The sequence below is a fragment of the Centropristis striata genome, chromosome 14 (assembly GCF_030273125.1).
Source record: "Centropristis striata isolate RG_2023a ecotype Rhode Island chromosome 14, C.striata_1.0, whole genome shotgun sequence".
Lineage (NCBI taxonomy): Eukaryota > Metazoa > Chordata > Actinopteri > Perciformes > Serranidae > Centropristis > Centropristis striata.
The window spans coordinates 6219538-6341093 of NC_081530.1; the positions used below are offsets into that span (position 1 = coordinate 6219538).

Genomic DNA, 121556 nt, shown 5'->3' on the forward strand with positions numbered 1-121556 from the left:
AATACACACCAAAAAAACAGATTATTATAATTCAATTTCTTTGAATTGTTCGAGGGAGATATTTCAATTTTACTCTTAATATACCTATTTATGTCAGTTAAACCTTTACTTAGTTTGCCCAAATGAGAAAAAATCAACACCTTTTTACTATAAATTAAGTTATGAAATACTAATTTTCAATTACATCAGTCCATTAGATATTCCTATTGAAGTATCAGTAACAATTTAAAGGTTTTTCTTATCTTAACTTTTTTCAAATTTGACAAAAATATTCTTGAAAAATGACATGTGGGTCACTGATTGATGGCAGCCATATTGAATGTCACAAGGGGAGGACCTCTGATGCATTAATTATTGATCCAGGTACTGCATGTTTCTGATTATACACTCAAAAACTTGTGTATCAAATATGATACATTGGGCTTTATAGGGTTAAAGGTGACTGCTTTTTATCTACATCAGTCATGTCTTTGAACAGAAAATTAGTGTCATTCTCAGTCCTCCATTAAATTGTTTTAATCTGTAATTCAGTTTAAATTGTGAAAAGCTTTGCAGTGAATAATAAGACCCATCTCTATTACTTATGATGTGATTGGTTGCACTAATGAAACATGATTATTATAATAAAGATAATTTGATGATTATGTGAAGTAGGCTATGGATATTATATTTCTGAGGTACAGCATCTACAGAATGTTTTCATTAGGCTTGTCGGCAGTCTGAATCTGTTTTAATTACATTTGTTAAAACAGCTGAAATACAGCCAGTGATCGCTGTTGAGCGATGATCTGAGGTGTCTACAATATAAAATCTTGTGTATTTTTTTTTTTGTTTCGTTCACATACAAAAATAAAGAATGTACATGTTCATTCATGCTTAAAAGCAACACGAAAGAGCAGAATGATAGTAGAAAAATAAAAGCAATAAAATAAAAAAAATAAAACAAAACAAAACAAAACAAAAAAACCTAGGTGGAGTCAAATCAAATATCAAAACAAAAATAAGGTTTACAAATAAAATAGATTTAAATATTATAATACAACTCGGAGGATGTCAAATCTTGTGTATTTTAACACATTCAGACACAGGATCAGAATGTGAGCTTACAATCATGTCTCAATGTCTGTTTTTACTTTTTCATCTTCAGTTGTTGGCCTCTGTGTTTTGTCCCGGTCAGATTAAAGCTGAACAAATATTTAAAATGTAAAAGCCCTCTACAGTCTGATAGCACCACGTCATCATCCATGAGGGGAATGTAGCTTCAGTCTGGTAAATCACAGAGTAAAACTTTATTGTTTAAAACTTGAGGAAACTTTCTCCGGCTCTGACTCAGCCTCTTTTTTCAAAAAACAAAAAACCTTACAGTCCACATTTCCTATAGGCATTCATATATATCTCTCCGCTGGATTCAAATGGAGGCTCTGTTGCCATGGTGAATAGTAGCATTAGGGCTCTATTGATCAAGTTTTTCAAGTTCAACCTACTCAAGAGTTTACTGATCTTACTCTGATCAGCTGTTCTGGAACTGAAAACTGGACTCGGAGTTTGTTCAGCCTGCTTTCTGGAATAAACTCCTGGAGTCTGATTGTGGCTGACAGGATGCTGCTTTGTTTTCTCTTCACCTTTCTCATTGTCTTGTCCATCATTCTGATCACCATCAATTCGTTTTCCTCCAGTTGTAGCAAACTAACCATCATTCGGCCTGGATGGACACACTGTGTGCTGGGAGGTGTTTTATTGATACACCATGATCAGGGTGTGAATGTATTAAATTTTGTTGATTGTATTAAAACTGTCTATAAAAACATTTGCTTGACTTACTAATATGCCTTATAACTAAATCTCCAAATAATTGTATACTGAACAAAAATATAAACGCCCCATGTCAAATATTGATGCCACGTGGATTTAACAACTCTAAGTGAACAAATGCTGACTTTTACTTGTACAATAGCATTATTTCTTTTGATTTGTGTAACATTTAATCCATCTCTCTCGTGTTGGGACAATGAAGCCTCGTGAAGCATTTCCTTTATTTTTTGACCCCACTAGATGGCGGTCTTGGCTTAAAAAAAAAAAAGGCTTCAGCAATGGTGATTGAGTGTGTTTTTCAGCCCTTTGTTGAACAGCAAATGCTTCACGAGGCTTCGTTGTCCCAACTCTACATCTCTCTGTTAGTAGCATTTGCTCAGTGATGCAGTAACTTCAATCAGTACATGGATGTAGCATCTCCAGATGGTGATCAGACAGAATGAGCAGTACCAGACTCTCCTTATACTGGGGACAATAAAAGGCCACCCTAAAATGTCAAATTTAGTCATAAGTCATCATGCCTCAGATGTCTCAGGTCATGCAGGAACGTGCCCATTGGCTGCTGGATGCAGGGACGTCCACCAGAGGTCGCTGTGCAGCTGAAAGTTAATTATCAGACTATAGGCCGTTTGAGAGTTCGTATTCCCCGGTCACGTCGCCCATAGAGCATCTTTGGGATGTTTGGGATGTGTGTCGTTATTCTGGTCATAAATATTGAATAAAAAGACCTATTTATTGAAACCTGTTAAAGGCTTATAAAGGGTCATAATATTATTATATGCCCATCTGAAGTCCATTTCCATGTTCAACTATGTCCCATAAGTTGTTGCAGCAATTTTTGGGTCGATACCATTTGTTACACATATTTGGTGCTGAATTATGCCATTTTATTCATATAGAGAATTAATAAAAAATGAACATAGAAGAATCCTTGCTGTGATTTGGGTTCAAAAACTTTTCGCCATTTTGGAGATTTCTGTATTTTCAGCGATTGGATGACGAGCACTTCTGTTCTACAAACTGCTGAGAAACCCTCTTATTGTCAATATACTGGAAAACTGCACATCCCCTGAATGCTCCAGGTCTCTAGTTTGTGGTTGTAAAGTTTCATGAGGCTGTGATTATCTTAGAGGTCCCAGCAGCTCATTTTATACAGTGAGGTCAAGACTCAAGAAATGCCCTCACTGCAATGAAGTGGCTACTACTGATGACTAACATCATCCCACATGAAGAAAAAAAAAGAAAGTCTCAGCTTAACAGAGAGCTGAGACTCAGTTTATGTCATTCAAAGCCTGTTTAGGGACCTCAGTATGTACACATATTCAAATACAGTGGGCAGAAATAGCACATTTGTACTGCATGAGAAAAACTATATGGTTTTTGCCTTAAATTCCATGTTATTAGCATTCGACAACTTCCTGACACAATATGACGCACAAGGTGCCTACAGATTACATCATCTAGTTTAATGTGATACCCAGATCTCCAGTACATTCCAAAAATTGAAATAACGCTGAAAATACTGGTAACGTGTGGAATGGTAAGGCGTTTTAATGATAATAATAATAATAATAATAATAATAATAACACGACTACAGTTAAAGTTAAAAAAAAAAAGCACAACACAAGTTTAATTCAGGATGTTAAAACAAGGAAGTAAAAACACAATAAAAAGTGACAAATGATGAGTCAGGAACTTTTTTTCCTGCTGCAGTTTCTGTCCGGGTAACATCCAAGATAGACACCGTGGCCCAGCTCAAAGGACTTCTTCAGAAGGCTCGTTGCTAAGTTCGGCAACTGCGGAAAGAGAGCAGGACAAGTGTGTTAGTGAATATATGACGACAAGTTTACTCAAACCACATCTTCCATTGGGTTTCTTTCATCTCAGGTTTAAATGCAGAGATGCTCTAACCTCCTCCTCAGTCCTGGGTCTCCATGCTCTCATCCTCTCCGTCTCCTCCCTCCTCCAAAGCTTCATCTTCCTCCTCCTTCCTCTCTGGAGGTTTCTCATAGGCCTTCTCTGACGGCGTGACAATCACACCGTCCCATGTTGACATCTCTGTTGCCAGGTCTGCAGAGACAAACAGTCTGGTTAGTATTATTTATTCCATTTTTTGTGCATGCAGGTACCATTTTTAGAACAATTTTTCTAAAAATCTCACAGGTTTTAACATGTTTTCATGAGAAGTTTACACTCTATTTATCCCTTTTACTGTGCAATGCACATCAGGGCACAGTAGGGTTAAAAAAAACATATTGTAGTACTTCAAATGAAAAATAGAGGCTACTTGGAAATCCGTACAGGTTGATCAACCATTACTTTGGCATGGTCTAAATCTGCAGTGGGCGTGTGATTAACCCATTGAGGCCTAAAACGCCTGTAAAACCTCTGGGCGATTTTAAAATAAGCCCCTAAAACCTGAAGTTTTCCTGGAAATTCAACAGAAGTGTCAACGCTTCTACTAAATAATAGATTTTTCAGCCTCTGTAGCAGATAGAAATGAAATTCAAAAAGTATTTGAGAGCTTATACAAATACTACAAAACGACGTATCCGCTTTCCAGGCTTCAATGGGTTAAGAGCAGGTTTTAGCAATTCCAACGCTTTACAGGTTACCAGCAAATTATTATATTTAGCTATTTCTAAATGCTAGAATGGGGTGGCTAAAATATAGGCCATCTCGACATTGTAGATACAGATTTGTAAAAAGGAAAATAAAGATTATCTTACAGCTGGCGTCTCCCTCGAGGCCAAGGACCTTCCTGTATCCTCCATGAGAGAGCACCCTCACCAGAGTCTGAGCTGTAAAACACACCATGTCCTGCACAAACGCACACAAAGTCAATGTTAGCACATGCTCATTGGGTCCATGCAATACTTACTATAACTATGACACTTTGACAATCCAAGAATCTCTGACCAGCTGCTGTGACTCACACAGGCATAGGAGCAAGGTTATTATAGTTAACGAAAACTAACGAAATAACGAAAACTAGAATTGAAAAAACATTTTCGTTAACTGAAATAAAAACGAGTTTTTAAAAAACCATAACTAACTAAAACTGTATTTTGTGGTTACAAAACTAACTAAAATTATAGTGAAAATGTCCTTAGTTTTCGTTTTTGTCAACTTTTTTCATTCATAATTCAGTGTTTCTATTTGAACATGCAACACATGGTAAATATGTTTACTGAGACTGGGATGTCTACACTCGAACCAAAATTCAAAACATCCAGAACTGTAAGAGTTAATAACCTTATTGGGGCTGAGATGATAAACCAAAGGAAATAAAGGAAACATTTATTATGATCTCTTTGAATCACGCACCCAACATATAGCCCATTACAAAAAACTAAAACTAACACTAAAACTAATAAAAACTAAACTAAAACTAAGCATTTTCAAAAAATAAAAACTAAACTAAAACTAGAAAACTCACTCTAAAAACTAACTAAAACTAACTGAATTTGAAAACAAAAATTCACAACAAAATTAAAACTAAAACTAATGAAAAATCCCAAACTATTATAACCTTGCATAGGAGCAGACCTACCTGCTGTTCCAGAGTCATCACTGTGTGCACTCTGAAGTTTCCACTCTCACAGGGGTCAGTGATGCCCACGGAGCCGGGCAGAAAGAGACCAGCAGCCAGCATCTGCAGGCAGCGTCTTAGAAAAACACAAGCCCAACACATAGCTTCACACAATGTTCCATCTATGACTGCATCCAAAGGAACAGTGAGGGGAGAGGAACCAACCTGTAGGCCACGTTGAGGGACAGGGGCTGCCTGGACGGGTTGTTCATCACCGCAGAGTGGCCCTGAAACACAGCCGACACCAGCCTCAGCACTGGGACTCATCAGTGTCTATGACAACTACCTAGGATAGCACTCAACAGTGATGGAAGAAGTATTCAGATCTCTTACTTCAGTAAAAGTACTAATACCACTATGTGAAATGACTCCACTACAAGTAAAAGTCCTGCATTCAAAACTTACTGAAGTAAAAGTAAAATCAGCATTAAAATGTACTTAAAGTATCAAAAGTAAAAGTACTCGTTATGTAGAATGGACCCACTCAGATTGTTTTATATGTTCTAAATATATTATTACATGATTTGTATTGCTGCCTTTATGAAAGCAGTTTTTGAATTTTGTAAAGATAGAGCTCATTTTATCTACTTAATATACTGTTATGAGTTTATTTAAAAAAACAACAACTTATTGTCGCACTGTAACACTTATTATCACTTTAAATTTATCATGATTTTCATGTCAAAAGTAACTAAAGCTGTCAGATAAATGTAGAGTAAAAAGTACAATATTTGCCTGTAAATGTAGTGGAGTAGAAGTATAAATTTACATAAAATAGAAATAATCAAGTGAAGTACAAGTTCCTCAAAATTGTACTGAAGTACAGTACTTGAGTGAATGTACTTAGTTATATTCCACCACTGGAATCACACATTTGTTTAAATATGACCTTGTTGTCGGGTCAGGCACCAGGACTCGGGTAGCGTCTTACCAGCAGGTCGAGGATCCATGGAGTCAGGGGTTCGAAACCAGGGAAGCGTAGCCTCAGATCCTTCAGCAGGCGAATCAGCACTTTGACCCTGGAGATTATGAATGTCAAGTACTCAATTAAAATCAATAAATAAAAATGTATTTCATGATCACACCAATACATTATAGAGAACAGCAGAAGACTTCCTCACGTTGACTGAGAGGCGTTCTCCTCAAACCAGCGGGCGTGGCGGATGGCAGCAAGAGCACTCTGCAGCACCTTGATGTCCACTGAAGAAACAACAGAAAGATAATTAACCCTAGCATCCACATCTGGAGCAAGCATCTCTTTTGATATATGATATTGTGACTGAAGATCACCATGTTATCCCCAGAGCCACTGGGTTACATGCTATATATATATATATATATATATATATATATATATATATATATATATATATATATATATATATATATATAAAATGTGATATGGAATTAGACCATATCGCATATATCGATAATAGTTTTTAAAAAAATGCAGCCTCAGGGCTGACCCTAATGCGTAACTGCATGATATTAAGACAGGGTAGGGCTGGGCGATATATATCGATATAAAACATATATTGATATATTTTTAAATTTGATATGGAATTAGACAATATCACATAAATCAATATAGTTAAACTTTTCTTTCTTTATATATAAATGCTGCCCTTCCGAGGGTTTGCCATATTTAGTTATTTTGTAATGTTCGTTATTCTTTTCTCATATAAATATATTTATTTCAGAAAAAGACTGGCCTATCTTATTTCAAAGGCTATTTTTATTTAACATATATTTTTATTTAAATGTGCACTTTATGGAGCTTTTATTAAAAAAAAGGTACTCTTGTTATACAGTATATATGTTCACTTAAATAAACGGTTTAAATCAAATTACTTGTGACATGTCATATTTGACTTTGACTGAACATTTGCTCTCACTTTGCAATAAAAATATCGGGATATATATCGTATATTGATATGCAGCCTAAATATATTGGGGTTTGCCTTTTGGTCTATATCGCCCAGCCCTATGCTGAGTGTGTGTGTGCAAGTGTGTAAGGTCATACAGTGCAGCTCAGGGTCCAGCTTGCGCAAGTTGGGAGGGACGGTGGTGATGAGGATCTTGACTGTAGCATCAGCTGAACTGATCTCAAAGCCGGTCTCGTTGGTCAGCATGGACAGCACTGAAGGAAGCAGACACACAGTCATAATAAATCACTTAGAGTTTGACAAATACAAAGAGTGCATGCGACTCCCTGAAAACTAGGTCTCAGTCTCACAAATGTTTTTAAATCTTAAATGAAACTCAGTGAAGTCACTGCATCAATAAAGTCCCATCCTTACTGCTCCCAGTCCAGCTGGACCTCATTCAACATCTGCTCAATGAACCGGCTACAGTAGATATAAGCTGTGTTTAGCCTGACAGTCCTTCAGTGTGTTACCTTCAGTGGGGTCCTGTGTGCGCAGGGTCTCCACTACTTTGTTGCCAAGAGCAGCAACTGCCTCCACTGTAAAAGAAAAAAACTCATTAACATCTTCTTCAAACTTTAACCAGATTTAATAACTATGCACTTTATGCATTAGAATGACTGATCCACGGGGTGTTTCGTGGAATAAACAGACAAACAAACAGAAAGGGTGTTGCCATTGAAATGAGGTAAACTTCTCAACTGTGAATCAAAATGTGTCTGCTGCACATGAGTGTTGAAACAAGTGTCTTGTTTATTAATAGAGTTAGAGAGAGATTATGAGACATTAGCTGCTTGTGTTTAAGATCTTTGGCTTCTGTTGTACAATGAAAAACAGGCTTTATAGGAAAACACGTATATATGGTTTTCTCAAAGTAAGGCATAGGTACTGAAAGTTGAGATTGTATCAGCATTTGTATACCCCTTTTTGACCAAGGCAGTACGTGGCCCGGTTCAGAGCCAGAGCCTAATCCCAAACCAGTTCTTCAGGTTTCGACAGCCAAAGAACCAAATCTATCATTAATTTTATTTGTTTAACTGCACTGTTTGATACCAGATAGTCTGTGCTAGGTAGCTAATAAGAATGTAATCGTTGTCCCTAGCGATCAAGACGAGCAGAACAAATGTGTTGTACATGTTGTGTTTGGATGCCAATGTAGGTTCTCAAAGCCAGTAGCAACATTTGTAAAAAGGCGATGTAGGCATATACAGGCGTACGCAGACATATACAGTGACGTAATGATGTCAACAGGTTCTCAGGGAGGTTTGCAAGTTGAACCAACTGACATCTCCAAAAAAACGGTACCAAAAAACAAATCCACTGTCACTGAATTTTGAAGCCTACTTTCACTTGCACAGTGGACTCAGTTTGTTTGGTTGATGAAAATGCAGTATGACAGCATGAAGACCAGTGAAGCCGAATGACTGAATAGTCCAACCTCTGCAGTCACTAGATGCTTCACCTTGATGTGACATCATCTGAAGGAAAGACTCTAAATCTTTGAGGCAGTTTATACTTTGGATTACTACACTGACAGCCTCTTCTATTTCAGAGTAAATGATATTACTTTCTACTCATCACTTACATGTAGGGAGGATTTTGAGGATCACAACCAGGTCAGCCACGTTGTGTCCCGTCGTCATGGTGCCCTTCTTGTATGAGCCGACCTGTCGCACCTCTTCAATTTGCTATGAAGAGACACAGACACAACATTATTAACATATAATATACTAGCATTGTTAACTGGCACATGATAGTTGCAGGCTGTATTTCTATTTAATCAATTTGAAAAAAATCCAAGTCTAGTGTACAATGAACTACGCTGGTAAATAGTAAATGGACCTGCACTTTTATAACACTTTTCTAGTCAAATTTGCGACCACTCTAAGGGATTTACACTACAGACTGAGCTCATTCACCCGTTCACTCTCACATTCATACTGCTGGCTGAGGCTACCCTAAACGGTGCCACCTGCCACCATTGGAAATTCATTCACACACCGATGAACACAGCATCGGGAGCAGTTTCAGTCTCTTGCCCAAGGATGCTTCCACATGTAGGCTGCAATGATCAGGGATCGAACCACCGACCATCCGATCAGTGGGCGGCCGCTTGACCAACTGAGCCACAGCCGCTGGTGAACTATTGTTACTTAATGTCACACTCCATATGTGTATTCAAATAGTGCTGCATGTTTTCTAAATATTCTAACATTCCTGTTATCATTGCAGATGGTCAGTATAGATGCTGCAGTGAAAGAAAAATTACTCACCACTTCAAAGTTGCCAGGGGCGACAATCAGGTTGTCGATGACATTGTTGATCTTTGTAACCAGCGACAGGATGGAGGACTAAAAGCAGGAAAACATCAATAAACATAGTTTTTGTAAGTGAACATAACCAAAACCCTGCATCAACAAAAGAAACAAACTGGTTGTTAACTCATCAGCATAGGACGGTGGACTAACTTGCTCTGCAGGTGTGGGGCTCAGGTCCTGGTTTCTCTTCAGCAGACACTCACTGAAAGCCGTCTCATCAGGTGCAGGCTTCACTCTGGGGAAGGCCATCTCACACTTGTGACAAAGAAAAGCGTATTTCAGTACTAAAACTATGACACTATGATTGGGGCACTCCTTCAGAAATCACTTTCTGGACCTCACCCGTCTATTGGAACACACTGAACACACTGTTAGGTTTATCATGAGTCTTTAGGAGAGGTGGGCATTCAATATGGGTTAAATATGAGGCCCCACGTCTCCTGAATGTCACTCTGGTTTATCAAACATTTTCTATTCTTTATAAATATAAATTATTTCTGACAGAGTGCTCATGTGATAGTGTTTTTTTTTATCAAATGAACCTTTCTGAACATAAATCACACAGACCTCCTGAAAATCTCACTCTCTCAAAATGTAGGAGCCTGACACTCAGTACCTATCGCACAAGTTTACACAAAAGCATTTAATCACCAAGTCAAATAACTAAACAGCAATTTTAGGCCAACTATATTTCTATAAGTTAGGCTAAAGCATTTTGACAAGATGCATCTTGTGTTGTAGTGGAATATGGATGAATCAGAAAGCTATGCAGTGTTATGCTTGCCAACACATAACTAACATTCGCTTACTAAGCGCTAACTTGTCCTGTGTGGGCGACATAAGGTGCTAAAAATAATTCTTGGCATTGTCCAATTTAAGGTTTGTTACTGCTACAGTTTGCAGTGCCGCCCTCAGTTGTATACTGGTGACAGGCACTTCCTGTTAAGTTGTTATTAACTCAACTTGTAACGTAGTTAGATTTAATTAATAATATTGCATGCAATCTGTTGCCTCAATTTTATTGAGTAGCTATTGTTTTTATATATATATATATATATATATATATATATATATATATATACACTGGTGCATGTGGTTTTCAGGGTATAACACAAGTATGCTCTGTCTGCATGCATGTTTGACTGATTTTACCTCCCTTGTGGCATCTAGCCTTAGGCATGACCACTGCAACTTACAATTACTCCAATAAATAATTCATCTTACATCATCTTATTTTTTTTTCAGTTACTCTTTTGGTCTATAAAAAAATGGCAGAAAATAGTGAAAACCATCAACTAAACTTTCACAGTTTCTTAAAAGGTGATGTCGTTAAATGTCTTGTATGTCAGTCCAAAACCCAAACATTGTATTGAGAGAATTTTTTTACTCACCACATAAAAATCAAATGGGATGTGTGGGACAAATGGGCGGTACCTAAACAGGAATAAAGAACAAATCCAAAGTTTGTAGTTTTGAAATAATGACTTCAAACCGTGGCCATAAAAACAATATCTGATGTTAATAATATTGGACATCAAGTATGCTTGGATTGATGGAATTATTTCACACCAAAGTAGTGGTGGGTAATATGGAAAAAAACCAATGTCAGTGTTCCAACAACATTGTGTAAGGTTCAATACACACAATATTTCTGACAAAGTCTGACTGAAATAAATCTCGACATACAGAACTTATGTATATAAATGTATATTTCCAATGAGGCATAAAAGAAAACAAAATGCAGTTTGTAATTTGTTTATGGTAACTATTTTCATGCTTAATTCAACTGATGGAGTAAATAAATAAAAAACACTAAAAAACACTTTCTTGTTTGAGGGGAAGAAAATGGCCGTAAATCTACGGTATGCTTAAATATGGCTAGGCTGGATTAATATTGATGTCTTTGAGATGTTGAACAGCAGCTTGGAAGCTGAACTCACCCCTGGACCAGTCCTCCACGGGACCCGAAGCGGCCTCCCCGGCCCCTGCCGCGGTCCCCTCTGGACACAAACACAGTGACATGTCAGAACCTTACATGCATAGACACTAGGGCTGGGCAATATGGACCAAAAGTCATATACCGATATATTTAGGCTGAATATAGATTTAGTCAAAAGTCAAATATGACATGTCACAAGGAATTTTATTAAAACCGTTTATTTAAGTATAATATAAAAACTGTATAACAGCAGAACCTTTTTTTTTTTTTTTTAAATCAAATCCATAAAGTGCACATTTAAATTATTTAAATAAAAATTTAAATTAAATAATAAGAGCCTAAGAAATAAAATAGGCCAATCTTTAAAAAAAAAAATATATATATATTTATATGGGAAAAGAATAACAAACATTACAAAAGAACTAAATATGACAAACCCTAGTAAGGGCAGCATTTACATTTAAATGAAATAAAATAACTATATCAACATATATGGGTCATGGTCTAATTCCACATCACTTTTAACAATATATCGATATATCTTTTATATCGATATATTGCCCAGCCCTAATAGACACTATGAGTTATAGACATTATAAAATACCATTGCAAAATAATAAACACAATCTCGCTAACCAAATCCGACCCCCATCAATACATACTCATTCATTCATTCATTTAGCTAGCTAGCAGGCTAACAGTAACGTTACTCGGCTGGGCAATGTTGGCTAACCTCAACACATTCTGAGGGGAAAAACATCTTTGCAGACCAGAAATAACCCTATTAAGACGCTTCACTCTGACTGCATGTTGCAGGTTAATGATAAATAAGGTTAATTGGCTCCTCTCTAACATGTTGTCTAACAGACAGCGTTCAAACAAAGCAGGCCGCTAGCTTCAACCACTCTGAGCTACTAGTTTACTACCACAGCAGCTAACGACCACAGTCAACGCTTTGGTTGTACAGTACTGTAAATATTGATGAAATGTTATGTTTAATGTATCGATAATAATTACCTCATTGCGTACGACGTTTTGGTAACTGAATGTGAAAATCTTAAGAGAACTATGGACCGGCTCTCTGCGGCTAGTGCTAGTGCTGCTGGTGCTGCTGTCTTCTTCTTCTTCTTCTTCTTCTTCTTCTTCTTCTTCTGCTGCTGCTCTCCGTCTTCTTCTTCTGGGGTTTGCGGCAGGTTGGAACAACAAATGTATTACTGCCCCCCACAGGTCATTTATAACTCTCCATGGAGTGGTTTAAAAATCCTTATACAGGCGGGTGCAAAAGGTTTCTCAGCTGTTTAGCTGTTTATGTATTTTTATTTTATATTGTTACTATTTATTATTACATATTATATTATATATTATATACTGTACTATTATTATTATATACTGTCTAGTCACTATAGCATTGTCGCATCTATCTATCTATCTATCTATCTATCTATCTATCTATCTATCTATCTATCTATCTATTAGATAGTGATATCTATCTATCTATCTATCTATCTATCTATCTATCTATCTATCTATCTAATGATATCTATCTATCTATCTATCTATCTATCTATCTATCTATCTATCTATCTGTCTATCTAATAGATAGATAGATAGATAGATGCGGATTGGAGATGGCAGCCATATAAAATCTATGAGAACCAGTATATCTTCCAAGCCACATAGAATGTCAATCTTGGTGTCAAAATATGCATTTTCTGGGTCAAGGAATCCATTAAAGCTATTGAGAATATCACTAGATGATTATTTGATCAAATAGATATGTTCATTTTGGCCATGTATTTACGTAATTTCCAACTAAGTTCCTAAGTGGTCGGACGTATATTAATCTATAGGTCATATATGGTAGTTTTTTAGGGTTAAACTATATTTGCACCCGACTAATAATAGTCCAGTTTGATGGACAAAGTTATTCATGTTTTTGTACAGTTTCATTATTTAGAGAAAGCACTGAGATAATATTACTCTTAAAATGGGTTGATGTAAAAAGGGAAAGACCAAGGATTACATTTTATTTTTATATACTTATGTTTTTTTTTTATTATTATTATTATTATTGAATATGTTAAACTGCCTTTACGGCCCAACATCTGGACAAATTTGTAGTTTATAGCATTAGAGTGACCTAGCAGCAGTTTGGTGTATATAAAAAAGGTAAGTACATTGACAGGAACAGAACCAAATCATACAAATCACAGCGCTGTTCATAACTCAAGTCAACCTATGAAAATGGATGTATGTGTGAGTGTTATTTCAGCTGATATATTTCTAACAAACGAAAGCATTTCCCCCCAGGCTTTTTGTTTGACAATAAAATCTGAAAACAATGTTTACAACAAGCTCCTACTCAACTTTTTAAAATAGTAAATGTAAGATTAGATAATAATTAGCAATAAAAAAGTTTACACAGAACACAGATATCTACACAAACTAAATTAAGCTTTATTTTCCAGCCAAAGTAAACCCTTCAGGGTGTGAGGCAAATTTGCCTTTACGTCTGAATCATAGAATCAGTAATGTAGAAGAGATATCATTCATCTGTGGACCAGCCTCTAATCCCAGCCCATTCTTATCCTGAGTGGATAAAAGACTTGACATGAAAGACTACAACACCATTTGTGTGATCAAGCGTGAACGTCCCACAGACCACCAGAGCTTTCAGGACTAAAGTTTACTGGCTTGTAGACATCATGGTACAGCTGAGATGGCTGTGGACCAAGGCTCTGTGTTTAGTTACCATGGCGACTTCAGGTAAGAAATACTTGTGCATTAATAGCTGATTGGGAGAATAAAATGAATGTAAAAGCTGGTATTTGTAATTTCCAGCTCATCAAAGAAAGTTAGATGTCCTGCTTATTGATGATTTTGCAACACTGGCGAAAGGATATATATATGTATATATATATATAAATATATATAATCTATTATGTATATATTTACACTGTAAAGAAAAAGATAAACAATAGCTACTCAATAAAATTGAGGCAACCGATTACATGCAATATTATTAATTAAATCTAATTACGTTACAAGTTGAGTTAATAACAACTTAACAGGAATTGCCTGTCAATTAAAAACAAATTCTATTCAAAATTCTCTTGATTTAGAATTACAAACACATAAAGATTATATTTAATGTGATCAAAATAAATAGATTCTATCTTAAACATTTTTATATTAAATTTACTTAAACAACTGCCTCAAAATCAAGGACGCATTTATATTTAATACATTTTATCAAGTATATTAAGTAAAATTAAATGACTACAGAATAATTTATTACAGTGTAATAGACAGGAGCAGCTATTCAAAAATATGAGGAGGAAAAACGATAGGCTAAATAGGCATAAGTACATTATATTTTCTTTATTTGAAAGTCCGGCACCAGCAGTGACTGTTTAGAAAAATGCTGGCCCTAGGATAAATGTATTTGATGACCACTGGACTAGAGGTTGTAAATGTCAAAATTATAGATGCAATACATGTATGCATGTATGCATCATGTGTCTCGATGGTCTATCAGAGGCTCCAGTGAAAAGTGTATTGTTTTGGCTCTCACCACAACGTCCTAGTAGCTGTTCTGGAGCTTTTAGTTATAGCACACAATCTTCCTCAGTTCAAATTCCTCTTCAAGAACTCATCCATGGTGGCTTTAAAGTTGAGACTGAAAGTTTATTATTGAAGTTAACTTTAATAATAAAGTTGTTTATATCTTGAAGTAGATTTTACTGCAGTCAAAGTCCCATTTTAGTGAATGCACTCCAAAACACTCATATCAGTGCAATTCCAGAAATAAACCCGGGTTTCTCAGCCTCAGGGTTGACCCTAATGTGTAACTGCACCATATTAAGACAGGGTAGGGCTGGGCGATATATCAATATAAAACATATATTTTATATTTTATTTTATAAATAATTTTTAATTGATAAAGTTGAACTTTTTTTCTTTCTTTATATATAAATGCTGCCCTTACTAGGGTTTGTTATTTAGTTATTTAGTAATGTTCATTACTCTTTTCTCATATAAATATATTAATTTCAGAAAAAGATTGGCCTATTTTATTTAATAGGCTATTTTTATTTAAGATATTTTTTATTTAAATGTGCATTTTACGGAGCTTTGATTTAAAAAAAAAAAAAAAAAGGTACTCGTGTTGTTATACAGTATTAGTAGTATATGTTCACTTAGATATTGATGTTACTTGTTATACAGTATTTATGTTCACTTAAATGAACAATTTCAATAAAACTACTTGTAACATGTCATATTTGGCTTTGGCTTTGACTGAACATTTGCTCTCACTTTGTGATCAAAATATCGGGATATATATTGTATTTCGATATTCAGCCTAAACATTTCAGGATATGACTTTTGGTCCACTTTTGGTCCAGCCCTAAGACAGGGTCACAGGTTTTTTACGATTGATATGCTTAATATGTTTTTTATGAATGTCTTAAAATAGTCAGTATGAAGCTGTCTCCATGCTGTTGAAAATAAATTGCATATGCCATAGTGAAACTCAAGTCTTATAGAGGAAATCAGGACATACAGAGAAGGTGACATGTAGAAGAAAATTACAAAAAAACTGCAGTAGTCCTTATCTGATTAACAGATTAATCAGATTTGAAACATTATTGTGTGAGTGATATTCTGGTACCCGGTATTCTCTCAATCTAACAAATAACATGTCACACTGGAACCTGCAGGTCTTCTGGCTCAAGAATTCACCCTTTCACCAAAGACATACTTCTTCTTGCCAATGGAGATCACTAACAGAACCTTCACCAATGAATTGCTCAACCCGGCATCTGAGGAATATCAGACCACGTATCAAGAAGTCGTTGACCTGGTAAGATGAATAACAACAGATGATGATTACCACTTTAGTGCCACCAGGGCTGTGTATCCTTTCCTACCACTGAGGACAGTTTACGTTTACTTGAGTTTTGATAAGGATCTAAGTTGATTGCAGGTTGTTAATGTGTCTATATAAGGTGTTAGTTTTGCAGAATAGACGGCCAGTGTGAAGATTTGATTGGTCGCCGGCACAAAAATCTGTAGGGGCGTATTCAGCAGTGGCTTGCCGTGGTATGTGAATACACTGCTTCACTGTATGGTCAGCAGAAGCCTCAGCCATTCTGTGTCAGCCTCATTGTGTGAAGACCTGCAAGTCTATCTACTTTTTCTACTACTTTCACTCACTCAACATGTGCTATGACAACATGGTCTCACAGGAATCCGTGAAAGTTAAGCAAATCCGTGGCCATTTCACGGATTCCTGTGAGACCAGGTTCGCTATGAAGACAAATAGGCAATACGCTGGATCTGATCTTGACTCATAACTGGTCAACAGCAGATCTGACCGTCACCCCCTACATCTATCAGACCACTTCATTCAATTCTCAATCTCACTACTGGATAACCCTCACCCTCCCCCACGCAGGGTCTCCTTTCGCCGAAACCTTCGGGCCCTGACACCAACTCAGCTCTCTAATGAGGTTCCGCCAACCTGCTCCCTCTCAAGGTTTTTTTTTTATCACTTGCTGTTAACAAGGCCACTGATAATCTCTGCTCCTCCCTAGCCTCCTCACTTAACAACCTCTCATCACTCCTCTATCCGCCTCCCTCCACTCTGCTAACTCCTGACATGTTTGCCTCGTTTTTTACTGATAAAGTTTCTGCCATCAGTAACCAGTTCTCTGAGCCTGATCAACTACCGCTGCTGCCACCACCTAACTGGGCTTCTCTCACCTCTCTACACCCACTGACTGAGGAGGATGTCTTGAAATCCTTTATGGATTCTTGACAAACCACCTGTCCACTAGATCTGTTACCATCCAACCATCCAAACCATTTCTGTGGCAGTTATCCTTCATCAACACATATCATCAACTCCTCACTCACAACCGTTTCCCACCGCATTCAAGCAAGCACATGTGACTCCACTGCTCAAGAAACCAACACTGGACCCAGACCAGGTGGGAAACTACAGACCTGTCTCACTCCTACCATTCCTATAAAAATACTGGAGCATACAGTCTTGTACCAAGTCTCAGTCAGATTCCTTGCTGAGAACAACCTGCACGATCCAAATCAGTCTGGCTTCATGCAGGGTCACTCTACTGAGACTGCACTCCTGTCTGTAACAGAATCACTGTGTCTGGCTCGAGCAGCTGGCCAATCATCAGCTCTTTTGCTGCTGGACCTCTCTGCAGCCATCAACACTGTTAACCACCATATCCTCCTCTCTACACTCGCTGAGCATCTCAAGTTCGAGTCCTCTCAGGGAGACCTTTTAAAGTATCCTGGAAGGGGGAAGTGTCTGTTACTTAACCTATCCACTGGGGTGCCTCAAGGGTCAGTGCTAGGCCCCCTTCTCTTCTCAATTTACACCACCTCTCTTGGCACAATCATCCGCAATCATGGCTTCTCATACCACTGTTACGCCGACGATACCCAGCTGTTCCTGACCTTCCCACCTAATGACCTCAGTCTCTGCTTTCTGCTTGTCTTGCTGATATCTCCACCTGGATGACAGAACAACACCTCCAGCTCAACCTCTCTGAGACGGAGCTCCTAGTCATCACGGCCTGCCCAGCCCTATATCAGCCTATCAATGTTCAGCTTGGATCCATGCAACTTGTGCCCACAAGTTCTGCATGGAGCCTGGGTGTCATGACTGATGACCAACTGACCTTTAACAACTCGTCTGGCTCCTCCGCCGCTAAAGGGCTCTATGTCTCAAACCAGACTCTTCTCCTCTGTAGTGCCCCGGTGGTGAAAAAGCTTCCAAACTCGACCCGATCTGCTGAATCCCTCTCAATGTTCAAAAAGAGGCTAAACACCCAGCTCTTTACTGAACATCTACACACATAATAAACACACAGAATATTAACAAAATTTACACCATCTGCACTCACTAATGAAAAGCACTCTGAAACCCCATTATTATTATTATTATTATTATTATTATTATACCCCATATTTCCCTAGGCAACTACTACTCTTCCTGGGGTCCACAATGAACACAAAATGCATATATTACAAGAAATGAAGATAAGATGAAAAGAAAATAACACTGGGGAAAATTTAAATTTGCAAAGAAAATAACAAAACCTATAGTACAACTAAAGTATAATGTTAAACTCTAGAACAAGATTGACCCCATGATTAAAGATTATTATAGACTTTGGACTGTGATAAACAATATCATTAGGAAAGAATCCATAATGCACTTAATATTATACTGACAATGACAAAACCATAAATAATATGGAAGATGTGGTTAATTGTTTAAATAAATATTTTGTGAATATTGGGCCTGAGTTGGCAGAAATCTTTTTTTTTTAAATTACACATATGTAATGGTATCTTAAAAGCTGATTCAATAATTTACATTTTTAGTCGACTAACACTTAACTTGTTTAAGTCCAGAAATATGATGCATTCACTATTTCTGCATTCAGTGGGTAAATTATTTTAAACAGCATCTATACATTTGTGTAGAAATTATAAATAAAAGGGAGTTCTGAGTAAGTTAATGTGCATTATATGGACATTGAGCTAAATCTTTATTTATTCATTTATTTATAGTTGTTACTGCAATGCACTGTTACCCTATTACCTCTGCTCTGCATTTCAGAGTAAGGGTATAAGGTGTTTATTTATATTTTTTTCTTTTGTTTTTTTCTTCTGCAGTTAGACGTTGTCTATGACTGCCCCAACGACAATACATGTCCAACAAACACCTTCTATGGAGGTGTTGAGGGTATAACTTTCAGGTACGTCAATATCATTGATCTCTCAATCATTTAGGAACTTTGGATATATTAACAATGCCAGGTGACAGTAGCTGCAGATACAAGTATGTACTATTTTAGTAGTTTTTAGAATAACTATTGCATAATAAAATGTTATGTTGATGTAATTATTTTCAAAAAGAATTGTAATGGTCTGATCAAAATATTATGACAAAAAAATTATAATTCCTTCTTTACTGTGCTAATAATGTTGAACTTTCTTTCACAGATCTGGATCAGTGATTGCAAATGCAACTATAGTCTTCACTAGCCCCTTTGTCAATCGAGCAATTGTCCATCACTACTTTGTAACCAATGCCCAAAATGACCATGCACTCAAATTTAACCTGGACTTTACAACGCGTAAGATCTAATTTTGTAGCTATTTTTTTATTGTTTTCCTCAAAGCTGTGACATGAAGCAACATTTTACATACAAATCTGTACTAACTGTTTTTTTTTTAGTTGACAGAGTAGTACAAACTACACTGCCTGAGACTACAATAACCAGCACCACACACCCAACAACAACAACAACAACAACAAGTCCCACAACACAGCCTACAACCACCACAACCACAACTACCACAACACCTACTACCACAACGACAACACCTTCAACTACAACAACGACAACACCTACAACTACTACAGCACCTACAACGACCACAACACCTGCAACTACCACAACGACAACACCTGCAACTACCACAACACCTGCAACTACCACAACGACAACACCTGCAACTACCACAACACCTGCAACTACCACAACGACAACACCTGCAACTACCACAACGACAACACCTGCAACTACCACAGCACCTACAACAACCACAACGACAACGCCTGCAACTACCACAACACCTGCAACTACCACAACGACAACACCTGCAACTACCACAACAACAACACCTGCAACTACCACAGCACCTACAACAACCACAACAACTGCAACTACCACAACACCTGCAACTACCACAACCACAACGACAGCACCTACAACAACTACAGCACCTACAACAACCACAACAACTACAACAATTATAACACCTACAATTAAAACAACCAATACACCTTCAGCTACAGAGCTAAAATCTGCTATTTCTACAATCCGAGACCCTAACACTACAACTTCAAGCACAACAAAGGCCTCTTCTGATAACACAGTATTCGTTCGAACCACCAAGACAAATCATGGAAACCATAGTGACATTTACACAACAACTGGAAGCGATAATACCGCAGAAGACCCAGCAGTGTACAACACTACAACTACAAATCCACTCAACAAACACACTGATTTTCAAAGTGTTTCCACTGGAAAGCCAAATGGCAGCGGCACAGACGGGAGCAGGGACGGGGTACCTGGATGGGGTATTGCCCTCTTAGTATTAGCCGCTGTCATCTTATTGCTTCTCATAATCATCTTCATCATGATGGTGAGTAATCAAGCAGGTTTCTTTAACTGTTTACAGTCGTGAGGCTGCATCCTTTCAAGTTCATGTTCTGTTACATGAAAGAAAATTGTCATAGCCAGCCTGTCCCAATCCGATGGTTGTTTCAAATATGACAGAAATGCATCATTCTTCTGCTTATTTAATATTTCACCTATGTATCCTTTGTGGCCCTCAGTGTCCCATGTCATTTGTTGAAGGAATTGAATTGGGACATAGCTTTCTCATACATTCTGATTATACTTTTATTTCTAAAACTGCTCTGATGATGTTGTTTCAGTTGGTTCGATGGTGTTGTAAGAATACAGAAAGTGGTCAAATGGACACTACTGAGGATCCATATTACACTGAAAAGAAACAAATGCCCCAGGACCCTCTGCCCCAGGACCCTCTGCCCCAGGCCCCTCTGCCTGTGTACTCACCTCAAACCCCAGTGACACAGAATCTGAAGCCTACCCCTGTTGTTGTTGTAAGTACTGCAAGTATATATATATACATATATATATATATATATATCGCTCTGAATATAAAATTATGTTGACATTTTTTAACAGGGGGACACACCCAAGAAGAACCGGACAGGGTACTATGCAGTGAATCCCTGAGGTTCTCTGGATGAATGGAAGCCATCAAGCAACAGGTTGTACACAAATTTATCATTTAACATTAATTTCTTAAAACTCACCTGCCCAGGTAGGTTTAGAGGGTTAGGATAAGCCAAAAACTTTTTATGATCAAAAGCTTATAACAGAAGAAATGTAAGACCAGAATACATGTACAATTTGAACGGTAACATTTTGTAATGCTATTGTGCTTGTTTAGCATGTGGCTAAAACGTAACTGAAATGAGATTTATAGACAAACCCATCAGTTCTAAACCTACCTCTAACTGCTGGCAGGCAGGTGGGTTTTAGAGGTCAAATATATTGTCTTTTCACAGTTCTAAACTATGAAAACGTCCCATTTTTCTATATATATCTATATATACATAAACACAGTTGCCCATCAAGTTGGAATAATTTTGTTTTTAGACACAATCCTCTGTTAATTGTGGTTTCATTTTCACTGTGACATTTGGAAGAGATTGATTAATAAAGTTTTGAGAAGATATACACTTTATCCGTCAATAAATCACATTGTCACAATCATTTAATTCCAACTTTATGGGCAACTGTGTATATATAGATACAGGTGGGTTTCACATTGCTATATATAAGTTCAATATGAGACTGAGATCAGCTTAATCATGTTTTTTCCCCTAAGGATTGGTTGACCTCCTGCAACTGGTAAAGGAACCAATGATCTATGTGATCGTATGGTTTGGACTTGTTGAGATAAATGAATGTTGATGAAAATGCACTGTATCTGGATTTATATTTTTACTTTCTCAGAGAAGTTGTAGCAGTACATTTTCCTTTTAATTGTTTAGGAAATGTTCTTACCTATCGGAGTCATGAAAGCCAATGCATTCATTTCCTAACATGCAATATCAGCAAGCACAAAACAAGGCTGACATGTTGGCAACAAATGTTTTTATCTACAGCAACATTGTAATTAATGGCTGAACAATTCACTTCAGTTGAGTTTAGACTGCATTGATTGTAACTGATAGTTTTCTAATGCTGTGTTGTAATGCAGAGGGAGTGAAGTGTCTCCGACCTCTCCCACTCTCTCAACAGTAGATCTTAATCACGGCTTACTCATTAGAACATTTGTTTGAAACTCACACCAAGGAGCGGTCTGACAATAAAACGATGCAGGGCTTTCTGTGTTTTACTATGAATGTATGAGTTTATCAAACAATTGTATGCATGAGGGTTTAAAGTGTTCTGTTCAACAAACAACACAAGTCCACAGTAGGAGTGTCACAATAATTCTTTGTATGGCGGGACCAGGCTATTAATGCCAGTGACATTTTAAAATCGAAACAAATCCCCTTGTCTCCCATTCAGTGTCTAAATTGATTGATTTTCCTAAATCAGTGATTGTAATGTAAATAAATGGAGCAAAGCTCCATTGTATTGAAATAACAGTATAAAGAACATGCTTCCTATGTTTTTTTTTTAACAATGCAAATCAAATCAGATTACTAGAGCTTTTGACACAAAAACTATCCGACCCTTAATAGGACACTCATTGAAATACTTGCAAATTCCAAATTTTAACCCTAGAGAATATTGGAGGATATTACATACAGCCAGAATGTGTAAAAAAAAAACATACGGACCCAGGGGAGGGGGGTAATATTTTGAGAACATTTGTTTTTTAATTTTTTAAATTAACGGTAAAGAAAAGTTACAAATTTGTGAGAAACAAATCTCAAATTTGTGAGAATAAAATCTCAAATTAATGGTTAAAAAGTTGATGAGATTAAAGTGGCAAATTTTCGAGAAAAAAAAGTGCATTTATGAGATTTAAAGTGTTGAATCTGCAAGAAAAAAGTTGTTTCCCCCCCATCACACACTTTTTTCTTGTAAATCTGCGACTTTTTTTCACCCAGATTTGCCACTTTAATCTAGTAAATTTGCAACTTTTTTCTCAAAATATCTACGTCTGTGACGTAGCCTGATCTTTGCTGATTAGCTGGAAGAAATCCATGAGGTTCCACGACCTCACAGAGAGACATGGGGACCCAATTTAGATATCCACTGAAGTTACCAAATATAGTTCTTGGCCAGATAAAGGGTTAATGTGTGCTTTCCATAACTAGGGGACTGTAATGACTTTGACCTTTTTTCTACAGTGATTTTTTTTCTAAATTGAATGTCCATGTCCTTCCAGGCAGACTGCAGTGAGGAGAGGCAGAATGAAGAAACATGGACTTCAGCGACAGTGAAAATCCACATGGATTAACAATGAAGATATATTATTTATTATACCGTTGTTTTATTCCTGTTATGCAATATTTCAAGCTTTTTAACAGAAATATAAGATTAACCCATATATATATATAACACATTTTAATGTCTGTTTAATGTGTTTTTTTTTGCCTTAAAATCAAATAAATAAACATAATCTGAAGAAATTTTATATATATATTTTTTGTTTTATTTGGGAAGTTTTTGGGGTTTGATGCATGTTGCCATGTGTGGAAATTATAAGCAAATAAGACATGCAAAGTTCACTATCATAGAAGACTACGGCCTACAGAGTATAGTAAAAGCCTGAACTTTACTTTACTGCAACCAACATCAAACATATCTTTGTTAAATCGAAAAAAATTTTGATGAATGTAATGCTTTTGAACATTATATATATATATACCAAAACACACATGCTGCCATGCTGATTCAATTATGGTTCATTTTTCCCTCGAGTCAACAGTTGCATTTTAACAAGTTTCCATTATTTAATTAGAAAATAAATTGCATGAAACTATCGAAAAATGAAGGTTTACCCACCTATTCGTAGGAATATATCTTTTTCCAGATGGAAAAGGGCCAAGAAATTTTGTTTTGAGTGCTTTTTTGTGGCGCAAAATGGCAAAGCTGTTTCCTTTGGAAAAGTCTGCAAAAAAGATCCTCCTGGAAGTCTTGTGACAAATCATAAAGCATTGCTAGTAGTTCCCTACACTCTTCCCTCTTTTTAAAAGTATCGCATCCCTCAAAAAGATGCATTGTAGAAATTTGACAGGCAGAAAAAGGGTATGTTGAACAAAAATGTATTAAATCAGTCACAATATGATTAAAATATGCTGGTGTTTTTGCATATGTGGCTCCCTCGCTATGTATTCCTACTGTGTTGTTAGGCTAGGATTACAAACCCCTGGCCATAGTAATTAGAATGGGTGGAAAACAGTGGAAATGAGGTGATGAAGCATAAAGACCATGAAGGTCTGGTGAGGGCAAGCAGGAGGGGTGGTAGACGGGTCAAATAGTCACAATCAGCATTGAGTATTTTTCTTTTTAACTTAATGGTTGAGTTGTAATGTGGTTGTGACGTGACGTTACATGATTTCACAAAATGTAAAAAAACATCTCAACGTCTTTTTCTTGACCCAACCAAATAGTTTTGTTGCCTGAACAGCTGCAGTTTGTGTACTGACAAGAACTAGGTAAATAGATCATATTTCTCCCTTACGAGGGCTTTAGCTCCCTGGAAAATCCTGAATTAAATTTTAAATCCTTCTCCACAAAGTCCTTAATGGTCAGGCACCATCATATGTTAATGAGATCATCATACCCTCTTACCTATGAGAACAGTGCTCTCAGGATTCATGGTCACTTGTGGTTCCTATAATCTCAAGAAGTAGAAAGGGAGCCAGACCTTCAGTTATAAATGTTGAACCATCTTCCAAGCACTCCACATTTGAGAGTAGACTTTAAACTTCCCCCTTTGATAAAGTTATAGTTAGGTCCCGGGTCAGGCTCACCTTAGACCAGCCCCTACTAATGCTGCTACAGATGCAGCCACCTGGAACTTCCCCTCCATGCCAGAGACTTTTTAGCTGCCAGCAAGCTGGCTCCCAGTTCCCAGTCAACGTTCAGGTACTGGGAGAAGATAAGCCACCCAGCTATGTTTAAAGTCATTAAAATGAGCTCCACCTTTAACAGCCACAATGATAAAAGTGATGGACACACCAATGCATTAATAGCTATTTATGTTTTGTTTGTGTTTTTTTGTAGGGAATAACTGCCTTTTATGTTCTGCAGAACAGGAACTTGTTGCAAACTAGATTTCAGAATCAGGCCGGTGCTGTTACTCTTAAAAATAAAATAAAATGAGAATCACTCTATTTTGAAAATATTATACTAATATTCTGATGTGGCCTTTTTGCATGAGAAAACGGCTACAAGATTTTGAATACAGGACTTCTACTAAAACCAGAGTAATTTTACTCTGTAGTATTGCTACATTTACTCGCCAATGTCTACACCATCTAAGTGACATAAAAATACATACAAATGAAAACAATGCACATTCAAAAATATAGATATGGTATAAAGTAGCAACATTTACATTAAAAAGCTTAAAGTTCGGCCTCTGACTGGGCAGATAGCCAATCATAGTTCAGGATAATGGGGTGGCACCTGGAGCGGCAATGAAGTTTCAGATGAACTCCCACAGTTACATTACTGATGTAAACACAAAATATGAATACGTTTCCACTGAACTACCTGACTTGATTGATTGATTGGCTCTGTGACAAATGTGAGGCTTTTGTTCTTCTCATGAGTCATCACTGTGTATTACCTAGCTACTCTTCACCAAATCCTTTGACAAAAAATATTGTGGGCGAAGTGAAAAGGTGTATCCTGTTTTGAAGAATGCAAATATTTGATGCTGATGCATTTCACAGGGTTATACGGAGATCTGTGACGTTTTCATACAAACACATACCTGCTGGGAACTTATTGTTTAATTGCAACTATTGTAACTATTGTTTAAATAGCATTGTGGTACCACAGTACAGGGCAGGTAACACTAGTGACAACTTTGCGTTCAATTATTTTAACAGTACCATTGCTTATCAGAGCATGAATCACAGAGATAAAATGCTAAATGTTGTGTATACAGTTATCCATGATTAAGTCCACTCTTTCTTCCATGTTTGAGGAGCAATGTGTACTCAGTGCTGTTAATAGGAAGATTAATGCCTGCTGCATTGTCAGAAGAACAGTAGGAAACACAAAGGCGTTGTGAAAAGAAAACAACACAATGCAGGGTGTAACCAAATACAAAGGAAACGTGGCACACTCTCACACACACTCACACATACACACTGAGGTTCTTTTCTGGTTATTCCCATTATTATCTTTCTTTCTGTCCATCGTTGTGCTAAAGGAAGATTCCAGTATGTCATATGAGTTTTGGAATTGAGCAGGTTGGGCTTCTACTTTCACAATGGGGGGACCTCTTTATGCCAAATATATGTGATCTGTGTCTATTTACTTAGCTCTACATAAGGAATCAGTGGATATGATCATATACTGTGTTTGGGTGCCAAATGGTAAGGAATGGAAAATAGTTTTTGCTTGTCAGAATTTTGCCATAAGAATGTACTTTTTATTTTATCAGAGATTAAAGTCCTCCATCGATATGATGGATTTCCGTAAGATGGATTCAGAGCTGTATGAAATCTTGGTAACTAAAAATAGGCTTTCAACCTGATGAAACTTCCTGGTTGTGTTATGTCTTGTCAGTAGGTGCGGTTATTAGCTGTAAATAGCCAAGTGACCAGTAAGTGGGTGTGGGTGCCACTCTAGCTCACAAAGCACATTATTGCTGAATAGTAAAGATCTATACTTGGTTTTATGGTTTCAGTTTGTTAAATTATGTTGTATTGTAAGGGTAAATCGGTTGTGTAATCGGGCCGTCAGTATACTGAATTTTTTGTTGGCTAGTTAGCCAGTTGGCCACTGACACTGTAATGAATGTTTAATACAAACACAAAGTTTGCTGAAAGTTTGCCGAGTCAGGTCAACATATAGACAGCTAATTGACTTATTTTAAACGCAAAATTGCTTACTGACATCAGGTCTACTTATTGTTGTTTCCTAGATGTCTGTTATATGCAAAACTGTGTGCAGTGTACACGTGGATTAGTTTGGCTAACACCAGATTATATCACAAATGCGATATCGTCTGGAGACCACCTATTCATTTCTCCGTAGAGGAGGCGTGGTTTACGATCATCCAGAGCCGTTTATTGGGTGCTACGAATGTCTATCATAAGAGTCTGTACGTAGCTCTTAGCCAATCGATCAATTATACGGCGAGACGACCACAATGACCAGGGTCTCGCTAAACCCCATTAGCTTAGCCACTAATGGGGCTAGTTGGTAGATTAGGCTTTTGCCAAATCCTGTTGGAAGCAAGGCTAAAACATCCTTTTTGGTGGTGATAAAGGAGTGTTCAGCCAAACTTTGTTCTTCTTTTAAAATAAACTTTGGCTCTAAACTATCTAGAACACCGTCTACAGCTAGATCCAAAGAGAGCTTCACGTCTGCTGCAGCCATGTTGGATCTGTAAGAAAACTACAAGCTTCCGTTTGTCCAATAGTACGCGTCATTGTCTTGCCGTCCCTCCCCGTTCTGTGATTGGATACCAAAGGCAGGGCTAAGAATCGGCCATGGACACCATGCAGTATGGGTATACCCAGGCAACACGTAGATGGGTATGAGACGTCTTTTACTCAAAAACGCTTTCTGATGTAAGGTCTGCACATACAGTACAGGCCAAAAGTTTGGACACACCCATCTCATTCAATGCGTTTTTCTTTATTTTCATGACTATTTACATTGTAGATTCTCACTGAAGGCATCAAAACTATGAATGAACACATATGGAACAAAAAAAGTGTGAAATAACTGAAAACATGTCTTGTATTTTAGATTCCTCAAAGTAACCACCCTTTGCTTACTAGAATATAAGACATGTTTTCAGTTATTTCACACTTTTTTGTTAAGTACATAATTCCACATGTGTTCATTAATAGTTTTGATGAATTTACAATGTCAATAGTCATGAAAATAAAGGAAAAACATTGAATGAGAAGGTGTGTCCAAACTTTTGGCCTGTACTGTAGATGGCTATTGAATGTCATTTAAATGTAAAAATTTCTTGCAAATCTTCACAAAGCTATATTTATCAATCTCTTCAAAACATGTCACAATAAAAATGAAACTATGAAATAATTAGCTGGACATGACTGATCTGATTCTTTTATTGCTGTAGCAGTAACTTCTTTTTTTTTTTACTGTGATTAAAATACATACATTAATTTACAGTTTATCATGCCATCCTGTGATTTCCACAAAGGATCCTAACAATTCTAACAGGTCAGTGCAGGAAAACAATGTCTGACATGTATCTGAACAGGGACAGCCTCTATTTTAGAAATATTCATGTTTTGAGTCTCAACTTAGTCTAGCTTGCTTGGAACAAGGAGCACCTACAAGGACTGTTGTTACAAGTGCATTTTCACAAGACATTTAGAGTTCTCACAAACCTCCATTATGGAACAGAGGACACAGGCCTGCTGGTGTGCCTTTGAGTTTCAGCATATTTCTGGTAAATCCTGTGATTCAACCCGAGGGAAGAGACAATTTGATTCATGTAAGTGGTTTGACTCCATTATAGAAGCTTCCTGTCTAAATGGCCTCACAAGTGGCTTTGTTGTCTCAGTTGTTACCAGACTGTCATTTATGTATGTGAACAGTGGATTTTAAATCAATCACTGTCATGTAATGTAATCGAGAATTTGGCAAGATGGACTTCTGGAGGTTTTATTGTCCCCAAAGCTGTTTCCACAGAGTGTGCAATAAATCACAAACAGGGTTATTGGAGTTTGGGAGAGTGGCTATTTACCAGGGTGGGAAGGTTTATTAGCATCATGGGAAGTGTAGGATACATTGTTTTCGGAGCTTGACTCATTCTAGGGACTAAAAGTTAGCATATTACGCCCTCTGCTGCCTTGTTTGTGTCCCCCAACTTTATGATAGTACTCGATCACTAAAGTGCTCCTTTAAGTTTTAATCAAGATAACAGGTCTTATAACAATACCAATGAATAGACAATATACAGTAGATTGTCTGCTTTCATCAATGAATACTGGAATGGCATTAAAATCAGTTTTAAACAGCATAAACTCAATAAAAGATTTGTTTTATAACCAATAACCAGAAAATCTTATTACACAATCAAATATGTTTTAGGCAAGAGAGGTTTGACATCTTTGAAAGGCAAGATAGCACAAACGAATCTGCCTTCACTGCAATGAATACAAAGTGTGCACAGACTGTTGGTGAAGTGAATAAATACTCAATATACTCTTAAAGGTGACCAAGATCTACGCTTTCCCCTCATTACCAAAACTGAGAATCTGGTACCTTCTCTTATATTTGTACTTCTTTATACTTCTTTCTTTCTACTCTATACATATTGTAGTGATTTTAGTATTCGAAGAATAAACATTACATCATCAATCATCAATATCATAATCACAACATACCGTACTATAAGTCCAGCAGTACTAATACTGCTTCTGTGTTCATATCATGCCAGAGATGAAAAGATGACAAGCTCTGATTGTCAATTTTTTTTTAACCAATTCTCATTATGTTTGTTTTCTTGGACTGCTACAATTAGTAGACTTGTTTCACTTTGATACATGAGTCATCAAACTGAACGACAAATTGATGACAACTGATTTCCAATGACCACCACGAGGCTGACAGCCAAAGTTTTTCCCCATTCATATCCATAATTAGGCTCTCACTGACATGACATGACACCACAGGAAGCAGCGTATGTTGAGTTCAGGGCTCTGAAGTCACAGATTCTATGGGCTCCACCTGGGGTTCAGTGGGTGGGGTGGAGAGGTCTTCCACCTGATCTGAATCTGGTTCAGTCACAACAACAGCCACCTGTTAACACACAGAGAGCAGAAACATGTGGACATGACTTACAGAAAATAGAGTGAGAAAGAAACTGACATGATTCAAGAGGTGTTGAATTATTTACATGATACTATCATATTTAAATTATTGACATAATGCATATATATATATATAAAATAATTTTATGGTTATTGTTATTGTCAATGTCTCGTATATGGCGACACCCCTAACCCCCATGTTTGTTGGGTAGAAATTAGTTGTCTGCCCATCAACAAGACCTAATATTTACAACTCTTCATTTGTTTAATTTTTAACAATTTTAACGGACCAATGTTCCATTTGCTGCTTTAATCTGGACCAAAAAATGATTAACACACCCAAATGCTCTATTTTTATGCAGAGCACAATGCAGAGTCTGATGAAACTATGCGAGTGTGCAGGGGCTTGGTCTGTGAGTTTTTTTGTAGACAGAAATGTGGCAAAGGGCATGAAAGGACAGTACCCTGCACTCTGCGCCTGCATGAAAATAGGGCCATTACAAAGACTGTGTTTACCTGAGATGGCTCGGCTGCAGCTGGAGCTGCCTGAACAGCCTGAACAGCCTGAACAGCTGGAACAGGTGGGGGGCGTGACTGTGGATAGACAGGCCTCTGGCTGGAAGCCTGCAGGAAGATAGAGGGGATGGTGTGAGAAACAGAGAGACAGAGATAAACAATGGCAGCAATTATACTGTAATCATGCGTGGAACAACTGATAGTAGTCGTAGTGGTGGTTAATAGAATAAAAATAACAACAGCAGTAACAGTCATAGTATCAGTAATGATATAAGTATTTAGAGTATCGCTAATAGTCATAATAGTAGTAAATATAACAGATTGAAAAAGACAGCAGAAGATGCTGCTTTGGGGATGTGCACACGTTGAAAAGGAGGTGAAGTAGAGGTGGAGGAGGAGGAGGAGGAGGAGGAGGAGGAGGAGAAGCAACAACACTGGGATTAGGTGAGGCCGCTGTATTGAATCTGTTGAAGGACTGGTTGAGTTCATCAGCTCTTTCTACATCACCCATCACTGGCTGTCTTTTCTTGTTGTTGTAACCAGAGACGGTGCTGATTCCTCTCCACATTTCATGGATGTTGCTGTTCTGTAGATTTATCTCCAGTTTCTTCTTGTGTTCCATCTTTGCCATCTTTAGTCTCTTCTTCAACTTATATTGTACTTGTTTGAGCCGTGCTTTGTCGCCATCTCTAAAAGCTGCCTTTTTCCAATTGAGGATTTCTTTAAACCACTTGTAATCCAAGGTTTGTTATTGTGGAAGCAGTGTACAGTCCTTGTAGGTATGACTGTGTCTCTACAGAAGTTGATGTAATCAGTAAAGCAGGCAACCTGTCAATGTCCAAACTGTTCTCCTCTGTTACACATTCCAGTCTGTACACTCAAAGCAGTCCTTTAGAGCCTCAGTAGCCTCTGGTGTCCATTTCCTGACTCTGAGTTTAGTTGGAGGCTGGCTCCAAACAACAAGTCTCCAGAAGAACTAAGTTGTGATCCGACCTTCCAATTGGGGGCAAGGCAGTAGCTCTGTAAGCTTCTTTTACATTAGCATACAGCAGATCAAGGATTTCGTGTATTTACTCTTATCTCATTTAGCTTCCTATAAGCCTAAAATCTGCCTTATTCCTCTTCCTCATTTAATCATCACCTCTTATAACATTTATTGAAGTTATTGTACAATATCATGATAAGTGATCAGTGCATTTCAGTGATAGCCCTTCATTTAACAGAATATGTGATTCTTACCAACTACTCACCCTCCATGCCACCTAACCACTAGAGGATTAGTTCATTTTAACAAGGGAGACAGACCCTGGTGAACTGTCCCTAGAACCACTCTTTCTGAAACAAATGGGTTATGGCATCACCCCTCAAATCACTGCTTATTACCACCTGTCTAGTCACTTTACATGAACTCGGTCCCCTAAACAACTTCTGAACCTCCATCTTTACCACTATCTAATGTTACTTTGCCTTGCATTATTTGGGTACTTTTTCATAGCTCACCTGGGTTCCACCATTAGCTAGGACACTGAGTCCAAACAGCATGGCAGTGATGCATATCAACAGCTCCAGCACCAGGAAGAGTACCAGCGTCCCCAGGATCCCATCAATCAACAGCTAGCCAGGGAGATTCAAGAGCAAGGTGAGAACATGGGACATATGTATAATCTAACCAAAGTATTAGTTGTAACAGTAGTCAATCACTTACTTTACACTTTTGCTCGATCAGCCCGGTGCATTTCCTGAAACAATGTTGCTGCAGTGGACAGTAAAGAAAAAGACACAAGGAGTCTTCTTTTTCACAACATGTAGTGTCAACTATAAATGCATGTGATTCTATTAAAGTATTAGTGATGGCTTTGTGGATGCTACATAGCCTGCCTCTTCTACAGCAAAAGGACTTCTTCATCCTCTCTATGGGCAGACTGGATGCTACAGTGACTCACTATTGCTTCTTGAGGCACAAGTGGTATCACAAGACCGGGTGGGCTGGGGCTAGCTGATTTGCATGCTTATTTCAGCAGTTATCTCTGCAACACAAAACATAGACATCTTTTTAAACTCAAAATCTGGCAGAATCTTACAAGTTGCACCTTGCCACCTAACATAGGGCAACAACAAAAAGCTCATTTAGGGACTTCTGTGTTTGTAGTTTAGGGGAGCTATGTTTGGAGCCCACCAACAAGGCCTACAACTGATGAATCAAGACCTCTCACCCTTCTCTGATTCTGTCCATGCCCTAACTACCAATTGCAGCAGTTAAGATTGGAGGCTTCTTCAGCCCCTGCTGGACCTGATCGCTTCCCCCCAATTCCTGCCAGGGAATCCAGACACTTCAGCCATATGATGATGAGCCAGGAACCTGTCATTGTTTTTTGTCTAAGGTTTCTCCAGAACAGACTCAGTTTGTCTCAAAGAAAGTTTTTGACTGTGCCGTCTCTGGCAAAGATGATAAGATAGGGCAACTCTGCGTATGAAGATGCCGGTGATTTACGTACTGTTATGGCATCAAGTGGATGGGAGAATACTGCCACTCTCAATGAGTTGATGGAGTTGTCCAGAAGTACTGAGGCTCATCACAGGGACCAAGACAACTCTATTCCTACTACCTTCTGGTAGACACAGCCCAAGATAATCCCTCTGCTAAACGTTGTCCCTTGTCTGTTATGTTGTCAATATCTCTTGTCAATGATTTTTCTTACTTCTCCTGGATCAACCCCTGCCAACCCCTGCCAACACCCAGGTTACTGAGTCAGTTCTGACGTGCATTTCTGGTAATCATCTGGAGAACATATCCCTTCACGTAATGGATGATCCTTATGTCCCCTTCATCCTTGGTCACCCCTGGCTGTCTGCCCACAACCCTCATATTGATTGGACAAATAACACTTTTTTGAGTTGGAACCAGTTCTGCCACTCTCAGCGCCTCAACTCAGCTACTTTCTTTCTCTTTCCAGTACCAGAGGAGTTCCTTGATTTTACCTCTGTCCCTTCCGAATACCTAGACTTGAGGGCTGTTTTTAGTAAGTCACATCCAGTCACCTCACAGGCCTTATGGCCGTGCTATAGACCCACTGCGAGGAGCCATGCCCATGAAGGGATGCCTTGGCTCCTTCTCGCCCATGGAGACTGGGGAAGAAAGAATTACATTTCATAGTCACTGGCTGCTGGTATTATCCACCCATGATACTCCCTTGCTGGTGCTGTTTTTTTTTGTTGAGAAGAAGGACAAGTCCCTAAGGCCATGGTATTGATTACCAATGTTAATGTCAAGAACCAATAGCCCTTGCCACTCATGTCTACAGCCTTTGACAAGCTATACGAGGCACAAGTCTTCACTAAGCACTTAGTGAGGATCAGGGATGAGGATCAGAAATGAGTGGAAGACAGCCTTGGGACTTGCCAACTTTACCGTTGGTCTGTTTGCAAGTTCTTCTGCCGCTCCATTCAGGGCCCTGACCTCTCTATGTGTTCCATTTTCCCAACTGCTTAGTTGGTCCCTCTTGTTCCATAAAGAGGGAGCTAAAGGGTTTTGTAGCTGCCTGCAATAAGTGTATCTGGAACAAGAACAGCAACCAACCCTCAGTGGACCTTCTTAGACCTCATACTGCCATGAACATTTTCACTGGACTGCCTATTTCTAAAGGTAACACCTGTATCCTTATTGTTGTTGACTGATTCTCCAAAGCAATTCACTACTTCATTTTCTTCCGGCTTAAGGGTTTTCCCGGAGACATTGTTTCTGACAGGCACACAGTTCTCTTACCAGTTCTGGATGGCATTTTGTCCAACTCATTGGCACGTCCGCCAAACAAACGGCCAGTCAGGGATCCCTAACTTTTTCTAAACTACTTCAAATGCTTTGTGAAATACCAAGAGACAGAATGACCATAATCCCTTACAAACTCTAAATTAGGACTGACACGTGCATTTGTTTCTGTCATAATATGGGGGGTTGTGGGCAGTATTGGATACTATGACAAAATCTGGGCCTTCACCTTTAAAACAATAATAATAAATCAGATTGACACATTAAAGTGTGCTTTTGAAGTCAAGACATACTGTATCACTTCAAATGACAAAAAAACCCAGAAACAGGCTATGAAAAAATATGTAGAAACTATCAACTTATAGAGCCAATTACTCCACTTGTTAGTGATTTGCTAGTCTGGATAATCCCTGCCTGCAAACATTGTTTCAGTCTTGCACCAGGAAAGACACATCTTCCACAAATGAACAATGCAGAGAGCAAACTTAAGCAGACTGTTCACAAGCTAGTTCATCTCAATTACAATAATAACCCAAGTTCATCATGCTGTGCATGTTTGTGCAAATCAGACTATAACATGAGTTAACTACATTTTCACAGCAGGAAAAGGTTTGTTATAGTGCTTGCTTGTGTGTAGGTTTCAAAGACAATACCACAGCATGTAGCTCCAGTCTGCGGCAGTGTTCACAGTGGTAAGAGTCCTGGCGGTAGGGCAGGTGTTTGGACATGAGACCCAGGGCAGCAGTTGCAAATGCAGCACTGATGAGGTGCAGCACCAGGACACATTTTACCTGCAAATGATAACAGAAGTGCTCATGTATAATAAGCTTGAAAAATTGATATGGGGTATGGATGAAAAGATGATCAAGTAACAGCCACTGAAGGAGGCACACACAGACAGGGAATGAGTCTTATTCTCATACAAACAAAGTGGGTTGTGCAAAATAACAGAAGTGATCAACATATCAGTTTATGTTTCATACATGAAATAAGTAACATAAATAGCTATCAAGCTCCTCTCTTGTGGAACCATCTTCCAGTTTAAGTACAGGAGTCCTACTGCACATTAAAGATATGTTAAGCTGATAGTTACGGCTGTCTCAGGCTTGCCTTGAATCAGTGTTAAGTTGGGCAGATATTTTTTCTGTGTTAGTCTTTAAACAAAATTTCTCATTAGTTTTGGTCACATTCTAGTTTTAATAAAACAACAGTCAATTTTAGTCAAAATGTTTTCTCTCGTAAAACCAGTGGTAGAATTGTCTTAGTTGGCAAATGTCCTTGCTAGTTTTAACATATTTAGTGTCTTCATTCTAGCTTATTACTGATCGGAGGAACTGAGTGCGCGACAATAACCATAATGACCATCTTGTCATATTTCTATTATTATTCAACTTTTGATTGTGGGACTGCTCAGACCATTCCATCTGGCCGTTGGACTGAGTCCCCGACAAAACTCCTTCCAGATCTGTGATGTGAACTTAAGCCCTCTTTCCGAAACAATGTCCACAGGAACCCCATGGAGCCAATATATACATCGTCCACTAGGACCACATCAGTTTCCAGCAACTGAGGGCAGTTGCGGAAGGGCCACAAAGTGCACTGCTTTAGAAAACGATCTTCTATGTACTCACCCAAAACAGAGTAGGTCTCCTTCCACTGTGGACCAACACTGAACCAGACAAGGTCACCTGGTGGGTTAAAATACAACTTATTTTGACACAGGTGGAGGTGAGTTAAACTTTAATGTGGTGTATTCAGGTCTAAAGCTTAAAGTCAAAGTGCTGAACAAAATAACAAAGCATGACAATATGATCATTCAGTGGCCTCTAACTGACCTGTATGACAACAATCAGGAAGAGGGCCACATCTCCTGTAAAGTGGACCTCATGGATCTGTAGCACAGAGGCACTCAGACAGAGAATCAAAGCCCCAATAACAATCTGGATTGCCTGAGAGGGGTTAAAGAGCAGAAAGACATGTTCAGCATGTTTCGTCCTTCAGACATATTCAAATATCCTCAGAAATTAAGAGACTTCTTTTTGGAAAAATGCAGTTGAATAGGTCTTTTTATAAGAATCCAAAACCAGGCCAATACTTTTGGTCTCTGCTTTTTTGTGTGTTGGACTCCTGTAACACATGACTTTAGAATTATTCTATGTGGTTTGGATTACAATTTCTGAATGCTCCTGCTCACCCCCAGAGTCTTGGGTTCCATCTTCAGGTGGGACTGCAGTTGGCCCGGGGAGAGTGTCCCCACTGCAGGCATCGGGTCCTTGTCATTAAGAGACATCTTACTGCTGATGGAGAAATGAACAGAAAGTAGAAAAGAACTCAGTCAAAAATAAAAAAGTATAGCTAAAGAATGAAGAGAGGGTTAATGGTTGGGAACGAATGATGACGAATATACTGTAAGATATGCACATGTTGGCAATATAGTTTACCTCAGAGACTGGCCATGTTTATCTATATGTTGTTGTCTGAGGCTGTGGATGTGTGATAAGAATTGGATACAGTAACCAAAGATGGCGCCTATTGAGTCCAATGAGATTTGTTTGCCTGGCGAGTTTTTTGCAAATTCCTCCTTGTCGACAGGTCGTGTCCCTTCCTATTTTAAGCATGCTACCATCCAGCCCATTTTAAAGAAACCCAACCTGGATAATACACTGCCCATCAATTTTAGACATGTATCCAAAATGTTATAAATTTTTTTAGAAAAAGTTGTGGCTAATCAATTTACTGCCATTTTGGAAAGGCACAATATTTATGATAAATTTCAATCAGGTGTTCGGAAACAACACTCCACTGAAATGGCTCTCCTGAGAATTTCAAATGACATTTTAATGTCCTCTGATCTAGGTGACTGCTCAGTGTTGGTTCTACTTGATCTCAGCTCTGCATTTGACAAAGTAGATCATCATATCCTCCTTAAGAGATTGCAGAACTATGTGTGCATATCAGGCATAGCGTTGGACTGGTTTACATCTTATCTCACTGACAGAAGCTTCAACGTCTCTATTGGGGACTTTGTGTCAGATTCTTCTCCTCTGTCATATGGCGTCCCGCAGGGCTCAGTAATAGGGCCCCTGCTATTCCCCTTATACCTACTGCCCCAGGGTCAGATCATAAAAAGACATAATATTGCATACCATTTATACGCGGATGACATCCAGCTCCACTTCTCTTTTAAACCTAATGATACTTTTAAGTTGTCGAGGCTTCTCGACTGTGTAAGGGCTATTAGGAACTGGTTGGCAGAAAATTTCCTACAGCTGAATGACAATAAAACTGAGGTTTTGGTTGTTGCTCAAAACACAGTCACCTCCACATTGGTTCAATCCCTTGGGCCTCTTTCTTCTGCTGTCCGCTCTAACCTCCGTAACTTAGGGGTGTTTTTAGATCAGTCTACATTGTTTGACAAACATATAAAACAGTTGACCAGATCTTGCTTTTTCCATTTTAAAATAAAAAAAAAAAATCTGTTTTAAAAGCTGAACTTCAGATGCTCATACATGCATTTATCTCATCTCGTATTGATTTCTGTAACTCACATTTCTCCTCACTAAGTATGTCCGCTCTTGACCACCTTCAGTTAATTGATGAATGATTCAGAATGCCGCCACAAGATTACTCAGTGGTTCAAACAAACGCTCCCACATCACCCCTGTCCTGAAATCTCTTCCCTGGCTCCCTGTTGTCTACAGGATTCAGTTTAAAATTCTTACTCTCACATATAGAGCATTGCATGGTCAGGCTCCCCTATATATTGTTGAACTGCTTCACCCATATCTTTCAGCTCGGTCTCTTTGGTCAAACACACTACATCTTCTGTCTGTTCCATGTCACCTGGGGCCACCCGCGACCCCAGTGCAGATAAGCCGTTAAGGATAATAAATGAATAAATATCTATAAGAATCTATTTGTGTATATTTTTTAACCTTTTTGAATATATGGTACCAATCAAATATACATTAAATGAGTATACTTCTGTACATTGCAAGAGACAGAATCCTTCCACTTCCAGTTTACCGAATGCCTGCTGATTATTACTTCTCCCCCTGGTGGAACATGCTTATCAATTCATCATCATGTATGAGGGTGAAGCCTATAATCACTAGTATCTGTGCCTTATTTTCAGTTGATCCTGAAGAAGTGGACCAAAACATTAGACTATGGCACTTAAGATTCCTGTTTCTGTTTTCCTTAACATTTCTTGTTCTCCAGTCTGTCCTGGAAAATACATTTAGAATCTAAATGAATAAATAAAGATTAAATCAAAATTGTAAAATGACACAAATTTCACTCGACAAACAATAGAGGAAAGTTGTCATTGGACTCCTCAGCAGTCCATAACATCCTGGTCAACTGATTTGTTTTGTTCTTCTGTTGAAGGAAATAGTATTGCACCAGATCACCATTTTGATGCCTTTCCCGGATGCGTTACTGGGACTGGCCTGTGTTATCCTCAGGAACGTGCTGGTGTCCTTCAAAGCACTACATTTTGTTACATCATTGAAGATGTGTGAAAGTATCTATAATTAGTGTGATATCTGTGAGTCTGTCATGGCTGTCACATGGATGCCTCCACATTATTCTCTGTGACTATTCATCTGCATTGAACTGAGGTAAAGATGCTGAGCAAAGACTTTCAATTTCAACAATAACAAGCATGACCAAGCAAAACTGAAGACTTGTGCTACTTGTGAGCAGACTGCAGTATTATTTATTAATATTGGAGAACATTCCAGACCTTATGATAGACTGCACTATGTTTTGAACGAAGGACACAGAGAAGAGCAGACCGAGGCGCTGATGGGACCGCAGTGGGATCTGGCACAGCTCCAGCAGCCGCTCCAACACAGGCCGGGCCGTTCCGTGCAGGACTCCTGCTTATTTAATTATTTATCATTCATGCACTATTTTTGGCCCGATCTCCTAAAAATCGTTGGTCTTTCAAACTATGTGATGCTGCATAAAGGCTGATGTTTCGCTCGCACGACACTTCATCCTGTCCCACATCACTTGTCCTGTTTCTAGCGGAGACATAATGCAGATGGTCTTACCTCAGCGGTGTCCCTCGTCCTGTCGCTGAAGGTGGAGGTGGTGGAGGAGGTGGAGGTGTGGAGCCGGCGGTGCTGTCGGTGTGCTGCGGTAGTTCTGCAGGCAGCAGCAGGGTGTGTTCAGGAGCTCACTTCCACTGCAGCACACTGATGCTGAGGCTGCTTCTGCACACTGGCTGTCTGATTCAGCACTGCCTGCTCCTGTTACGTAGACTGGAGGCTACCTTCATGAAAAAAACAACAACAAACAACAACAACAACAAACGAAAATGAAGTTTAGAGACTCAGCTGTCGGACCAATCAATCAATCAATCAATCAATCAATCAATCAATCAATCAATCAATCAATCAATCAATCAATCAATCAATCAACCAACCAACCAACCAATCAATCAAACTTTATTTGTATAGCACTTTTCATACAAGAGAAATGTAACACAAAGTGCTTCACGTAAAAAATGTGAAAATAATAATAGTAATAATAATAATAATAATAATAATATTAATAAATCATAGAAACAAGCAAACACCCTCCGCCCATCCCCAACCCTCCACCCCTCACTAGGGCTGGGCGATATGGACCAAAAGTCATATCCCAATATATATTTAGGCTGAATATCGATATTCGATATATATCGCGATATGTTGATGGCAAAGTGAGAGCAAATGTTCAGTCGAAGTCAAATACGACATGTCACAAGTAGTTTTATTAAAACCGTTAATTTTAATAAAATATAAATGCTGTATAACAACAAGAGTATATTTTTTTAATCCATAAAGTGCACATTTAAATAAAAAAAAAAAATTAAATAAAAATAGCCTATGAAATAAAAATATTGTTGTTATGCAGTATTTATGTTCACTTAAATAAACAGTTTCAATAAAACTACTTGTGACATGTCATATTTGGCTGAACATTTGCTCTCACTTTGTGATAAAAATATCGGGATATATATCGTATATCGATATTCAGCCTAAATATATCGGGATATGACTTTTGTTCCATATTGCCCAGCCCTAAGTCAAAGCAGCTGGACCAGGTGCTGCTCCAATCAGGATCCTTAGCTCACCAGGCAGTGGGATGGAGATGTCCAATGGCTCAGGAACTGAGACCAATCTCATCCAAGGGACCACATTAATATCACAGATTCACAAATGTACTTCAGCAGGCTTTAATAAGAGAGAGGGAAACACACTGGCCTGGCCTGTTTAACATTTATAAATCACTGGAACATTCAAACTCTGCATTTAACCCATCCTTTTTTTTTTTTTTTTTTACACACAAGTGTAAATGTGGGATTTGGGGACTTGAACACTTTTGCCCTGTATGCCTGACCCATTGTCATCAGGGCCTGATGACACTGATGTGTTATTACCTTTCAGGCTGCACAGCATGCATTAAAATGGCAATCAAAAGTGCATTCTTTTGATTTATCACTCTTTTTCTTTACATTGAGCCACCATCTATTTGTTACTGGTCGTTAAAGTCAGTTTCAACATTAGCACTATGAATGAATCATCGTTCATCCTTCTGACATTTAACCATGATGATGCTCCAGATTTATTAAAGATGTGCAGCTTCGTTAATTTGACCAAAACAATGTGTACGCACATTTCTGTCTTTGTGTGTACAAACTGTTTTAGTGGTGATCTGGCCCTGACTGGATGGTAAGGTTTAATGAGATCAGACAGGTAAGTAGCCTGGCCATTCATAGTTTTGTCGTCATCAAAAGCACCTTTAATTATAGCTTCAGTGTTCAGGTAGCAGGCATGATGAAGATGATACAAACTACACTGTTGTCTCAGTCTGGGTGTTGGGGGGTTTGTAGTTTGATCTCAACAATTGCCCAAATGCACTTTATATCTGTATGTTAAAGGGTTAAAGGGGAGTGGGTGGGAGAAAAAGAAGAAAATATAGAATCTATTCAAATTGATGCAAAAATGAAAATAGCTGTTGACTAAAAGAATTAAAAGAAAAGTTAATTTTCTGCACAGTTGAGTTATACCTGCAGACAGAAAGGTATCAAACGTCACAAAATATGACCTTAACCCTCAATGGTACGGTTCCCATTTTCGGCCTGTCAAATTTCTACAATGCATGTGTTTGAGTGAAGCTAAATACTTTATAAGAGGGAAGAGTATAGGGAACCACTAGCTATGCTTTAATTTGTCACATGACCTCCAGGAGGCCATGTTGAACCCCTTTTTTGCAGACTTCTCCAAAGGAAACAGCTTTGCCATTTTGCGCCACAAAAAATCACTCAAAAGGTAATTTCCTGTCTGTTTTCCATATGGCAAAATAAAATTCCTACTTATAGGTGAGTAAACCTTCATTTTTGATTTTCATACACTTGGACTATTACTATTAAAGACAATCATTTCAATGGGTCGTTGGCTCAATGGTACAATGTTGCCTACAGGCAACATTCAGACAAGAAACTGGTTAAAAAAGTTCCTTTTATAATGTTTTTAAAATTTAAATTCTATGTATTGTACCCTGTTGAAGCTACTGAATCTTTTACATGTTTATTAAATAAATCATGTTAAAATTAATTTTACTTTCTTTTTCACTTGTTCACCGTTATGGTACAATGTTGCCTACGAGCAACACACCCAAAAAACTTAAAAAAAAAAAATAATAATAATAATAATAATTTTAAAATTTCCTCAAATTATGTTTATTTAGTCTATTTTAAGAAAAAAAAAACCCATTCCAAACATTTTTTTCCTAACTAGCATCATAATGTGTGCCATAGAGGGTTACATATAACAAGTTACCTACATGACATTTCTTTAAAAATCCTCATACTATATATCTTGACAAAAATCTGTGGTGTTGCTCTGCATGGCCAGACCCGGAAAGTTACAGGTTTATTAAACCTCAGACAGTTTGGGATTTAAGATAAAACAGATTTTGGCCATGAGATGGCGCCAAAAGATCTCCTCATGGGCTCCAGGAGTAGTGTGGCGTCTTTATGGACACTAAACCTCACTCTCTCACACATGAAAGTTGGAGAGGAGCTGTGAATGCTGACTCACATTTTAACACAATATTGTTAACATTTTAACTGTGGAATACTTAACTAAGCTCTGTGGGAAGCCTCAGCCGTTGTTAGGGGATTCCTGCTTCCTTTCATGTGTGTTGAGGAGACACTACAAGTGGTTGGAAGTGTCACGTTAACAACAGACCTGTCTCACTGAGCTCTCTGCGCTGCCACAGCATCTTGTTGTGACAGCTGTCTTTAGAGTCATGTTGAACTAGCAAATTCTTTTTTTTTCTGCAGCTGGTGGAAGTCTGTCCACATTTGATAACATCACATTCCAATGAGAGATTTTCATGAAGTCTAACACTAGATAGATTCCTGCATTGTCGATTACCTCAAGTCCTTGTACCTCTTTTAGGAGTGTATTATATCATTTCTAAAGGAATATATCATATTAAAAAAATATTAGTCCTAAAGATCTTTCATTGCACCTCAGTAAACACAGTGAGAAACAAAGAGGAACAGCCAGATGGAACACAGTGGGCTACTAATCTGAATAAAATTGATTACATATTTAAATGGATCAAAAAATGAATAAAATCACACACACACACACAATTTAGAGAGGTATACACACTTCAAATAAATATATTTCTTTAGAGATTTTACCAGCTCTACAAAAAATAGAGCTTTTCTTCAAATTGAGAATTGGGGAGGATAGTCATCATATCCACTATTGGCAGAGTGATCCACTAACCTCTAATATTCAATGTGTTTACATTGAATATTAGAGGTGGGGGAAAAAATTGACACAGCATTGTTTCGGGACATTTTATGTGGCAATATAATATCGAATCATGGCTGCCAAGAATCGATATTTAGTGCTCTGCCGGCCTGCTATTATTATTTTTGCCTTTTTTTTAATTTTTTTTTAGCAGGCTCACTTTTAGGAATATACTGGAGAAACTAGTATCATATGAAACTAGAAGATCTAAGGAATCTACAGGCAGCATGTGCATCAGGATATCGTGAGAAGTTGTCGAAATAGCACTGCAAATTTAGGCTTTTTTTATGTTTAAAAAAAAAAAAAATCAAAGCAGTGAAGCTTAAAGTTGAGGAAAGTTTGATAAAATGCTGTAGTTGTTGTCGTCCATACATGTTTGATATCAGTTCAGTTCAGTTTGACTGAATCCTTTGTTGGTCAGTCTGTGGGTTTGACTCTCATTGTGGAGAAATAAAAAGACTGAAGTGAGATGAATAGACTGAGAATTTTCTCTTATGTGACAAAACAAATCTTGATTGAATTTAATTTTGTTGACACAAAATGCAATTAAACAGTTAAATCGCATCGCAAAATGCTTAAATAAAATAAAATCGTATCGTGACTCAAGTATCGGGATAAATTCGTATCGTGGGGCCTCTGCTGATTCACTCCTCTATTGAATATGTTGTCAGTGAGCTAAATGTGTTGAAGGTATTACAACATAAAGCATTATTCACATTAAGCAGGAACGCAGACGCTATGTTAAAGTGTTTACTGTAATGTCATGTCTACATGCTGCGGTTCTCCTATATCCCAACATCATTTGAAAGCAATGGCTGACAGATTTTAATTGTAGTGGTGATGCAAATCAACACCTTCTGGTTTGTTTGGTGTGTGTGTGTGTGTGCTGACAGTGCAGTGAGATGTCAGGCTCTGCTGGGAGTGCAGTTTCTTTCTGAGAGCAAATCTGCCTCAATTATAAATAGTCAGCTGGCTCCTTGTGGAAACTGTTTTATTCCATTGGTTACTTGGTTCATGTGTGTTTTCAATGTAATTATTTTAATGTAATTTTTATAAAGATGAACATACATATGTCGATGTAGTTCTGCATGTAACAACCATGTAGAAACTACACTAATGACTATTAATAGTCATTTATTAACTATTAATAGAAAGAAAACAACCCATCATATAACTGCTGAACCTACCAGTGTTATGTTGGAACACAGAGGCTGAACTATGCTGTCTCTGATCTGAATTCTGTGAAAGGTATTAAGGAGGAATATTATTAAAAGTAAGAATTGGGAAGCTATGAGTTTACTAATCTATTCCAAATGGTTTGAAGCTTGTGTGTGTACTTGATTTTATTGATAGCAGTGCCAAACAGTGCATAAGATATTACAAATACGCAGCAAATTTGACTTTGTGAGACTTTGGCTCAGTTGGTAGAGTTGGTTGGCCCCCAACCGAAGGGTTGGTGGTTCGATCCCTGACCTACATGTCGAAGTATCCTTGAGCAAGATACTGAACCCCAAATTGCTCCCGATGCTGTGTGAATGAATTCCAAATGGTGGCAGGTGGCACCGTTTAGGGTCTCCTCTGCCACCAGTATGAATGTGTGTGTGAAAGGGTGAATGAGCGCAATCTGTAGTGTAAAGCGATTTGAGTGGTCGCAAAGCGACTAGAAAAAGCGCTATATAAGTGCAGGTCCATTTACCATTTACCAATCAATAGATGTGTATTGCTCAGTTATGGAATAAGTTACTTGATATAAATTAAAACAGGTTGATGAAGCAAGTTTTATCTAAAGATGAATCAACAATGTTTTGAAACTAGACTGAGCCATGTGAAAACATTTTAAATAGTTAGTGATCCATAGTATGTTAACTTAAGTGAACAGTTAATTTGGGAAGTTGTTTTTTCTGTTTCTTTTCTTTTTCATTTTCACATGCTATGTAAACAAAGTGTTTTGAATTGAAGCGCATAACACGGAAATAAAAACATTAGAGATGGCCAACAAATTTTTCAGGAGAGTTCTTCTCTAACAACTTATCCATATCTCATTGTTGTTGACTCACTGCCATCTTAGATCTGAAAAACATTTGAGATATGAGACGTTCTTTCCGCTGAACCAGCGTCTAAAGAGATGCTGCACCACAGATGCACCACAGCTGGATCAGCTGTGCTACATGTGTAAGGAGCTCTGCATAACTTGGATTGTGCTCTGCAGCACACAGACACTGCAAGAACAATATAGGAACTGCATCTCTATTGTACAACACACAAGAGTTAAAAATAAAAAAAAATCTATGTAGAAGCCGTGCACCCCCAAGATAACACAAATTACCTGGTGCATTTTTGATTAGTTTGAATGATTGTTACTATCATACTACAAGTCCATTACTTGTACATTGCAATGACACTGACTTTAAACAAAGTGTTGTGGATTCAATTTGAAGATGTATTAAAATATAGCAGTATAAAAAGTACAAATAGCAGTTTAAAAATGCATCACATATGATTTGACAAACACACAGAATTTGACCAACAGTCTCAATCTCAATCTCTCTGCAGGAAAGCTGCTTAAGATAAGAGCAGCTCTGATTTAGGAAATCCCACTGCACCATTTGGAACAAAACAGGAAATCATGAGACCTGACGCACGAACATTAGGTATATAGTAACAGGAATAGAAAAACTGCACAGCTGCTGTTCGAACCAAGGACCTGATTGTGTATCTTGAATATTGTATGTTTTTGATACTTTGTCATTAAATACTGCACAGGGCGCTTTCTAAGAAACTCTTGTCGTCTATTAAGATTTTCCACAACAAAAGCAGGTCTAAAACCAGTAGAAAAACTCTACAACTAACCTCAGTTATTATAACCATCCATCCATTCTCGTCCGCTTATCCGGGGCCGGGTCGCGGTGGCAGCAGGATAAGCAGGGCATTCCAGACGTCCAGCTCCTCCTGGGGGACCCCGAGGCGTTCCCAGGCCAGGCGAGAGATATAATCCCTCCACCGTGTTCTGGGTCTTCCCCGGGGTCTCCTGCAAGTTATTATAACCAGTGACATGACAGTCCTCAGGAACCTGGTATGCGACCTGGAGTTTGTCAGCTGCTGTACTGGTCTTTTAACAGATAAAATGCAGCTTATTAGCTTTGTGCACACGGTAGTTCACAGTGGCAATAGAGAGGCGAGGTGTATCACAGAGACCCAGAGGGTCTTGTGCAATGAGAAGCCAGGGTTTTAGTCTGTGGCAGATCTGAAAGCCCGGTGGGACTAGCTGAAGCAACACTGGATATGAAATCCTCCAGCTGCTGCTGATCATTTAATCAAGAAGTCTGTTCCAATAAAAGACTTCAATGAAGGATGGTGTCCTTTCCTCTCTGTCATGATGGCAGACCAGACTAAGGCCGTTTACACAAAGGGAAAACGCAGATATTTCCATGTGGTTTGGCCTCTCATTCTCACGAAAACCCAGTTTTTATCACGGAAAATGGTTAATTCTAAAAACTCCGGGCAAAGTGGAGAATTTGGAAAACTCCGGTTATGTGTTGTCATGTCAACTGGGAGAAACGGGGTTTTAGGTTCTCACACTCATTCTATCTTGTTTTGAAAGGAACAGGAAGTCGCTGGTGTCATTCGTTGTTGTTGATTCTGAGGATTCTGATTGGCTTGCATGGCTTTATCCTTCTCCCTACACTGCCACCCATATAATAGGTTTGGCATGGTTATAATGGCGCTTGACGGCGTATTTATGCGGGTTGATGTAAATGACAACTCTTTTGAAAACGGAGGGGGGGAATATTCGTTTCTCTAAATACCCTGCTATGTATAAACGTGGCCTTAGTTCTGGGTCACCTGAGGAGTGAGGGGACATGAAAGAAAGAAATGACATGACATCAGAATGCCGACTTTAACCTCTTTATTCATGTGTATGTAAAAACCCTTAGTGACAGCACTGTGTCTGTATGTGAGAAGATATGGCTGCATGTTTACTGATGTTGTGTCCACATGGCTCAGTGTGTATGACGCACAGGAAATCAGTAAGAGTGGACAAACAGCTCCACCAAAGCTTCACCTCAACTGTAGACAAGGCACATTCCCATTATGTGTGTAGTACCATTTCACAAACAAAAGAAAAGCAGGCCTATTGGACACGCCGCTGAGGGCTTTTCCAAGTCCGGATCAATTTGTGTATGATCATTCACCCACTTATGTTATAGAAAGATCACACTCAACATAACCCGGGCATGTTTCCTTTAAGATGTGTTTGACAAAGCAAATCAGCAGAGCTGCACACACAGCCATGTCTGTATCTAACGTGTGTGGTTCGGAGATGGTTGATGTCTCTTTTGGAAATAAGAGGACATTTGAAATCTAACATTCTGTTTATGTTTTTTCTCTTGAAAAAGCAATAATCTCGTAAAAAGAGATTCATATCTGTGGCACTGACTACTCTCTGAGAATATGAAAAGAACCAGCTGTATGTGATCAGCTTGTTCCTTTCTGTCTAGTAAGTGAACACACATTATCAGTGAACATTTAGAACAAAACAGCACATGTGTTTCAGTGTCTGGCAACAACAACAAAGAGTCCCATCTCAACAGTCATGTGTGTCCATTTAAGTACCACAGGATAAGTCCTTCATCGTCTTAGATCCAGATCCTAACAATCAGGATCAGACTCCACAGTGGCAGTCACCATGGTAATTCTGGTAACTGGGATGCCCCCCCTCCCACCTCTGGTCTCTGACTGTTCAGATGGGGGTGTTGGGCAAATGCCCATTAGAGCCTGTGAGTGCCCCGTTACAGACGAAGCCACTGGCCTGTCCGCTGTGCAGAGCTTGTCCATTGCGCTTGCTCTGAAACTGGTTCCCCCTGAGGGCCTCCTGCTCCACAGGGGTCCTTCTGTCAGAGTCTCTGGTTGGAGTTCCAGCATGTGGGGCCGTTCGGCTGCGGCATCGCTTTCTGATGACATACAGAAGCATGGTGATGAGCAGACTGAGGCACAGCACAAGCAGAACTGACACAACAACCAGCTCTTTTAGGTAGCAGGGGCCTCGGGCCGACATCAGGAGCTCTCCATCCCGAAACCCCGCCTCTTTATGCCCGGGCTCCTCCGTCCATTGGCTCGTGTTTCTCCCCCGCTGTCCGGTGGTGACCTGAGTGTCCCTGCTGGACAGTGTTGGCTCAGTCTCTCCTTGTCTTGTTGATGTTCTTTTTGGCAAAGTCCCCAAAGAGGGAAGCAGTCCAGGCCCTGGTCTGGCCACAGCCTTAGTGGTGGGTATAGGGGGCGCCTGAGGCCGGGTGTAGTTGGTTGGACTTTGAGCAATGGGGCTGCTCTTCTGTTTGACATGATAGATGGCCATAGTCTGTTGGTAGCCATTCTCAGTGGACAGGCAGAGGTAGTGGCCCACTGTGATGGGGGTGGCCACAAAACTCAGACTCCCGTCGTCCAGGTGCAGGTACAGGTCTGAGGACAGCCGGCTGTTGGGACGTTCCCACAGCTGCTGGGAGAGCTGCGAGGCGGCAGGACACTGGAGCCGCACCACTTCATTCAGAGACACCGACACCAGCTCACCTGCAGGACATGAGGCTGATATACAGGTTACTCATCAAAACCCCCGATACACCAAGACCCTCCGTACCCCCATAAACCGCCCAATGAGCAAGCAAACTGCCAACAGTTATAGGGATGGGAATCGATACGATTTAATTGATGGCAATGCCATTGTCGGCTCTGTTTATCCGTCTGATGCCATTCAATTGATTCCTAATCAGTTTTCCGTGTGGAAAAAGTCGGCCTACACAGGTTTATAGCGTCAGCTCCATTGTTTTACTTTCTTTGAGTCTGGCCATAGTGCAAATGGAATTGAACAATATCTGTACAGCATTTATTTTGATTAGGTTTTCTTAGTTAAGTAAAAAAAAAAAACCTTGAATTTAAGCCCATGTTTGGTAGAAAGATGTTTCAACACTTACTTGAAATGACTGTTTTACAGACAACAGTTCTGTTGTCATCTTTCTTCATGCCAAACATGCCAGCATTGATAAAATAAACTGATGAGCTGAAAGCATTTCCATTTGAAAGATTGTAACCATTTCTCATTTGGAACCAGTTCTTGATTCCCATCCCTAAACAGCAATCTAAACATGCCCAAAAAATCTGCTTACCAATAACGAAATGCATAAATATGCATGTTACAGGAGTATGTTTAAAGGACTTTATTTAAATAATATGTTGCAAGCAAACTAATTTTCCTTTCTTGCTTGTCACATACTCCATGCAACGTGTGCCTGTCCTAACACAGCTATGTGGGGTGTGCTAGACCTGAACTTTCAAAACAAATGCTTAAACCAGGTTCCTTTGGCCCATTTGTGATTGGAGCAGTGAGATGGGAAATGTACAGGCTGGCTGTCACTAGGAACAGAATTTAAATCACTGTTCCAATTGATCCAATTTAAATTCTGTCCTCAAGATACAGTAAGGCCATGACCAGTATATCAGGATGTGGACTAAAGTCAGGCTGATCAAACCAAAGAAAATCTGGTGTCAAGTTTTGAGAATGATATGTTTGAGGTAATTTAAATAACTGTCTCCATTACAGTTTGTCCACTGGTAATTTTATTATTTTATCATTTATTGAGACATTTTAAAACATCTCACTCAGTGCTCATCTTAGCCACAATTTTATACAGACATATCATGATCCTTCATGATGAAAAACATTAATCCTGTATGTGTCAGTGTTATATGGAGTATGTAACCAGCCTGAGCAAAGCAAAACAACTGAGACTTACCTGCAGGCAGACCAAATCTGGCTCTATGTGTAAATGAAACACTGTTGCACGCCTCTTCAACATTCCCTTTGTCTATGTCCTGGCCTCTGTGGAGGATGAACCACAGTTAACACAGAATTAATTCCATTTCTTGTTCATATACACTGCTAAAAAAATAAGGGTACGCTTTAATCACACATCAGATGTTCATGGACAAATTATTCAAGGTTAGAATGTTTACTGATGTACATTGTATAACTTGTTGAGATCAAAATGACCGATGAAAACCAAAATCATTAACCCATTGAGGGCTGGATTCAAAATCACACCAAAAATCTAAGTAAGAAATTTAAATCACAGGCCGATCCAACTTGTGTGAATTTTCTCACAGCAACTCAAAATGTGACTCAGTAGTGTGTTTGGCCTCCAAGTGCCTATACGCAGTCTCGACGAGTCTGAGCAACTCCTGATGAGTCGGCGGATGGAGTCCTGGAGGATCTTCTCCCAGAGCTGGATCAGGGCATCACTGAGCTCCTGGATAGCCTGTAGCAGTACTTGGCAGCGTGTGATGCACCTATAAGTGCTTAATTGGATCTAGGTCAGGGGAACGAGAGGCAATCAATGTCAAAGGAACTGCCTACACACTCTGGCCACATGAGGCTGAGCATCATCCTGCTCCAGGAAGAACCCAGAGCCCACTGCACCAGCTCAAGGTCCGACAATCGATCTGAGGGTTTCATCCCGGTACCCAACAGCAGTCAGGGTACCGTTAGCTATGACATGGAGGTCTGTGCTACCCTCCAAGGATATTCCTCCCCAGATCATCACTGATTCACCACCAAACTGGTCATGCTGGATGATGTTAGAGGCAGCACGTTGTTAACCACGGCGTCTCCAGACTCTTTCACATGTGCTCAGTGAGAACCTGCTCTCATCTGTGAAGTGGAAGGGGAGCCAATGGCGGACCTGCCAATTCTGGTCTTCTCTCACAAACACCAATCGAGCAGCGTGGTGCTGGGCAGTGAGCACAGGTCCCAGTAGAGGACGTTGGGCCCTTATGCCTCCCTCATGGAGTCTGTTCTGACAGCTTGGCTACTGGAGGTCATTTTGTAGGGTTCTGGCAGTGCTCCTCTAGTTCCTCCAAACACAAAGCAGTATATATCGGTCCTGCTGCTGGGTTGATCCCCTTCTACTGCCCTGTCCAGCTCTCCTTGTGTATTGGCCGTTTTCCTGGTATCTCTTTCATTCTCTTGAGAAGAGCAAACCTTGTTGGGACCATACGTATGAATGTGCCATCCTGAAGTAGCTGGACTACCTGTGCAACCTGACTGGGCTGCAGGTGCCGCCTCATGCTACCAGTAGTGACAAGAACACTAGCAGAACAGAAAACTAGAGAAGAATCAGTCAGGAAGGATAAGGAGAGAGAAATTGTCTCTGGCCACCACGTGCAAAACCTTTCTGTTTTTGAGGGTTGTCTTGCTTTTGCCTCTCCAATGCAGCTGTTGTCACTTTCAATTGCACCAAAGCAGGTGAAATTGATTCACAATCACTTGTATTCACTATTCCTAAATGGACAGATTTATATCCCTGAAGTTGACTTGGTGTTATACTGTGATGATTAATGTTTTTGAGCTGTGTAATTTATTGGCATTATCGTTTTCTTCTATCGGCTGCAGTGTCTGTGAAGGGACTCCTGTGGACAAACACTCTGAAACAGATCATAAAGTAGGCCAAGACTCTCATCTGGACTTTCAGCTCAGGAAAGAAAACGGTGAGAGCTCAGTTTTATACTCTACTTTACTTTACTTCCTCTCTGTGTAATGGACATTTAATGCTATTTTATTTTGTAGCCTAAAGAGTTTTTATTTTAATATTATTGTGCCAAAACCACTCTGTTGCTGCACAATATGTGACATCAATGTAATAACTCACAGACTGGTCTGGTGGTTGGAGGCCTCCACACAGGCCCTGCTGGCAGGGTCCCAACCACAGAAGGGGTCTCGGGCCAGAACACACTGAGGACAGGTCCAGTAGAAGGAGCAGTTGGCTGTAGGGACCCTCACCAAACCCTCTGATGTCCCAACGTATATCAGACCCTGCAGTGGGGAAGGACAAGATCAAAACTGTAAGTAGTGTAATGTGTGTGGAGCGATTGTATGGTTGAGCAAGAGAGAGAAAGAGAGACAACAGCTGTTGGCCATCGGGAAAAAACAGATAAGTGGTAGTAAAGGTACAGTGTGGGTTACAGTTTGTCAATGAATAAACACTTTATCTCTTAATTACAAAAGTAAAGTTCCTGTATTGTGTCACTTCAGCCAGACCCAGAAGTTTGGAAACAAGGTGGCTGAGCACCACTGTGTTAGAGTTCTCCTCAGGTTGTGAGGAGGAGGTTTTTGACTTGTTTATCTCTGTGTCTGAGCATGGAGCCAACCAGGAAGTGCCTTAAGCCTGCAATCCACCGAAAATTCCAGCAGGGGGTGCTAAGTTTGGCTGCAAAAAAAACTGCCCATTCATTTCAGTGCAAAATTTGAAAACTTCTGACTTGATTTTTTACCTCAGAAAATTTTTTCAGGACAACATTATGGTCTCAATCGCTAGTAAAAAATCATCTTCAAGACAATTTGATGTCAATAGTTCAAATAATGGCCCCATTTAGAAGAAAATAGAAGATAAAGAATCGTATGATTTGGGGCGAGCCTACCTTTGATTGACAGGTCACTAACGAGGCAAGCCGTCATCAGGAGAGAAGCAGAGCAATGCGTATCCACGGCAACGTGTCAATAAAGTTATATATAATGTTATATAGATAGAAAAGAGGACGTTTACGGGTTTGGTCTCATAACTTTGACCCTTCCACTGTATTTTCACTTAATGACAGTTTATTTGAACGTTTTGTTCAGTAAAAATGTCTTGTTCAGTGTTTGGTTGGACTAACAGACACTCCAAGGAGTCGCTGCTCAGTTTTCTGAGGTAAGAAAGATACATTTTGTTTTTGTGTTTGCTAGCCAAAACTAACATCCGAGTTAATGCTAACATGAATTAGCAGCGGCTTCTCTCAGTCAGGTTGAGGTGTAGAGAGGCTGTAGTCAGTGTCGTCAGATCCCTCGCGCTCCGCCACAGTCCAAATATGGTCTGCTCCGCGTATCGGAAACAAGATGGCGACGCAAGATGGCGACGAGTGTAACGCTGAACTCGATGCTTCCAACGGGCCACAAACCAATGGGTGACGTCACTGTGACTACGTCCATTATTTATATACAGTCTATGGTTTGTGCCTATACGCCAAACAGCAGTTCGGAGTACCCGGCTTCCTTGGAGTCTCTGGGTGGTGTTTTGAAAAATATACCACCTGGAGACTCAATCGTTCTGCTGTGACAATGGAGAAACTCGGAGGGGGTGATTAGGAGGAACAGCCGGCCTGATCTGAAGCCGTCTTTGCACAAAGCCAGAGAGCAGCACGCTCTGCTGCCGTTTGTAATCCCACAGACTCTCACTTCAATTTTGCCCAGCAGCTGGGAAGTAAGACAGTGGAACTTCTTTGGTATTAAGGAGCTGCAGTATATATATATATTTGTGGACAAGTTGTAACCTAAACTGTACATTTACTGCCACTAGAGAACTTCCTGTTAGCCTTTCCCTCTGTACTGATAACCAACACCTGTCTGCTCTGAGAACAACCACAGTCACTCTCTCTCGCTCAACTAAACACTTGCTATGTACTCACACTACACACTGCACTAGCCATAGCAGCCATAGAATGCATTCATATGCATAAAATAAAATAAAATATCAAAGATAATATACATATAATATACAATAGATAAGATACAATAGATAATATAGATAATATACAATAATATACATATCAAAGAAAAAATGCACAATGCACAGGAAGTGACAAGACACTTCGCTGACAAGACAGAAACGGTATACAGTTACACCTGAAAAAAATTAGAATGTCGTGAAAAAGTTCAATATTTTTTGTCAATTATTTCAGAGAGCGAAACTCTAATTTTCTGAGACACTGAGTTTTGTGTTTTCATTATCTTTAAGCCAGAATCATCAAAATTACAAGAAAAACAGGCTTGAAATATTTCACTCTATGCGTAATGAATCTATATAATATACGAGTTTGACTTTCTGAAATGACTGACAAAAAATATATTGAACTATTCAAATTTTTTGAGATGTACCTATAGACTGTCACTTCCTTGTGTCGAGACTTACGGTCTAGATGTGAAAAGGTTAAACAGTGGGTGAAATACAGTCAATAAGGATAACTACACAATTATCATGTGCCATATGGACTCCTCTAACTTTCTCCAGCAAAATTGGATTGATGATGAAAATGAGCTCAACCCTGCAGGAGGCATCAAGTGACCACAGTATTGCATCAGCAGATTCCAAACTAAAAAGAATCCTAACTATTTATCAACAATGTTTTTTTTACTCTGAGTTTTAGAACTCCATTTATATGAGACTTTTCTGCAAAGTGCACACTGGATACACTCATGACTGCACTTTTTAGATCCTGTTTCTCCAGTTAAGGCTCCTGTTGCTCTGTCATCACTGTTGCACTGTGGTTGTGGGCTGATGCATGAGGTCATTGATGATGAGACACCAAACTTAGAATTAGTATCTTGAAGGTATCTAGTGTAAATCTCTTGAAGTGAATCATGAAGTGAAAGTCCCTCTCAGTGTGTACCTTGGCTACGGACAGCTTCAGGCTTTTGATCGGCTGAGGCTGCTCAAAAACCTGGACCTCCTCTATAATGTGTGCCCCAGTTGGCAGCAGCACAGCTTTGTGTAGATAACCAGACTCTGAAACAAAGATAGTGATAAAACACAGTTAATGTTTATACAATGGAAAGACGCCATCATCTAACAGTCCTAGTGGAGGTGAGAGTTGGATTGTTTTGATGGTAATATATATATATATATATATATATATATATATTAGGGCCGGGACTCGATTAAAAAAATGAATCTAATTAATTAGAGGCTTTGTAATTAATTAATCGAAATTAATCGCATATAAATATTTGACCTGAGAACAGTGAGAAGTAATTTTTTTCACATGGATTTTTAGTATACCATTGAATAATGACTGAATACATAAGCTTAAGCAACAAAAATATTGTTTATTTTTGTTCAAGTCCAACAGACCAGTGCAATTTTTGCCATTAAGTGTAGCAATAGCATATTTAGAAATATAGGATATTTCATAAATTCAGGTAGCCTATAGGTAGGTAGACCTTCTGTAAACTATAATACTTTGGTTTTTGAAGTAAAACACCGTTCGTTTTTTGTAACTAAATGTCCCATCATCCACGGGGCCAACCAAAGCGTCTCATCAGCTTCTTCCTTCATGTTCACTGTGGTTTGTTGTTGTCTGAACTCATGAACGCTAGTTGGTGCTCCAGTATAATCGGTCCGCCTGAAACTCAACCAGTGAGAAACGTTCCGTGGTGCAAAAATAAGTAAATTAAACTGCGTCAATTTTTTTAACGCGTTAATTTTTGTGTAGTTAATTAATCTTAATTAACTTTTTTGTTAAGTACATAATTCCATATGTATTCATTCATAGTTTTGATGCTTTCAGTGAGAATCTACAATGTAAATAGTCATGAAAATAAAGAAAACGCATTGAATGAGATGGTGTGTGTCCAAACTTTTGGCCTGTACTGTATATATGGCAGCAGTACAGCTTTGTGTAACATGTATATATATATATATTTGTCAGGTTTAACCTACTCAGAAATGACTAAATTTACCCTGACCAGCTGTCCTGGAACCAAAGATTCTGAGTTGACCAACCCTAATATAGTAAACTCAGAGTTGCTTTCTGAATTAAACCTGTGTCACTTCACATTGTGCACTTTCTAAATAAATCAAAGAGAGGAACCGTGAAAGTAGAACAAAGTGTTTCATGGCCTACCTGTGAGCAGAAACAGGACAGTGTAGTCTCTGTTGTTGGCAGCTTGGACTCTCTGTACAGTCAGATGGCTGTAGTTGTGCTCAGCAGACACCATGGTCAGACTTCTTCCTACTGGTCGCACACTGTCGTCTGCCAGGAAGTTTTCTTTGACAAAGCGCAGGGCGTTGTCAGACGCGTTGTGCAGGCCACACTACCACACAGTAATACAAATTGTACACTGTGTTCATAATTTCATTACATAAAAAAAAAGGTACCTAGAGGTTAATAAACCACCTTAATTAAGATTGGATCTTATTGGTTTTGCACTTCACAATTCTACACAATGTGGAGTGTGTTGATATTGCATTTATGGCACCTCCATTCATGCATCCAACTATAATAAATCAAAAAGTGTAACTGAGGACAGTTTAGGGAATCATTTCACTGGATCTCAGCTATTAACTAAGAGGTTACCGTGTTATTAGTCACATAGATGGACAAAAGTTGGAATAAATGCAGGTCTTGCTAAATTTCAGTAGTTATGCCTTTGAAAAAACTGAAACGTCCTTATAATAGGTTGGAATTTTAGCTTGCTATTTCAGCTTGTTAGAGAGAAAGCCAGTATATCTGCCTGCATATCTTATTGATTTACACTCTTACTGGAACGAAAATGAGCAGTCTCTCTGTAGTCACTTAACCCCTTTATATTTTTGCTCCTCATGGTTAACAAGTTCATTTTTAGGTCACTTTCACTTGTTTATATTCTTGGCATCGTGCATATCAGATTTTTGTGTCTTATTTATAACCTTTTTACATGTTACATTTTGTTTTTTAATGTACACTTGCACAATATAAAGTACTGTGCATAATGTCCCTCAGCAGAAATAAAGTTCAACCTTATAGTTCCCTTATAGTTCATATCAATTAGAAGTGACCATTTACCTCTCCTGGATTTGCGACCTTCTCTTGAACCCGTGTGCTCCACTGTAATGTGTCCCGGTTTAGGACTTTGTAGTTACCCGAGAAAACTGATTTGATGTCAGTCAAGCGGAACGAACACACTGCTGACCGCCCAGAGTTGACAGACCTAGTTAAGAGGAAAAAAAAAAAAGACTATGAATGAGGGCTACAGACAAAATCCACATGATGCACACAACAGAGTGTGTATATTCTCCTCATGGCCTCTGTCAAACTGCCTCTCTTTTGTTTCCAGGATGTCTCGGTCAGCCTCACAGAGTGTCGTTTGTTACATGCAGTGGTAACAGCACTGACCGGAGCAGCTGCTCCTCTTATGATGGATCATATGCTAACGTGGTTGTTATTCCCCCAGTGTACAGCTCTGCATACTCCTCCATGCGTTGGACTATGCAGGATGGTAAAGTTTGTTTGGTGGGTTTTCGTAAGTTTTTCTACTGAGATTCTGCCACACAAAAACTGTGTGTATCCCTATTATTGAATTATACTTACAGTGGATCTGAAGTCTATATTCTGAGTTTTTCCAATATTACCCTTCCAATCAACAGACCCACACACATACGCAGGACTCCTACACTGGCCCAATTGTTATCACAAACTGCAGCTTTCACTGTACACCATGGGTCTCAAACTCGCGGCCCGGGGGCCAATTGCGGCCCTTGTGACGATATTTTGTGGCCCCCACCTTGATATGAAAGTTTAATGTGAGTTTTATATAAATGGCACTTTACCGTGTTGTATGTGGAAGGTCCCTTTAATAATTTTTTTGGTAATTTGTGTCTTTTTAAAAATAATTTTGTGTCTTTTTCTAATAATTTTGTGTCTTTTTTAATAATTTTGTGTTTTTAAAAAAAATAATTTTGTGTCTTTTTTGGGTCATTTAGTGTCTTTTTTAGTAATCTTGTGTCTTTTTTAAATAATTTGTGTCTTTTTTTTATTATAATTTTGTGTTTTTTTTGGTAATTCTGTCTTTTTTGGTAATTTTGTTTCTTTTTCAAGTAATTTTTTTTTTGTTGTCATTTTGTGTCTTTTTTTTTGTCATTTTGTGTCATTTTTAAGTAATTTAGTGTTTTTTTCTGTCATTTTGTCTTTTTTTTGGTAATTTAGTTTTTTTTTCTGACATTTTGTGTCTTTTTTTGGTCATTTTGATACTGCCTCCAGCGGCCCCAGGTAATTTGAGTTTGAGACCCCTGCTGTACACTATTGAGGGCTCAGTTGAATCTCCATTTCTTCTACAGTGTTACATGGTCTCATTTCCAACTGATCACACATGGATGCTTGGTAAGGAGCCATTGGTGTCACTTTTACAGCACAGACTGACCCTTTTGGACTTACAGGGTCGTAGAAGTAGATTTACTCAAGTACTGTACTTAAGTACAATTTGAGGTACTTGAAATTTATTTGAGTATTTCCACTTTACCTAACTTTATACTTCTACGCCACTACATTTTGAGGCAAATATTGGACTTTTTACTCCACTACATTTATCTGACATCTTTAGTTACTTTTCAGGTTGAAATTTAACATGAAAACATGATACATTTAAAGTGATTTGAAATTTTAAACTCAACAGTATATTAAATAGTTAAAATGAGCCCTATCATTAAAAAATAAAACATTGCTTACATAAATGAATCAATACAAATGATCTTAAAATATATTTAACAATCTGAGTGGGTCCAATCTGCATAACGAGAACTTTTACTTTTTTGATGCTGAAACTTTTGTACTTTTACTTCCGTAAGTTTTGAATGCAGGACTTTTACTTGTAGTGGAGTCATTTCACAGTGGTATTAGTACTTTAACTTAAGTAAGCTATCTGAATACTTCTTCCACCACTGTCTGATACACTTCAACATGTAGTGAACGTTGTAAATTCACAATAAACTAATTACTTAGGGTTAGGAAAAGATGGTGGTTTAGGTTTTAAAAAAGTACCTTTGTGTCGGTTTCACACAAGACACAAGCAGCTGCTGCCTCAGAGAAAGTCCTGTGTTAGACCCATCCTTCTACCTGACTGTCTACCTCAACAGACTCACAACAAAAAATAACCTTCCTTGTGTGTTAAAAAGTGGCACCGGCAATGGAGAGAGAAAGTTAAGGATGTTTACAATATGGAAAATATAACCGCAAGGTTACACTTGAAAACTGATGTATTCCTGACTAAATGGTCCCCAATTATTTCACATTTTGTTAACTGATATGACTTTTGATCTGATTGATGTGTTCTATATGTGTGTGTTTTGCTTTTGTTTGATTTATTTATTATTCTTTAACTATTTTATTTTTTCCTCCCTCGCCATTCAAATATGAATAATGAATGTTTGTACACTGTATATTAATTTTCTCGCTTAATGAGCACCACTGCCCACTTTCAAATACGGACTCTGTCTGGATATTGTTGGGATGCCAAACTCCATGGACTACCTCTACCCCATGTACACCTGTGCTGTTTCTTTGAATTTGTGAATGTATGACTGCACCTGGAAAAAAAAAAGTTCAAAAAAAAAAAAAAGTGGCACCGGGGCGAGTTGGGAGTAAGAATGGGCTGGACAGTAACAAATCTTTCTGTTGCTGCTCTGATTAATACATTTATTCTTTGATTTAGCCTGAAAGCAATGATATGTTATTTTCACAATCACATTTTTCCTCTACCACAGCATGCAGCTGTCAGCTTGGCAGTCGATTCAGGCTCCTTCAAATTAATTGTTGAATTTTTGACTATTCATGTTCACCCTGAGATTGTGTTTTGGTTAATATGCCGTTTATTAACGGCCAAGTCTCAAGAAATGCAGCAATGAATTGTGGACGCCATTATCTCCTTTCCTTCAGTAAAGGTCCAGTGTGTCCTACATCAAAGCAGATCAGAAAGTAGGCCTTTCCTTAACATTAAGAGAATTTAACGAGCTCTTATGAGGAACTTGCGGCTCATTTCACTCAGTTAGGAACCTTCCTGAGCAAAAAGATTATTGGACCGCAGCCTAGGTACTGTATGGATCATAAATTAACTCACCACTGGGATGTGAAGATGCCATAAAAGAGTGTATCATCTGAAGGAGCTCCCTCTGCTGGTGGGAGGATATCCATGTCCTGGATCACATTGTAGGGCAGCTCACTGTCAGCCTGGCATAACAGCTGAGCTTTGGCAAATGTGGTCCAGCGGCGCTGCAGCGTGCGCTGACCTCCAACATCACTCTGACAGAGAGAAGAGAGGAGAAGAAGGCATAAAGCACAACACTGCAACCATACATGCATAAATCCATACAGGTACTATACACGTACAGTCATGGAAAAAATTATGTCACTTTTTTCTTCAATTATTTTGGACAAATATAATGGTAACAACAAAAATAGCTTGTAAGAGTTTAATTTAAGAGCTGATATCTAGACATTTTCCATGGTTTTCTTGATAATAACCAAATTGTTAAAGAAAACCATGGAAAAATGTCTAGATATCAGCTCCTCAATTAAACTCTTATCAGCAATTTTTGTTTTTATCATTATATTTGTCCAAACAAATGTACCTTTAGTTGTAGCAGCCAATAAAATGAACAAGAAGATGAAGAAAACAATGGTCTAATATTTTTTTCCATGACTGTATGTCTATATGGTACACACACACACACACACACACACACATATATATACATGTATATATATACATTCATATACACACACACACACACACACACACACACACACACAGACTGTGTTAAGTAATATAAATCCTTTCCATGTAATTCCAGACTTTTGGGAATAGGGCTGAAAAGTGAATATATATATATTTATATTAGAATGAAAATTATGATTATGAGTGTGGAATGTGCCCAAATGGCTCCCCTTCCCCCTGTGGAAGGAGAGTAGCAATTGCAATTAAAGAAATGTGTAATAACACAAACATTGACTTAAATCGCTTGTTTGCTCCATTTAACAACAAATGTGGATGTATGAGTGGTTTTTGCATTTTCACCCTTACCATGCAAATCTGAGAAACACGAGAAACAATAAATTTGTCGATGAAGTCGTACTCTCTGCCCACTTCACTGAAGAAAAAGTAGATTTTCTCCTCATCAGGAATGAAACTGGAGCTGATGAAGGTTGGATCTGCAGCAAACAGATGGCAAAGTACGTCAAAGCTGGGTAGGAGAGCTCTTGATGTAATAAAACAGCATCATTCAAATAAAGGGGTGTTACAGCTCACCATGTTTGAATCCATGCATAAACCCCCAACAGCATTCTTTTTAATTAATTTTTTTTTATTTTTTTTTTTTAAATCAAAGCTCCATAAAGTGCACATTTTTTGTTCTCTTTTATTTTCCGTTTCAGCACAGTCAGGTCTGACAGCATGCTCTCACATTCTGAAATGCTCAACAACTGCAAAAACAACTGAAGAAAGTATTCGATAATGAGTGGATTTTGCACTTCAAACATGTTTTATAATATATTTAATTCTATTCATAACTGTGATGTCTACCATATGTCTCATCTTGAAAGAAAAGACACTCACCCTCCAGCCATCCTAATGTATCATCCAGCTTGAGGTCAACACGCCGGCCCTCACTGAGGTGCCTGGAGATGACCGGCCGGTTCCCCCTGTAGTCTGCCACCGTCCCCGTGTAAAGCTCTCCATCTGAGAAACAGAAAATACTTATAGCAAAATACTAAACAGCAACACCGAATATGACAAAAAATACTTATCCATGCCCCTTTATACAAACAATTCTTGGTTTTCTAGCTCAAATACACGGCATTATAAAACAGGCAAAGCAAGACAAGTGTAATTATTTCGCACATTTCAGCAGCAAGGAGATTCCAAGTGCTTTACATGAAACCATAGAAGCATCATAGAGGCCGTATGTGGCCCGCGGCCGCCAGTTGGAGGTGGCTCATGGCTCATTTGAATATTCAAATGAGCCATGTGTTGATGCGCAGCACAGGTAAGCTAGCGGGACAAGCTGTTTGATATGTTGTGACTGAAGTATGTGGTAGTATTTGACAGAACTTAACATTTATGTTTTTATAGAAAGTACTATTGATAGGTAATTACCATTGTATTTGCCTATTTAAAGTCGACTCGTTAACGTTACATTTTTGCGTCATGAAAACTAGCGATAGCTAGCTAGTTGGGATAGCGCTAACGTCTTCCCTAGCTCAGGGACAAGGGGTTTACATTTAGCTGATGTAGATTTCACCTCAGCAGGTTCCTTTTTATGGCAGGAGGAGGCATTTCTCTTTCCTTACTCTTAGATGAACTCAGGCAGGAGATTCATTTTGCCATCTTTTCAAAACAGGTCCATTTGTCATTTTCCAAAAAGGTCCTTTCTAATATATTTAATATATTGTGCATTAATGTTTCTTGGTGAATGAGGATGTTAAGGTATTAATCTGAAAGGTAAAACCAGCGTAATTTAACCAAACGGCCTTTATCCCCTGTCATGTGGCCTTTGTGCCCTTAAAATAAGTGTGAACAGGAAGGCCAAATGGCCTTGCCCCTAAAATGACGAAATTCCAAGCCTGATCAGAAGATTAGAAATGTATTTTGGCCCAAAACCATCCAGTGCTTTTTAAACCAACAACAGCATTTAAAATCAATTAACTGACCACCCATCAGTTTCACTTGGTTTCTGATTGGTACTTTTTATCTTAAGTGCTTTTTATACCTCTGTCTCTACATTGTGCTTTACTTCTGCATATTTTACCTATACACTTACATTTAAGCTTTAAACAGGTCACAAAGAAACAATACTTCTCCGATACTTTTTTCAATCAATTACTTTTAAGCTATAAAGAGCATTCAGCCATCAACATTTTGTTCTTTTAGTTAATCCATTACTTTTTTTTAGCTAATGCAGTTCAGCTTCAGTTTACATTTTAGCTGTATCATTGCAGTCAATGTATTCATTAAATAAAAATAAATAAATGTTTTTGCACTTTCAGCTATGCTTTGAGATTCCTTACAGCTTTCAGTATTCCCACACATTTTTGGCAGGAAATGCATTCTCTTGTTCTATTTTCAATTCCTCACAGGTGTTGCATGTCAGCAGTAAAACCTCCACATACACTGAGCAGCAGCCACATTTGTCTGTAACTTGCCTCAGCTAACATTTTATGGTAGCAGCTGTGGCCTCGCCTACCTACGATGATAGCAGTGTTGCGTTGGTAAGGGTCATAGGGGCAGCGACCTCTTCCTTCATCAGGCTTGAGGCTCATCGTTAACGTCTCAGAGTTCTGGACAGAAAAGAGGAAACATTCCAGCTGATATCTGAGAAATGACATCAAATACAAACAACTGCTTTTCAATAATTATTTTGCTCTGTGAGGTGCTACATTCCTAAAACAGTGAGCTTTATCATTTCAGTTCAGTTCAGTTCAGCTTTTATTTCGAACATGTGCGAGTAACACAACAAAGTAAACACAAAAACAAATACATCCAATGAGAATAATCAAAAAAAAAAAAAAAATAGCAATAGTCAAAACAAACGCTGTAATGTGAACGCAACATGTCCGAAAAGGAGTAGGATGAAGCATATGCTTATTTAAACCTACCCCTTCTCCACTGCTCAATTAACACTTTTTTCCCCCCCTAAACATACAGTACAGGCCAAAAGTTTGGACACACCTTCTCATTCAATGCGTTTTCTTTATTTTCATGACTATTTACATTGTAGATTCTCACTGAAGGCATCAAAACTATGAATGAACACATATGGAATTATGTACTTAACAAAAAAAGTGTGAAATAACTGAAAACATGTCTTGTATTTTAGATTCCTCAAAGTAGCCACCCTTTGCTTACTAGAATATAAGACATGTTTTCAGTTATTTCACACTTTATTGTTAAGTACATAATTCCACATGTGTTCATTAATAGTTTTGATGAATTTACAATGTAAATAGTCATGAAAATAAAGGAAAAACATTGAATGAGAAGGTGTGTCCAAACTTTTGGCCTGTACTGTACATATTTAAATAATATATATTAACAAAAAAACAAAAAAAATTGAAAATAAATAGATTACATAAACAAATACATGAATAATTTATCATTTATGAAAACACCCGGTTGTTAAAGCCCTTCTTCCTCCCTGTACCTTGTGAAAACCATGTGTTTGTACCGCTTTTTAAACTGGATCATGCTTGGACATCATACTGTCACAGTGTTAAACAACCTGGTTAATGTAAATGTCTGTGTAAACAAACTTACAATGTAGGTGCAGCGGGGACTGAAGGCAAATGTTCCACAGGCGTAGATATGGGTGGTGTTCAAGAACTGCAGTACACGGATGAAATTGGGACAGTCGACCTAGAATAAACAAAGGAAATCCAGTGAGATGGTTCTGGAAAGCCAAAAAGTACAACAAGCAGTGCATGACTTGGATTTTTTTTGCTTCACAATAAAAAAAATATCAAGGGAGTCTCTGGTAGCTGTGTGACTGGCAGCTTGGCTTGTTTGGTTGGTAGTTGAGTCGAGACGAGTTAATGAGTTCACAGGTTTTGCACATCAGTACAAATCTACTACTTGCCATTTTCTTGCCTTTCATGGAACATTGTTCAAGGTCTTTCTCTGAAGGGCTCCAGTCCAACTGAAAGAAGAGAAGAGCCACTGAGATTTACATTAATGTTCGGCAAAAGCTGCAGCTGAATATTGAAAACTTCAGAACACATTTCAAATGTTACATTTTCCATTAAAAGCTGGAATTATTGTGCAGACATGAGGGGAGGGGGGGTCATTTCATAAGAACAAAGCAGCTTAATGTCACATTTTTATTTGAGTTTATTTGAGTTTATTTAATTAAAACAGGGACAATACATATTAATGAACATATACATGTAAATATGCAAGATTATAGCCAACAGCTAATTTCCATCTTTAGTCCCTTTGGCAGGTTGATGTCAATACCATAACCATAACAATAAAATCAATAAAACATCTATTTATTATCTATTTATCTATTTATATCTATTTATAGATATAAATATATTATATTCTATTATATCTATTTATATTTAAAGGGATGCTACTCACTTTATCTGTTCAACCCTGGTCTTTTGACCATTTACACAATTTCATTTTTCTCATACAGACAGTCACTGGACTGATGTTGACAAATCATTTAATCAAAAAATGTAGAATATTTTAGTCTGATTTCAATACATTCAAAATGTAGGGAAAGTGAGACATTTAACCCATAAGAACCCATGGTGACAGCCTTGTAACAAACATTTTAATCTTCTAGAATCTAAGATTAAACCCATTTAACAATTCTAACCAATTGACCCATTGAAGCCTGGAAAGCGTTTACGTCGTTTTGTAGTATTTGTATAAGCTCTCAAATACTTTTTGAATTTCATTTCTATCTTCTACAGAGGCTGAAAAATCTATTATTTAGTAGAAGCGTTGACACTTCTACTGAATTTCAAGAAAAACTTCAGGTTTTAGGGGCTTATTTTAAAATCACCCAGAGGTTTTACAGGCGTTTCAGGCGTCAATGGGTTAATACGGTGTCCTGTATTGCATTTCACTTCTCCTGACCATATTTCCTGTCACAATTTTGATATATGTTATGGAGATGCAGAGAAAAAGGCAAATTTGTGTTTCTGTAAGCAGAAAATGTGTCTGGTTTATTTTAAAATAAGAAATATTATGAACACAAATACCATATACGCCCAATGTAACATTTTTGTCACATCACAGATCTTTGACATTTGGTAGAATTTTTTTAAAAACATCATAAATGTGTTCTATGTGGTCGACTTGGTTTGTGGTATATCCCCCATATATTTTCCTTTAAGGATTACTGGGTCTGGGTTCTTATGGGTTAAGTACTGATGACTGTCTTCAGATTTTAGTGGTGGCTCCTCACCTTACTCCTCAGTATGATGGAGTCCTTGTGGCTAACATCCAGTGCTAACACAGCATCCCGGGCTCCGACATACAGCATGTCTCCATCATCACTGAGCAGCAGCGTGGTGCTGTTGCTGACATCATGGCTACTGAAGCGGGTGAGGTGTCTCCCAGGACTTCCTGTTGTTTCACACCAATTAACACTGGAATTAGTAACGTACACCCCTGACTATGTCACAGAAGATATGCTCTGGTAGCCCATTATTATTAGTCGGAGTACGATATCACCAACAAACAATATTCAAATTTAAATAAAAGACATGCAAGTGCATAGACCCGGTGCAATACCTTGTAGCATGTTAACAATGGAGTTAGGGCTGGGCGATATGGACCAAAAGTCATATCCTGATATATTTAGGCTGAATATCGATTTACGATATATATCACAATTATTATCGCAAAGTGAGAGCAAATGTTCAGTCAAAGTCAAATATGACATGTCATGAGTAGTTTTATTGAAGCTGTTTATTCAATTAAAATATAAATACTGTATAACAACAGGACCTTTTCTTCTTCTTTTTTTTTTTTTTTTTTTTTTTTTAAATCAAAGCTCCATAAAGTGCACATTTAAATAAAAAAACATCTTAAATAAAAACAGCCTATGAAATAAAATAGGCCAATCTTTTTCCGAAATAAATATATTTATAAGGGAAAAGAATAACGAAGATTACAAAAAAACTAAATATGACAAACCCTAGTAAGAGCAGTATTTATATATAAAGAAAGAAAAAAAATGGAACTATATCGATATATGCGATATGGTCTAATTCCATATCCCTTTTAAAAATATATCAATATATCTTTTAGATGGATATATCGCCCAGCCCTAGATGGAGTTGTACTCAATCTGCTCTTTCACTCTAAAGTGTTGACATGGAGATTATTTCTGCCATCAATTGATGAGAAGCCTTCCTTCATAGGTGTAAAAACTCTTATGTAGTGTATTGGTGTCTCAAATGCCATCAAAGTGGACTTAAACCACCAAGGCTACTACAGATGGGAATTTATAACATTTTATAAATAGATTCTGCTGCTCTGTCCAATTCTTCTATTACTGATGCCTGATCAATTTTCTGTGTGGACAAAAGTGGGCCGACACAGGTTTTCAGTTGTCAGCTCAACTATTTTACTTGCAGAGTCTGACCACTGCGCAGGTCAAAAGAAATAATATTTGTTCAGCATTTGTTGTCATTTAGGTTTTCTTAGTCAAGTAGTTGAATTTAAGTCCATGTTGCGATAGATGTAGACAGATGATTTAACAGGCAACAGCAGTGTTGTCATCTTTTTTCATGGATAAAAAAATGCAGACTCTGATAAACCATCAATTCTAACAGATTGGACAACTTGTAACAACTGGTACACTGTCCAACACAGACACAGTACACTTATTATCCATAATGCCATTGTTAGGCAAAAAATGACAAAACACAATGCACTGTATAATTCAAAAACATTCACACAGCTTTTGTTGTGCTGTTAACATTCTTCTTCTCATCTCTGCCCATTGCTGCCTTAAGCACTTTTAAGTTTGCCATCAAGATAAAGGAAAAGACTTTCTAAAGGTAACTTACTTACTTACTTACTTACTTACTTACCCTTAGGGAAGGAGACTCTGGGAGTCAGTCTTGTCAGACATGGGCTCAGAAAACCCAGCAAGGCCACAATGAGGGACAGCAGGCTGGGATTCTCCATTACAGCAGGAATGAGTCTGATGTTCATCCACAGTGTCAAAGACTCGTGAGAAGTGGGGGGGATCGTAGCTGAAGCCACATTCTCTGGTTCCTACTGCAGACCATCACTGGATCTGAGACAGGCAGACAGGCAGACCATCAGACAGGCAGACCATCAGACCATCAGACAGACAGACCATCAGACAGGCAGACCATCAGACAGGCAGACAGACACACCTTCGGTTTGTAATGCGTGTTCTGTGCTCCACCACAGATTACCAACTGACGACTAATTTCAGTATTTAACTGATGTATTATTTATGTTAAAATTAGGCCTGACCCTGATTATTCAACTGCCAATGGGTGGTTGACGTGACGCTCAATTTTTGTGTTCCCAGTGACAAATATTACTAAAATTTGATAATATTTCATTAAAATTAATGTTTTAATATGCAGTTCATTCTTCTACATCTAATCCATCTGCAAACAATGAGTATCATTCTTCAACTATGCAAATATTCTGTTTTGAACATGACATTTGTCCACCGGTGCAACTGTCCTAGGTAGCATTACTTATCTTAAAACAACTGTAATTTAATGAATATTATCTAAATACATTAAAATACTTGAATGCATGCCATACAAGTGTTTACTTAATGAATCTAGAGGATATAAGTGTTAAGGTCCCTATGTAGAGTTATTATGACACATTACATTTTGTCCGCAAAACTGGTGTCCTCCTGGAGCAACGCCATTATGTCGATATAAAACAGGCATTAATGTGACCACCCCATTACTGAGAGGGGTCCTTCCAGAATCAGGAAGGACAGAAGACATCTCTGGAGCAGGTGGACTGCACACAAGATCACTTCTGTCTCAAATATTTTCATAATATTACTATTTCCGTGCAGTATTGGAACTGGTCGTCTTAAGGTAGTCCTTTGGTACAACGCAGTTTAAGTATTGATCTGAATATTTTTATCAATTTACATTGATTGATCATTGAAAATAATGTAAATTGATAAAAAATATTCATAACTAATATGCCTTGGGCTTATCTATCTTATCTGTCCAACATTCTCTGAATTAAATAATGACATTCTTTATTTTGTTGCACCGGTGGACACATTTTAGGACTACCACACCAAAAGTTAATAATATGCTAAATATATGAAGAATTAGAAATTCAGTTTTGAATTATTCACATATAAGGGAATATAATTGTATGTCATTTGACATATATTTTTGAATTATTCTTTTTTTCACTTTGAATTTGAGTTCACGTCAACCACCCCAATGTCACAGTAGAATTGTCTCTGTGGGGGGAAATGTGGTTCCCAAACAACAAATTGTAATGTTTCCTAGCAGGAGAACCGGTACCCTCTCCCAGGGCAGGTGTTCATTAAAACATCTGAGCTAGGTATCACAAGCCTGTTCATAGACTGTACTTACAAAGCCACCCTAGCATTCACATTGCACAGCAGCTGGATTCTTGTCATATCACAAGATCATGTGAAAATCATGGGATCAGGTGATCACAAGTCCAGTCTTGCAAGGCTCCAAGTAATGTGTTTGAGATGAACAACGTTGCCTATAATTTCAAGCTTTGATTGCATCTGGACATATCCTAAAGCTGTTTAAGTGAGTTCATCACTACATAGAATGCATTGCGTTTTTTTTTCTTAAACTGGCAGTAGTATGATTACAGATAGAAGTAAATAAATCTTTATCAAATAAATAATTTACCGTGTGTTGGTTGCTAGTGGTGGAAAGTAACTAAGTACATTTACTCAAGTACTGTACTTAAGTACAGTTTGGAGGTTCTTGTACTTTACTTGAGTATTTCCATTTTTTGTAACGTTTTACTTCTACTCCATTCAATTTTTAGGCAGATATTGTACTTTTTACTCCACTACATTTAGCTGACAGCTTTAGGCACTTTACAGGTCGAGATTTAACTTAAAATACATGATCAATTTGGAGTTTTTCATAACAATATATTAAATAGTTAAAATGAGCCCTGTTTTTACTAAATTAAAGCACTGCTTACATAAAAGCATCAATACAAATAATGCAATAATATATGTGGAATATATAAAACAATATGAGTGGGTTCATTCTGCATAATGAGTTCTTCTACTTTTGATACTTTATGTACATTTTGATGCTGATACTTTTGTACTTTTACTTCAGTAAGTCTTGAATGCAGGACTTTTACTTGTAGTGGAGTAATTGTTCAGTGTGGTATTAACACTTTTACTTAAGTAAAGGATCTGAATACTTCTTCCAACACTGGTTGGTTGTAAAAAGAGTAGAATTAATTTTCACTCCTGTCCAATCCTGTTCCTGTGTTGAGACCAAAAAGAGCACAAATACATATACTTTTTCTAATGAGGACCAGCTGCAAGATCCCCATTTCTAACACTTGGAGGACTTGAGTCAATATTTCTTTACATTTAAAAACGGACCTATTTTTATTAAATCTATTCTATTCTGAATATATCCAAGCATTCCTTCTGTATTTTGGCAAAAACTAAATCCACCAAAGAGAATGTGCTGAAGCATTGTTCTATTCCTGTCTAGGTATTCACTCCAAAGAAAAACCAATCTGGGATGAGTGACATTCTTTTCACAAACACCACTTGGACACAACAGAACAGTGTGATACAACCAGTATCACACTCCGCCTGAACTCTTACTGATGCAGATCGGGCTGTTGTTTACCAAAACACAAAATTAGAAAACGAATGGGGGACAGAAGACTGGGCATGGCAACGGATGCATCATAAGAACTGGATACCAGACCCAAAGATTATGCATATTCAGTCCAATGAGATTTGATCAGTGGCGGAAGACGTATTCAGATCTCTTACTTAAGTAAAAGTACTACTACAACACTGTGACATTACTCCACTACAATTAAAGTCCTGCATTCAAAACTTACTTGAGTAAAAGTACAAAAGTATCAGCATCAAAATGTACTTAAAGTATCAAAAGTAAAAGTACTCGTTATGTAGAATGGACGCACTCAGATTGTTTAATATATATTCCAAATATATTATTGGATTATTGTTATTGATGCATTTATGTAAGCAGCATTTTAATTTTCTCAAGGTAGGATTAATTTTATCTTCTTAACATACTGTTATGAGGTTTAATTTCAACAAATGTCAAATCACTTTAAATGTATGTTTTTAATGTTAAATATCTACATGGAAAGTAACTAAAGCTGTCAGATAAATGTAGTGGAGTAGAAAGTACAATATTCACCTTAAAAATGTAGTGGAGTAGAAGTATAAAATTACATAAAATGGAAATACTCAAGTAAAGTACAAGTAACTCAAAATTGTACTTAAGTACAGTACTTGAGTAAATGTACTTAGTTACTTTCCACCACTGGATTTGATCCTATAGCTTCTGAATTTACTTTTGCAGCATATGGCCCACTGTAGAGTTTCTTCTGCTGGCTCCTCCCACGGGTTCCTGCTCAGCTCATTAGCTTCACATTTTGACAATGTCACAGATTTTGTAAATTTATTTTCTTGTTTCAAGGGAGGTTTTACAAATATAAAACCTCCACGAGTAACAACTTTATAACATATAGAGTTATAACTGACCTTATTTGCAGTTCAAGGTGTCCTGTCGATTGTTTTACAGACATCTTTTATAATGGTGATCTATTGGCAAAATATTTTCTGGCGCGCAGGGGGATTTTTCATTGCAATACCACAAGTAGCCGCTGATCGGTGGCAGCGTTTTCAGTTGTATAGTACTTCCATTAGACAGGGTGTGTGGATTGTCAGAATGTTTGTGGTGTGGTTGGAAGCAGAAACAGTAATGCACCGAAATCCAGCGAGAGCCGGATCAACACAACAGTCCGACACGGGGCTCTACCAGGAGGGACAATTGAGTGAGATTCCACTCTTTGTTTGTGGGGAAAGAGGGAGACACACTTGGAGTTCTGCACTCCTCTGAACGCTCTTTTCTAGTTCTACTAGAACGACTATTTTGCTTAAATACTCGATGTCGATACTTGATGTCATTTAAGTTGGTAAGAGCATAGGTGTGCTATTCATAACAAAGACAGAAAATCTTTTGCTGCTTGTTTGAAGAATGTTCTCAGAACATCTCAGGACAGAGGTGTTCAGCAGAGACAGACTGCTTCAATCCACAAACACCTAGTAGTCTGCAAGAGGAAATATATCAGGTGCTTCTGCTGTGTATCGCTCAAAGTGCATATTCACTCGTCAATTCAATGCTTATGTATTGCTTATATATTGCTATAACTTATTTGCGGTCTGTGTGACATTTAAGGTGCAATTTGTAATTAATGGCCACATGTAGGCTTGGGGGGCTACACGATGGTGTAGTGGTTAGTACTCTCGCCTCACAGCAAGAGGGTCGCCTGTGGTTGTCTGTCTCTATAGCCCCTTTCATAGTGCCGTGTCATACTGGGACATTTACGGCTCTGTAACGTCTCACCTCCACTATGAACGCGCCAGAAGCAGGATGCCGGGATCAAATGATCCTACCAATGTTCTGCCTCTAGAGGTAGTCACAGAGGAGGAAAATTGGTGGGACTGTTGGAAGCAGGACCAATATGAACGAGCCATCCCAGCAAGGCGGAACATTTGACGTCGTGCGTGATGTCCAACACACACCTCCCACTTAGTCCGACAGTCTTCAAATAACTGTTCAGCTCTGCAACTGCACAACAACTGCGGCCGCCATCGCTAACTGTGCATATCGTCTGCCGCTGATCATAAACAAACCGGCATCATTAACTGTGCACAAACTATCCAGTTCTTGTTGTAAACAAACAAGGTCGCTAAGTGAACACATGCTGCTGCAGCACATACACACTGTACAGCTACAGAGCTAACTGTGTCACCTGTTGCTACTGTGCAACGCTGCTGTTGCTCTGTTGCACGTCACTACCATCTCCTCCCACCTCGTTCCGCGACGCCAGACTGCACTATGAATGGTCATGAATATCACGCCTTTGCGGGATCACTATGAACGCCCTAAAAAAAATCCAGCACAGATCTTTCCAGCAATATAGCGGAACTGCACTATGAAAGGGGCTACTAACTCTCTTGAGGCCGGGGCTAGCTGGTCAGCATGCTAATTTTAGTAGATATCTCTGCAACACAATACACAGACATCATGGTGTCCACACTGTGGACTTAGCTTAAGCTATCAGTTGTAGATCAGCATGTTGTATTTTAAAATGTTGTGGAAATGTAATTTTTTTCATTAGTTATTGCAACAAGTTACACCATTTGTTGTTGTAAAAAACGCCCATATAAATCTATCACTGCGTTTGAAGTCAGGATTTCAAATGGATTATTGATATGCCACAGTTGACTATAGGGCGCCACAGGAATGAGTCTTAAACCAGGAAGTACGTTAGCACTTGAGCGTCTATCCACTCAAACTCAATGAGGAATTTGAATGGGTTTTTGGTTAGATGTCTGAAATAAGATCTGTGGGTAACAGAGTTTAAGATATGTTCACGTTTTGTTGTACGACATAAAATACATTAGAAAATACCCCCACTTGTGAATTTAGGCATTTTTACATGTCCTTAAATAGGCGGTTCCTAACAAGTGGCTAAAAGAGACTACCGAGGTTGTCAGGGACATTAAGCGTCATCAAAATGGACATGGACGAGAACTCTCTCACTCATTGTGTTTTTCAGTGCGCTTGCTAACTACTGAAGATTGTAGATTAGGTTAAAGTATGATGTATTAGACTATGGTTTCTCTAGCTTCTCAACACCAATGGTTAGCTCTTACTTCTGTCGGCTGCATTAACGTTTCAAACATAATAAAAGTCGTGTTCATTTGGGAAGATTATCCTGTTGAATAAGCATCAGACACATGTGTTTTTCACGGAGCTTATTTTCTGCAATGATCCAAAATCCAATGCAAAAATCCCATTAGCTAATTCTCAATTGACCCAATCACAATGCCAACTCTAGGTTGGCCTAGAAAAATATGTAATTTCGTTTGCTCTCTATTCTGCAGTGATCTACTGACAGGTGCCACTAAAAAAATGACATGTCAGCAGCAGATGCATGAGTCTACTCACTGTCAAGTCAAACTGCTGACTATTGGCAGTCTATGTAGCTCTTTGGCTGGCAATTCATATGCCACATACAGCACATGCATGTTCATATGCAGCATGTCACTCATGTTAAGACTGACCCACTCCTGACTTACAGGTCCCCTTTAAAAAAAAGGAAAACTTTGTCTCCTGTAGCAGTTAGAATTATCTGTTATTCTGTCTCTGTTGTCTGTCTCTGTGGGTGGGGGTCACTATCTGATTGACAAGGTCACTATCTATGCATGCATAATTCACCAACTGTGTGTGTGCCCTCTCTCTGTACATTTATAGATTAATCATGCAAGATGCTTTGCTACAATGATCATGTGCTAATATTGTGTTTAAACTATGATTAAATTAAATGCATTTACTCCATCTGCTTAAACTTCCTCTGCCCTATTTAGAGTTAGATTCTGTTATCACAAAATATATATTTTATGTGGATATTGTTTGTTGCAAAATCTGTGTCTCCAATAATATCTCTGCAAGTCATATCAAGGCAGGAGTTTGTGTTTTGAAATGTATGTATGAAATTGAATGTTTGTTGCAGGTCAGGTCATAGATATAGTGTGCTGAGCAGAAAGATAACTGTCTTCTCTGCTTGCTGACATGACGTGTCCACATATTGATTAAACTGACAAATCAATGGACTGAAAGGAGGTGACTTCTGGAGAGCTCAACCTACTTTTTTTAAATTAAACCTCTGTTAGCCTATAAAACTGGGTTTTTAGGGAAATTAGACTGTGTCTAGCCTTCATGAACTGACCAGCCTAATGTCATGTCAGGGACGTGTAGATTGAACCCAGAGACTCTGTAAACTGCACATTTCTAGACATATTGTAATAAAGTGAAGGTAAACTGAGATCTTTGATGTCTCCTGCTCATCATTCCCCATGATGACGATCAGCACAGAGAAAGAGGTGAGGACTTTGTGTTGCAGTCAGATCATTTAATTTTTAAAGATTTCCTCAATGCATTTCTGAACATAACCTACTGACATACATGTGAGACTAATATTTGAAGCACCTTTCAATTTCGGTTCAGTGCTCAATCACCATCCTCTACAACTTCAGTAACAAACATGGATAAATCAATGTGTGTTGTATGTTTCTGTTGTTTTTTTCTTAGCTCTTTGTTCAGCAGTGCCATGAACATGTTGCTGCACTGTGTGTAGTCACTGTGAGCAGACTAATGTTTGAACACAAAGTGCGTAGAAGACCACAGCTTAGAAAGCTGTTTGATCAGGGCTCAGACAGCAGGAGTAAACAGGTATCTGTGATCTTAACACGTGGGGCAGTCAGGCTCAAATCCTGCTGCTAACACCACTACAAAACATTGACGTCCATTATCACAGTGACGTGCTCATGTTTTACGTGCAGCAAGTTAATGTAACTGTTGCTCTACCTTGATGGGTCTTGTACTGAGAGGGAGTCATTTTCTTATCTGTGCAACAGGGCGCCGTACAACTAAAACCAGTCGTCATTTTGTAAATCTTAGAGACACGCAGCACTCAAACATCTGATGTAAAATGTGACAGAGTTAAAGCGATCTTACATCTCTGCGGTCGGTTTCCTTCCCCGAGCAGTTTCCTCCCGATCTTCTCTTAAAGAAAATCCTTCTTTTTCTGCCCAACTGTCTGCGCCGCTGGGGACTGGACAGAAGAAACGTGACCCGGTCAGAAAAAAAAAAACGCTGACCGCGGTTGAGCCTTTACTATAACAACAAAGCCTCCGAGCCTCCTCCCATCTGAAGGTCCCGCAGGCTCCAGCCTCCATCTACAGGGCGGACCCGCACATTACAGCCATCAAACAGCAGGGCCGCTCATAAGCCCTCTAAAGCCCCAAGCACAATCTGTTTAGCCCCCTGTAACAGGGGTGCAGATGGGATCTTTGAAGTGTTTCTGTTTACAGAAATCAGACAACTTTTTAACTAACTTTCATCCTATAGTCAACATAATTAGGGCCACGGGCAGTGGCGGTTCTAGACCAGTTTTACTGTGGGGGCCAAGCAGGGGCCAGTGTTTAATCAGAGGGGCCCATTAAAAAACAGCAAAGATTATATTTAAGCATTCAAAACCTTTATTTTAGCTCATTTGAAAATCTCATTGAAGTATATTTGGAAGATACAAATACACTGATTGAAACAATGAGACTTACCAACAATAATTCTCTTTGCACGACAATGACATTTCTCATTTTGTGCATAATTACTTTTTTTTTATTTTGAAAGTGCAGTATAGTGAGAATGATCTTTTTATTATATACAAGCTTTCATTGCACAATTAAGCGATTATACAATGGACACATTCTGGGTTCCTTTTGTGTACAATGAGATGTTGTTTGAACAAAAAATAAGTAAGAATTGTTCCGTCGTTCATCGTTATAAATTGATCATTTAAATATTAATTTGACACAGGGGCCACAGCAGGGGCCAAGGGCTTCTTCACAGGGGCAGTGGCCCCTGTAGGCCCCTGTGTAGAACCGCCACTGGCCACGGGGCAATCGCACCGAGCACTGGTCCCACTCCTCCAGATACACGTTTCACACACACACACACACACACACACACACACATTTTGAGGTTAAAGGGCATAGTTTGAAATCTCCGAAGAATCTCATCATAGTGTACACACACCGGCAGTAGCCCCCGTGGCCCTTTCAGAATTTCCCCAGAGGAAATTTTCTAGTTGAATATGTTAGGGTAAACTTTCACCATGGCTCATTTTAAAAGTGTCACCACAAGAAATCTTGTTCTTTGTCTCAATTATCGAAGTGACAATGGATCATACATGCTTGTTTTTTTTGGCTGCCAGTTATAAATACAATTAATGCATCAAGTGCACTATAGCAAGCCTTCATTTTCTCAGGATCAGTCTCCGATCTCTTCCAGTTCACGTAAAAGTAATCTACTTACTTCAATATTTACTAGTTATAGTTAGTGAAATTGAAAAAAAATTAACCATCGTTGGCGCCACAAATTTCACATAAAATGTTAAGGAAGAAATTATGAAGTGATGCCATTTTATATCCAAAGGGTCAAAGGTCAACTTCACTGTGAAATCATGATGTTGTGAAAAAAACACTTTTTTTGTCATTATTATTAACAAAACTCAGGAACAAAGAGGGAGACATTTAATCGGATACTGAATTATTCACTATTCTTGGGTGTCCACCTTAAAACTGGACCAAACTGTGGAGAACAGCTGAAGGGAAATTAAGAAATGTGGCTTTGTTTACCTGGACGATATTCTATTCTATTCTTTTCCACGCCCCTACGGGGTCATATGATTAGGTATCTGTAGAGACTACTGGGGTACCAACTATTTGTGGGTAGCTACTACTCTGGTACCAACTCTGTGTAGGCAGGGAAGTATGAATTTCATATTCAGGAAGTTTCATTTTTATGGTTTATGCTCAGATGTGGAAGCATCCAGATGGACGCGTCTGCAGACCAAGCAGTCACAGAAACCTTCAACCCGCATCCTGCATACACCTTCATGGAGTCCCTAGGATTTCCTGACTTCTACAGAGGCTTTATCCAGACTTACTGCTCCATGGCAGCCCTCTCTCCCAGCCCTCTTTTGTCTTGGGCAGTCCATGGCCTAACCCCCCACTGCTCCCAGGGTGTAGTAATGTGCTACCCACTGCTCCTAGCATGGTGTGTGTTCACTGTTGTGTAAAAGGACGGGTAAATGCAGAGGTTGAATTTCCCCATTGTGGAAATAAAGCTCCCTCTCAGGGTCTCCCTGCCCTGAGAGAACGTTTCAGGTGCTCAAGTGATGCTGTCCCCATTCTCACTCTCCTCTTCTACGTCTTCAAGGAATTACAACATGAGGTGTGTTTCCACTATAGTCGAATATACCGGAATAAGGTGGGTCTCCCTCGCTGAAACGCCCCTAATTTGAATGTGAGCGGCCGTTTAACCGGACGTTTTTTTGGCCCTGTCAAAGAGCAGGGCCATTTTTCTGCCCTGAAAAAGCCTGGCTGCTGATTGAATAGAATGCTAAGTGGGATGTGACATAGGACTTGATGCCACGACAACATGCATCATTTTTAAAAGCTGGCGAAGTAGCAAATAGTCCCGAACATAAGCCCCTTTCATAGTGCAGTCCCACAAATGTTCTGTATTGCTGGAAAGATCTGTGCTGGCTATTTTGCCTTAGGGCGTTAATAGTGATCCCATGAAGACGTAATTTCTGCCTTTTCATAGTGCAGTCCAGCATTGTGGAATAAGGTGCACAGTGGCACAGTGCTAACAGGCTAACAGTTAGCTCTGTTGCAGTACAGTGTATGTGCTGCAGCAGTATGTGTTCACTTAGCGATCTCTATTTGGTTACAACAAGCACCGGACACTCTGTGCACAGTTAGTGATGGCGGTTTGTTTTACGACTAGCAGTGAACACTTTGTGTACAGTTAGCATGCCAGTTTGTTTACAATAAGCTGTGCACAGTTAGCAGCGGCGGCAGCAGTTGTTGTGCATGCTGTTACAGCAGCTCTGCTCCTTCCATCTCGGCGCCTCCTTCCCTTCTCCCATATTAATCCGCCGCGTATATGACTTCCCAGTTGACACTGTCGCTAAACAATCGAAAAACCATGTGGAGACATTGACTGGAGAGTCAGATCTTCCCTTTGGAGTTTGGACTGGCCAAAAAAATCTCAATTATCAAATCTGTTTGTCCCATATCATCACCACTCTCAGGTACTTCAATGGGGGGAATCCTCTCAGCTGGCCTGTCACCATGGCCCTTCTTCATCAGTGGTCTTTTGGTCATCCATAAAGGAAGACACACAAGAGTTTGTTACTGCATATCCCATTGTCTCCCAATACAAGCCTTCCCACCAAAGCTCAGTGGGTCTCCAATCACTGCCAGTACCCCATTGACCCTAGTCCCATTTATCCATTGACTTTGTCACCAGTCAACCCTCCTCCAAAAGTAGCACAGTCATTCTGTCAGTTGTAGAACTTTTTTGCATACTTCATTCCTCTGCCCTGTCTTCCCACTGCCAAAGAGACAGCAGAACACCATGTTGTCCACCTACATGTCCTCCCCAGAGGCACTGTGTCTGACTTTGGGCCCCACCAGCCTCACCTTGAGGTTCCATCAGTAGTCAAACAGCCAAACGGAAGAGCAGAACATGGATATGGACTTGCTCAGGGTCAGCTCCTCTTCTGTGGACCTCTAAGAGATATCAAAGAGTGGTCAACTGGAGGTGCATTGCACAATCCTGACATGCCCCTTGTCAAAGACTTTGGCTCTCCACCTGGGACATGGACATGGAGTCCCAAAGCACCCATACTCATTGATCAATTCCCCATCTCCAAAGTCATTAACCATGGACCTTCCTTAATACCCTTAATGATCCATCCATCTGTATCTGGTATCAAACCAGACAATGTTTACAAAGTCCTGATTATGACTTTACAGTGACACTATTTCCAGAGATAATTAATGTAAAATACATTTTAACTGATTTCAATCCCAACCTTTGAGCGTAAATCAATCTGGACCAGGTCAGGTCCAGGTTAGCAGAAGTTGCCATGGTGATCTGGCCAGGTTAAAAAGAGACCCACCTATAAGTAAGTCCAGCCATGTTTGTGCATACAGCAGTATTACATAATAAAACCTGCATGATCTGCAAACAAACCTGCAGTTTTTTTTTCTGTATTTTATCTCTTCCACCCCAGTGACCAAAAACAGGCCCTATAACAAATTCACTGTCAGACGACATAAACCCACTGATCACAAGATTTCAAAACAAAATCGAAACACATCTAAAATATTTTATATCACATTTTCTCACTCACTAATAACTGTCATGAGGTATTGGCATAACATTTGTAATACAATCATACAACAGGGAAAGTGTTTTTAAAGAATGAAAGGTTATTGCAAGGGTTAAAACCAAAATCTTCAGTGTATTTACCTGATGCTTTCTTTTCTTTGACTTGATTCTTTTGTTGATATTTTGCGGAATAATTTCCTGATGTTTGTCTCCACAGGCTCCCACCAGGTTATCTTATCTGCTCAGCCTCCTTTGCATAAAAAACTGGTATCGCATCAGAATACACAACAACTTTACACAAGCAGAGATTTTGCTTGTTAAAACGGTCCATTCTTGGCTGTTCTTAAATCCAGTTCTATTTATTCTCCATCCAGCTTCAGCATCGAGTTCCTCTGATCCAAATGTCTGTTTTCCCTGTAGTGTCACACCATCACAGATTAGAATTCAACAGTAATTCCAGTACCAAACGGTTCAAACTATGGCGTGTAAAATTAGACTTCTACAGAATTAGTCATAGACAGGCTTCATTGTGAGTGAGCAGGGAAAGGAGTCGGTAAGATTGCTAATGAGGAGAAAAGAAGATTGGAAAGGATTAGCAGTGACCTGGAAACAGCCATGTGCTAGCAGGCTGTACACCTCCCAGTATCAAACATGAAGCAAGTGGCACATGGTTGATGCTGAACAATGAGCATATCATCAGACAAGTATATTGCCATCTGCTCCATGGTGACTGTATGAGACAGCTGACTAGAAAAACATGGTTGTGACATTTCATAAGATGATGTTCCATGGCTCTGAAGGTAATAGGCATTCTAATAAAGTGTAACCCTGATTCCAAAAAAGTTGGGCTACTGTGTGAAACGTAAATACAAAAAGAAAACCAGATATCAACAATAAATATATCCTGCCGACTTCTCTGGGCCTGAGCTCATCTGAGATGGACTGATGCAAAGTGTAAAGCGCTGTGGTCTGATGAGATCACATTTCAAATTGTTTTTGGAAGTTATGGATATTGAACCCTCCAGGCTAAAGAGAACAAGGACCATCCAGGCCAGGGGTCGGCAACCTTTACTAACAGAAGAGCCATTGTTGGCTAAAAAGAAGAGAAATATTGTTGGGATGGAGCCGCAAACCTTATTGTGAGCCTTGAAATAAAGATAAGGCAAGGCAAGGCAAGTTTATTTGTATAGCACAATTCAACACAGGGTCATTCAAAGTGCTTTACATAAACATTAAAAACAGCAAGACACAATTGAAAACAGTAAAAACAGTCAATCAAACAGGGAAATAGAAATAAAAATACAAATAAGATAAAATAAGATACAGCAGGATAAGAAAAGAGATTAAATAATAAAAAGCACAAGTCAAACATTGCGTAGTTAAAAAGTAAGGGCAGTAGGACCTACTGGTACTAAACCACATAACAGATAAAACAGCCTACCAAGTCTAAATTAGCCTACAGAAATTACTAATAGTGCATAATGAGCATGTATTATGATTTTGTTAGAGGCTGGACACCCAAGAAATATCTCAGGAAATTTGGAGTTGAAGGCTAGCCTAGGGAGGGAAACTCAAAGTTGACAAAATTTAGAGGTTAAGGCGCCAGGTCATAGACTTTTTAATGCCATTGATAAGGTCACATTTTTTACAATTGGATACAAATTGTGGCTGACACAATCATAAATGCAAACTAAAATGTAAAGTAAAAATGATTTCATATAACATATGTAACAATTATTTCAGGAAGACAATACCAAGCCACATTCTGTTTGTGTTACAACAGCATGGCTTCAAAGAAAAAGAGTACAGGTACTAGACTGGTCTGGCTGTAGTCCAGCCACCAGTATGAATGTGTGTGTGAACGGGTGAATGAGTGCAGTCTGTAGCGTAAAGTGCTTTGAGTGGTCGCAAAGCGACTAGAAAAGCGATATATAAGTGCAGGTCCATTAACCATATCATGTTCACAAGATTTGGACACGTGAGGTCAACTGACCTTGACCTTTGACCTATGACCTCCAAGATGAAATTCAATCAGTTCATCTTGGAGTCTAAATGGAGTCTAAATTGTGCCAAATTTGAAGAAATTTGCTCATTGCATTCCTGAGATATTTCGTTCACAAAAATGGGACGTATGGACAACCTGTAAACATCATGTGAAAACAAACAGAAGATATTGGAAACTCTTCAGTATGTGTCGTGGTGCACTGTAATATTTTGCAGAACACAATAGGCCATGGTTATTTTGCACACCTTTTCAGGAGTGTTTAAAGCTCACCACCTTCTGGGTCCATATAACCACCATCCTTTATGTCTGAGCGAGTGTTAAATTATTTTTGATACAGGCCACTCTTGCTGGTTTTTGGGCTTAGCAGGCTAAGTGGCATCATAAACCACAGTAGTAGTGGATTGTATTGTAAGTTAAAAGATAATAATGCAGACTAACACAGAGTCTGGCATCCCATGGCTCTACCCATCCAGTTGGAATGCAAGTGTGTGTGTGTGTGTGTGTGTGTGTGTGTGTGTGTGTGTGTTTGTGTGTGTGTGTGTGTGCATATTGGTCTATTTTTAAGTTATTTAGGATAGATTATTCTTCTATGTGTTTAACAACTTAACATTAGTTTGTAATTGAATAAATGGTCAAATGTTGAAACTCAGGTCACATAGTGAGTTTACACATAATCTCTTTTTGCCTTAATTTAGAATTTGACAAGTAATGTCAAAGACCAGACACTTTCTATTGCTGCTGTATGAACGGTGGTTGCAAGGAACTTTTCACATCTAACTTCAATAGCATTACTGCAGGTGGCAGGTTGCACAATACCCACAGATGTTTCCAGTTCTGCCAGAGAAAGCTAAGCTCAAAGGCATGATTTTCTTGGCACACCAGCATCGTCCAGGCTGTCTAACAATTAGCTCCCAAACATCCCCTTACTGTCAACAACTGCTTGTAAAATGCTGCACTGCAAGCCTCTCCTGTTGCAGAAATGCGGAAGGTCTAGTAAAGGGATGTGAGAACCATTGCTTTAATTTGAATAATTGCACAATATAACAAGACAAAGAACACAACAAAAGAAAAAAAGAAGCATGTTATGCTGGTGAGATTGAAGAAAACCCCTAAAGGTTTTTAAATGGAATATTACCTCAAGAATTAAGCAAAGTTATGTATTCCACAAAAGTTAAAAAATAAACAAACACAGAATCAAAAAACAACCACACACATAAAATAAATGAGATAATGTAGTGTGTGTGTGTGTGTGTGTGTGTGTGTGTGTGTGAGTTTGTGCATGCATAGAATGTTTGTAAATTACATTTTTTCAGGGAACAATTAATTTATCTTCCCTGCTCTCAGTTGTCTGTTCTATTTTTCAGCATGAGGACTCTGATAGTGGCACCGAATATTATATGTAGTTATTATTATTATATTATAGGTGCAGTGAGCACACAAAGTGCACTGTTTTCCCATTTACATCTGTGAAGAAATATTTATTTATGAACAGTCTATCCTGACAGTGCTGTGTCACATAGTCTGTACGTAAGCATGCAGGATCTGTAATCTCGTGGGATCTGTAACAGCTTATCCACACAGTGCCTATTACTCCTGTTAGGACAGTGTGACCCCAGTTGGACAGATAGGAATAGTGCATGTCACTGAAAACACAAAATTAATGACTTCTCTGTCATTTTCACACATTTCGCAAAATCATCAAGTGGGCCGTATTGGACCCTCAGACGGATTGGTTCTGGTCTGGGCTGTTTGACGCTCCTGGCTAAGAAGTTATTAACGATCTATCAGATCACTGTATTCAATCTTTTGCTGAGCTTTTATTAAAATTTAATTTGCCACTCTCACTGCTTTCTCTTTTTACAAATGAGAGACTTTGTAAAAAATAAAAAATAAAGTTGCCTGGAACCTGGATTGATGTCTTACTAACTATGGAACCTAACCGAAAAAACGCCATCTCAACTTTTAGTGAGTTCATTGCCTTGGCCAGTCCAATCATCTTTATTTAAACCTACTACACAGCCAGTATTGCCTCTTACCCTCCAGCCCACAGATACAGAGCACCTGCACTAGGACAAATAGAGCCCTGTCAAGCTTTGTCCCGGCATCCATAAGACTTTTGAATTGCTTTTTTAACTTTCTCCTCTCTTTTTTAATACCTGGGCTCTTTTTTTTTCTTTTCTTTTTTTAAAAACTATTATTTATTGTCCCTACTATGGAGGTATTAATAACTTATTTATTCACTAGGCTCAGCAAAGATTTTATTATCTGCCATATGTCTAGTGTGTGTGTGTGTGTGTGTGTGTGTGTGTTTGTTTATTATATGTATTATTGGGTATGGACAAACCCTGCTGCTCCTCCACATGTGAAGTTCCTAACAGAAAAATAAAGTTCTTTGAATTGAATAAACCAAAAATGGCTGACTGGATCTTGGAACAGACCTATCTAATGAACAGTGGAACCATATTTTAGAAATGTTTCTCTTGCATATGTGGCTAATTCAGTCCAAAAATTGGCATGTATCCTGATTTCAGTGACGCCTGCAATCTTCATAAACCATCATCGGCGAATCTAATCGACATATTCTGGTTTGGTTCTCAAGTTGACAACATTCTTGTCCAATATATTGAATATATTTAAGACCACGAGCCAAACATATGATGTGGTCATTGCCCCAAACACTTTATCTGCCATATTTTGTGTGCCTATACTGCACCGACTATTAAAAAACGTTTTAACAGTCATTGAGTATAGTACACATTGTGGTTTGCTTGCTGTCTTTCCCCTCCCTTGTTTGTTTCATCTCATGCAGGGCATGTGTGTGGCAGGAGGGCATGGCTAAGGGCGCTGCCAGGTAATTTTGTGACTCTGCTCTGCCTGCTCATTTGTTTGCTCTGTGCCTGAGCATTTCCATGTGTCACTCCTCGACTGGTGCTTCCTCTGAGGCCTAGCTGTCCACTTTCTACCTTTTTTTGTGTGACTTTGTAAATAAACATATTTTTTAAATACTTTTTTCGGTGTCCAGTCGCTACTTCCAAATGGAACCTGGCCATTATAAGTACAAATACAGTTAATTACAATTCCTCCTCTGCACTGAGGAGCTGTGTGGCAGCATGTGCAACCATCCTTGGTGTTCTTCTAGAAACAATTGTTAACTTCTTACAACTTAACTTCTCAAGACCATTATAACTGCCACAATCTGCAGTTTATAACACTCCAATCCCCCCATGTCTTCAAAATCCACGTAAATGATTTGTTGAACTCCATGACTGCTGAATTCAAAGCCCTTCTAGAGAAAAAGCATATCACTGAGCCCACATATCAATAAGTTTATATGTTTGACCTTGTGATGTCAAATAACTATGGCATCGTTAATGTTTTGGTGACAGATATCACAGTATCTGATGTAAGGGTTTTTTAAAGTGATTTATAGACACAGCAGCACAACTAAAATGTTCAGAGTTGGTATGCCTGACTTATTTAATAGAAACTTAACAGACATGTCCCCCCCTAAATAATAGTAAGCAACCTTGAGTTGGATAAATATGTTTTCATGTCATTTATTGTGCCTTCCTAAACAACGTATTCAGTTACAGGTACACCACTATGTGACACTCCTGGGTGGATCACATGGGATGTGTTTATTTAATATGTGAGCATGGGCTGGCATGGCTGCCACAGTTACACAGTTCCTGTTGTCAGTCTGGAGCCTGTGTCAAAATCTGCATCCAGATCCAGCAACAGATTGAGTCCTTATAAAGTGTATAATGGTAATGTTTAGTTGATGATTTCATTCATTCACATTTGAGGTCAGTCTTTCTATATCATGCAATATATATAAATATATATATTGCATTAGATTGTACAAATGGACCTATTAGAGAGAATCGGAATCAAAATCAGAATCGCCTTTATTGTCATTACACAGAGTAACAAGTACTAGGACAACGAAATTAGCCACCAACCCGTCCAAACATATACAGTCAGTGGCGGTTCTACACAGGGGCCTCCAGGGGCCACTGCCCCTGTGAAGAAGCCCTTGGCCCCTGCTGTGGCCCCTGTGTCAAATTAATAACAAAACAATCAATTTATAACGATGAACGACGGAACAATTCTAACATATTTTTTGTTCAAACAATATCTCATTGTACACAAAAGGAACCCAGAACGTGTACATTGTGTAATAGTTTAATTGTGCAATAAAAGCTTGTGTAAATAAAAAAAAGATCATGCTCACTGTACTGCACTTAAAATAATAATAATAATAATAATAATAATTGTGCACAAAAATGAGAAATGTCATTGTCGTACAAAAATAACTGTTGTTGGTAAGTCTAATCGTTTCAATCAATGTATTTGTATCTTCCAAATAGACTTAAATGAGCCAAAATAAAGGTTTTGAATGCTTAAATATCATCTTTGCTGTTTTTTAATGCCCCCCTCTGATAAAACACTGGCCCCTCCTTGCCCCCCACAGTAAGATTGGTCTAGAACCACCACTGTATACAGTACTTAACATACATAAAATATGACAAAGGGGTGGACAGGTAGACAGGGATGAAAGAAAATAAATACAGCATAACATGAGGAGAGGGGAGGGAAAAAAACAAAAAGAAAAACCTTGGCCACATAAGCACATACTCAATACACTTTACAACATGAACAGACTTATGACATTGCACAGGGGAGGGGAGAGCCAGCATAGGCAAGCAGCCATTCAGTCCTGCAGCTATTAAAGCGCTGGTCACAGACCAGATTAAACAGTCTTAAACTAAGATGTGTGAATAGCTTTCTGTAAGATATATTCAGTCAAACCACTTACAATTGAATAATTCACTGTAATACAGAAAGTAAAGCGAAGCAGTCCAACAGAAATGTTCACAGCCTGCAGTTTTGTAATGTTTAACTGATGGGCTGTACAGTCAAATGTTATTTTGTCATTTTCATTCTTATCTAACCAAATTTGGATTGAGATATGGCTTGAAGCTCTTCAGCCTGGTGAATACACAGTGATCTTCACTTCAGTGGCTCTGCAGAGAAACCATGTTGACGCCCTGTGGATTCTGTGTTATTATCTTTCAGCTGTCTTTGGCAGCTGGAGTGAATTCTGGTAAGATCATTACACTTTTTTAACTTTGTCGGCATTATTCTGATCATCAGATGAGCAGCATTTTACACTAAATACCAGTGCAATGGCCGTTAGAGACTAGCTTTTATCCATTAGCTCTTTTTGTCATTACAGATCAAACTGTTCAGAGGTCTCCAATCAACTCCAATCTAGGAAACAGGTGAGACATTGCATGATGCAAGAGCTGCTTTTATGTGACTTACCTGATATAACTATTGAGGTTATCTCTGACAGGAAACGGCTTCAATATGTTACATTGTGTGAATGCATTTGTCCAATAGGCCTACTTTGGAAATGGTAAAACATTAACTGCTAAACATTTAGAATGTTAGCATTGTCATTTTTTACAAATTGGGCCAGGTGGGCCACCTTTTTTCATTATGCAGAAATAAAAGTTGAAATAAATAGAATAAAGTTGAAATTATGAAAAAAAAGTCTAAATGTCAAGAATATAGTCAACTTCTTGATTCTGTAAAGTTGGAAAGATATTCAGATTCAATGTTCCCCTGTCAATAAGTCATCAGAAGATCATTTCTTTCCCTACTCTCTTTATTTTTCTCTCCTACCTGCCCCTAATCAACTTCCATAATTTTGAGCATGCTGATGATAGCATTTAGCGTGCAAAATATCACCGTTTTTTCTGTTCATTCGGCTGAAGCTCATGTCTTACAAATTACAAGGTAGACCCTTCTATATGGCTTCATGTTTGCTAAAATGTTGGTGACATTCTTATGTAAACAAACACGCATGTAAACACAACAGGCGATATCAATATCTATAACAATATATGGCAGTGGTTCTCAAATGGGGGTACATGTACCCTAGGGGGTACATGAGATTTTAAAATATACATTTAAAAAGTAGCATCCATGCAAAAATCCTTTAAAAATAATTATTTAATAAATATTTCAAGAAAATATAAGTATAAGTTCATAAAATGTATTCAGTAGGCTATTCAATTTAATTCTCCTAAAAACCCAGAGTGTCCCCCATACCAGGATGGTTCGACCCAACCTGTCATATGCCACCTGGCATCAATCACTTGAAAACGGAGATGGAGTTGTGGTTGAAGCGTAGCAGTTATTGTTTTAAATGGTTATATGCTCACTGTTTGTACTACATTAGTTTGAATCACTACATTTTAGTGATGAAAAATATTTGCAATAAATTTAGTCATGGATTATTAACATTTAAAATGTTTGAAATAGTTTTTTTTTTATCAAATGTTTGAATTTTGTATGTGTTTATCAGTTCCAAAGTTTAATAAATCAGACACTGATAGCACAGCGCTCTGTTTTTAAACCTTTTTTTCCCAACCAATAATGCCTTGCCCTGGTTAGGGGGTACTTGGCTGAAAAAATATTTCACAAGGGGTACATCACTGAAAAAAGGTTGAGAACCACTGATATATGGTAATAACCAAGATAACTCTTCCATGTACCTGTAATTACTGTAATAGGCCTGCAATTTACACATTTTCCCGATTAACCTAAGTGCAACACTGCTATATTCAGGCCTTGTGAGTTTGGTTCACTGACTCATCACTTCTCTTTTTTAGGGAATATCTTCAGAAAATAATTCCATCACCTCTACGCCCTGATCCTGCAGTCGCTGGAAGTTGGCCAACTGATCCTTACAGAGACACCATGACCACACTAACAAGGGAGATGAACACAAGAGTAGATTTGTGGTTAACAGAAGGTCTCCTTTCTCCTTTGTTAGAGCCACAGTGTCAGAGAATCACTGATAGCTGGGATGCTGCTTTCCATGTTCTGTGCTCCATTAATCAGACTGTACCTGCTTGTGTCGGAGGTAATTGTCTCATTAGAGAGGCCTTTCCAGCTTATTTCACCCGGGCAGACGGTTATAGATCCGGCCACGATGACGTATTTGAGACTGAAATCATATCTAACAAACAACATATGATCCTTCGTGAAGAAGGTGATACTACAAACAGCCACCAGATTATAGTTATTATGGAAGAGGACCCTGCAGTGACTGAGGCAGCCACCTTCCTCTTTGAGAGACATCTCACTGTGTCAACCTTGCTGAAGTACCAGAAGGGGGTGCTACACATTCTCAGGGGAAGCCATGATTTTTCTTCTAGAAATCATAATGTCATACTGGTTGGCCATGGCACCACTGCTGCCAATGGAACAGTCCAGCTGGCTGGTTATGGCCCAGATGAACTTGCCAGATTTGTGTCAAACTTAAAAACTGAGAGCATTTTTGGCCGTCTTGGCAGCATTAGCCTCATCAGCTGTAAGCTTGGTAAAAATCAGCCCTTCATGTTGCAGCTGCTACAAGTTCTTCGGTCCCTCAATGTGGAAACAAAACTCCACCTACACAACTCCTTCGTGTCTGTTAGTTCTGATGGAGAGATAATGAGTAGGACTGATGGAGTGTGGAGGTCTCATGACCACAGTGGAAGAGTCACTGCTGAGCTGGACCACAGAGGTGACCTGCTTACAACAGTGGAAGCAGGCTGTGCAGGGCCGGTGTTTTCTGATTACAGGGGAAATGTTTTGTATCTCCAGACACTGGAATGGCCGAGCCACCCTCAAATGTTTGTTCCAATTGAGTTGCGAAAAAGGTATCCTTCTATCGACTGCCTGGAGGGGCTTACATGGAGTTTGTTCTTTGAGGAGAGTGAAAGAAGGCGTGCTCCTGATTATGTCCCAGACAAAAACCTTTCCAAAGCAATTTGGCTCAGAGAGCCAGGACCAGAAGAAGACAACATTGTCTTCAAGCACATCTATAACATTCAGGATCTACTTGTAGAGATACGGTACAATGCGAAAGAGGATGTGTCCTCCGACCTTTACTACGTTCTAAATGAATGCATTTACAGAGTCAATGGTAAAAATCTAAGCGTCAGTATGGTGGGCAAGTTCATGAGCACTGACAGTCAAGCTGAAATTCAAAATTTCCATCAGACTTTCAATGACCAGGAGGATGAGTTGTCCCTGAAGGAGCTAAGAGAAGGTCTCAAAGCATCCAAATTCAACGACTTCTGCCGACAGACTTTCCAGTTCCAACAGTGTAACTACAACTGTGAGAGATGGGGTCGTTACTTCATGACTGCAGTGTTTTCACCGTCTGTGTTTAACTTCAGAACCTTCTCGCTCTTCCTCATGAGTGTCATAGGTTGTGAAGTAGGCCGCTCGCGAGGAACCGAGAGCCCTCTGTGCACAGCGTTTGTTGGAGATGACCACCCCATGCTGACTGAACAACCCTGGCCTGAGCACCTGCGACGAGGATTCTACGGCTGCTCTGTTGACAACTACGAAATGGCCCCGACTAACAAACAGATTTGGTTGGATCAAGTTGTTGCGAAGGAAAATGCCCTGTACGTCAAATCGAAGCAGATGATGAATGCTGTGGACCACGACGAGGACACAGAGCTGGACATCTTCGGAAGGGTCAAAGTCATGAATAAGTACGTGTTTTCATCTTATCTAGAATTCTTTCGAGGGACACCGGAGGGAAAGAAACTCAAGAGAGGATGTACTCCCTCTTTGCATGAGAACATCACTCCATAATGCTGGTGTTGTGTTTGATTACAATAGTTATCTCTTTGTGTTGGTTCTAGTATTTTTCCTGCAGAAAGCTCTGAGACAACAAGGTTATAATAGTTTTGGATTTTTCATTAGTTTTAGTTTTAATTTCGTTGTGAATTTTTGTTTTCAAATTCAGTTACTTTTAGTTTGTTTTTAGAGTGAGTTTGCTAGTTTTAGTTTAGTTTTTAGTTTTTGAAAATGCTTAGTTTTAGTTCAGTTTTTATTAGTTTTAGTTTTTTAGTAATGGGTATGTGCCCTTCATTTCCTTTGGTTTATCCATCTTAGCCTCAATAAGGTTATTAACTCTTACAGTTCCAGGTGTTTTGTATTCTGGTTGAAGTGTAGACATCCCAGTCTCAGTAAACATATTTACCATGTGTTCCTGCATGTTGAAATAGAAACACTGAATTATGTATGAAAAAAGTTGACAAAGACGAAAACGAAGGACATTTACACTATCATTTTAGTTAGTTTTGTAACCACACAATACAGTTTCAGTTAGTTATCGTTTTTTTAAAAAACTCTTGTTTTTATTTTTATTTCAGTTAACGAAAATGTTTTTTCAATTTTAGTTTTCGTTAACTATAATAACCTTGGTGTGATATATTGCAATAAAATGCTGTGCTGTCTACTTTCCACTGCTCCTGCTACAGCTTCACATTTGACTGTTGGAATAGTTAAAAGAGTGGCATGATCCTGATAATGTGCTATGTTAGAGCAATAAAACATAACTGTTAGAGCAGATACTTTTCATATTAACTATTGATATTAACCGTGTGAGATGATTTTACTATAATAAAGAATTAATAAACAAATGGGAATACAGGTGGTTTCTTTGTATGTTTATTACATGATTTTTTTATGGCGTCACACAGGTCAGAATACAGAGAATTACAAAACATAAATACACAGAAAATGCAGGATCACAGAGGGTAGAAACTTGTAAAGGGACTATAAAGCACACAATAGGAAGTGTTCACCAGATGATTGCAAAATTGAACATTAAACAAAAAAAATCCAAAATACACATTTGTGTGTTGTTACTGACAGAACAAGTCAAATTGAGATGATTAGTTTCATTTATTGAAAAAAAGGTTTAACACTTAAAAAAACACAATAACAGATACATTGAATGAGTCAGTTCTGCATAAGGAATGAAATAAATTCTTGTTGCTTCACCCTCCTTTAATAAGGGACATGAGCCATTTGATGGCAGCATGAATCTCGATTATACATGGATAAGACTTGAGTAAATGAGGAAAATGGAATGTGTTAATTGCTATGATCATGCCCAGCACCTTTTGCACCAGTTAACTTCAAATAAGTGTTAAGACCTTTTTATATGGACACATTTATATGGATGACACGGCTTTTTAGCGGTTTGATACAGATACTCTTGAGTTTGATCTGGGAGAACATTTTGGGATCTCTTTTTGTCTTTAACTAATACAACAGAGAAGGACAGCTAATCGCCTGTGGCTAATGACATGCTCAGCCAATATTAACATGTGCAGTATGTAAAGCAAGAGCAACTTTGCTCATGATCACCCAATGGCTACAAAAAGCTGTTAGACAATGTGAGAATATAAATGCAACTAACTGGTACAAATGATGCTGGGCAGTGTACTGGCAGAAACCTGACAGGTAAGAGATAACAGCATGTCAGAGTCAGAAATGTTGGGCTTGCTGTGTGCAGACTAGACTTTGTACCTTTGTATTCTGCCCGACACCTGATTATGAGAGTGATGTGCATGTTGTTACTCTGTTTAAATGAACTCCAGACCGGATCTAAGAGCTGATGTGTTGAGCTCAGAGCCGGCTCTTCACAGGAGGATGCAGCTGCATGAGGAGCCCATCTGGCTGCTGAGGGCGCTATGCTGGCTGGTGGCTAATGACTGGATTAAGGTCCAGAAATGCTTGAAAGAGATGCCCTCACCGTCACCGACACCCATCTTCTTGATGATGTCACCAATTCCCTGCTCTCCGCCGAGCTGTTTTGTCATCATAAGCAAAACATTAACGGTTAGAAATGATAATCTAATATTGTACTCATCAAAGTTATAGCTGACATTGTGGAACATGGTGGCATCGCTAACGAGAAGTGGCATGAGACAAGAAACACAAGATGTAGACATCAAAAATATTTTCTGTCTTTCTGTATGATGATCTAAAGCCATTGGGGAAGACTTTTTCACATTTCTAAAAATGTAATTTAATTCTGGTGGAGAAATTTATTTATTTAGTTTTTGCCATAAAATCTACAAGCTACATTTAAATATACATTGACTCAAAGAAAAATCATAATCGTAATCAATAACCCCCATGTGTAATTTTTGTGTATTAGTGGACAAATTGGACCCTACTGTGGAGGTGGAAGTGACCTTAAGGTTAGAGAAGTGGACCAGAATGTTTTGGGGTCTATTCCCTAACTCATTCAGAACTGAAGTGGGATGGCTCTTTACAATGGACACTGTTTCTAGTGATGTCTAGGTGTTCAGTTTTAAACGGATAAACATTTATACACACATATAGTGTATGTGAAAATAATATTTCTGTCTTGTTTTCAAGGACATAAAACAATAAACAGAGAAAAGCAGCGAATCTTGAAAATGAATATTAATGAATAACACAAGTCCTGCGGAGGATGTGCTGCTGATGAGGCATGTCTGGTTTAGACAAAGAGTTAGAGCAATATGCAAATGTCAATTCAATGCCAGTTATGACAGCAATGTGCAACGTAAGATTGCAGTCTCAACTATAAAAATATCAGGTTTTAATCGGGAATCCTGGGGGGAAAACTGAAGCAATACCCCACTGTCATGTGATGTAAAAAAAAAACACGACTTCAAGACTCCTGATTACAAGACAGCATGTTGTGTAGGGCTGGGCGATATGGACCAAAAGTCATATCCAAATATATATTTAGGCTGAATATCGATATGCAATATATATCCCAATATTTTTATCACAAAGTGAGAGCAAATGTTCAGTCAAAGTCAAATATGACATGTCACAAGTAGTTTTATTGAAACCTTTTTTTTAAAATCAAAGCTCCATAAAGTGCACATTTAAATAAAAAATATCTTAAATAAAAGCCGCAGCTTGCCTGGAGCAAGGATCACAGTGCAAATTTGAACTATATCGATATATGCGATCACATTAAAAAATATATTGCTATATCTTTTATATCGTTATATCGCCCAGCCCTAATGTTGTGTAGTGTCAACAGTACAGTAATCTGACCACTTTAAAAGTTGTGTTGTGTGAACCAGGCATAAGAGGAGGTGTGCTGCCACACCCAACTGGTTTAGTCAAGAGCTGGCTGAGTGTGAAGTGCACGGTGATAGATGATTATACCTTGACCAGGTTGGGCAGCTGGGAGGACAAAAGACCTTTGAATTCATCAGTTTTCAGCGTTGGAGCATTGTCGGCTGAAGCAGAGTGGAACTGGGTGACCAGCGTGCTGATGGCCTTCTCCAGGTCTGAATACTGAGGAGAAGAAATGGAAGGTAGACAAAAAAAAGAGATAGTCATACCTTGATCTAATAAAATGTTATGATTAAGGGCATTGCTCCAAAGCTCTGCCTCTGTACAGAAAACAAATAAACGGGAAAGCAAAAATCTTCCAACCTAAAAATCTGATCTGAACATTCTGATCTGCTCCCTTTATGGTTAAAGGCTTGTTTAAGCTTTGGCTATGTTAAAACAATGTGAATGGTGTTGTTCATGAAGGAACCTGAACAGAATCATCATCTGAATCTGAATCTGAATCCCTCAGCTTTACAGAGCTCTTTGTTTAGTCGTCGTTTAGACATTTAGTCTAAAGACACTGATGGAGACCAAAAACAGAGCTAAAGGAGAGTCACTATTGGTGTTAACTAAATCAATTTAAAAGTTGATGATGCGTAAATACTGTGTTCTTAATTTGTTTCCACTAACTGTCCAGAAAATGCTGCTTTAAGGTTATGGAGAGATGATTATCATTAGTGTATACCATAAGATAATATCCCAGTACAAACAGGGAAGTGGATCTCCATCTGCTTTAAAGGCAACCGGAAGGAAACTTGGAAAATTAAAGAAGGATGGCAATGCAGAGAATCATTGTGAATCATTGTGGTGCTGAATCATCACCTCCTGCATTGTTGCAGGGAATAGATAGAATAGATGTTTACGGTAACTTTACAGCACTTACACTATATAGGGACGCCTCCAATCTGATCTCAAAGACAGAATTTGGAATGACTGGAATAATCAATAATCAACAGCAAAACACAGTATGAGACTGTTAATGTTATTTACCTAATGTGTACTCTTTCATTTCAGTTCATTATCTGTTGGGTTTGCTGTCATAAAGTGCTGTTTTACCAAGGTGTGCCCTAGAGCTGGGCGGTATGGACCAAAAGTCATATCCCGATATATTTAGGCTGAATATCGATATACGATAAATATCGTGATATTTTTATCGTAAAGTGAGAGCAAATGTTCAGTTAAAGTCAAAGCCAAATATGACATGTCACACGTAGTTTTATTGAAACGGTTTATTTAAGTGAACATTAATACTGTATAATAACAGGAGTACCTCTTTAAAAAAATCAAAGCTCCATAAAGTGAACATTTAAATAAGAAATATCTTAAATAAAAATAGCCTATGAAATAAAATAATCTTTTTCTGAAATAAATATATTTATATGAGAAAAGAATAACGAACATTACAAAATAACTAAATATGACAAACCCTAGTAAGGGCAGAATTTATATATATATATATATAGAAAGAAAAAATTTGAACTATATCGATATATGTGATATGGTCTAATTCTATATCACATTAAAAAATATATAGATATCTCGCCCAGCCCTAGTGTGCCTCATAGGATAAACAGATAGCAGGACATCCCTGCGAGCAAAAACAAATAAGAGTAACTTGTAATCAACCATCAATTGAATACAATCTGTTCAGGTAACTGTATAGAAGTCACAACCACTGGAGGTCAGGAGAGAGACATTCCTTTGAGACATCAACAAGGCCAATGGGTTTTTATTTTTCTTTTAATTTTCACTTTTACAAGTTTCAGAGCAGGACTCGGCATCTGCACTACTCAATATGAACTGGCTTGCCTCTGGATTGGGGGGTGAAAAAAAACTTAATAAGGGACGTCCCTAATACTACAGCCATTTAGAGAAGATGGAGTTCAACTGGAGTACCTTCTGAAGATCTACCTTAGCTTTCCCATCTTGACTCTTATAGACTGGCAGTACTTTGTAGACAGATCGAAGCTTTTAGAGTTGCAAAACTGTTAAACAAACACCATATCTTTGTGTATAAGGCCCTTCACTATTTGTTTCTGTAGTAAGCTATTTATTTTTCAAACCAGTACAAACTATTGTGAATACATTTCTAAAGTATTTATGAGCAAGTTCACAAAACTATCGACGACAAGCTCAATTTAATATAGCTGACATGGAGCTTGCCATATTCCATTATCCTTTATTAGGAGTCTTTGTGTTTGTGTCCACATGATGAATATCTGTCCTATATTGACTCTTATGGCTTGGATTTTGGTCTCTACCAACTCCTGAAGGAAATATCTGTCTTTGCCATCTAAATGCTCTGTTATGTTTACCAGCTGGTCTCTAACCATGCCAGTCTGCTGTCTGCTGCTGAGCAGGTTTTGGAGACTGTCTTTATCATTCTGCTGAGAAGAGCGGAGACTGAACCAAACGTTTAATGCACTTGAAAACAAAGTTGTTGACTAAAAAGTTGTGTAGAACTGCAGATATGGCAGGAATTTGCTGTGTGAGCAACATCTCTCACGTTACAATTTGATTCAGTGTTAATGTGATATATAGAGAGAATTGTCTCACAATGATTAATACTAATAAGTATGGCCTGACTGCTTTTTTAAGCTGATATTAATAACTCATAAACGATATGGCATTTGTTTTCCAGCTTCAATGAAAATAGACCATTTTATACAGACTGTCTACAGATTTTGCACCGATATGACTCCGCAAAGGTGCTTAGTTTACTTTCTCAAAAAATAACTTTTAAAGTAACATTTTACACCATTATCCATTAAACATTCATGTATTACATTGTCAAGTAATCCTGGAAATGAACACAAAGAAAATATAGCAATAAATAGCTAAATAAATGACTTATACTGTTTCTAAATCACCCCAAGCATTATAGTGTAAAAAAAAAGCTTTTTATATTGGCACATTTGGCAAAAATCTATCAAATGTCTTTAAAAGGCAATTATCAGCTAATAATAATGTATCTGTCTGTCACTACTAATAAGAAATAATCGTCCATTTGTCTTTTGTAGAAGTTAATCTGACTGTTATTAGCATGAATCATTTGCAGACAATTCTTGCTCCATATTCCTGCTAGTTATTCAGCGCATGTGGGCCAACAGCTTTGTCAAAACCACACCCTTTGTGACTGATGTAGCCTACACAAGCTGCTGCAAGCCCACTTCACCTCAACACAAACGATCCCACGGAGAGAACCAATATCCTGCCTGTAGACAAGGCCCAGTGTTTCTACAATGAACATGTCAACTCCCCTAAGTAGTCACTCAAGTCCTACTACAATTACTAAAACATCAGGAGGCCTTAGTTTAATGGCACAAAGTAGTTGTTCTGAGAAATAAACTACTTTTTTCAAACTTTTACCGTACAGTTCAGTCTGGGAGAAGCATTTAGTGATTTAGTTTCACTGAGAACAATTAAACAGACAGTCTGTTTTTGGTTAGAGGGCCCATCACCACACCCTAATCCTTCCAGCTGATCTGAAACTCTCCACATCAACTGTGAATGTGAGACAAAAGTTTGGGGACGGCTGCACTGGAGCAGTTTCTTCTCAGCATGTTGCAGTGGTGGTGAGTCTGTATCTTAATAAGGGACATGGACAGTGTAGGCCTGAAGTGACAATTAATATTCCTCTATGAACACAATAGGTTATAAACTTGTCATTACCGACCAAAAAAGAACATGAAAGGAGAAATGAGAAATATCCTATAATAAAGAGGAAGCCCTGCTGCGCATTGCACAATCATATTTTTTTTATTTAACACACAGATAATGGTGGGTGAACTCCACCTGGGCCCTACATTCAAACTGGGACACGCCCTGATTCAGTAACATAATATTACCTTACATTACATGAACAAAGTGTGATCTGGTCTAGATGTTGCTGTCTGACTACAGTGTGTGTTAGCAGAGCTCCAGGTCAGGGAGGGGCATGAAGCAGAGTCTAACAGGACGGCTGGGATGCACAATGGCTCCCGTGTCTGTAAGTTCAGCAAAAACGCCAGCGGTGAAACGGATCCGACCTGTGCGGGTCCAGGGTTCCCGTGTGTCCGCCCGCCTGGCGTGAGAAAACCACTTTGTAAACGCGGCACAGCTCCACCCCGGAGCGCCACATCTAGGATTACGCAGCAAACAAACTTGGCAGCAAACAAGTGGAAACTAAACGTCAAGTTGGGAAAAAGTCAACTTTGTGAAGCGTGTCGAGCTTTAACAGCCTGTGTGTGTTCTTTCTTACCTTAGACATGTCGACGGAGTTTCAGTGCGCTCACTTTTCCTGCGTGTCTCGCTGCCGTTGTGTCAGTGGACTAACGTTATTACTGACAGTCAGTCAGCAGCTGGCACCAGTCCCGGATCCTCCTCCTCCTCCTCCTCCTCCCACCCCCCGTCAGTGCGAGAGGAGTCAGGAAGAAGGAGCAGTAGGCCTGCAGCCACCTCCACTCATACATGACACTATTGCACATATGATCCTGAGTGTATCTAAATTGTTGACAGTGTATAAGAGTGTATAAAGCGCTGTGTGTGTGAGTGTGTATGTGTGGATGATCCACTAAGGCGCAGCGCGCATTCAACGCGCACTTCTTCCACATCTGGAAACCTTTAGGAAAAGTTGGCGGCTGTTGTTTTGCGCAATAACTGCCTGCAAGTTGAGACTGGTATTCGTCTTTTCTTCCACACTGTCACAGTGTTAACCTCTTCACTACCAACTGTGAATGTGACACCAGATACTTTTGATACGTCAGCTTTACGTGCAAAGTTCATGTGAGACTGTGAGAAATGCCTTGAAGTGATGTCGTTGGGACAGACAGAGCGGGAGAAGGAAACAGGCACGACCGCATTCTTTCTATCCGGTTTTATGACTGGAGACGGTCAGAGGGGTGGGTGCACGAGCAAGGGGAAGCATAAGTTTGGTTCAAATTAACCACAAGAATTTAGCAAAAGAAAAAAAAATCACACAAGAACCAGCAGAATTCCAGCACACAGTGGATCTGGAGACGGAGCCTGATCTGAACTGGAGGAGATTTTTAGCCAGTGTGGAGAGCAGCCGAGATCCTCAGGGTGTGTCACAATATATATTTCAATGATTTACATGTTCTGAGATCCACCCCCCCCTTCCTCCCCTTCTCCTCCAGGTCCCTGAGTATCTGACTGGAAGCGTTGATGCCACACCCAGTCAGAGAAGCCACAGTGAATTGTTTCAGTATGAGGCCATCAACCTTCAGTTTCCTCCTGCACACACACACAAACACAGATTTTAAACTCAGTTCCCATGGTATTACAGTTTTTCCCCTCCAGTTGTTTATACATGAAAGCATACTTTATATTCTAAGAACTCCAAAAACACATCTACAAACACACAAAAGACAAACACTCACAAATCTCCTGCAAAGTGAAACGCTTCCTTTCAAACAACGTTTCGTCTTTTAAATAACACACACACTCCATCATTTGAATAGGAATCTGTTTTGGCTTTTATAAGTTCAGTGTTACTCCTGTGTACAGAAGTATGTCAAATATAATGTTAAATATTTACCCACGTTTTTATACTCAAATTTAAAACACACAAAGTTTAGTGTATGTGTGTAATATAAAAAAAACATATTTCCAAAATATTAGGTACAGCCCATCAGAGCTGAATATGTAGTGTTCTACATACAGGAAATACTAATGTAATGTTGTTTGTTGAAGACTGATGCAGGACATGTAGGTTATGCGGAACTAAAGTTTACAAGCATAAGTTCAGCCCGGAAACTTTTCAGCTGTACATAGTTAGCAACAGAACAGCATGCTGCGGTGGGCCTGAGATGACTGTGTGTGAGTCAGTCACAGTATGACGAGTACAAATTAAAATTTGTGTTTAAGAAGAGGGCAGTGTCGGTGTTGCTGCACTCATTTAAGAATACAAACACATCTAACGTATCGACACACAACCATCAGCTTCACCCAGATGTGCTGCACATCAGGATGGGGGAAAAACAAAAAAACAACATGTTTAGTATTTACAGTGTCATAGCATAAGAGCTGCTTTCCAGTGTTGTGTTGTGACCTGGTACTGTTCAGGAAAGTGCATTGTTGGTTTCCAGTGAAATGAGGGATTTAAGTGGTTGAACACTTTTGCAAGGCTCTGTATGCATGTTCCAGTCTCATAAGGAACTGAGTCCCCCTACAGGTCTGATCAGGCAGCAACCCTCCGAGTCGGAGCAGGGAGGCAAACCAGGAAGTGCCTTAAGCTGCTTCCCACAAAAAATTCCAGCAGGGGGCGCTAAGTTTGGCTGCAAAAACATTTCTGTCCATTCATTTCAATGCAAAATGAGAAAACTTCTCACTTGATTTATTACCTCAGATTTTTTTCAGGACAACACTATGGTCTCAATCACTAGTAAAAAATCTTCTTCGATACAATTTCATGTTAATAGTTCTAATAATGGCCCCATTTAGAAGATAATAGAAGATAAAGAATCGTATGATTTGGGGGCGTGGCTACCTTTGATTGACAGGTCACTAACACGGCGAGCAGTCATCAGGAGAGAAGCGGAACAATGCGTATCCACGGCAACGTGTCAATAAAGTTATATATAACGTTATATAGATATAAAAAAGGGCGTTTACCGGTTTAGTCTCGTAACTTTGACCCTTTCACTGTATTTTAACTTAATGACAGTTTATTTGAACGTTTTGTTCAGTAAAAATGTCTTGTTCAGCGTTTGGTTGGACTAACAGACACTCCAAGGAGTCGCTGCTCAGTTTTCTGAAGTAGGTAACATAGATTTGTTTTTTGTTTTTGCTAGCCAAAACTAACATCCCAGTTAATGCTAACATGAATTAGCAGTGACTTCTCTCAGTCAGGTTGAGGTGTAGAGAGGCTGTAGTCAGTGATCAGATCCCTCTCCTCCTCCACAGTCCAGATATGGTCTGCTCCCCGTATCGGAAACAAGATGGCGACGAGTATAACACTGAACTTGATGCTTCCAACGGGCAGTCCACAGACCAATGGGTGACGTCACTATACTATATTCCTAATCACAAAAAATATATGAAACATACTTTCTGTTCACAGTACTATGGTCCACTTCAATGCTGTACAACAGGAATAAATGAGTACCATATTATTATGCAGTACTACTGTAATACTATAACGAGAGGAGATTTGTTCCTGTGAAGGAAATTTGGGGTTTCCTGCATGGTGGGACAGTTCCCACATGGTGGGAAGTAGGTGTCGACCTACTTGGTATTCAAGACACAAGGCATTGTGGGAACTGACTCTGTGAACTTAACAATTCTAACACCATGACTGAGGGGAACGTGTTGGCCAGTGGGGTCTGTCCTGATATAACATTTAGGGCAGGAAGATAGGGCCGCATTGAGTCTTACTGAAAAGCCAATGCTGAAAAGTGCAACAGTCATAAGTCGAGCGGTGTATGGGACTTTGTTGTATTGTAAAATAGCCATTCGGAATTGTGCGATGTATGGAATACGAATGTGCTAATAAAACTTGCTGAACTGAGTACTGAGTGCTTTGTGTTTGGCTAGTTTGCAGTTGTTAAAATTGCCACGACATTCCCTTACCCCCCATGATCCTGCTCAGGTTTGGTTGTCCCCTCTGGCCAGCCTCTGTCAGTGTTAGACCATGTTCCACCATAGTGTCTTCAGAGATGATGGTATTACACTCTTCCTCTCACTCCTTCCATGCCTCTCTCTATCCTATATCAGCATCCATTGCTTCAAAACACAAGAGTTGTTATAACTAAAGCTCTGTCTGTTTGCATGTGATGAGTCAGAGTGGATAGGAGGAACATGCAGCTTAAAATGTTGAATAGCAGAGGCTTCCATATGAACACAAGAGATTTTAATCATGAAGGTTGGGTCAAATGTAAAGAGTGTTTTTGAAAAAAAAGCACTAAGCAAACTGTTTTGAAAGAAGTGTTTTTTTTAGAATTACAATCTGAATGTTACGCAGAGATAGAACTGTCTTGTTGATAAGCAGAACTGGTTCTGGGTGATGCTACAACAGTTAGAGCTTTGTTGTCACCGTGTCTCCAGTACCAGTGTTTGTGTGAGAAAAAACTGTCAAATGTGCTGCCTGCAATCACTGAAACATTATTTCCCAAAGAACATTCTGGGAACAGGCTTGTTAGAGGGCTGTTTATGTCTCTGAAACACAAAACATTCATATTGTACATAAAGTCTGTTACAGGGGTCAAATTCCAAAAACACTGGATCTTATATTTTCCATTTTGCATCACATCCCTGTCATTCCTGCCTGGTAAACAGCCACATCTTAATCTACATCTACAGACTTTTTATTGATCCAAGCTGAGAAAACCCAGCTGAAAGAAGGCCATGGGTGGAGTGAACACATGTTGAAATGTCAAGTCAGCGAATGTAAGCATACATTACTAATGCACTGTATCATATCTGCAGGTGTGGAGGAAGAATTGTGCTGATTAATCTCAGTTGGTGCAAGAAGAAAGTCATGAGTAAAAAAGGCCTATCAAACATTCCTGGGATGTTTTAATGGGAAGCTTATGAAATAATGTACGTTGTGTTGTTCTGCTCTCCTAGCATTTGTTATTGATAAGAGTGATTTTCCTGCAGAATGATTCCACATGATGGAGGTTCTGCTCACTAGATGTGTTTCTATTAAAGTTTAAGCGTATTTGACGCATTTTTTTTAAATGTCGCATTAAAGAAAATGCAAATTAGGAACGTTTCCATCAACTGGTTGGATCAACTAAACGAATAAGGAATGCATAAACTGCCAGACATTTATCTCTTTGTGTCAACATATAGGGAAGTTGCCCCAGTAATCGATAGCGTCTACATAACTTTTCATTTCAGATACCAGAACAAAGATCGAAGAGCTAAGATCCTGAAGAGATATCAGGTAAAATCCTTCCAGCAAGATAAATACTTTTCAGACATGTCATGGAATGAGGCTGTTTTTGTAAAGATTATATATCGAGGTTGTGATGTATTTATTTAGATTCCATCCACATACCGAAGCCTTATTTCAAACAGTATTGAGGAAACAATAAAGTAATTTAAGGTAAACTTTTTCAGTCTTCCACATGTTCATCTTGGATCAACAGGGATGTTCAGCTGTACGAGTCAAACTGTAATTGTTCCTTTATTTCAGCAACAAAGATTTACCTTCATGTTTGTCATTTCTTTTCATTCTTTTGTAGAATATTTTACGATTTACAGATAAAGCGAACATTTTTATAATTGTCAACAACTCCCATGACAAGTCCAAAACAAGCAGTGTGGTAGTGTGTCTACTCTCTGACTTCCCTTTGCTGTCTGCCTCAATTCCAACCCCATTATCTCCAACTGAATATGTCAGTATTTACAGATGTATAGTTTCATCTTGTCTACCAGCACAGAGTGGCTCAATGATGTGTTTTAATAGAAGAGATGTCAGGCTCTGATACACCCACAATACACTTATGGGCATGCACTGATTATTTGGTTCTGCACAGAAAAGCAAAAATATAACCGTTGATTTGCATCAGAATGAGTTCAGCAGAGGCCAAGCCCCCTGTGGAAAAACACATTTGGCCTACACACCACTTAGCATATTCAAGACTGGCTCAAATGAATCATTCAGGCAAATAAATGACGCTGTGTTTCTTTGGAACATCCTGTCAGTTTATAAACTCGGTGCTCAGTTGGAGGTGAAATCCCTCCAGGTGTTCTTTAAGTTTCTCCCTCACATCTTCTCCCATTGTCCCTGGTGTAGTGTCCATAACAGACTGGTGCTCCCTGTGTTCATCATCACAGCCTGGTTCAACTCTGGGCAGACCTCTGCTATTCTCTGTAATGTCCTCCATGTCTCCTTTAAGATCCACTTCTGACACAAGTATGGTTTGTGCTTCATCAGCTACTTCCTCCATCTTTATGAAGCTTTGTAACCCGTCTTCAGCAGAGACAGGCACCAGAATGACCTGTCCCTCGGTGATGTCCTGGATCCAAAACAGCTGCTGCTGCTGCTGCTGCAGGTCCAAGTGATGCTCCTGACCCTGAGCTTCATTGTCCGCTTCACACGTGTCAGTGAGCAGCAGCTTCTGCTGAGAGCCTAACAACTGCAGATTATGCTCATGGATATCAGGCAGAGTCACCTTAGCAGGGCTCACATGTTGCACTTGAGTCTGGGGCAGGACTTGGGAACTCGAGTCAACAATTTCTACACTTTTTTTCGTTTTTTCGCGCCTGACTACTTGTCTGTCTTTGGCACTTTCAGCTGTGCAACAAGTACTGGTTTCAGCAGAGTCCCTATGCGCTGTGGGCGGGGCATCTTTCCCGCTCTTTGAAACTTTGCATGCTACCCGATCCACCTGCACCTGCCCTGTTCCACAGTAAAAACAGTATCCCTTCTCCTCCTCAGACCAGCTGGTAGTGTCTGGAAGAAACTGGTTCCCCAACTCCATCTGATCATCCACACACATGTCTTCAAACAACCCTGTATCCTCATATTTAGCAATAGTGTCACTCTCCACCTGGTAAGAGCCTCCCTTTTCCCGTCTCTTCTCCCTCTCTGGTGTGCGGCTCACCCTCTTTTTACAACCGTCTTGTGACACAAGAAGAGTGTGCCTCAGCCGTTTATCACGGAGCCTCAGCACGGTGCTACGCAGGCGGTTCTCCCTACGCCTTGCTGCGTGCAGTTGTCGTAGGGCTTTCTCCAAGCAGTCAATAGCCTGGTTGTAACGTTTCCTCCACATCAGGGGGCAGAGCTGAGCATAGCTGTGCTCCTTTGGCAGGTAGAAGCCTGGAGGAGGGGGCAAACGCCTCATGTAACATGATGGAGAGAGGGGACGAGACCCTGGTGACTGACCACAGTCCTGCTGAGAGATCTGCTCCTCCCCACCGACTGGTGGCTCTTGAGAAGGTGCAGGTGTGTTTTCACTGCTATCCTCAGCTGCTGCCACTGACCTCTGGACTGTGGCTTCATCTGAAGTTGGACCCCTGTCTGTGTCCTGCTGAGTGTCCTCCTGGTCCGATAGGCAGGGATTCTTCCTGCAGAAAAAAAAGATAAAAATGACAAAAGCTGTTTTTGTCTTCACATAGCGGGCCAAGGGATTCGATATATTCATTTAGTAGCGGCAGCCCGCTGCCGCTAAATTATGCCCACCGTAGGGCTGGGCGATATGGACCAAAAGTCATATCCCGATATATTCAGGCTGAATATCGATATACGATATATATATCCCGATATTTTTATTGCAAATGTTCAGTCAAAGTCAAAGCCAAATACGACATGTCACAAGTAGTTTTATTGAAACAGTTTATTTAAGTTAACATAAATACTGTAACAACAGGGTACCTTGAAAAAAAAAAAAAATCAAAATCCATAAAGTGCACATTTAAATTAAAAAATATCTTGAAATTGAAATAAAATAGGTCAATCTTTTTCTGAAATCAATATATTTATATGGGAAAAGAATAACGAACATTACAAAAAAACTAAATATGACAAACCCTAGTAAGGGCAGCATTTATATATAAAGAAAAATATTTTTTTAACGATATCAATATATGCGATATGGTCTAATTCCATATCACATTTTAAAATATATATTGATATATTTTTTTATATCAATATATTACCTAGCCCTAGCCCACCGCAACTTCAGAATAGGGGATTGTTTTATTTTAATAACTCTGTAGCAGTGACCACAGCGGGAGGCGCTGCAGAACAGTCTTCCTTGTTTTCGCACGAGCGGGGACGAGCAAATGGAACACTACAAGTATGTCCAACATTTCAGATGTCATGACGACCGCAACAGTGCAAGCACTACATGGGATTAATAAAGTAATCTTCTTCTTCTTCTTCTCTGTTAGCATTACTGGAGTTTCTGAGTGACCTTTGACTGCCTGTTAGAGCCAATGCTAGCTAACATTGGAAGAGAACAAAGCACACTGTGGTCAGCCTCCACTAGTTTTCCCGGTGCGCATATTTACTAAGCGATGAGAATGTGTTAAACCTGCCTTCAAAATAAAAGCACACACATGTAGCTTTCAAAATAAGAGCACAGCTATGTGTTAGCAGAGTACACCACATAATCCACAAGAAGACTGTCAAAATATGATGTCTGAAAAAAAACCAAGAAGAACCCTTATTATCCTTTACAATAAATAATTAAAATATGATGAGCCTTTGCACATTCGATTATTAGCACTGCATCCCTTGCTCTACAGTACTGTGCTGTTTCTTCTGTGTGAATGCTAACATTGACTCTTGTATCTATGTTTTGAGTTGTTGTATTATACAATGCTACACACCATGTGTGTATTAGAGTTATGGGTACAATAAGCCTGTGCAGTTATCCACCATGTACATATTTGTATAAGTGATATGTGAATATAGTGTATACCTATTTTATTTTATTTTATTTATCACTCATTCACATTGTTTCCTTGCATTTTGACGTTTGAGGTGCTGTGACAAAGTGATAAAGTTTAGTCTTATCTTCCAATTGTTTGATCAGCTGCAAGCACTGTGTGGGCAATGTGTGTTACTTGTTTGAATTGAATGTGTCCTTTTTTTGTCCTTTGGTGAAATACAGTTCATCACTTAAACTCAATATAAGGTGTGTTCGGAAGATAAGGTGTACAACGGATGCAGCAAAACAAGCCATATCTGTTTTTCATCACTGGAAAGTAGAATAAGCTAACAGCTGTTTCTTAAGAGTCAGAGAGAACCTTGTGGTTGCAGGTTTTTTATGTGTGTTTCATGGAGACGTAACTACATGAAAAACTCTGACTCCATCATGTCTATCTATGGCTTCCAGATGGTACAAGCAGACAGGAATTGGGCATAATCTTTACCATTCCTCCCCTCCCTGTTGCCTGCAGACACAGATGCACTAAGGACAGAGATATACTTGCTGTTTAACCATGCGTTCTCAAACACAACCAGCTGTGTTGTGTATGGAATTGTTCACGTACTTTCTTATGTACAACACATGTTACTGAAGGATTTCCCAAGAGGGTGCACCAGAGGAATCAGACTGTGTAGGACTACTGCATTTGCAGGATGTAAATACCAAACATGGCAACAGACCAGGAGGCTACTATACTGTTAATTCTGAGATCAAAGCAGAAAAAGTGAGAAAATATTACATTTTGCGGACCTGTTAACAACATACACTACTGGTCAAAAGTTTTAGAACACACCAACTTTTCCAGAATTTAATTGAAAATGATGCAGTTTAATGTCTCAGTGTACTCTCTTACAACATTTAAAATTCTTTATTGAGCATGATAGTGTTTTGAAAGTTAAAAAAAATATTCAAAATCACATTTTATGTTGGACTAAAGGACTAAAAAAAGACACAAAATGACCAAAAAAAGACACAAAATGACAAAAAAGACACCAAAAGACACAAAATGACTAAAAAAAAGACACAAAATGACCAAAAAAAGACACAAAATGACTTACAAAGACAAGAAAAGAATTAAAAAATGGACAAAATAGCCCAAGATTCCATAGAGTTAAGTTGTTAATCCACCTCTTGTTCCCTGAAAAAAGGCCTACTTGTATAATTCTGAAATGTACATTCTTTTACAGTTTTGGTTAAGCTTACCTTTTTTTATTTACCTCTGGCAGTTCACCACTTACCTTCGTACTCATTCAAGTTGTTCATTTGACTTGAACTGCTTGAATTTCAATAGAAAACTGGAAAAATTGGGGTGTTCTAAAACTTTTGACCGGTAGTGTACATCACGTGCATATGAACACGTCGTTAACAGCAAGTATATCTCTGGCCTCAGTCATTGTGAGACTAGAGACACAGCACCTGACAGCTTCATTGGTATATCTGTGGACTCGCCTGAACCACATCAGTATGGCTGTGACTCTGCTCACATTCAAGCAGAATGTGGACCGTCCAAACAGAGGACAAAAAACTCTGGACCTGTTGTAAACCAATGTTACGCTTCAAAAGATCAGATCACAGCACGCTGCTGCCTCTGAAGCACATAAAAACAACCAGTTGTTTATTACCGCTGCTTTGAATCAATAGCCCTGTTCAGAAATGCATCCTGGGTGATCCCATCACAAGTGGACAGTATTCTGCTCACATTACTTGGCACTGTTGGCATTAGGATGTTTCTCCACATGCATCTCGAGTGAACACGTGATCTGATCTCATCTCCTTGCTATATATACAAATACACAGAGTAAACAAATGGCTTATACCAGCTATTCTCAACCTTGGGGTCGGGACCCCAATTGGGGTCGCGAGATGGTTTCTGGGGGTCGCCAAATCATTTTGGAAGTCAGCTCTGCCACTGTGTTAAAGTGTTCATGTGTTATTGTGTTTTAGTCTTTTTGGTCACTTAATGTCTTTTATGGGGTTATTTTGTGTGTTTTTTGGTCATTTTGTGTGTTTTTTGGTCATTTTGTGGTCAATTTGTGTGTTTTTTGGTCATTTTGTGTCTTTTTGGTCAATTTGTGTGTTTTTTGGTCGTTTTGTGTCTTTTTTTGGTCATTTTGTGTGTTTTTTGCTCATTTTGTGTCTTTTTTTGGTCATTTTATGTCTTTTTTTGGTCATTTTGTGGTCAATTTGTGTGTTTTTTGCTCATTTTTTGGTCATTTTGTTTCTTTTTTGGTCATTTTGTAGTCAATTTGTGTCTTTTTTGGTCATTTTCTTTACTTTTTTAGGTCATTTTTCTTTTTTGGGTGATCTGAACTGTGTGTGTGAGATTCTGTTCAGTGAGCGGGGGTCGCGGACAACATGCATGTTAAATTGGGGGTCGCGACTCAAAAAGGTTGAGAACTATACTGGCTTATACAACAGACAATAATTCTGGTGCATTTCATGAACCTGACACTACAAGGTTATCATCTACCAGCAGTCCCAGCAGAGCTTCAGACAGGGAGGAGTGCAGGAAGGCAGGTGGGCAGTGTCAAAAACGCACCGTATGATAACGTCATCCAAAATGCATGATTCACTCTGCTGCATTAGAAATACTGCAGTACTTACAGAAGCCCTTGTGCAGGGCTGGCAGCAGGTCATCAAACTGCTGCTTTGACACACTTTTCTTCATCTGATAGCAACCTTGTAATGTAGGCTATTATATGGCTAATTTAAACACATTTCCAGGAGTTGTTTTATATGTCCAAAATTCTGGAATATAAACGGCCAATATTATATATATACAGTACAGGCCAAAAGTTTGGACACACACCTTCTCATTCAATGTGTTTTTCTTTATTTTCATGACTATTTACATTGTAGATTCTCACTGAAGGCATACAAAATATGAATGAACACATATGGAATTATGTACTTAACAAAAAAAGTGTGAAATAACTGAAAACATGTCTTGTATTTTAGATTCCTCAAAGTAACCATCCTTTGCTTACTAGAATATAAGACATGTTTTCAGTTATTTCACACTTTTTTGTTAAGTACATAATTCCACGTGTTCATTAATAGTTTTGATGAATTTACAATGTCAATACTAATGAAAATAAAGGAAACACATTGAATGAGAAGGTGTGTCCAAACTTTTGGCCTGTACTGTATATTGGCCATAAAAAAGTCTTGTGTAAACTCTGGCACTTGCATGCAGAGGTTGACTTCATTCTCTGGTCAGGACCCATTACTACAATTGAGGATAAAACAATTCTTTCAGGTCCAATTTAGTGGCCAATGTTAAGGCGAGGTCTCTAATATCAGCATGCTAACAAACTAAACTATCACCCTGTTAAACCACACGTGTGCAATATACATGATGGTTCTGTCGGGCCCGGGAGCAGTAAAACAATCACATTATTTATCTCATGGGGCTAGAAAAATTAAAGGAAACATAGGTTGACTTATATTTTGAAACACTTGTGTGCTGTGAGTGCGCTACCTCTCACTATTGACATTGATGTGAGTGATTTTGAAGTCAAATCCCAGTTTTTATGGACAGCTAAGTATTATTTCACAGAGGTTGGAGGAGTGATAAAGCTGTGTGCTTAGTTTGCAACAAACATGTGGCTGTTTTCAAACTCTACAACAAAAAGAATTAGCAAAAAAAAAACAGAAATCTATCAAAAGAGAAGGTGAGGACAGTCGAGGTTAAGCTACAAAAGCAACAAGGATTTTCTACAAAGCTTCCTGAAACAAAGGAAGGAAATGTAAAAAAACAGTTATGTATTACTTTAATGGCCATCACTGCTTGCTGACTACAATAGAGGAAAGGATATGACTTATAGTTTGGTGTTACACAGGGTGGTCAAACTGAGCCATGAAAGGTTTCTGTTTCAACCAAGCAGGAGCACTGTGTGAGTGTTGGGAAATTAGTATTATACTGTAAGTTGCTGTATTATGAAGTGTAACTGATGTTTTTTTTGTCTATAACTAGAAAATAACAAGTCGTGTGAAATAATGTCTCTGTATCATTTTACCAGCTCAGACTGGAGACAGTAATGAGCTGCTAAGGTTGGCAGCAAGGTTATTATAGTTAACGAAAACTAACGAAATAACGAAAACTAGAATTGAAAAAACATTTTCGTTAACTGAAATAAAAATAAAAACTAGAGTTTTTACAAAAACGAGAACTAACTGAAACTGTATTTTGTGGTTACAAAACTAACTAACTTAGTTTTCGTTTTCGTTTTTGTCAACTTTTTTCATTCATAATTCAGTGTTTCTATTTGAACATGCAACACATGGTAAATATGTTTACTGAGACTGGGATGTCTACCCTCGAACCAAAATTCAAAACACCCCGAACTGTAAGAGTTAATAACCTTATTGGGGCTGAGAAGGATAAACCAAAGGAAATAAAGGCAAAATTTATCATGACCACTTTGAATATCGCACCCAACCTATAGCCCATTACAAAAAAACTAAAACTAACACTAAAACTAATATAAACTAAACTAAAACTAAGCATTTTCAAAAAATAAAAACTAAACTAAAACTAGAAAACTCACTCTAAAAACTAACTAAAACTAACTGAATTTGAAAACAACGAAATTAAAACTAAAACTAATGAAAAATCCAAAACTATTATAACCTTGGTTGGCAGAAAGCACATCACAGACACCCCTCACCACCAAAGATAACATCAGTTGTGTGTACCTGATGGGAATGTCCTGTGGTGTCTGCGGTGGTCCTGCTCCTCTGCATTTGGTTGTTGAAGAGGAATCAAATACTGTAGGGAAAGCATCTTCCTTTAGTCTCCTGATCCCACTGTGAGTGAACACAAGTCAAACACATTTTAGCACCAATGGTCCACAGTTCAAACTAAAGATAAGTCAAATCAAATCAAACTTTATTTATATAGCGCTTTTCATACATAGAAATGTAACACAAAGTGCTTTACAAAAAATAAGGATAAAAACAGACAATAAAAATGACAAAACCCACCCCTCCCTCCCCCACATACACATCTGTATGTACACACCAAGGTTATAATAGTTTTGTATTTTTCATTAGTTTTAGTTTTAATTTCGTTGTGAATTTCTGTTTTCAAATTCAGTTAGTTTTAGTTAGTTTTTAGAGTGAATTTGCTAGTTTTAGTTTAGTTTTTATTCGTTTTAGTGTTAGTTTTAGTTTTTTGTAATGGGTATGTGCCTTAATTTCCTTTGGTTTATCCATCTTAGCCCCAATAAGGTTATTAACTCTTACAGTTCGGGGTGTTTTGTATTTTGGTTCTAGTGTAGACATCCCAGTCTCAGTAAACATATTTACCATGTGTTGCATGTTCAAATAGAAACACTGAATTATGAATGAAAAAAGTTGACAAAGACGAAAACTAAGGACATTTTAACTATAATTTTAGTTAGTTTTAGTTAGTTTTGTAACCACACTATACAGTTTCAGTTAGTTATCGTTTTTGAAAAAACTCGTTTTTATTTTTATTTCAGTTAAAATGTTTTTTCAATTTTAGTTTTCGTTATTTTGTTCGTTTTCTTTAACTATAATAACCTTGGTACACACACATGCACATAGACACGCACGCACACAAGCACACACTCAGACACACACACAGCACATATTGATTGAAGTGTCATCTTTTAATGTCCTGATGGAGTCTACAGACCTGCATCCAGTCAGTTCGAAGCTCTCTGGGGTGAAATGTTTGGAGCAGAAGTAGACAAAGTCAGTCTGAGGATCCCAGGAGTCTGCACGGTGAGAGTTAGTGATCCAAAGGTTTCTCCGAGGTGCTCCTTTAGGTAACCTGCCCACAGTAAGGACAAATTAACAAAACTTTTTCCTCTCCAGGTTTTTCACTTCACACTACAAAGAACATATAGGAAGCTCTTAGACACGACATGCATGTATATGATGCTTTTTATTCTTGGAGCATATGTGTTGTGCATGTCCTTTGGTTTGATGTTATCGAATTTCAACAGGTGCGCCATTGAGTCCACCATCACTACTCCATACTACATCACAGTCTGGTACTCCAACTGCACCTCTTATCGTAACGGCTCACAGCTCTGGACACTAGAAGAGCTGTACAGATCCTGCTACAGTCAGAAAGTCATGCAGAGACCAACTCACAACATCATCAGCAGACACCTGTAATATTTGCACATGCTCATCTATGTGCAATAATTTTTATGAGCACTGACTATATTATATCTCACACTCTGGAACTGTTTATTCAGTGTTTCTACCTCTATTCAAAAGCAATAATAGTAATAATAACTTCACTTATATTGCATCTTTAGAAACAGCATTGCTTTGACAGACAAAGCCAAACAAGAGCAGAAGGCAAAAGGCAAAGTCAGAACAAAAGGCTAAACAGTGCAGCTGAACAAGAGCAAGACATGAAAAAAAAAAAAAAATATATATATATATATATACAGTACAGGCCAAAAGTTTGGACACACACCTTCTCATTCAATGCGTTTTTCTTTATTTTCATGACTATTTACATTGTAGATTCTCACTGAAGGCATCAAAACTATGAATGAACACATATAGAATTATGTACTTAACAAAAAAAGTGTGAAATAACTGAAAACAAGTCTTGTATTTTAGATTCCTCAAAGTAGCCCCCCTTTGTTTACTCGAATATAAGACATGTTTTCAGTTATTTCACACTTTTTTGTTAAGTACATAATTCCACGTGTTCATAGTTAATAGTTAATAGTTTGATGAATTTACAATGTCAATAGTCATGAAAATAAAGGAAACGCATTGAATGAGAAGGTGTGTCCAAACTTTTGGCCTGTACTGTATATATATTTTTTTTTTTTTTTTTCATGACTTGCTCTTATATAATATATATTTACATCTAAACAAAAATGAACTAAACTTCCAACATATATATATATATATATACATATATATATACACACACACGTATATATATACATATATATGTATATACATACACATATATATACATACATATATATATACATATATATATATATATATATGTTGGAAGTTTAGTTCATTTTTGTTTAACTTCCAACCCTTCATTTTTTGCAGAGCTAGGCAAGAAGTTTATCCCACAACTGAATAATGAATGTTGTAATCTTTATTTCAGCAAAGGTATATCCAAATCACCAGCTACTTGTAACACAAAAGAGACATTGTTAGCGGTCATCTAGAGGTATAGGGTTAGGGTGGATGAAGGCTCACTTGTGAAAGGTGATTCCAGCATTACGAGTCTCACGGTTGTCTCGAGATTTGCAGCCGCCAGCTGAGCAATGTCTTGGCATCTAAGTGTAGAGAGGAAGAAAGTAGTTACTTCACAAGTATCATTAACTCTTGTAGTTAAATATAGCCTGAGACAAATTCAACGTGAACAGACAGCTTCAAACAGAAACACAGCTGGGAAAGTTGGAGCCCGAAAGGATTAAACATTATGTGTAATGTCACGTTTTTCATACTGCACAAAACTGTCAAACATTTTCTATTCATCAAGTGTGATATGGCCTAGCTCGCCTTCTAGTTCATCCCAACAGTGTTGGAAGGGGTTGAGGTAGGGGTGTGCCATATCATATCGTTCATGATAATATCGACATATTTTTTTATGGTTAAAAAAAATGCATATCATGATTGGCAACATTCCTACTTCTTGATGTAGTAGCGTAAGACTAACAATTAAAGTTGTTTTGATCACAAAAAGCTACTTACTCTCTGTCGCTAAACACATGCAGCTTTCAAAATAAGATGCCTTAAATAAAACATACAAGAACCTTTATTCTCCTTTACAAAATGTCACTATAAAATATGCCCCCGAAAACCCTAAATGGTTATTTTTATTATTTGCTCATACTCAAGAGACGAGAGTATTTGTTTTTGTATTTGGCAACTGTTGAGATTTGCACTTCACACTATATTTTAGATTTTTATTTATTTATATAGACTAAAAAAAACACATTTTCTATATCTTTTTAAGTATTTTGTAATATCTTGAAGAATAATCGTTATTGCAAAAATAGCCCGAAATATCGTGATATTCTTTTAGGGCCATATCGCCCACCCCTAGGTTGAGGTCAAGACTCTGTGCAGACCAGTACAGTTCCAGGTCGAACTGGGAAAAGGATTCCCACGTTTGGGCAAATTGTGTATGTCAGAGCGGCGAGTAAATGACCAGTGTAAAGAAACTCCACAAGGATCTCTGGGTAACGTAGTTTCACTGTTCCTTGTAAAAAAATAAATAATGTTATAATAATAATAATGAATGAACATGTGGTTGGCTGAGCAGTGGGATTGATGGTGCAGCAAGTCTTGGAACTGTGGTGGGAATCAGTATGTCTTATGGAGGCTTTAAAATGATTAAAAAAGGAAATGACAAGACAGTGGAGCAGTTTAGCGTAGAGAATAAAATCCTGCTTGCACACTTTGATCATTTCCACAGTCCATATGTACAGGTGGTGAACATGTGCAGGTTCTGGTGACTGGAGGAAGCAGCCACCACTGTGTCTCCATTGACAATACAGTCATTTTCCCTGCAGCCATTTTACAATCAAAAACTATATGGAAACTGAAATCATGCCTGTTGATATCTGTACAGTATTTCAAGATATGGTTCTGCAGTTCTTTCACTCTATCTCAGGGGTGTCAAACTCTGGCCCACGGGCCAAATTTGGCCCGCAGTGTAATTTTATTTGGCCCGCGAGGCAATCCCAAATTATTATATTATTATTGTACTATAAAAGCTGACCCGCCGGTATTATACGGCGCATTTACAGCTAATACTACAAATCCCACAATGCCCTGCTGTTGTTTTGGCGCGTCAATCAGGACAGGACCAAGAAACGCGCTCCTCTGTGACAGTCGTCATAGCAACCTCAAGCTAGAGCTGTCTCCGAGCTACCCCTTCCCAAAAATGGCGAAAAGAAAGGCAGAATTTATTAACCTGTTGAAAAAGTTTATTTTGATTTTTAAATCAGAAGGATGCAAATAGAAAAGAGGCATACGATTTTTATTTAATTTTTATTTAATAAATTAATGACATTGATGTGTTTTTTCTTTGAAATTTGATTTTGCATGTCTGCACTATTTAGTTATATATTGTATGTTTATAAGCGTTGCTGGTTCCATATTTAATGTTAAAGCAAAACATGTTTGGTATATATTAAAAGGTTTATTTGTTCAATGTTGGCCCGCGATTTTATTCAAGTTTTAAATTTTGGCCCATTGTGTATTGGAGTTTGACACCCCTGCTCTATCCAATCGTTTCATCAGTAAGTTCACACACAGTCTAACCCTCTCCTCTACGCTCTTAATTTGAAATTTGAGTTGGATTATAGCTTTTACAACTGACAGGTGCAAAGGTGTTATGGCTCACTGAGAAACACAATAACACTGTTGGTTTGAATGTTTGATAATGTGGATCTATAACTAACTGTTGTTAATTCAATTTAATGTAATTAATGTAAATTAATTTAATTTAATTTAATGTATGCTAGACATCATTTCACAATTTGGCTGCTTCTGTCACCAGTTTCCCCTGTTTACAAAATGTTCGTATACATGGCTCAGAGTTTATGTGCAGGTGCGCACATTCTCCCTTCAAGCTTATTCTTTTTTTTATAGATTACAACTTTTACCTGGAAATATAGGCAAATGTGTAAATATTTAATAAGTTCACACATCATTTGCATATCTAAACATAACCTTTCAAAAAACTTGTAATGCAAAATAGTCTTAATGTTAATAACAAACCGTCGAAGTTTCATGGTGATATCTGTAAAATAACAAAATACACTATTCACCTATAGTGTCTCCTCTTAAGCAATTAACAGTGGTGGAATGTAACTTAGTACATTAAGTCAAGTACTGTACTTAAGTACGATTTTGAAATACTTGTATTTACTGAGTATTTCCACGTATGTAACTTTATACTTCTACTTCACTACATTTTGAGGCAAATATTGTACTTTTTACTACACCATATTTAGCTGACAGCTTTAGTTACTTTTTGGGTCAAGATTTAACATAAAAATCATGATACATTTAAAGTGATTAGGCACTTGATTTTAAATGATACCTCACAACAGTATATTAGGTAGTTAAAATGAGCCCTTTCTTTACTAAATTAAAATGCCACTTACATAAATGCATCAATACAAATAATGTAATAATATATTTAGAATATACGCTACAGGCCAAAAGTTTGGAAGCAACTTAAATTTTCTGTTCACAATGGCTTTCTTAAAAACCAGTATGGATTCTTTGGATTTTTGCACGATGATCAGACTTTACTTTCATTGAATAGAACCATTTTCTTCAATTTACCTTTAGGTATGCATTAATGTTACCAGACCATTGCTGAATAAAAGTTAACAAAAGAAAATAAGTTTTGGGGTTGAGAAAATTTGGAAGAGTCACAACTTCAGTGCAAAAAAACAAATCACAGTTTGCATTTCTCACTTCAGCTCTTTGGCTTTTGAGAGATTGGATATAAAAATCTCAATAAATCTCAACTGTGTTCATATAGATTTACCATAGACTGTATAAAATAGAGATTTACACATTAAGGAAAGAAGGATACACAAAGTCTAAGCAATAAAACTCCAAAGACCTGATGAGTAGAGTAAAAATGTGTTCTAATTAGTGACTCTTTATATAATATATAATAATCATGTTTATTTTGTTGCAAAGTATAGAAATAAAACTATGATCTTTTTTGTACAAATTTGATCTTGCTTCCAAGCTTTTGGCCTGGTGTGTATAAAACAATCTGGGTGGGTTCATTCTGCATAACGAGTACTTATACTTTTGATACTTTAAGTACATTTTGATGCTGATACTTTTTTTTTTTTTACTTCAGTGTTGAATGCAGGACATTTACTTGTAGTGGAGTAATTTCACAGTGTGGTATTAATACTTTTGCTTAAGTAAGGGATCTGAATACTTTTTCCACCACTGGCAATCATTTTAGTTAAGTCTGGACAGTATGGCGTGTTAGTGCGCCGTTTTAAGGTAGCGGAGCTGGAACAGTGCTGCCACTGAAGGCTAAAACAAACTCCGCATGACCAGCCGCGGTAGGAGCGGAGCCTCCTCCTGCAGACTGGACGGGAAGCCACGCAGTCTCTACTTAACCCATGCACGGCCGTATGTATGTGTTAGTGGAGCGGGAATCATTGGTGACGTTACTGCCATGCAGCAGCAACAGCAACAGCAGCAGCAGCGGACCAAGCTAACCAGAAGCTAGTCACAAGCTAACTGTTAGCCCGCTGTAACGTCACGAGCATGGGGCAGCTTGCAGTGTTTGCCTCCCACTTGAGTTCTGTAATTGCAAGAGTAAATTATATTTATAAATACTAACGTTATTAACATTACCCTGCGCTCCAGACTTCGACCTCACGAAGATGGCAGATCTTCTCTTCTTCCACCTTCTTCCTCCTTTCTTTGCGTTTTCTTCTTCTTCGTGTTTTTTTGACGGATTGTAATACCAACTTTTAGGTTCATACCGCCACCTACCGTACCGGAGTACGTAGCGTGTACTTTATTCACTATACAAATAGTAAGAATCATAAATTCAATGAAACAACCAGTGGTCGAATGTAACTAAGTACATCTAAGTTTTTTTATTTATAGCCTATTTTATTTTAAGTACTGTACTTAAGTATAATTTTAGGTACTTTTACTCTACTTGAGTATTTCCACATATGTTACTCTATGTGGTTTAGTATAAAGTAGAAGTATAAAGTATATTAAATAGTTAAAACGACCTCTACCTTGACAGCAGTAAAACGCTGCTTACACAAATGCACCAATTATAATAACATATAACATATTTAGAACATTTAAAATAATCTGAGTTGGTCCATTCAGCATTACAAGTACTCTTACTTTTGATACTTTATAGGCTACATTTTGATGCTGATACTTTTGTACTTTTACTTCAGTAAGTTTTGAATGCAGGACTTTTACTTGTATTGAAGTCACTTCACAGTGTGGTATTAGTACTTTTACTTAAGTAAGGGATCTAAATACTTCTTTCACCGCTGGAAACAACCCTGTATTAATTAAAGACATCTATTACTCCTCTATGAATTTCACTTGCATTTTCTCCATTTGTCCCTTTGTGGCAAAAGAGAGCTATACAATCACTATAGTTTCAAGTTGGACACCCAAGATCAGTTTCACCAAATCAGTATCCAGCTCCTGAGTTATGGCATTACACAATAGCAATGAAAAAGTGTTTTTGCATTGGATTATCAGTGGAGTTGACCTTTGGGATATAAAATGGCATTACTTAATTTTGTCCAACTACATATTTAATGTCCTTTTTTCCCCCGAGTTATAGTCAAAAACTTTTTTTGTGAAGTCACAGTGACCTTGACCTTTGACCCTCAAATATCTCAAGTGCAATTGAACATATGTTCCAAATGTAAAGAAATTCCCGCAAGCCATTCTGAGACATCATGTTCACAACCTGAAACCAGAATGCTTCCGGCCACAGCTGTCACTGGTGCTATTAAGGTGGAGTATTAAGAGGAAGTAACAACACAGTACTTATGTTGTCTTTTCTTCTGGGTTTATTCACATATGTACAATTTGTGAACCTGCATTTTAACCATGACGGCAAGAGAGAGGAGAACCAGTGATGGTGAAGTCAGTTCTGTAGTTCAGCCATCATATGGTTAGGAGTTTCACTCAATCTCTAAATATTACTTTCCTATGTGAGTCAACTATGATATCCCCGAATGTGTGTTTTTCCTTCCTTGAGCAGACAGCCCTGATGGAGTCACCAAAGACTTTCTGAGAGAGCAGTGCTGACTTGTTCTGCATCTACTTGCTTGTTCAAGGCTGGACTGGATATCTGGCATACCGGGCCGGGCCGATGATATATATATTTTCTTAAGTTTCAATCTATATTTTGGTTTACTGATGGCCCAATTGTTAATTAAACAGTGGAGAGAGGGCCGAGTCAATCAATCAGCCACTCATGGCCCGACAAGTTTTTTGGCCGAACAACCTATATGGGTAGACTCATTCAAAGTGGCCAGTGGTAAAAAACAAACAAAAAAAAAAAACAGTTACAAGGAGGGTCGAGAGCCGAGGCAACCTCCTCCTTGGGCCCATCGGCTGTAAATCAATCAATTAGTCATGGCACAGACAAAATAAAAATGGAACGCATAGGAGTCGCGGGAAAATTATGAGAAAAAAAAATGACAAGCCCTCCAGGCAAATGCAGTTAAAACTAGAGTATCACATGAGTCACAGCAAACTCAAGCATGACATGCAATATCACATTCACAAGAATCAGACAGACAAACAATCTGGGGACATAATGCCTACAGCCACAGCTGTCACCAGTGCAGAGGCACGGAAGCATTGCAATAAAGGTGGAGCATTAGGGCGTGGTGAAACCACAGTAACAAGCTAAAACTAAAACCCTTTTGACACCAACACAGGAAGCAAAGCACATCACAAAATAACCCCTAGGCGAAACCACAGACAGTGATGCAAGAAATAAATAAAATGAACAGGCAGTTAAACAATGTCCAAAACGTACGTAGATATATATATTTTTTTACCAGTTTTATCAGTCCTGTGGATGTGAAATCAGTCTCACATTCCCCTCTCTGGCATCAACCAAGGAGTGTGCTGGCACTAAAGGAAAATTACGGCCTACAACATCAAAATCAATTAACCCTCGATGCCAATGCAAATAATTTACATGCATACAATATACAAATAAAAGGAACAAAAGCAGCTTGAATAAACAACTATCATGCCCTCACTACAGGCATACGCGGCAGTGTCTTGGATTTTCTCCCCAGGTTTATATATAGAAGAGCCTAAATTAGCAACACCTGGTGCCTATTGGGGCCTGACAGGCTCACTAAAGGTGGACTAACCTTTAAGGTGGGCCAGCTAACCCTTCTATATACTGTTAAATGACTGCTGCTTATTCAGAATGCTGTTGTTCATCTTCGACCAAGACTTAGAAAAACGTGAACATCATTTGTATTCTTAAATCTTGCATTGGCCTACAATAAATGCAAAAATTGAATCAATAGATCAATACATTTTGCTTTATTTATCCCCGAGGGTACATTCAGTTAGTCTGTTAGCTCTGTTAGAGTTAGACAGCCTGATGGCTGTAGGTGCGAAGGATCTTTTGAATCTAGTGGTCTACTTGTTCCAATTTAACTTAAAATCCTTCTCATTTACAAAGCCCTTAATGATCAGGCCCCATCATATCTTAGAGAGCTCATAACACCCTATTACCCTACTAGAGCACTGCGCTACCAGAATGCAGGGTTGCTCTTGGTTACTAGAGTCCCCAAAAGTAGTTTGGGTGCCAGAACCTTCAGTTATCAAGCTTCTCTTCTGCGGAAACATCTTTCAGCTTCAGTCTGGATGGCAAACACCCTCCACATTTAAGAGTGGGCTTAAAACATTCCCCTTTAATAAAGCTTATAGTTAGGACTGACTTAGACTTGCTTTGGACCATGTTATGCTGCTATAGGCTTAGAGAACCGAGCAGTGCCCGTCATAGTCACAGCTGACAAATAATAATTACATCATAGACAGAAAATATTTCTGTAAAACATACAAAACAATTGTTGCAGATAGCAAGTAGCAACAAAATTTACATTAAAAAGCAACATTGCACTAGCCTGGCTAACACCAGACTATATCACAAAATAGATATAGTCTGAATACCAGCTATTCATTTTTCTGTAGAGGAGGTGTAGTTTACGATCCTCCAGAGCCGTTTATTCGGCGCTACGAATGTCTATCATAAGCGTCTGTACGTAGCTCTTAGCCAATCGTATCAGTTATACCACATGACGTATGTAGAGCGACAGAAATTGATGTTAACATAGCCAGACTATCCCTTCTCTACTTTGGGACTAAAATGCTCAATTCTGCTTCTTCAACGTTTTTCTGCAGCATGTTCTGACTCTGGCTGCTCACAGTCTACCGGCAGTGTTGGTGTGTGTCAGTGTCTGTCTGTGAGAGAGTGTTGCTTGCTGCTTTGCTTCTCCTGTTCTCGCTTTCTGCAAGATTATTTCTTTTTAAGCCTTATTTCCCCCTCATGTTATTCAGCCACACACATCCACTGATTTTATGGTCAATAGACGAGCTGCTGTGGGTCTCTCGCCGACTCCGCTGTCCCCCGGCTCGTAGCGAGATCACCGGCGTTACAGCAGCGAGCGGTAGCGGGGCTAGTTGGTAGATTAGGCTTTGGCCAAATCCTGTCGGAAGCAAGGCTAAAACATACTTTTTGGTGGTGATAAAGGAGTGTAAAGTCAAACGTTGTTCTTCTTCTAAAATAAACTTTGGCTCTAAACTATCTAGAACACTGTCTACAGCTCGATCGAAAGAGAGCTTCGCGTCTGCTGCAACCATGTTGGATCCGTAAGAAAACTACAAAACTACAAGCTTCCATCTGTCCAATAGTACGCGTCATCGTCTTGCCGTCCCTCTCCCTTCTGTGATTGGATCCCTAAAACAGGGCTAAGAATCGGCCTTAGACACCAGACCCTTTCGCAGTTTGAAATGAAATCGAGCGCGCAAGGCAGTATGGATATACCCAGGCTAGCACTGCACTACAAATAGACCACAACTCAGTTGACTTTCAGGGCTGGAGAGAGGCCTCCAGGACTCCAGGCTCCAAACTCTAGCCTGCCTGTGGGTCTCTGAGCCCAGCAGGCC

At 38.6% G+C, this 121556-nt stretch overlaps 5 protein-coding genes and 1 long non-coding RNA gene across 12 annotated transcripts; 1 reads left to right on the forward strand and 5 right to left on the reverse strand.

Annotated features, from left to right (window-relative positions):
• Window positions 1–3410: 3410 nt before the first annotated feature.
• ilf2 (interleukin enhancer binding factor 2) lies at window positions 3411–12711 on the reverse strand. Its single transcript, XM_059349937.1, has 15 exons — window positions 12605–12711; window positions 11589–11648; window positions 11040–11082; window positions 9799–9903; window positions 9604–9681; window positions 8916–9018; window positions 7804–7869; window positions 7429–7545; window positions 6527–6605; window positions 6337–6424; window positions 5571–5632; window positions 5367–5481; window positions 4543–4633; window positions 3725–3883; window positions 3411–3609 (listed from the first exon to the last, which is right to left on the reverse strand). Exons 1-14 carry the CDS (start codon window positions 12607–12609, stop codon window positions 3732–3734), a joined length of 1164 nt encoding a protein of 387 aa, XP_059205920.1. The 5' UTR covers window positions 12610–12711; the 3' UTR covers window positions 3411–3609; window positions 3725–3731.
• A 15798-nt stretch (window positions 12712–28509) lies between these two features.
• On the reverse strand, window positions 28510–39725 carry LOC131985663 (uncharacterized). Of its 2 annotated transcripts, XM_059350841.1 has the most exons (9): window positions 39579–39725; window positions 36713–36815; window positions 36354–36467; window positions 36150–36206; window positions 35172–35309; window positions 32458–32505; window positions 32253–32366; window positions 30753–30860; window positions 28510–30225 (listed from the first exon to the last, which is right to left on the reverse strand). In XM_059350841.1, exons 2-9 carry the CDS (start codon window positions 36806–36808, stop codon window positions 30118–30120), a joined length of 783 nt encoding a protein of 260 aa, XP_059206824.1. In that variant the 5' UTR covers window positions 36809–36815; window positions 39579–39725; the 3' UTR covers window positions 28510–30117. The 2 variants fall into 2 exon arrangements, with proteins under 2 accessions (XP_059206824.1, XP_059206826.1); XM_059350843.1 differs by lacking the exon at window positions 32458–32505 and having other exon boundaries at window positions 39579–39724.
• A 7514-nt stretch (window positions 39726–47239) lies between these two features.
• Window positions 47240–75384, reverse strand: sema4ab (sema domain, immunoglobulin domain (Ig), transmembrane domain (TM) and short cytoplasmic domain, (semaphorin) 4Ab). 4 transcript variants are annotated; one of them, XM_059350590.1, is made up of 15 exons: window positions 75237–75384; window positions 67500–67708; window positions 65864–66024; window positions 64523–64582; window positions 64204–64302; window positions 63134–63227; window positions 61507–61629; window positions 60976–61103; window positions 60013–60194; window positions 56967–57111; window positions 56046–56235; window positions 54813–54928; window positions 52040–52203; window positions 50129–50214; window positions 47240–48908 (listed from the first exon to the last, which is right to left on the reverse strand). In XM_059350590.1, the coding sequence occupies exons 2-15, from the start codon at window positions 67621–67623 to the stop codon at window positions 48085–48087; spliced, it is 2496 nt and encodes an 831-aa protein (XP_059206573.1). In that variant the 5' UTR covers window positions 67624–67708; window positions 75237–75384; the 3' UTR covers window positions 47240–48084. The 4 variants fall into 4 exon arrangements, with proteins under 4 accessions (XP_059206573.1, XP_059206570.1, XP_059206572.1 ...); XM_059350587.1 differs by having other exon boundaries at window positions 47240–48923; XM_059350589.1 differs by having other exon boundaries at window positions 47240–48923; window positions 65864–66020; window positions 67496–67708.
• An 11055-nt stretch (window positions 75385–86439) lies between these two features.
• On the forward strand, window positions 86440–88295 carry LOC131984626 (uncharacterized). The gene is made up of 3 exons (XR_009395579.1): window positions 86440–86578; window positions 86711–86756; window positions 88155–88295. It is a non-coding gene; the product is annotated as an uncharacterized LOC131984626 (long non-coding RNA).
• A 2688-nt stretch (window positions 88296–90983) lies between these two features.
• On the reverse strand, window positions 90984–97829 carry s100v2 (S100 calcium binding protein V2). The gene is made up of 3 exons (XM_059350821.1): window positions 97706–97829; window positions 93514–93645; window positions 90984–92147 (listed from the first exon to the last, which is right to left on the reverse strand). Exons 1-3 carry the CDS (start codon window positions 97712–97714, stop codon window positions 91980–91982), a joined length of 309 nt encoding a protein of 102 aa, XP_059206804.1. The 5' UTR covers window positions 97715–97829; the 3' UTR covers window positions 90984–91979.
• Window positions 97830–101608: 3779 nt separating this feature from the next.
• thap7 (THAP domain containing 7) lies at window positions 101609–119451 on the reverse strand. Of its 3 annotated transcripts, none has more exons than XM_059350806.1 (5): window positions 119426–119451; window positions 113067–113146; window positions 111511–111648; window positions 110547–110657; window positions 101609–104481 (listed from the first exon to the last, which is right to left on the reverse strand). In XM_059350806.1, exons 2-5 carry the CDS (start codon window positions 113144–113146, stop codon window positions 103113–103115), a joined length of 1698 nt encoding a protein of 565 aa, XP_059206789.1. In that variant the 5' UTR covers window positions 119426–119451; the 3' UTR covers window positions 101609–103112. The 3 variants fall into 3 exon arrangements, with proteins under 3 accessions (XP_059206789.1, XP_059206786.1, XP_059206785.1); XM_059350803.1 differs by lacking the exon at window positions 119426–119451 and adding an exon at window positions 117222–117296; XM_059350802.1 differs by lacking the exon at window positions 119426–119451 and adding an exon at window positions 117208–117281.
• Window positions 119452–121556: the final 2105 nt, after the last annotated feature.

What these genes read in the sequence shown, in the direction of transcription:
- LOC131985663 (XM_059350841.1), bottom strand. Translation starts at nt 36,808, where the DNA reads ATGTCTCTTAATGACAAGGACCCGATGCCTGCAGTGGGGACACTCTCC. An exon ending in TGATCGAGCAAAAGTGTAAA is followed by an intron (nt 32,367 to 32,457) that starts GTAAGTGATTGA and finishes CTCCCTGGCTAG; the next exon opens with CTGTTGATTGATGGGATCCT. An exon ending in CTGCAGCCGAGCCATCTCAG is followed by an intron (nt 30,226 to 30,752) that starts GTAAACACAGTC and finishes GTGTGTTAACAG; the next exon opens with GTGGCTGTTGTTGTGACTGA.
- sema4ab (XM_059350587.1), bottom strand. Translation starts at nt 67,623, where the DNA reads ATGAACATCAGACTCATTCCTGCTGTAATGGAGAATCCCAGCCTGCTG. An exon ending in GTGTTTCTCAGATTTGCATG is followed by an intron (nt 60,195 to 60,975) that starts GTAAGGGTGAAA and finishes TCTCTCTGTCAG; the next exon opens with AGTGATGTTGGAGGTCAGCG. An exon ending in TCCAACCACCAGACCAGTCT is followed by an intron (nt 50,215 to 52,039) that starts GTGAGTTATTAC and finishes CATCCTCCACAG; the next exon opens with AGGCCAGGACATAGACAAAG.
- ilf2 (XM_059349937.1), bottom strand. An exon ending in CACACAGGACCCCACTGAAG is followed by an intron (nt 7,546 to 7,803) that starts GTAACACACTGA and finishes TGCTTCCTTCAG; the next exon opens with TGCTGTCCATGCTGACCAAC. An exon ending in TGATGACTCTGGAACAGCAG is followed by an intron (nt 4,634 to 5,366) that starts GTAGGTCTGCTC and finishes GCGTTTGTGCAG; the next exon opens with GACATGGTGTGTTTTACAGC.
- s100v2 (XM_059350821.1), bottom strand. An exon ending in AGCTGCCCAACCTGGTCAAG is followed by an intron (nt 92,148 to 93,513) that starts GTATAATCATCT and finishes ATGACAAAACAG; the next exon opens with CTCGGCGGAGAGCAGGGAAT.
- thap7 (XM_059350806.1), bottom strand. Translation starts at nt 113,146, where the DNA reads ATGCCAAGACATTGCTCAGCTGGCGGCTGCAAATCTCGAGACAACCGT. An exon ending in GCTGGAATCACCTTTCACAA is followed by an intron (nt 111,649 to 113,066) that starts GTGAGCCTTCAT and finishes TACTGTGGGCAG; the next exon opens with GTTACCTAAAGGAGCACCTC. An exon ending in TTCGAACTGACTGGATGCAG is followed by an intron (nt 110,658 to 111,510) that starts GTCTGTAGACTC and finishes GTTCACTCACAG; the next exon opens with TGGGATCAGGAGACTAAAGG.